Source organism: Triturus cristatus, chromosome 6, assembly GCF_964204655.1.
Source record: "Triturus cristatus chromosome 6, aTriCri1.1, whole genome shotgun sequence".
Classification (NCBI taxonomy): Eukaryota; Metazoa; Chordata; class Amphibia; order Caudata; family Salamandridae; genus Triturus; species Triturus cristatus.
In genome coordinates this window covers 352,347,080-352,491,258 of record NC_140589.1, presented here as the reverse complement: position 1 = coordinate 352,491,258, position 144,179 = coordinate 352,347,080, and positions in this window count along the sequence as shown.

The window sequence follows — 144,179 nt, the reverse complement described above, 5'->3', positions numbered from 1 at the left end:
TAACTTATACCCGACCATGAGGAGGTTTTGAGTTGGAGTAAAAGTTCCTAGCAATGATCTTCTGGCTTTATCAAGAGACCGCACCCACATTAACTTCAATGGAGTCCTATCTGCGAGCATTGTGATACTCAGAAGTACTAAGCTGGGAGGTACTCCATCAACACTTCTCTTCCTTTTGGCACTAGAACCCATGGCTATAACCATTTGGACATTTTCCAGTATTAGTGGGATCAAGACAGCAGCAGCAGACCACAAGCTCCTGCTCTATGCAGATTATATTTTATTAACAGTAAGTGATCTGGACACCACTAAAACAGCCCTGATGGACCTCATTAATGACTTCTCAACATTTTCGGGATACAAAATAAACTGGTCTAAGTGTGAATCCAGGTCTATGACCTTCAGCACAACTGCATGAGCTCTAACCATTTTTTCCTTTTAGCGGCTACCTTGCCAATTGAAATACCAAGTGGTGCTACTCAGCAGAGATTTCCAGTCCATAGTGAAGAATAATGTGTCAGGTTTGCCTGAGGAAACAAAAGTTGATTTTGCTAAATGGGAAATGCTGTGGCTCTTCCAATGGGGTGGAGTCCAAACAGTGAAGATGGTGGTGGTGCCCAGGTTTAATTACATCTTTAGCAAGCTGCCAATCAAGATACCAACCCGCTTACTAAAGTTGCCAGATGCCCTCCTTTGGATATATGTTCTGGGTTCGACATCACCAAGGCTTGCAACCTCACAATATATGCTGCTATTACCTTGGGTGGATTATGATTGCCACATATGGCCTATATAGTAGGAGGTACATATTCTATGCAAATTGCACCGGATTGGGCCAAGATAGAACGGCACCACAAATTGGGTGCTATGGGACCGCAAATCCAATGCAGAGGGCCCAAGTTTATGAAAGGACAAGATAACCTATTACTGAAAAAAAATTTCTAGCTATGGTCTTCGACTCATGAAGAACTGAGGCAGGAGTTATATCTTCATCCTGCTGCCTGTGTATGGAACAATGCTGCATTGCTAATTGGAGGCAAGCCAATTATGTAGTGTGACTAGTATTCCAAAGTATCAGATGGCACCTTCGAATCATTCACAGAACTCTCAGCTGATTTTAATCTGCATATAAGGTAATTCAGGGAATATGTACAGTGGTGACGCTGTCTACTATCCAAGATAGGAGCATAAGAGTATAAGTCAGTTGCCCTACAACACAACTATTTGGTGAAATGGGACCACTACAAAAAAATGATTCAAGGACTGTATGAACTTCTACTGACAGAATGTTATTCTAAACCCACCAAATGTCAACTCAGATGTAAATGGCAAGCAAGATTGAGACTTATGTACACTTGGACCATATTCAGACTCATGATGGGGGCCTCAGAGAACCTTGTCTTAAATCCAATTTTCTCACTGAGACAAGCAGCTTTCTTTTAAACACTCACCGCTGCTAGTGATTTTTCATGATACTCAGGATATGAGTGGGTTGAACAACAATAAGAAATTGTGACTGGACTCCACGTGTGTAGTGGCAAAACTGTTTCCATAGAAAATGGAAATCAACAATGGCACCCACGTATAATGATAGGATGGGCTCAGTGGTGCTGATAGCTGCACATGAGAGGCTAATTTATAAGCTTAATAACTAACTCTAGGTGTTTAACAACATTTGGAGCCTGGCCCTCTCTTAATGACTTTCACTAAATATCTAGTGGTTCATACATGAACTGATGTTAACTTGAAGTCGTGTTGGAGCTGGTTTATACCCACTGTAATGTTACAAACTTTTGTCAGGCCTTTTCGATTTGGATATCTAATAATGTCTGTGTTCATTTCTTTTTACCCTTATTATCTTTACACTTTTTGAGGTTTTTGATATGATCAATCTGTCTGTGCAGACTCATACAGTTTTCAATACTTCTTCTATATCTTAAAATGTATATGGCATATTGTAAATCAAAGCTCCAAGGTTCCCACCTCTTGAGACGCACTCTGACATCCACTGCAGCAACCTTCATTAGGTAAAAGCTGGATCGGCGGGCGGATCCAGTTTACAGCATGCCTGTCGATTCACGCCTGACACGTTTCGTGCTCATTGCACTCTTCAGAGGCTCAACAGTCATTTTGGCATAGAGGCCCCACCTCCCACTTTGAAGTATGAGCCCTCCAATGGGTGACTCGAATGAGTCTGCGTTGGTTTGTGGGACTTGTGGTGTGTGCCTCAGTTATGTGCCGCTGTCTGAGACATTTCAAGCCCACCAATGGGCCTCCACTCGCAAATTCGGCTTGTCAATCCTCCATGGATGCCTCCACATTGAGGCTCCGTGATACTGAGCTCCATGACCCCAAATTTCTGGGTGGTGCATCTCCCGCGGCTAAGAGACCGCGTGTAAATCAAAGCTCCAAGGTTCCCACCTGTGGAGTCGCACTCTGACATCCACTTCAGCAACCTTCATGAGGTAGAAGCCGGATCGGCAGGCGGATCTAGTTTACAGCATGCCTGTCGATTCTCGCAATTCTTCCTTTTTGGTCGAGCCTGGGCAGTGCATGCGCTGCTCTGCGAGGCATGCTGTATTTGAGTATGGATTTAAAGCTACGCCCACTTTCTGCCCATATTTTTTGTTGGCTTGTGTCATTGTCCTTTGGAACTGCTGGCTTCTGATCCGTTAATGAGCTTGTTAGTCCCTCCTTAGTAGCACCTGGTCTTCATTTGTAATCTCCCTTGAATACTGGCCCTTTTACTTCGGTTGTTACACGGTATGTCTTATTTAGTCTGTAAGCACTATTTTCTCTAAAGAGTTTCTCCTACTGCAGGCACGACATGCTTTCCTGCAACATTCAGGGTGGCATGAGGGCTTTCACCCTACCAAGCAGCCCGGGACAATGGTGGCTGCTTCTCTTAAATGAAATAGGTCTCGCATTTACAAGAGTTTGAGCTACTGGCATTGTAAATGACAATGCCTTTTATTTATGTGTTAATTAAGAAACCACATAAATAAAAGGCATCCTCATTTACAATGTCAATAGCTGAAACTCTTGCAAATGCAAGACCTATTGCATTGCAAATGGTTGTTTCAGGATGATATTAATGCAGGTTACTAGTGCGCAGTATATACCTTCACACGATTGTTTATCTCTATGAGGAGGAACATTTTCAAACACAGAGGCTAGTGCAAAACTCCACACAGCTCCTTCAGGTAGACCCAGATTGTCCAAGGCAGCACAAAGAGCTGTGGTAGATCACAATGCGGAGACCAAGATGAAGCCCTACTCAGACCACATATAATAGTCTATCTCTTCAAACCTGCCCACTGGAAATGTGGAATTACTGTACCAGCATGCAGGAAGATGACGCCCTGCTGCCGCATACACCAATACAGGTCACCTAAATGAAGTGTAATTGGTGTCTGTCATGTCAAATAGTGCTCATGGTGCAGAATATTTAACGAAATGTCATTTTCCAGACAGGAGCCGTTAGGCTGTAACCTCTGAGGACATCATAAGAAGGGTGCCAGCATGCAGCATAAGAAGAGATGTCACAGGAAATGCGGATCACCCATCCCACCTGCCAGTGCCATCTCCTCGCTAGTCACTCTCGTTCATCTGGCTATCCCAGCGGATCACTCAAGAATTTACAAAGCGCAACAGCTACTTGTGTCGTGTCGAGGCGCTACATCAGCTGCAACGATTCACCCCGTCCACCGGGTACAGCGTTCAAAAGGCCCGATCAAATAGCCAGGTTTTCAGAGCTTTCCTAAAGAGGTGATCATTAGGCCTTAGGTTAACCGTTCTGACGACTGTGTCTTACTATTCAGCACGTTTTCAGTGGTCTACAGATCCCGGCGAGTAATCAAGGGCGCAGGGTAAAATGTAACGCTGGCCTGAAATGCTGTCATTTATTGTCGTGCATTTTGCCATCTCTGTACAGATACTTCAGTAATCCCTGAGTGTCTAAACGTTTGGGTTCAGCCTTTTCCTAGGGAAGAACAATCCTATTGTGACTCCAGTGTGCACCGTGTTCATTAGCCGCCTTTCATTTGCACGCTCCGGTTCTACTGCGTGGAGACTGAACTAGCTGAAACAAAGGCTTTGATTTATAAGCAGCCCCTTGCCTCATAAATCACACCTGCGCTGCGGTGCCCTGGGCTCCCTGTGTTCTGCCAGCATTTACCTTTTATAAATGATTAGGGTTTACCTCCCATTGTGCTGCAGCCTAATGCAATCACAGGCTTCTCTTCCAGCTCTCACCCGCCCTCCTCATTCCCACAGGGAGTGCAGACTTGGTTTTTGCAAACAGTGTGTTTTTTCCTTTAGGAATGTTGAATTAAAAATGTATGTTTATGTGCGGCAGCTCCTGTTCTCCCCAAACATACAGCGCTCAGATTTCTCCTCCCTGTTGTTTCCGATTGCTTCAAGGCTTCTATTTGGAAAGTTAATCCTTCCGAGCTAAAATGGGACATCCCATGAAATATTTGTGGTTCTGAAAAAAATACATATTTTAATGTTATCAATAGTTGCACATGAAGAAAACTTTTGTGATTTTCTGTTTTATTTAAGAGCTTGTTGGATGATATATTCTACGCATCCTTTCCATGATCTTGCAAATGAATATATATTTGCTTCCGGAGGCGCAGCGCACGGGTTTGTTTACCGTCTGATTCCCATATTTACTGCATGCTGTTTGCAATCAATTCCACTCAAGTCAAACATTTCTGAAAATATGAGAAATCAACCCTGAGCAATGTGAAGAATATTATCACTCTATAAAAATCCATCTTCTATCTGCCTTTCATCTATATTGAAATTGGAATGATTAAAATAAAGCAGAGGACTATTCCCGAGAGCTGAATGACTGTTCAATGGACAAACCGTCATCAAAATTCAGTTAGATATCATGTTCTGAAGAGATGCAGTTACGCGGCTGCAGTCCACTCAATTTAATGCCTATTTTAAATTCTCATTCACCCCTTTAGCCTGGATCGCCTGGCAGATATCTAATTGCATCATCAGTCAGAACCGGCTACAAAAAAGAGGAGTGGTTAAAATATGTATTAAATACGGGAAAGTGGTTCCATTAAAAGACACGCAGCGCTCCCTAAAGGTGCATGCAAGGGTCGTTTGCACACTTCCATATGCAACACTGTGCAGTGTGTGTATATAGAAGCACCATGTATCATTCAGCGCCTTGTTTTTAATACGTGATTATGTTAATGCATACCACAGTCCGTCTAAAGGAAGCTCTGCTGTGATTAATTCAACTCTTACTCATAACAGGAGAAAGCCACGAGTAAGTCACGGATATTCTTAGCTTACTCCTGAACTTCGCAATTGCGCTAGGAGTACTACAAGAATACGTCACACAAACTCATACACCAGTCTTTGTGAATCAGGTCCTATAAGTTTAAGCTGTGGGATGTGTGGTGGGTGATGGCCCAGTTACTTACCACACGTAATCTTCATTACTCTGAGTCCAGGTGTTACCAGATATGGTCCTGTTTTTCTCACCCTCCTGCCCAGTGGGGAGGGTAGAACTAATTATGTAATAGGTGATTATTTTCATTTGCTTATATATATACATGATGTGATATCATTACTCCCCCACTTTTCTACTGTCAGATCGTAATGGCAGCCATGTTGAGAGGATTTATTTGAATGGCAGCTACGGAACAGGTTCTGTAGGACGGATATGGAATCTCGCAGGTAAGGACTGTAGCGGGGAAGACGGACAAGGAGGTAACGGGGCTGTGCAGTTTGGCAATGGAAAGCTTTGGTATGAGCACAATCACATGGCCTTATGTGTTTTTAAAGATATTATTTTACCCCTCGTAGTTTTCTTCGTTAACTCTAAGTTGAGAAAAGATAGATATGTTTAAGACTTCTTTATGATTATTACATGAGCATGATGTTTCTGTGCCAGGTTCAGTTGCCCCTGTGCCATCATCATGCATTCTCCAGGAAGTATATTTCAAGCAATACGAGAAACATTCACACTGCATATTTTGCAAAATCAGTACTCAGTTTGCTTCACAGTGTCAAACTCTCTTCCTGGAAACCGTTGTGCATGCCCTGATAAAGAGATACACCTTGCCACAGGCATATATTTGGAACCTAAAGTTTCCACATACAATTTTAGAGGTAAAGGAACATTTTTTAGGATGAGATATATACATATATCACAGCCACTCACACACCAACTCACTCGTCCATAGAGTCACCAGCATACCCATACAGCCACTCACACAGCCACTCACTTATACATTGACATACTCACACAGCCACTCACTCACCCATATAGTCAGTCACTCACACACCCACTCATTCACCCATAAAGCCTCTCAACAGAGCCACTCACTCACCCATATACAAAGACATACCCACTCACACACCCACTCTACCACTTACATACCCATTCACACATCCATATAAGCACTCACATGTCCACTCACTCACCCATACAGCCCCTCACACAGACACTCACTATCCAATACCGGCACTCACACACACACAGTTAACTATACATCCACTCACTCACCCATACACTCACTTAAACACCCTGCCACTCATCCATACAATCACTCACACACCCACCCAGTCACTCACACAGCCACCCAGTCACCCATGCAGCTACTCACACACACACTCACCCACCCATACAGTCACTCACACAGCCACTCACCCATACAGCTACTCACTCACCCACCTATTCACCCATAAAGCTACTCATACACCCATGTATTCACCCATACAGCCACTCACACACCCACTCACATACCCATATAGGCACTCACACACCCACTCATGCACAGATACACAGTCACACAGCCACTCACTCACTCAATGTTAGAAATAGTATCACTCAGTAGTACACAAAGTACGCTACCTTATCCTTTGTAGTACCTTAGTATATATACCATTAGAAAACACTCACAATCACTGGATGATGTCATCAGTGATGTCATTTGTGATGTCATCAGTGAGGTCACTGACCATGTCATGAATTATGTGATATGTGAGGTCTGAAGCAGTTCAATGCAGAGGTGTGAGTTATAGCTAGCTCTATTGTTTTGTGCATATATATTTTATGCCTAGCTATAACATTCCTGTAAGCTTTGTTTTTTTCAGTGTGTTTCTATGTTTTAAAAAAAATTCTATTTCCTAACTATACCATCCATTTAACCTTTGTTTTTTCAGTGAATTCTAAAGGTTTTTCAAATTCTAGTTTCAAAGTATTATGTCCCTGAAATGTTTTTGAGTTAAATTCTATGGGTTATTTTTAACACTAAATATACTACAACTAATTGTGGAGAGGTGTGGCTCACTGGTTAGAGGCGGCAGATCTGTAAGCAGAGAATCGGCCAGGGACCAGGGTTCAATTCCCGACACGGCAGGGTCGTGGACCAGGGTCAAAATGGACTCGATAATTCTTGCCTTCCGTACCTACTCTAACCAGGAACACACTCGGCAACTCTGGGCATTAAGCTTGCCTCATCTCTACAACAGCCCCCCACAGATGCCGGGGATGCCTGGTTTCACCTTGGAGATACCCAGAAAGGGACCATCTCACAGAGATAGCCAGGATGGGTTCCCCAGCGGTCTACAGCACCGGGACGCCCCGTTGCTGGGGCAGCTGTGCGCTTTACAAGTCTACAACATTTACAATTGTTGCTTTTTAGGTTGTTTTTTTTCAAACTGTAGACTATTTTTCAATAAATATGTTTCAAAAGGGAAAAATCAGGTAAGTACTTAAAGTAAACTATATAATCTTTTTGTAAATGTAATTAAACAAGTTTTATTTTTTTCAAAATATTTGGTGGTTCATCGGTACCTCCGCAGGTCCAAAAACATAGATGGTTATTAATTCGATCACGTGGTCATAATGAATCCATGATTTGTGATTCACGGATTTGTTGAACATTTAAATTTTTCTTTTTAATGTGTGCATCCCTCTACCTTCATTAATGACATCTGTGTGAACATATTTATAAGTATATATGTGGCACCCAATATCTATTTTTCAGGAAAGTTACTCGTTTGCAAGTTTGGTGAATCTACAGACTGGAACCACAAATTCCCTCAATGACACACCCAAACCTTCCTTTTGATTGGGCACATTAGGATACCATCCGTGCACGTGTAAAACCACATTCAAAAACAGTTATTTCTCCAGTGAACTTAGTAGAAAGAGCATTTAGATGCAGTGGTGCTCTGTTTTTTGTTCACTTTTGTGAATAATTTGAGAGAATGGCTGAAGCTTTATCTTCAGTTCAAAATGAACATCCAGAATCTTTTGAGTATGAGGAGCAAGATATAACACCTCCAAGAAAAAAGTGATGTCTGGAAGCATTTCATAATACCTTCAGGGGAAAAGAAGGTTACTGCTAAATATGTGCAATGCAGTATTTGCAGCAAGCAATTATCCAAGGAAACTGCAAAGAAGGATGCACATGGGACACGTTCCATGGGGAAACACTTAAAAATAATCAATGAAAGGTTCTACAACCAGAGGATGCTGGAGAAAGAAGTTGCAGCAGGACAATCTACCTCTACAGCAACATTTGCGGAGCCATCATCAGCTGCAGTCATCACTGTACCAGCTGCCTGCAAATAATTAAGTGAGATGGTTACTCACTGTGCGAAATGCCACATGCTTGTTGCTGTAAAAATGTTTTCAGTTGGTGCATTTTTGCATCCAATGAAGAAGCATCACTGTTACTTTTTTTTTGCTTTGTGTTGCCAGTTAAAGATTTTTGAACACTGTAGTCAATTCCTTCTTTGCATTTCCCTTACCTTCTAATTTTTGTACTCTGTTTGCTTTCTGTTAAAAAAAAAACATGAACAAAATAAAAAACTGTTAAAATCCCTTCTAAAAACAAATTGTTTTCAGAACCACAAGGTAACATACCTGTGAACTTTCTTTGCTGCTCTCCAATTTTCTTTTCGGTGTCCCTTAAATCACTCCTCAGTGGAAATCTCAAGCCATCAGTACAAGAATGGTATAAAACTCTCAGTACAGAAGTACCAATAATGGCAACCTTTGCCACTCTCTTCTCAGTGATGCTGATGTAATTAGCAAATTGTAACCTTTTTATTTTTTTTATTTTTGAATGGTCAGTCTTTATTAACCCTTTAATAGACTCCTGTCAAGAAGCCCAATTTGGAAGTGCCTTTGTTCAGATTTGCAAGTCCGCTAGGGCGCTCAACACATCCCTTCCCATGAAAATATCATCATTGTACTGTTTATGGTTCTCAAGTACATTTCACTTTGTTACATTACAGTCTTTTTATTTCCCAACCCCCACACTCTTGTAGTCCCTTTTCCATAGTAACCATGTTTAGAACACTCACTGCTAGCAGCAGGTCAAACATTCAGAACTCTTTCTGTGGGCACCATATTATGTTCAAATTGAACTGTAGCAGGGGTGGTTGACTGATTGGAATATTAAGCGTATCCCAAACAGGATACTATTTTTCCAGGGCCAATCACAAAAGTTGATACTTTTTTCTCAAAATCACTACCTACTTTTAGCTACCTGCATATTAACAGTGTCCAATCAAATATGTTCCCTTTTAATGTATGTGCCGTCCATTTTAACTGCATTTCATTTTGAAAACTCTCTCATTCAGCTACAGCCTTCTCCTGTACACTACTCAAGTTTGCCTCCAAAATGGTTAGGGTGTGAATTGTGGACGATAGTTTTGTGTTTTGGGCTAGAGAGAGTGCTAGAAAGAGTAGCATTGAACGGGACTTGGGTTTTCTTAATTTGTATATTACTTGGCTTGGCCTGAGAGGATTAAAGTGGCATCAATTGCTACCTTTGGTTGAAAGCATTGAAGATTGCCAACATCCAGACCTCATGATTGTGCACTGTGATGGAAATAACCTAGGCACACTTACTGGGGTTAGGCTGGAAACCTTAATGAAGGATACATTTGCTAAATTAATGGCACTTTTCCCACACAGTGCCTTGGTGTTCTCCAACATTTGCCAAAGGCACAAGTGGGAGTGGTCAAACAAATTCAGTCCACAGATAGAAAATTCCGGGAAACATGTCAATAAAACTGATTTTGCAGTCCTCAGAGACCACAACACGGGCTCTGTGTACAACAACAATTACACTTTGATATAGATGGTATATATAGAAATGATAGAGTTAATTTCACAGAGTAAGGTAACAGAGTGTTCCTCAACAACTTGAAGGACCGCATCCTCTTTTATGTGTAGGTATCATCCACACACCATAAACACAAAGGAACTTTTAGAGACAATCTTTTTTCCAAACACTGGTTCATCTTCTTTTTAAATCTTTTATTTAAATGTTTAATTGACTCCTCGGACCTGTCATGGATCCACAAACCAAAAGCACACATTCCATGCAAAGCAACACTTTTAGGATTTGCTTGTACAGCGATGTGAGTGGATATATGACACTGTGTGTGTGGATCTTTGAGTGGGTGTGTGAGAGCCTGTGTGGGTATGTGGCTGTGCATGGGTGTGTTAGTGTCTCTGTGGATCTGTGAGTGAGTGTGTGGGCCTGAGAGTGGGTCTGTGAGTGTTTGTGTGGGTCTGTAAGTCTGTGTGTGACTGTGTATATGAGTCTGTCAATGCCTGTGAAAGCCTATAAGGAGGTGTATAAGTGGATCCATAGGTATGTGAGTGACAGCATATGTTTGTGAGTGTTTTAGTACCTGCTTGGATCTATGAGTGGGTCTGTGAGTGTCTGAGTGGATTTGTTAGTGCCTGCATTAATATGTGAGTGGATTTATGAGTGTCTGCATGTCTCTCTTAAAGGGTATGTGACTGTCTGTATGATTCTTTGAGTGGGTGTGAGAGTGCCCATGTGGGTCTATGAGTGGATGTGTGAGTGCATGAGTGAGTCCCAGAGTGGGCGTGTGAGTGTCTGTGTCGGTGTATGGGTCTATAAATGAGTATCTTAATGGGTGTGTGAGTGGATCTGTGAGTAGGTGCATATGTGTCTGGGTCTGTGAATAGGTGTGTGAGTGTTTTGTGGGTATATGAGTGGGTGTGTAAGTTTCTGTGTGGCTGTGTAAGGGGGTCCGTTAGTGCCTGCATAGAGTTGTGAGTAGGTGTGTGAGTACCTGCATATGAGGGTCTTTTTGAGTGCCTGCATAGGTTGGTGAGTGGAATTTTGAGTGGATGAGTAGGTCTGTGAGTGGCTGTGTGGGTTTGTGAGTAGGTGTGCAACTGCCTGTGTGGGATTCTGAGTGGGTGTGAAAGTGCCAGCATAGAATGGTGAGTGGGTGGGTGAGTGCCTGTGTGGGTCCCGGAGTGAGTGTGAGAGTGTCATTTTGGGTCTGTAAGTAGATGTGTAAGTAGATACATGGGTCTGTGGCTGGGGGAGGGAGTACCTGCATAGGTCTGTGAATAGGTCTGTGATTACCTGTGTGAGTAGGTCTGTAATCCCCTGCATGGGTTCATAAGTGCTTGGGTTTTGGCAGAGTGATTGGATAAGGAAATGGGACTGGCTGGGTAATTGGAGGAGTGCATAGGTAGTAACAGGGAGATTACTAAACTGTATAGGTAGCACTCAAAGGATTGTAGAAGTGCATGAGTTAATGCCTCGGTAATTGCATGAGTACATGGATACTGACTTGATGACTAGAGTACTGCAAGTAGAGTGCATGGTTAATTTATAAGTGCTTCGGTATTGGAGTGATTGGATTAGTACATGATACTGACTGGGTGATTGGAGGAGTTCATGGGGAGTGACAGTGTGATTGCTGGACTGCATGGGTACTACCTGGGTCATGGGAGGTGTGAATCAGTAGTGTGTTGGTGGTTAGAGGACTGCATGGATAGTGCACATGTAATTGTAGCACTGCATGTGTTTTTTGCCTGAGACATTGCATGAGTACATGGATAGTGACTGGATACTTAGAGTGCTGCAAGGAGAGTGCATGGTGAATTTATAAGTGCTTGGGTTTTGGCAGAGTGATTGGATAAGGACATGGGACTGGCTGGGTAATTGGAGGAGTGCGTAGGTAGTAACAGGGAGATTACTAAAGGATTGTAGAAGTGCATGAGTTAGTGCTTTGGTAATTGCATGAGTACTGACTGGATGATTAGAGTACTGGAAGGAGAGTGCATGGTGAATTTATAAGTGCTTGGCTATTGGTGGAGTGATTGGATTAGGACATGGTACTGGCTGGCTGATTGGAGGAGTGCACAGTGAGTGATAGTGTGATTGCTGGACTGCATGGGTACTACCTGGGTATTTGGAGGAGTGAATCAGTAGTGTGTAGGTAGTTAGAGTACTGCATGGATAGTGCACATGTGATTGTAGCACTGCATGTGTTAGTGCCTGGGTCATTGCATGAGTACATGGATAGTGACTGGATACTTAGAGTGCTGCAAGGAGAGTGCATGGTGAATGTATAAGTGCTTTGGTTTTGGCAGAGTGATTGGATAAGGACATGGGACTGGCTGAGTAATTGGAGGGATGCATAGGTAGTAACAGGGAGATTACTAAACTGTATAGGTAGCTCTCAAAGGATTGTAGAAGTGCATGAGTTAGTGCCTCGGTAATTGCATGAGTACATGGGTACTGACTGGATGATTAGAGTACTGCAAGGTGAGTGCATGTTGAATTTATAAGTGCTTGGGTATTGGCAGAGTGATTGCTGGACTACATGGGGACTACCTGGGTAATAGGAGGAGTGAATCAGTAGTGTGTAGGTGGTTAGAGGACTGCATGGATAGTGCACATGTGATTATAGCACTGCATGGGTAAGTGCCTGGGTAATTGCATGAGTACATGGATAGTGACTGGATACTTAGAGTGCTGCAAGGAGAGTGCATGGTGAATTTATAAGTGCTTTGGTTTTGGCGGAATAATTAGATAAGGACATGGGACTGGCTCGGTGATTGTAGGAGTGCACGGGAAGTGACAGTGTGATTGCTGGACTGCATGGGTACTACCTGGGTAATTGGAAGAGTGAATCAGTAGTGTGTAGGTGGTTAGAGGACTGCATGGATAGTGCACATGTGATTGTAGCACTGCATGTGTTAGTGCCGGGGACATTGCATAAGTAATGGGTAGTGACTGGATGATTAAAGTACTGTAAGTAAAGTGCATGGTGAATTTATAAGTGCTTGGGTTTTGGCAGGCTGATTGGATATGTACATGGTGCTAGATGGGTTATTGGAGGACTGCATAGGTAGTAGCAGGGAGATTACTGAACTGTATTGAAAGTGCACAGGTGAATGTAACGGTGCATGTGTTAATGAATGGGTTATTACAACAGACTTAAGAAAGAAGAGCAATTAACAACACATTTAATGATCATTTTTAAAACTACATATATCTTCAACTTTGTATCTAAAATGATGTGGCATTATTCAGCTATACCTTTGCTTAAACTACAAAAAGAAACCTAATTTACAACACCTTATTTCACCATTCTATCTTTAATTATATGCCATAATTTAACTTTACCTTCTGCACAAACTAATAACAGAAACCTAATTACTAACACCTTATATGATCATCTTTCAAACACCACAATTGTGCTGCATCTTTACCAAAGTATCTATAATTATGCAGTATCATTAAACTATACCTTTGTAGAAAGAATAAAAAATGCTGTGCTGCCTAATAAACTACCCCTTATATGAACATCTTTCAAAATACACATTTGTACTGCATCTTCAACCAACTATCTAAAAATATTAGGCATCATTCAGCTATACCTTTGAACAGACTTAAAAATATATATATTATTGTACAGATTGTTTTTTAAACATACTTCAAGTACAATGAAACTAATTCCAATATACATCTCTACATTTATTATTATATTTCAAACAACACAGTTTTACAATAATGTGATTTTTTTTTAAATAAACCTCAAAAATATATAACTCACCTTGCAAATAAATCTGTTGAATGAAAAATCTCACACACTCAGACAGGATTTTCTTTTACACACAGTCAATATAAATCACCGGACTCTGCAAGGTAAAACCAGTAATGGCAAGGTTTCCCTCTCTTTTTCCATACAAATACACATAAGCAACAAATTAGATAGCTTCCCAGAGTTTTTCAAATTGTAAAACACAATTCCATTGGTCATAGATAATAACCATTATCAACTGACTTCTTCACCCCTTCTGCCTAATTTCAGTTTCCATAGCAACAGGTCATGCAACATTAGACTTACCTCACAAGTCACAGGTTCACCACACAATGATGCAAATGAGAACAGCAGGTGTGGTTGGCGTTGCAAAACATGACCTTGCCTTTCTGCTGTGCCTTTCAAACATTTTTTACTAACCAATAAGAAACTTGCTTTTTAAACAAAGTAAAATGCACCCTATTTTTGAATGTACAATGTTCTTAAACATCCAATCAAATCTCTACTTTCCTTAAAACAGAATCTTGTCCACCATTTTAGATATCTCTCATTCTACCAACGGACTACCTCAGCTACAGACATCTTTTCATTACCTACAGTCATCACTTCAAGATGCTTTCAGTGTGGATCTTTGGGCACAGCTATGTTTTCTGGTGCAAAAGGTATGCTGAACACAGAGGTATTGACAAAGAGCTACCTTTGCAAAATGTAGACATTGAATGGATTGGTCAGAGAGGATTAAAGTGGCACCAATTGATGCCTGTGGTTAAAACCTTTTTGTATCTCCAACACCCTGACTTCATGATTGTGCACTGTGGTGGCAATGACATAGGCACATTGACTGGGGTAGGTCTGGAAATGCTAATTAAGGACACCTTTGCAGAATTGATGTAGCTTTTCCCCCAAAATGCCTTTGTATACTCTAACATATGCTAAAGACAGAAATGGAAGTGGTCCAATCAATTTTGTCCTTAGATTGAGAAAGCTAGAAAGAATGTCAATAAAGCTGTTTCTGCTTACCTCAGAGACCAATGAATGGGTATTTCTCAACAACCTAAAGCTCTGCATCTGCACTTATATGTAGCTGTAAGAAACTCATAATAAACACAAGGGCTCTTTTTAGAGCCACCCAATTACCCAACATATAACCTAGGTTTATATAAAACAAATCGTAATTATTTTTGCTTGGAGTCGCGCACCCATCGCGAGTTAGAGGCGCGCACCCATCGCGTTCACACTAGGGGGTCGCGCTGAGCGCCATATACCCATCGCGTTCACACTAGGGGGCCGTGCTGAGCACCACACATCCATCGCATTTACTCTAGGGGGCCGCGCTGAGCACTGCGCACCCATCGCATGCACACCAGGGGTCCGTGCTGAGCGCCGCACTAGGGTCGTGCCTCTTAAAAAAATTGTCCACTTCCATTAATTTACATTCACCCCAGGGACCCCATCCGCTGGGCATGCCCAAATATACTTTAAAAAATAAAAAATAAAGAGGAGATGGGGGACTGCCACCACCCTTCCAGGCCATTTTGGGCCCTGGGGACCCCATCCCTTGGGACTTGGCCTCATGGTTAAGGACTGCGGGGGGAGCCCCAATGCCCCCACGGTCCCGCCTGCTCCCCATCTCCTGTGGGAGCCGGCATTGCTTTTCCACAAAGGGAGCTGCTGACATGCAGCTCCCCGTGTGGAAAAGCAATCTGCTTTGGATTTTGGAAGCGACAGCAGGAAACCTACTCTCGTGTCCAAAATCCAAAGCAGAGTTTGCTATGACAGGGCGGGAGTCATGCTTCCGCCCTGTCATAGCAAACAGCAGTGTCCCGGGGGACGGCACCCCGGGACACTGCATGAGCCATCTCTGGGGGGTGGTGGTCTCCAGGGTCATCAAAGGCTCCAGGAGGGGGTCCGGTCCGCGCGGCCCCCTCCCAACTTGTTTATAGCTCGGGGGAGGTGGTGGTCCCCGAGGCTCGGGAGTCTGTAATGGACCCCCTTTTTTTAAAAAGAGCCCCGGGGGTGGCAGTCAACTGGGGCAGCGGGGGCCCCCGCAATTATATATTATAAATTGGACAATGCCCCCAGGACCTGGCCCATCTGGGGGTCTCATTTAAATGAAGTTCAGGAGCCCGCGCTTCATTTTTTAAAATAATTTTGGCGGGTTTCGCGACCCCAGCGTGAATTCTGCCGAAATTATTTAAAAAAAAAATCTTTTTTAGGCCTAGGGAGTCAGGGTATTTCTACCCTGCCCCCTTTTCTTGTTTTTGACCTTTGTTTCACTGTTTTCTTGTGACCCGGTTCTACCGAGTCACAAGATGGCTGCCAACACTTCCTGGTGTGGAGTGTTGGCAGCCAATCACAGTGAAACTCGTGGTCAGGAGGGTTCTTGAACCCACAGAGGACATAGATATCGAAACTTTTATGTTTTTGAATTTTTTAGCAACTACTTAGCACATTAAAAAAAAGGTCGCTTTCTGAACCAAGCACTACCTTTTTGCCAAATTTGGTGAAATTCCGTTCAGCAGGCTGTAGCTTTGGCTAAAGTTTCCTATGGAAAATAACATGGTGAAAACGTGTTTTGGGACCCCCTTTTTTCTCAGGCCCCCGCTTGGTGAATCACCCTGAAACTTTCAGGACAGGAGCTGACCGGAGCTGATCAGTAGTTTGAAAATTTTTCACGAAGATTCGTCATGGGGGGTCGAGAAAAAAGGGGAAAAAAGGGGAGTCCCAAAACGCGTTTTCCCCATGTTATTTCCCATAGGAAATTTTAGATACGGCTACAGCCCGAACTGCTGAATGGAATTACACCAAATTTTACAAAAAAGTTGACCTTGGTTCAGAAAGCACCCTTTTTTTTTAAATAGTGTAAATCCGTTCAGTACATCCTGAACCAAATTAAAAAAATAGTGGTGAAAAATTAATTTTCCCATTGGAAACTTTAGACACTGTTATAGCAAAAACTGCTGAACGGATTTACACCAAATTTGGCAAAAAGGTACTGCTTGGCTCAGAAAGCGAGCTTTTTAAAAATGGTGTAAATCTGTCCAGTAGTTTTTGAGAAATTAATGAAAAATAAAGATAGTGATATTAATGGGCGCGGTGGATCCGCGCACTCTACGCGCACCCTGCGCGCACCCTCCCGATCATGAGCTTCATGTTAATTGGCTGTCAACACTCCAAACCAGGAAGTGTTGGCAGTCATTTTGTGCCTCGATAGAACAGAGGCAAAAGAAAACCGAAAAACAAATGTGGAAATCAGGAAAAGGGGGCAGTGTAGAAACACCCTGACCCCCGAGGTGTGCTTAGGGGCTCCCACAAGGACCCCCAGGGCAAAAAAAAGCATTTTTTAAAAAAAGAATGGGCCGAATACGCGCTGAGTGTGCGGATCCAGCCTCGAAAATGAAAAAACAGAGTACTTGCTTTATTATTAATTAGCCCCTGGGTGGGCAAGTCCCGGGGGCATGTGTAAATAGTATTTGCGGGGGACCAGGGGGACCCCCGCAGCCCCAGGGACCGCCACCCCATGGGGCTTCTTTTTTGTTAAAAAAAAATGTGGGGGGGTTCGAGCCCCCCACACGCCCTGGGGACTGCCACCTCCCCGGGGCACTAAGATATAAATATGGGGGTCCTTTAAGGAGCCCCGGGGACCATCACCTCCACGGGGCTTTGTACAGATTTGGAGCGGGGCCACGTGACCCCCCTCATGGAACCTGTGGTGGCTCTGGGGACCGCCACCCCCCAGGGCCGGCTCCTGCAGTGTCCCGGGGTGCCCACCCCGTGACACTGTTGTTTGCAATGACAAGTCGGGAGCCTTGCGGCTCCTGACCTGTTATTGCAAACTGCTTTGCTTCATTGAAGCGAGATAGGGGAAACGTGCTCTTGCTTCAATGAAGCAAAGCAGTTGCTTTTCGTCATGGGGAGCTGCATGTTAGCAGCTCCCCATGTAGAAAAGCAATGCTGGCTCCCGTAGGACGCAGGGAGCCGGCGGTACCGTGGGGGCATTGGGTCTCCACCCATGGTCCTCAACGTCTCATATGGGCCCCGGGGGATGGGGTCCCCAGGGAAAATAGAAATGAATGGTAAAAGCTGCCCTTTTTTATGGGAAAATACAGAGTCGTGTACCTAGCGTGGCGCTCAGCACGGCCCCTAGTGTGCACGCGAGGGGTACGCAACTCCTAGCGCGAAAAGCTATGCCGGCGCCCGAAGGTCGCGGGGAGCTGGCAGGACCGTGGGGGCATTGGGGCACCCCCCACGGTCCCCAACGTGTTATATGGGCCCCGGGGATGGGGTCCCCGGGGCAAATAGAAATTATTGGTAAGAGCCATGTTTTTTCTTACGGGAAAATACGGAGTCGCGTACCTAGCGTGGCGCTCAGCGCGGCCCCTAGTGTGCATGCGAGGAGTATGCGTCTCCTAGCACGAAAAATTATGCCGACTCACGAAGGTCACGGGGAGCCGGCGGGACCATGGGGGCATTAGGGCTCGCCCCACGGTCCCCAACGTGTTATATGGGCCCCGTGGGATGGGGTCCCCGGGGCAAATAGAAATTAATGGTAAGAGCCATGGGTTTTTTTACGGGAAAATACCGGCGACTCCAATTCGCACTGGGCGCGAGACTCCAAGCAAAAATATTTTAAAAAATTTAATAAAAACCTAGGTTATATGTTAGGATATTGGTTGGCTCTAAAAAGAGCCCTTGTGTTTATTGGGAGATTTTTGTAGCTGCATGTAAGTGCCAATGCAGAGTCTTAAGTTGTTGACAAAGACTGTGAAATGTACACCATCTCTTCTGTATATGCCATCCATATCAAAACGCAGATTGTTGTTATATATGGACCCCATACTATGGTCTCTGAGATAAGCAGAAACAGCTTTATTGACATGTTTTCTAGCTTTCTCAATCTGCGGACAAAATTGATTGGAACAGCTTTATTGACATTTTTTCTAGCTTTCTCAATCTGTGGACAAAATTGATTGGACCTGTTCCATTTCTGTCTTTGGCATATGTTAGAGTACACAGATGCAGTTTGGGGGAAAATCAACATCAATTCTGCAAAGGTCCCCTTCATTAGCATTTCCAGAGCTAACCCAGTCAACGTGCCTAGGTCATTGCCACCACTGTGCACAATCATGAGGTCAGGTGGTTGGAGAAGCAAAAAGGATGTAACCAATGGCATCAATTGGTGCCACTTTAATCCTCTCTGTCCAATTCATTTAATGTCTACATTTTGCAAAGCTAGGTCTTTGTCAATACCTCTGCTTTCAGCATACCTTTTGCACCAGAAAATATAGCTGTGTCCAATAATCCACACAGAAAGCATATTGAAGGGAATTCTGTAGGTAATCAGCAGATGTCTGCAGCTGAAGTAGGCAGGTGGAAGAATAGAATATATCTAAAATGGTTGACAAGATGCTGATTTTAAGAAAGTAGAGATTTGATTGGCTGTTTAACAACACTCTACATTCAAATTTAGGGTGCATTTTACTTTGTTTAGAAAGCATGTTTCTTATTGGTTATTAACGAATGTTGGAAAGGTACAGCAGAAGGGATAAGGTCAAGCACTGCAAAGCCAACCACACCTGCTATTGTCATTTGCAACATTGTGTGGTGAACTTGTGAACTGACAGCTAAGTTGAATGTTGCATGACCTGTTGCTATGGAAACTGACATTAAGGACAAGTGGTGAAGATGTCAGTTGAAAAGCTTTATTCTCTATGACCAATGGAAATTCGTTTTTCAATTTGAAAAACACTGGGAAGCAATTCCATTTGTTGTTTATGTCTAGATGTATGGAAAAATAGAGGAAAAGTTTGACAATACTGGTTCACCCTTGCAGAGTGCGTTGATCTACATTCTCTGTGTGAAAAAGAAATTCCTGAGTGAGTGTGTGAGATTTTTCATTCAACAGATTTATTTTAAGGTGAGTTACATATTTTTGAGGTTAATTTAAAAAAGATTTGACATTTTTATGAAACTGTGTTGTTTGAAATATATTATAAAATGCACAGAAGTATATTGGGATTATTTTCATTGTACTTGAAGTTTGCTTAAAAACATTATGTACAGTAATATATTTATTTAAGTGTGTTGGAAGATATAGTTGAATGAAGGCTCTTATTTACTATTAATTGGTTAAATATGTACTAAGAAGGTGTATGTATTTTCTAAAATATTCATATAAGGTGTAGTTTATTAGGCATGATTATTTCTTCTGTGTAAAAAGGTATAGTTTAAAAATATTGCATTATTATAGATAGTGTGGTAAAATGAGGTACAATTGTGCTGTTTGTAAAATGATCATATATGCTGTTAATAATTATGAATCTGTTATTAGTTGGTACAGTTTGCGCAGTTTAAAAAATCCTTAGAAAAAAAGTGTTCTTTATTACTCTTCTTCATTAAGTCTGTTGAGATGTACAGTTTGATGAAGTTGCATATTTGTAGATGTAATGGACAATATGTAGATGCAAAGAAAGTCAGTACATTTTATTATTTCTGGTATGTAGTAGTTGGTATGTCATGAGTCAGGTATTTGTTTACATTATATTTATATGTGTATGAATTAATGAGAGGTATCTGATACATTAGAGGATTGCACACGTGGTGAAAATGTGATTTTATAAGTGTATGATAAGTGATTTTGTGGTTCTATAATGTCTAATTTCGTAGTTAGTATATAAGTAAATGTGCACAATCTATGTGGTACCTTTACCTCCAGCACACTAGTGATTCACTCCTGTAAAAATCCATACAGTAGCCATGTAGATAAGCAATCACACTGTCAGTCCCTGTCCACCGCTTCTATCATCCTAACAGAACTATGTCTGTATCTACTCTCTGCTGAAACACAAGTACTTGAAAACTCACTCTCCTGTCAACTACCAGCACTGTCACTATCTAGTCACTGTCCATACACCTGTAGAATGCCTCAGGCATTAAGACACATAGTGCTACAGTGAAATGTGCGTGATGTATGCAGTCCTGTAACCCCCAGCAGACTTCTCATTCACCCTTTCAAAAACCAGGTGGTGTTTATGCAGTGCCCCAATCAGCCTACGAGTGTCTGTCCACTCCTGCAATTATCCTGATAGAAGCATGTCCTTATCTAATCGCTGTGCCAACACACGAGCACTTAAAAACCCACTCTCCTGTCAACTACCAGCACTCTCACTATCTAATCAGTCTCCATACACCTGTAGAATGCCTCAGGCATTAAGACACATAGTGCTACAGTGAAAGGTGCACAATGTATGCAGGCCCCTATAAGAGTACTGATTCACCCTTGCTATAGCCAGGTAGTATTCAAGTAGTGCCCTATTTAGACTGTCACTCTCTATCCAGTCCTGCAATCATCCTGACAGAACCATGTCCTTATTTACTGTCTGTGCCAACACACAAGCACTTAAAAATTCACTCTTCTGTCAACTCATAGCACTCTCACTATTTAGTCAGTGTCCATACACCTTTTTGAATGCCTCGGACATTAAGACACATGGTGCTACAGTGAAATGTGTGCAATGTATGCAGGGCTGTAATCCCCTGCAGGCTATTGATTCACCCTTGTAATAAGCCACGCAGTATTCATGCAGTGTCCAATCAGAGTATCAATCTCTTTCCATTCCTGCAATCATCCTAACAGAAGCATGTCCTTATCGAATTTCTGTGCCAACACAGAAGCAGTTAAAAACTCACCCTCCTGTCAACTACTAGCGCTCTCAGTATCTAGTCACTGTGCATACACCGGTAGAATGTCTCAGGCATTAAGACACATAGTGGTACAGTGAAATGTGCACAATGTATCTAGGCCTGTAACCCCCAACATCCTACTGATTCACCCTTGCAATAAGCTCAGTAGTATTTATGCAGTTCCCCAATCAGCCTATCAGTCTCTGTCCACTCCTGCAATTATCCTGATAGAAGCATGTCCTTATGTAATCGTTGTGATAACACAGAAGCACTTATAAACTCTCCCTGCTGTCCACTACCACCATTTAAACTATCCACTCAGTATCCATGAACTTATAGAATGTCACAGGCATTAAGACACATAGTGGTACAGTGAAATGTGTGCAATGTATGCAGACCTGTAATCCCCAGTAGACGTCTGATTCAACCTTCCAATAACCAGGTAGTATTCATGCAGTGCCCCAATCAGCCTATCGGTCTCTGTCCAGTCCTGCAATTATCCTGACAGAAGCATGTCCTTATCTAATCACTGTGCCAACACAGAAGCACTTAAAAACTCACTCTTCTGTCAACTAACAGCAATCTCATTATCTAGTCACTGTCCATACACCTGTAGAATGCCTCAGGCATTAAGACACATAGTGCTACAGTGAAATGTGCGTACTGTATGCAGGCCTGTAACCTCCAGCAGACTTCTGATTCACTCTTGCAATAACTAGGTAGTATTCATACAGTGACCCAATCAGCCAATCAGTCTCTGTCCAGTCCTAAAATTATCCTGACAGATGCATGTCCTTATGTAATCGCTGTGCCAAAACAGAAGCACTTAAAAACTCACTCTTCTGTCAACTACCAGCACTCTCACTATCTAGTCAGTGTACATATACCTGCAGAATGCATCAGGCATTAAGGCACATAGTGCTATAGTGAAATGTGCGTAATGTATGCAGGCCTGTAACCTCCAGCAGACTTCTGATTCACCCTTGCAATAACTAGGTAGTATTCATGCAGTGCCCCAATCAGCTTATCAGTCTCTGTCCACTCCTGCAATTATCCTGACAGAAGCATGTTCTTATCTAATCGCTGTGCCGACACAGAAGCACTTAAAAACTCACTCAAGTGCAAGCACTCACACTATCTAGTCAGTGTCTACACACCTGTAAATTGCCTCAGGCATTGAGACACATAGTGCTACAGTTAAATGTGTGCAATGTATGCAGGCCCCTAACCACCAACAGAGTACTAATTCACCCTTGCTATAAGCCAAGTACCATTCACGTAGTGCCCCAATTACACTGTCACTCTCTATCTAGTCCTGCAATCATCCTGACAGAACCATGTCCTTATTTACTGTCTGTGCCAACACACAAGCACTTAAAAACTCACTCTTCTGTCAACTCATAGCACTCTCACTATCTAGTCAGTGTCCATACACCTTTTTGAATGCCTCAGGCATTAAGACACATGGTGCTACAGTGAAATGTGCACAATGTATGCAGGCCTGTAATAACCAGCAGACTACTGATTCACACTTGCAATAAGCCACTTAGTATTCATACAGTGTCCAATCAGAGTATAAGTCTCTGTCCGCTCCTGCAATCATCCTAACAGAAGCATGTCCTTTTCTAATTTCTGTGCCAATACAGAAGCAGTTAAAAACTCACCCTCCTGTCAACTTGAGGAAAATAAAATATCATGAGGCCTATGTGTCCCCTTATGTTCCCCCACACTCATGTGCACATACATGTCACCTATGTATTTCCCCTCTATGGCCTGTCTATCATGATGCTTATGCTATAACGTGGCCTGCCATAATCCAGTCTCCCATGAGAGAAACGACAAATCTGCTCTGAGGCCTACACGTTTTGCATCATGTTTTCCCGCATTTCCATTATTATGGCCCAGCCAGAGCCGAAAAGAGGTTTCAGGCCTCAGAACACTCTGAAAGCTGCAGCTGCGTCTCCTTGGCCTTGCACACTTGGGCCTCAGCCAAAGGGGCCCCGACCGAGGTGCCGAGACAGTAATGAGCACGGTTATCTGCTTACTCCTACCGAAACCACATTCCTGCCTGGAAAAGGAGGGATAAACATGACCCATCTGCAAAGGAGAAAGCCTAGCCTTTCTGTCTCTTTTTGTGCGATTACAAAGCTCACGTCAGTGAAAAGCCCATAGCCCCCATGTGAGACTTCAGCAGTAAACGAAGAAATAAATGCCACATTGGCCCTTGGTGATGGGCAACCTATGTCACGTATCAGTCCCTGCTCCAGACTGTAAATACCAGATAATACAAGATGTGCTGGTCGCCCTGACACTGAAGGCCTCATTTTCAGACTCCAGACTCCCCAGTTGCATAGCAACCCTTTCACGCGTCAGTTACACGTCATGCTCGAGTTGAGCACAAGTAAGGCAAAGTTCCAGTAAAGTTCCAGCTGATCACGCAACCCCCTCCAGGCATCCACCCACCTATGACACTTACCTATTATCATCGAGTGGACGCCCACCTTCACGCCTACTTACACACCCACATGCTCTTATCTCATTCTCTCTTGCTCCGCCTGAAGCACTCTTGCTTACGTGTATTATTACAAACATATATATACTGTACTCTGTGAATAAAGTTTGAGAATATTCTGAGAATACCTTTTTGAGAATCCTGGTCCTGATCCCTTGTGGTGATGGAACTATTCTCCCTATAACTCGAGTTATTTGAATAAAGCCCTTTTGAACCTGATACCACGGACTCAGCCTCTTGCTTCATGCATGATCATATTGATTTATAGAAATTCAGAACGCGTAATAATTTATTTACGACATTAATGGCGCCCGAACAGGGACAAATCTCTTTCCCCATGCGCCGGAGATGAAGGTCCAGTTTTGCCCCCTTCCACAGCCGTGACGGACTTCGAGTGTACACGACGCGGGTTTTCCCGCCAACTCCCTCAGGCCAACGAAGGAGACGGACTGTGACCAGGCATCCATACGAGGCGGTGAGGATTGCGGATCGTCCCGACCCAGAGCCCACCTGCGAGAGAGCTGTGTCCGAGGTTTCTAGAGATCCACCTAAGATACGCCATTCCCTGCGCAGCGTCAAGCGTCCGAGGCCTTCAAGTTCAAGTTCAAGTTCTGCTTCCCGGTGAGTTTCTCATGGGGGGTTGCAATAATGACGGGTTCATTTAATGAACACGGTAAAGACGTGTCTCACTTGTGAGATCGGTATGTTCAAGAGCATGCATTCAAGAATTAATGTTTCAAGATTTGGAGTCCAAGTTTTCAGGTGCACCGATATAACTGTATGAATGTTATTGTCTTAGTAAGGTTCAGTTAGGTTTGAATGTGTCAGGAGTGTGTGTAAGTTTGTTTCATTGTGATTTTTGGGTTTTTGTTCATTGTGATTTTTGTTTTCGGTTACATTCCAACATGCCGTTATTTTCAAAACTGCGTAAGATAGGTACAAGGAAAGGTGTACTAGAGGAACCAGTTAACATTCCGCCTAGAGACACACCTGGACATTTCATGTACTGTAAGCATGGTTTAGATGCCGTGTTGTTTTTAGAACTATGGGTGGATTACACGAAGGATTTAGAGACAAAGTATAAATGGCCCATTACGGGAACGTGGGATGCGGAATGCATCATGAAGGTAGAGGAAGAGATATGGAAGAGAAAATCTAGACCTGCTCAGAAGGATGCCATTGAGTTATGGCGCAAGGAATCACATAGAAGAACAGAGAAAGAGTTCCACAAAGCAGAGAGAAGTACACAGGAGTCCGAAAAAGCCAAAGAAGAAAAATTACAGGAGGAAGGGGAGCGGGTAAAAAGAGAGCAGGCTGACAGAGAAAGAAATACTGCCGTTGCTGGTATTTATCCCGTCCTTTCAGAGGAACTAGCAAAAGTGGCCCCAGTAGAAAGACCAGTTAGAGTGCCACCGCAAGTACCCCGAAAAATAAAACATACAGCATCCGACACGTTCATTAACACCTACCTAGAGGAACCCCCACCATCATACGTGGACGGAATTTTCCCTGCACCCCCAACGCAAGAACAGCTCCAGGAGCTCGAGGACGGCGGGGAGGGAGGATCCGGGGCAACATCAGGAGGGGGGCCGACAGTAAAAGTAGACATCTCCGAATGTATATATGACCCAGATCCAGGAAAGGGCAGAATGGTCGTGTTTTCATTACGGCTTAGACGAGCAGTCGCAGATTTGGAAAAATTACCAGATATGGATAAACATCTAAAGAAAATGTACACATTCATAAGAACAGGGGAAGGTCCTGAGTGTATAGCAGAAGCCGTACAAAATAGAAAGGTAATTATTAAGAACTATATCCTTCACTTCCTAATTAATTGTCTGATCAGGGAAAAAGACGAAGGTGATGGTGACGTAGACCGTTGTTATATTGGTTGGAGTGATCGCATAGATGCCGGTCAGCATGATAAATCAGGCCAAACAGACAACATGTTGACCAAAATCCGGAAGGCAATAATAGCATCACACGAAGGAGGCCCGAACGAAACAGCTGAGTTATCATCTGATGACGAAGCAGGGGACAAAGACAAAATACATTATGTGGGCCGTGCCCGGCGATTCGAAAGGCCCAAGGGCCTCAATCACCGTAAACAGGGAACTGCCATAAAGGAAAGATATTCCCTGGAAAGTTTGTTCCAGATCACCGAAAAAGCAGTGAATAAATGGCTGGGTAACGATCAGCCCCTCACCCCGACCGAAAATGAATTAGCACGATCAGCCACCCTGTGGATATCCCAATATGATATATATAATAATGATATCGTAGCCCAAACGTTCTTGAGCCTCCCACCAAACGAACAGCGCATAGCTGGTGTTTACATGGTCCAACATTTGATCACGTTATATGAGAGTCAATATTCTGGTCCTGGTCTATTGTATAAGTTGCTGGACGACATAATACTAGACAGGTGGATGAACATGGGTACTGAACTGATTAATGTCATTCTGGATCAGCGACACAAGTATATAGTATACGTGACTAGATCCCTGCTTCCCGCTCCACCCCAGGTTAAGGAACAGTCGTACGACAAGTTGAACCCCCTACGAGAGGTTCATCCTGTAAAGGATGCAAACAATGACCTGCAACGGGTGTATGTCTACACCCCCTTGTCGAAATTAGAGATACTGGAAATGAAAAAAATGTTACCATCCCATGATAAAGACCCGGGGGGTTTTCACCGAGAACTAAAGGACATTCTTCGCTTAGGAGAATATACATATGCTGACATTCTAAAGTTATTAAAAGTACTATTGCCTGCTGGTATTTACGAGAAACTGAAAGGACAGGACTGGGAGGTGGGAGAGAAAAGGCTCAGTTGGGATCTGTTGGAAAGAGAGGAAGTGGGAAGAGGCCCGGGGGTTGGTCTGGGTCCCCGAGCTAAAGACCTACCTGAACTCCTTGTACAAGTTTTGCCCAGATTACTAATTACCAAGAAGGAAGACTGGGATGCTATTTCGGCCTGTAAACAGAAACCAGACGAAGACACTAGCGATTTTGACTCTAGGTTCGAGAAATGTTTCACTATCAATAGTGGTCTTAAGCCCGGTAGTGATTCATATCCCCATCTTTTCGTGAGCAAACTAGTAGAAAATTCCCTACCAGAAGTAAAGTATAGGGTACTGAAGGTTGAGAGTACTTGGCAAGCAAACAGCCCTTCACAAATGTTACAGATGTTACAATACCACCAGAACAGAATTAGAGAGGAACACGAACAGGACAAGAGACGCATGAGAGACACAAAGATGAAGATGCTGGTGGCCCAATCGACACCGGCAAACACAAACACGAACAAGAATAGCACGAAACAAAATACTGGGACCTGTAATTATTGCAAGAAGCCAGGCCACTTCATAAATGAATGTGCGGTCCTGAAACACAATTTAGCGATAGGTAAAACAAAGCCACGATCTTATCCTCCCAAAGAAAATAACACACATCAGACATCAGATACATTTCCACCGCCGCCGCCGCCTGTCCATGCACCTGCACCAGCCCACGCCACAGCACAAATGTATGAGCACGCTCAGACTAACTACCCAGAATACCAAGCATATTCGTGAAGAAGCCCAGAGAGGGAATTCGACTTGCCCCTTATTCCAGTTCCTGTGGACCAAGCGGGTCCCTATGTGCATGCACGTTTACTAGGAAAGAATAAAAAGTTTTTGATTGACACCGGGGCAAGTAGAACTACCATCAGTCATTCTGAGGTTCCAGGGGCACCCCTCTCGGGCTCAAAGAGTATATCCCTGGGCTTTTCAGGAAAGCCTATTATCAATGAGGTTTCAGAACCAGTCTCTTTAGGAGTTGGTCCACTAATACATACAACAGACTTACTGATTACTAAATCATGTCCAGAAAACCTACTTGGCATAAAAACATTAAAGGAACTGGGAGCAGTTATCTGTTGTTCCCCAGAAGGAGTGCGACTGTATTTACGTGACTTCAAGGGACATTTTGTTATGAAAGATATTGACATCAGGCTTCAAAATATACCACAGCACCTATGGGCACAAAGCCATACTGACGTAGGTTTCATGAACATTACGCCATACCAGGTCACCCTCAAGGAAGGAGTGGTGCTGCCACGGATTCGACAATATAAAATTCCACCTGAAGCTGAAGTAGGGTTGCTGAAAATTATCGATGAACTCATTGCACAAGGGGTGGTGATAGAGACAGAGTCAAACATATGCAATTCACCTGTTCTTCCTATTCTTAAAAGAACTGATCCCAATGCATCACCTGTCTATAGATTAGTTGTGGACCTGCGAGAATTGAACAAATGTGTGGTGCCACAGTACCCTGTGGTCCCGGACATTTCTTCATTATTGACTGCCATTGATGCGAAGGCTACGTTCTTTACAGTTATCGATCTGAAGAATGCCTTTTTCAGTATCCCAATACATCCGGACAGCCAATATCTTTTCGGTTTCAGTTTAAAAGGCCGCAGCTTCAGATTCACAAGAGCTCCACAGGGCTTCACGGAAAGTCCTAGCATCTACAGGCAGGCGCTCAAAAGATAACTGGACAGTATTCATCTGCCTACCACTACAGCACTGATACAGTATGTAGATGACATTCTCATTACTGCACGATCGGAAGCTGACTGTGAAAATGCATCACTCACTGTTTTACATTTCCTGGCTGACAAGGGGCACAAGGTGTCCCCTTCGAAGTTACAATTCTGTGAACAGCAAGTGGCGTACCTGGGGCACTTGCTATCCAAGGAGGGTAAGCGACTGACACCAGAACGTATTCAATTGATTTCTGGCCTTTCACAGCCCAAGACACAAAAGGAAGTACGTGCATTCATTGGCCTCACCTCATATTGCAGGCAGTGGATTCCCCAGTATGCTCACATAGCCAAGCCCCTAATACAGTTGACGACACAGGAGGTAGCTTCTACTAAAGTCCTCCCTTGGACACGAGAACACACTGTGGCATTTGAAGAATTAAAAAGAGCTTTATGTCAAGCACCAGTTTTAGCGATCCCTGATTACAACAAATCTTTTATGCTTTTTGTGACAGAACGGGATGGAACAGCACTATCTGTCCTCACACAAGATCATGCAGGAAAACACAAGCCCTGTGCTTATTTCTCTAGTACATTGGACCCAGTAGCACAGGCTTTGCCTGCGTGCCTAAAATCTGTTGCAGCAACAGCCTTAGCCATAAGACAAAGTGACTCGATAGTGCTGGGCCACCCCCTGACAGTACAAGTACCACACTCAGTAGATGTTCTCTTGAACCGTACACAAACACAACACCTGACTGTAGCGAGACTGACAGGTTATGAGCTGACGTTATTTCAACCACACATAGAGATCAGACGATGCAACCTACTGAATCCTGCTACTCTTTTGCCCTCCAGTACAGAAAACGTTTCCCCACATGACTGTGTTGAAGTGATACATACCGTGACAAAACCAAGACAAGACTTGACAGATGTTGCACTCCCAGACCCTGACCTAACACTATATGTTGATGGCTCATGTATGAGGATGGGGGCGGGAGAATTAGTGGCAGCATATGCAGTGACCACTGCTACTGAAATCCTAGAGACTAAAAGAATAGACATACTGTCAGCACAAGCAGCAGAGCTCATCGCTCTGACACAAGCGTGCATAAGAGCTAAGCACCTGAGAGTAAACATTTATACTGACTCACAATACGCATATGGGGTAGTTCATGACTTCGGCGTCCTATGGAGGGAAAGAGGTTTCTTGACTTCTCACGGGGCCAAGATACAGCATGGCCCCCTTATTCAAGCCCTTCTGGAAGCGATACATTTACCAACAGCCATAGCTATCCTGAAATGCAAAGCACATACTAAAGCCACAGATACCATTTCCCAAGGCAATGATCTGGCAGACCGAACAGCTAAACAGACAGCTCAGACCCCACTAGACATGACGAAATCACAGGTACCATTAATGTCCAAAGCCATGACAGTTAGGGATCCTTCCAAGGACGTACAAGACATTCAGACACATGCTACTCTAGACGAATTAAAGAAATGGTCGGAACAAGGAGGGGTACTGACTGATCAGGGTTGGATGACTAAGGGCAAAGAAACATGGTTTCTTCCTGATTCAATGGTACAAGTGATCATAAATACTGCACATAGTCCTGCACACTTAGGAGAGAGAGCAATGCTAGACAGCTTACAGAATATATGGTTCAACAAGCACCTGCGTGCAGCAGCGAAACAAAAGGTCAGAACATGTATGATCTGTTGCCAATTCAACCCAGGTAAAGGCATTCCAATGGAACAAGGTGGATTCCATCCACCTGACCATCCTTTTGAAGTCCTCCAAATGGATTATATCCAAATGGACAGATGCAGAGGTTACAAATATGTCCTAGTAGTAGTATGTTCCTTATCAAGATGGACAGAGGCCTATCCAGTCCCTGATTATACTGCTGTAACTACCGCCAGACAATTGGTACGAGAGTTTTTCCCACGTTATGGATTACCGCGTGTCGTATATTCCGACAACGGTCAGCCTTTCTCCTCTGAACTCATGAAACAGGTGTCCCTTCTGTTAGGGTATACCTGGAAGTTCCATTGTGTACGACATCCTGAGGCAGCAGGCCTTGTAGAAAGACATAATCAGACCTTAAAGATAAAACTAGCAAAGATTTGTGCAGACAAAGGTGTGGATTGGATGGTAGCCCTGCCGGTTGCCCTCTTTTACATGCGAATGGTGGCCCATTCTAGAACAGGCTTATCTCCCTATGAAGTGGTCTTTGGTAGACCACCGAATATGTGGGGCACTCCAATGCCTAAAAAGATCACTGATGTTGATAGTAACATGCTGACAGATTACCTGGCTTCCTTGATGTCTGCACTACTCTCTTGTCGTTCGCAGGTTGCTGCCGCCTTCCCTGACAACACCCAGGTCAAAGAACATTCCCTCGCTCCTGGGGACTATGTTCTCATAAGGAACTTTGATAGGACGAGCCCTCTTGAGCCTAGGTGGAAAACGCCCAAATTGGTATTGATGACCACGAGGACAGCTGTTAAAGTCGAAGGACGAAAAGGATGGGTTCATCTTCATCATTGTAAACGCTACTTTGGAAATAACGATTTGTTTAAAAAAGACATAAAGACTTCAGACTTTGAGCCCCCTTTACTAGAGGAGACTCCCCAGCAGGAGTACAAAACGAAACTTAGATCTAAAAAGTCAGAACCCGTTTGATCAATTAAGTCCACTAGGTGGTGAAGCGGTTGAACATGTATTCTGGCTTGCATAAGATCTTGGATACCGCGGATGAGAAAAAGAGCAAGATGAAAAGCAAATACTGAAAAATATTACGTGGTAGATGTATAGTGACTTTGATGTTTTTATTTCTTCTGTGCATCACGATGATATGTATCAGCTTAATACTACAAGCTATTTTTCATCCTATTGCCTCACTCTTACACTCTACCAATGATACCATAAAGCACACATTTAGTGATCTGCCATCCCATGAGCTATCATATCGACTTGCCTTACGCAACAATACTTTTATTCAGATGCTGCACCATTCACATCAGACTAGCAATGCTACAGACTGCTGGGTCTGTGGCCGACTTCCCCCGTATCAGAAGGTGAAGGGAGTGTTGCCTCTTTTCCCTGTTCCATTCTCCCATAATGGTTCTTGCGGAGCATGGTTTGCCTTAATGACATCCATCAACGGTGATGCCAAAGAATGTCAAGATAAGGAGTGTAGGGGCGACTGGGTATGGGGTAACTTGAAAAAAGCCATGAATAAAGCATGTTTCCCAGATGAAGAAGGTCTTCCCCAAAGGAAAGGTACCGATCTAGAAAATGAAGAGTATCTGCAAGGAAATGCGACCCTTGACTTTATAGTGTTGAATGTCAAGCCCATACACAATTTAGGTCCATCCTCAATCACAGTCCTGCCAGTAAAAGGGAACTTGTGTGTCAGAAAAGAAGGCTCTGTACATTTGGGGCACAGCAAGTGTAACACTATACTAGTGTTTAAAGACAAAGGAAAGTCTTACTTCAGAGCATCACGACACACCTACTTTATTTGTGGCCAGACAGCCTATGTACAACTGCCCTTAGACTGGGGTGGGACGTGCTATATATCATTTCTGCTACCACCCGTTTTCTTGGCCCCATCGAACTATCATCAAAATCTTCAACTAGCACTTATCAGACACAAACGAGGGCTCGATGCCTCTGGCATTGACCAGACTGAAACAGCTTGGGAGCAATATACAGATTTCAACAAAGGATTCATTTTCTTCATAGGTCCCGTCCAGAATAGTAAACTTATCCGCAGACTAACAAGGATTCTAGAAACAGTTGCTAATGAGACTGCATCAGCCCTGGGGAACTTGACCCAGGAACAGTCTGCTATGAGAATGGTCGTTCTTCAGAATCGTCTTGTTCTTGACGTCATCCTAGCGGATAGGGGCGGGGCCTGTAGGGTCATCGGTTCCAGCTGTTGCGTTTTTATTCCTAATAACGCACCGTCTGTATACAAAGCAATAACAAGGCTCCACAAGATTGCCCAAAGCATACACCAAGACCCAGGCACGTGGACTTGGTCCAGTTGGCTCTGGGAAATAATATCAGCATGGGGATGGAAAGTGTTGACCGTCTGTGGACTAATACTATTGATGATATTCAGTTGTTGCCTATGTCTGCAGTGTGGCCCGGCCATTTGCGGCCTGTGTGCTACTGCATGTGTTCCACATCCCCATTTACAAAGCATTGAAAATGGAAAAATAATGCTGCAAGAACAGATTGACTGTCTCATGAGAATAGATATGACATGAGGGTCCACTAGGGGACAAGGAGGGAATGAGGAAAATAAAATATCATGAGGCCTATGTGTCCCCTTATGTTCCCCCACACTCATGTGCACATACATGTCACCTATGTATTTCCCCTCTATGGCCTGTCTATCATGATGCTTATGCTATAACGTGGCCTGCCATAATCCAGTCTCCCATGAGAGAAACGACAAATCTGCTCTGAGGCCTACACGTTTTGCATCATGTTTTCCCGCATTTCCATTATTATGGCCCAGCCAGAGCCGAAAAGAGGTTTCAGGCCACAGAACGCTCTGAAAGCTGCAGCTGCGTCTCCTTGGCCTTGCACACTTGGGCCTCAGCCAAAGGGGCCCCGACCGAGGTGCCGAGACAGTATTGAGCACGGTTATCTGCTTACTCCTACCGAAACCACATTCCTGCCTGGAAAAGGAGGGATAAACATGACCCATCTGCAAAGGAGAAAGCCTAGCCTTTCTGTCTCTTTTTGTGCGATTACAAAGCTCACGTCAGTGAAAAGCCCATAGCCCCCATGTGAGACTTCAGCAGTAAACGAAGAAATAAATGCCACATTGGCCCTTGGTGATGGGCAACCTATGTCACGTATCAGTCCCTGCTCCAGACTGTAGATACCAGATAATACAAGATGTGCTGGTCGCCCTGACACTGAAGGCCTCATTTTCAGACTCCAGACTCCCCAGTTGCATAGCAACCCTTTCACGCGTCAGTTACACGTCATGCTCGAGTTGAGCACAAGTAAGGCAAAGTTCCAGTAAAGTTCCAGCTGATCACGCAACCCCCTCCAGGCATCCACCCACCTATGACACTTACCTATTATCATCGAGTAGACGCCCACCTTCACGCCTACTTACACACCCACATGCTCTTATCTCATTCTCTCTTGCTCCGCCTGAAGCACTCTTGCTTACGTGTATTCTTAAAAACATATATATACTGTACTCTGTGAATAAAGTTTGAGAATATTCTGAGAATACCTTTTTGAGAATCCTGGTCCTGATCCCTTGTGGTGATGGAACTATTCTCCCTATAACTCGAGTTATTTGAATAAAGCCCTTTTGAACCTGATACCACGGACTCAGCCTCTTGCTTCATGCATGATCATATTGATTTATAGAAATTCAGAACGCGTAATAATTTATTTACGACAAACTACCAGCACTCTCAGTATCTAGTCACTGTGCATACACCGGTAGAATGTCTCAGGCATTAAGACACATAGTGGTACAGTGAAATATGTACAATGAATGTAGGCCTGTAACCCCCAACATACTACTGATTCATCCTTGCAATAAGCCCAGTAGTATGTATGCAGTGCCCCAATCAACCTATCAGTCTTTGTTCACTCCTGCAATTATCCTGATAGAAGTATGTCCTTGTGTAATCGCTGTGACAACACAGAAGCACGTATCAACTCTCCCTGTTGTCAACTACCACCATTTAAACTATCCACTCAGTATCCATGCACTTATAGAATGTCACAGGCATTAAGACTCATAGTGGTACAGTGAAATGTGCGCAATGTATGCAGGCCTGTAACACCCAGCAGAGTATTGATTCACCCTTGCAATAACCATGTAGTATTCATGCAGTGCCCCAATCAGCCTATCAGTCTCTGTCCACTCCTGCAATTATCCTGATAGAAGCATGTCCTTATCTAATCGCTGTGCCAACACAAAAGCACTTAAAAACTCACTCTTCTGTCAACTACCAGCACTCTCACTATCTAGTCAGTGTCTACACACCTGTAGAATGACTCAGGCATTAAGACACATAGTGGTACAGTGAAATGTGTGCAATGTATGCGGGCCCCTAACCCCAGCAGAGTACTGATTCACCCTTGCAATAAGCCAGGTAGTATTGATGCAGTGCCCCAATCAGACTGTCACTCTCTGTCCACTCCTGGAGTCATCCTGACAGAAGCATGTCCTTATCGATTCTCTGTGCCAACACACAAGCACTTATAAACTCTCCCTGCAGTCAACTACCAGCAGTGTAAATATCCAGTCACTATCCATGCACTTGTAGAGTGACTCAGGCATTACGATAAGCAGTGCTACAGTGACATGTACACAATCTATGTAGGCCTCTAACCACTAGCAGACTACTAAATCACCCTTGCAATAAGACAGGTATTATTAATGTAGTGCCCCTATCAGCCTGTCATTCTCTGTCCACTCCTGCAATCATCTTAACAGAACTATGTCTTTATGTAATCACTGCACCAAAACCTAGGGATTTATAAATTCAGCATTCTCTTTTGTTGCAGTCAGTATTTCTGTACTTATGCAATGACCCTGGTAGTAATACATCAATATTACAAACACCTATCCAGTAGTCATGCAGTCCTCTAAACACATAAACACTACTTATTTTGTCCTTCATTTTTCAAACTACTACCTCTGTATTGCAGAAAATGGGTTGTGATTTCTTAAGAAAGCATATAAATATTTTTAATGTTGAAGATATTTGTTTAATAATACAATAAATTATTTTATAGATTTATTTTAATATTATATTTCTTTTTTCAAAACAGATAGTGTTCATCATCATTACAAACTAAGTCACCATGACTAAAAAAACTGAAAGAATGAAACAACAAAAAAGGAGTATTATTTGAAGAAAACACAACAGCAATATTTAGATCAAGAACAACATGTGGGGAAAAAAAAAAGAAATCTTGCGGTAAGAGAACCAAAGAATTTATTAAAAGACTTTCACAGCCTTGGAACAGTGTGCACAATGTGGAAAGTAGAAACAATGCCTCAAGAAGAAAGATAAATAACAAGAAAAAAGGAGATATTAATGGGAAATTAAGTTTTCAAGAAAACATATATGTTAAAAGGAGAAAGAATCAATTTACTGAAATAAGAATAAGAATGTTTTATAATAGAGTTACCTTTAATTTGTTGAAAGATGTGAGGAAATATAAAAAAAGATCAGCATTTTATAAAAAGAAAAAACAGATTGAAACTATTGTTGAAAAGGCTTTTGAACTGAAAAGGAAATTAATTATTTTAGTATTAAATAGAATTTGACCATTAGATAAGCCAATATCTTTTATGAAGGCCAAAAGTAAAAGGAAGGGATTAATTAACAGAAGTAACTTTTGGGATGTTTTTTTGGGTGAATGGAAACACAGTTCAAGTTCCGAGCCTTTTTTTAATGAAGTTATTTTCAAACCAATACATTGTTGCATGCAGTTGATTCCAGTGGTCGTGCTTTTGAGGTTAACAACGGTTGCCCAATTGAAAAAGAAAAAATGGTTCCTAGAAATGTAGAGGAACTGGTAGCTGATGAAGTTCTAGGGAGATGTACTAAAGCCCCAGTGTATACGTGGGATTGTAGTAGCATATGCAGTACACATCAGGAATCTATTGATATTTTTCGGAATTTCTCATGAGTTTATCGTAAAAAAAGTCTTAAACAAAAGATTAAGATGTTGCAAGGTCTAGATCCTTGAAGAGTGAGAAAAAATACTGGTTTGCAAGGTCATTCTCTGGCTTGTCTTTCTAGAAAAGTATGTCAAAGTATTTTTCATCATTTTAGAATGGTAGCAGTGCATCATTTTCAAATGCGGAAGTTAGTCAGAAGATTGTATTATGCAAAAAGTCCAGCAATATTTTTAAATGAATTAAACAGTGCACTTGTGCATGGGTCAGTATCAGATGTAAAAAATGTTTGTGATGAAATAGAGTTTTGTTACTTTGGTCCAGAAGAAGAGAGTAGACAAAGTGAGACATTGATAGAAGTAGGCATTGAAGAAAACGCGGAAAAGATTACTACAGAGAAATTTGAAGAAGAAATTTCAAAGTTTAAGGTAATTTCGTGTGAAAGGCCAAATTATACATGTATTTGTTGTCAACGAACTCAGTGTAAGAATCAGACTAGGACTGTTGATCTGCATTTAAAAAGTAAAAAAGAAAATAATGTTAAGTGGAAGGAATTTACATCTTATTTGTTGGCAGACGATTGCTTTGATTTGGGTACTAATCAACGTATTTGTAAATATTGTTATAACAAATTAGAGGATAATAAAATGCCCGGAAGAGCTGTGCATAATGATCTGGAGTTGGTAGATATTCCTCAAGAACTGATGGATTTAAACACTTATGAGTGTATTCTGATTCAGTCTGTGCACCCGTTTCAGGCTATTGTTCGTATGGAGCCAAAACAGGTAAATTGCCTCCCACTGATTTACAGAGAGGATTAAAAGGAAGAGTTGTATATGTACCTCTAGATTTAAAGGAAAATATTGAAACTATTGGTGTAGAGAAAGAATAAAGTGAACCATTAATTATTCTAGTGAATGGTGTTCCTACTAAGAGTAAGAAAATCTGGCAGGAATTAGTGGATGTCAGGAAAGTGCAAAAGTCAACATTGTATCTTATAAAAACAATGAATTGTGCAAGAATGTGTATGTTGAAGAAGAAGAAATACTTTTAGGAGATGATAGCGAAATGTCACATGGTCAGATTGAGAAAGTTGACATGTCGAAAACTGAAGGAATTTATGAACATTATAGTGTACATCCTTTACATTCTAAAGAAGTGTTGCGGAATACTATTGAATTATTCCAAATGAAGAAAGCGAAGGGGAATCCCTTAAGCGTTTGGGAAAAGACTTTGGAAGCTTGTTGCTTTCCCCAGCTGTTCCCAACTGGAAAAGGTGGACGATATGACGAACGATCAATACAGATTCCTGCATCAGAATATCGGACAACAAGATTGTATGCAGAAGATCCTAGATTTTGACAATGTATCCCATATATATTTCATCTTTTGTTTGAGAGTGACTTGTCTGGATTTTCATATGCAGTCAACCATATATTAAAAACAGGAGTACCTCTTCAAAATGTTTCTGCAAAGGATTTTATGGAAAAAGTACATCAGAGAGATGATCATTTGGAATCTCAACTGATTAATTTGATGGCATGTTAGCGTTGTACTAACGAGTATTGGTATCGTCGTCATGGAGAACTTAAATGCATGCTAAGGAATTTAGGAACTCCAACGTGGTTTCTTACCCTAAACTGTGCTGAATACGCATGGGATGATTTACTTCAATTTCTGCGAGAATCAAATTCAAACATTCAAAACATTGAATTCAAGACTCCTGGAGAATTGTGTTCTTTGGATCCTGTTAATGTATGCAGATATTTCAATCATAGGTTTGAAGCTATGATGTCTTTTATCTGCAACAAAAAGAATCCTCCTCTTGGAGAAGTTATTGATTTTTTTGGGAGAAAGGAGCATCAAGCTAGAGGTGCTCCTCATATACATATGCTTCTATGGATCAAGGATGCACCCAAATTTGGAACTGATTCGGATGACCCTGTTTTATCTTTTATTGAAGATTATGTTACACGTGCTATACCTAAAAGAACAGAAGAAAACACCTTAAGGCAACAATTGTTTCGATTCCAAAGTCATAGATGTGGGAAATACTGTAGACGGAAATACAAGTCGAAGGAACAGTTTTATACCAAATGTCGTTTTGGATTTCCACGTCCAGTAATATCCAAAGGAAAAGTGAACAGTTTCATGTCAGCGGTGAGACATACCATCACTAGAAAATCTCCAAAAAATACGTACAATTTGAGAAGAAGTGAAGAATCGAAGTATATAAATGATTATGATCCAGTTATTCTGTCAATGTGGAATGCTAATATGGATATTATTTATTTTATTTATGCAATTTATTAAGCGCGCAAATACCCATGGGTGTCTCGGCGCTGAGGACTGTAACCAGGGAGGTGAGCACGCTAGTTTATTGGTTGAAGAGCCAGGTCTTTAGTTGCTTCCTGAAGGTAAGAAGGGATGGGCTGGTCTTTATGTGGAGGGGGAGCTTGTTCCAGAGTTTAGTGGTGGCAAACAGAAAAGATCTGTCGCCACAAGATGCTTTTTTTGTGCGGGGGACAATGAGAAGATTGGCTGTGGAGGAGCGCAGTAGTCTGGGGGGGGTATATGGACGAAGTGATTGTAGGAGGAAGTTGGGTCTGATGGAATGGGTAGCCTTATAGGCGAGGCAAAGGGCCTTGAACTTGGTTCTGCTTCTGACCGGGAGCCAGTGGAGTTGACGGACCATGTTAGAGATAGGTTTAAATTTGGGAGTGCATGTCAGGAGCCTTGCTGCTGCATTTTGCACCAGTTGGAGTTTGTTAAGAACTCTTTCTTGGGCATTAATAAGTAGGCTATTGCAGTAGTCTATTTTGGACATGACTAGTGTGCTGATTAGGGTCTTAGCGGTTGTGATTGGAAGATATGGAAGAAGTTTGTTGTGGATAATTCCATTGCTGTGGCTCGGTATGTAACATCATACATAACAAAATCAGAAAAGACGGAGTTGAAAGAAATGTGGGAAGAAATTTCCCACGAGAAGAGTCTCAGTAAGAAATTGTACAGCTTTAGTTTGAAGATGCTGTCACATCAAGAAATTGGATCGTACGAATGTTCGGATCGGTTATCGTCTGCAAGTTTATATTCAAAGTCAAGAGGAATTATTTGGGTTAGTCTAGGTCTTGCTGCAACGCGAAATCGAGTACTTAAACCTATCCAGGAAATTGAATATTTAGCATTAAATGAACCGGAAAACACAGATATAGTCAAAACAAACATGTTGGATACATACTATCCAAATAGAAGTCCTCATCTTGAGAACATATGTCTCTATGAAGTACTGCAATATTACAGTTTTAAGAGAAATACTACAGAGAATATAAATGAAGAAAAATATGTAGTGATTGGTTCAGAAGGATTTTTGGTGAAACATAGTAACGGAAATCTGATTAATCATAGGAAACTGAGTTGTAAACGTCCTGATAAAAGAGAATTTTACTATTTAGCACTTCTGCAACTCTTCAAACCTTGGCGACGGAACTGAAATTACTTGGAGATTTTCAGCGCTATGAAGATTCTTTTAATGCATGTAAAGATAGCATTCAATGCACAGTTTTTGCAAATTATCTCAACATTTTGAATGAAGAAATTGATCAAGAAGCTACTATTGCAGCTGAGATTGCTAGAGACAGTTCTCAAGTCAAAGTTCTGCTCGACTGAGTCAAGATCCACTAGGACAACCAATTCTTGAAAATGAAGCAGCAATCGCCATGAGTGAAGTGGAAACAGCAATGCATCAAGCTCAAGAAGGTATTATGGACTTAGGAAACTTGGAAGAACAACTAAATATTGAACAGAAAGAAATATATGAGCAAGTGAGGGAACAGATCGACCATGGTTTTCTTCATGAAAAGAAAGAATGCACATGCACATCATTTAACCTATCCGAATGTATGTCAGTGGTCAAGCTGGTACAGGAAAAGGTTTTTTAATTAAAGTTTTGACCAGTTATCTACAGAAAACCACTCAATCAGATTTATCTTGTGCTGTAACTGCTCCAACTGGGTTGGCAGCACACACCATTATAGGAATTGCACTACATCGCTTACTAATGCTACCTGTAGAGCATGAAAACAAATTAGAATGTCACAAGCTGTCTGGAGAAGCTTGTTATGAAGTTTCAAGAGTGCTAAAGAATATGAAACTTCCGATTATTGATGAGGTGAGCATGGTCTCAAACTTAATGCTGTAAAAGGACAACCAGTATTTAAAACACTTGTGCATGAAGACACCAGAAAGTCTTTAGGAAGTATTGGAAATGTCAACATTTGGTCATATTTTCAATACAAAGAACTTATTAAAAATATACGACAGGCTACTGAGGAAGACTATGGGAGTATTCTTCAAGGTATAAGAATTGGTGTATTGACAGAGCATGGTAAAGAAGCTTTGCAAAGTCGTCTACTTACAAACTTGTTTCCCAATGAAGATGTTGCTCCAGAAACAATATATAATATGCTAATGTAGTGGTGAACGTTGTATTTTTTAAAAAAATCTGCAACAGCAAATTATGGAGAATCAAGAAAAAAGGTTTTGTTCCTTGTTGCATTTTATTTTTGAAAAATTGAGAACTGATAAAACTAAAATCCAAAGTGTTTCTGGTGTTCAGAATCTTCTGGATATATGTTCTGGTTCTTCACAATTTACACAGAATGTGCAACAAGATGCTCAGGAATTTCTTATGTATATGCTTGCAGTATTGGAAGATGAAGGAATACAGATTGAAAATCTGTTTGGACTTTGTTATACAAGGAAACATGAATGTGAAAGTTGTACATTTACTTCTACCACTAAGATAGACACTGAAAGATTCATATATTTGACAATTTCAGATTCTAAAACAGGATCTTTCAATAAATTAGTTAAATCAGCTAATCAAAACATGTAGTGTAGCCAATGCAAATCAGAAATGTTATCAACATTATTTATACAAAGATTTGGACAATATAGAATTTTAATGATACAACGTTGTAGAGCAGATGGAAAAAAATTGGAAACTTTAATTAAATATTTTGTAGCAAGTCAACTATCAATATCAGGAAAAACATTCGTAGCAGTAGCAATTATTTTCCATGATGGACCTTCTACAACATCTGGACACTACACTGTCTATTTAAAGTGCAATAACGGATGGACATATTGTAATGATGCCCATTTGGTTTTCAATTATCGTTTGCCTGACAAATCACCAAATTCATACCAAATATTTTCAATGCCAAAGTTCTGAGAACATAATTTGGCCTATTGGGAATATATTAATATGTATTAATGAGATTATTTTGGATAATTTCAATATAAAGGATTTGAGGAATATCATTTGGCCTAGAGGGAAGATATTGATATGAATTAAGAAGTTTATTTTGGATATTCTCACTGCAAATGTTTTACAGCACTTCATTTAGACTATAGGGAAGTTATGAAGAATTGCTGATTCAATTATCATTTCTGTTCTTTAATATTGTATTTAGAGAATTCTCTTACAAAGAACCATTTTAAATATTTGAAAATTGTATTATATGCAATGTTGAGGATCTTTATCTTAGGAAATGTGAAGAGATAGTTGACTTTGTTGTAAATATTTTGGACACATATATTTTTTTTTTAACAATCTTATTGATTGTATTTTTTTGTTCGCTGTTATATGATGAGTAACATTGAAATCACTATCTATAGTGAAATTCAATATATTCTGAAAACAGCAAAAAAGGCAAACTGAATATGTTATATAATGCTAAAATGATGTGGTGTTCTTAAAATTATAATATTATGGGCCTCATGTAGGTAGCCAAATACCGGTCGGTAACGGCCAAAATTCGGTAAATATCCCGTTACCGACCGGTATTGAGGCACTTGAGATGTAGGTGGCTGATTTCTGGATTCGGTATTTACCGAATCGGAATATTAAGAAATCGGTAAAATACCGATTCGGTAAATTACCGAATCCAGAAATGCTATGTAGGGGGCACTCAAGTGAGTGCATTATTGGTGTCTGGATTCATTATTTACCACCAACTACAAGTTGATGGTAAATGACGAATACCTTTCAAAAAGCATTTTTGTGCTATTTGTAAAGTGCCATGTGGCAGACATACATGCCCTTAGGGCATGTATGTGCGCCACATGTGCACACATGCACGAATCAGGGGTGCAACAGGGTGTCAATGTGACACCCTGCCACCCATGATAATGCCTCCCCTATTACCGATTCGGTATTTACCGAATCGGTAATAGTAACTGGCTTCCCATTCATTCCTATGGGCCTCCAGGCCCATAGGAATGAATGGGAAGGGATGCATTATTAGCGATTCGGTAAATACCGATTCATAAATACCGATATTTACCGAATTGGTAATAATTACAGATTATTTACCTACATACTATTTACCGATTCATAAATACCAAATCGGTACAATTCGGTATTTATGAATCGGTAAATAGTATGTTACCTACATATGGCCCTATATGTTATAACTGTATTTTGTCTTCTCTTTTACAGACCCTAATTCTAAAGTTTGAACGTTTTTAAAATTTAAATTATAAAACACAACTGCAAAAATGTGTTTGAATATTTTGATATCTACTATTGTAAAGGTAAGATTAAGTAATCCAAACACTATCCATGCACTACTCCATTCACCTCTGCACTATCAATACAGTCCTCTAACCACCCACACACTGCTCACTAACATCTTAAATTCCCCAGATACTATTCATGCAGTCTACCAATTACCCTGTCCCAATGCACTCCTTGACTCATCCAGCCAGTACCATGTACTAATCCAATGCCTCTGCCAATACCCAAGCACTTATAAATTCCCTCACGCAGTCTCCTTGCAGTACTCTAATCATTCAGCCAGTATCATGTCCTCATCTAATCACTGCAGCAAAACCCAAACACTTATAAATTCACCATGCTTTCAACTTGCAGCACTCTAAGTATCCAGTCACTATCCATGTACAATGACTCAGGCATTGAGACATGCAGTGTTACAATCAAATGTGCACTATCCATGCAGTCTCCTAACCACCTACACAATACTGATTCACTCTCTAATTACCCAGGTAGTACCCATGAAGTCCAGGAATCACACTGTCTCTTTCTGTGCACTCCTCCAATGATGCAGCCATTACCATGTCCTTATCTAATCACTGCGCAAAAACCCAAGCACTTATAAATTCACCATGCTGTCAACTTGCAACACTCTAAGTATCCAGTCACTATCCATTTACTTGTATAATGACTCAGGCATTAAGACATGCTGTGCTACAATCAAATGTGCACTATCCATGCAGTCCCCTAACCGCCTACACAGTACTGATTCACTCCTCCAATTACCCAGTCAGTACCCATGAAGTCCACAAATCACACTGTTTCTCTATGCACTCCTCCAATCATACAGCCAGTACCATGTCCTTATCTAATCACTGCGCCAAAACCCAAGCACTTATAAATTCACCATGCACTTACATTGCAGTACTCTAATCATCCAGTCAGTACTCATGTACTCATGCAATTACCCAGGCAATTATTCCTGTACATCTACATTCTTTGGACTTCTACCTATACAGTTTACTAATCTCCCTGTTACTACCAATGCACTCCTTCAGTCAGTCCCATATACTTATGTAATCACTCTGCCAAAACTGAACCATTTATAAAATCACCATGCACTCACATTGCATTACTCCAGTCATCCAGTTAGTACTTATGTACTCATGCAATTACCCAGGAACCAACTCTTGCACTTTTACAAGCCTTTCAGTGCTACCTATACACTTTAGTGATCTGCATGTTACTAGCTATGTACTCCTTCAATTACCCAGCCAGTCCCATGTCCTAATCCAATCACTCCGCCAAAACGTAATCACTTATAAAATAACCATACACACTCCTTGTAGTAGTGTAATCATCCAGTCAATAGCCATGTACTCCTACAATAATACAGGGAGTAACAGATAGAGACTTAAAATTACCTGTGCATTAGTCATGCAGTTCAGCCATCTCCCTATGACTAGGCATGCACTCTTAGAATCAATCATGCTCTACACATGCACTCTAACAATCACCCAGAGGTTAGCATGCAGTTATTTCTCTTTTTTAACCAAATAAGGTAGTTTTGAAGAGAACTGTTTTTTTTCTTCTTTTTGGTACAACGTCTAAATGTCATTTCAACTTAAAAAAAATATTAGCAGGATGATTTCTTGCTGCTGAACATACAGCGTTAACTGATTGTTCTCTACAGCATAAAATGGCATTGCATTTTATACAATGCTGTTTGAGTGTTGCAAACTCTGTACAAATATCCGGACTGCTAGATGCAGAGTTTGAGCCTCCAGAAGTACTGGGACCAGCTCCCTGGTCAGTTTGTGGTGTGGCCTCTTTAGCTCGTCGCAGTTGTTCTCTTGCAAGTTGTCTGGGATGTATAGTCTGCAGATGTTTATACATACTAGAAGTGCCATATGACTACTTTTTCTCACTGCCTCTTGAGAAAACTTTGGGACAGAGTGTGCAACTCACCTTTTTTGCATTTACTTTTCTTTCTCCCTCTGGAATTATGAACAATTTCCAATTAATAGACTTTGGGGTTTTATTTGGAGGTGGAACTAAATCTTTGTCATCAGATGGAAGGTCTACTGGTGGATTACAAGAAGCCAAGTAATATCTTTCGGCGTAGTGGAAACAATATCGATATGAATTAATGAGTTTATTTTGGATATTCTCAGTGCAAATGTTTTAGACTTTTGTGAATTAATAAAGAATTGCTGTTTAAGTTATCGTTTCCGTTCTTTGATATTGTATTACGAAAATTCTCTTAGAAAGGACCATTTTAAATATTTTATAATTGTATTATATGCAATGTTATTGAGGATGTTTATTTTAGGAAATGTGAAGAGATATTTGACTATGTTGAAAATATTTTGGACACACATTTGGGGTATTTTAACAATCCTATTGATTGGATTTTTTTGCTCACTATTATATGATGAGTAAGATTCAAATCACTGTCTATGGTGAAATTCTTTAGATTCTGAAAACACTAAAAAAGGGAAACTAAATATGTTATATAATGGTAAAATTATATTGTGTTCTTAAAATTATAATATTATATGTTATAACTGCATTTTTTCTTCTCTTTTAAAGAGCCAAATTCTAAACTTTGACATTTTTAAAAATTTAAATTATAAAAAATAACTGCAAAAATTCTTTAAAAAACGTTGTTATCTACTGCTGCAGTTCTTTGAGTGCTATCTATACAGTGTAGTAATCTCCCTTTTACTACGTATGCACTATTCCAATCACCCTGCCGGTCCCATGTCCTTATCCAATCACTCTGCAAAATCACAAGCACTTATAAATTCAACATGCACTTTCCTTGCAGTACTCTAATCATCCAGTCACTACCCATGTAGTCAAGCAATGACCCAGTCACAAATACATGCACTGCTGCAATTCTTTGAGCGCTACCTATACAGTTTAGTAATCTCCTTGTTACTATGTATGCACTCTTCCAATCACCCAACCAGTCCCATGTCCTTATCCAATCACTCTGCCAAAACACATACGTTTATCAATTTACCATACACTCTCATTGCAACACTCTAAGTATCCAGTCAGTATGCATATACTCATGCAATGACCCTGTTACTAACAGACGTAGTGCTGCAATGAGATGTGCACTATTCATGCAGTCTTCTAACCACCTCCACAGTACTGATTCACTCCTTCAATTACCCAAGTACTACCCAGGCAGTCCAGCAATCACACTGTCACTTTCCATGCAGTCTTCCAATCATCCAGCCACTACGATGTCCTTATCTAATCACTGTGCCAATACCCAAGCACTAATAAATTCCCCATGTTGTAAACTTGCAGCACTCTAAGTATCCACTCACTATCCATGTACTTATACAATGACTCAGACATTAAGACATGTAGTGCTATATTCAAATGTGCACTATCCATGCACTCCAATCACTCCTCCAATTAGCCAGCCAGTACTATGTACTAATCAATCTCTCTGTCAATACCCAAGCACTTATAAATTCACTCATACGATCTCCTTGCAGTACTGTAATGATCCGGTCACTATGCATGTAGTCATGGAATGACCCAGTCACATGTACTGCTGCAGTTCTTTGAGTGCTATCTATACAGTTTAGTAATCTCCCTGTTACTACGTATGCACTCTTCCAATCACCCTGCCGGTCCCATTTCCTTATCCAATCACTCTTCAAAAACACAAGCACTTAGAAATTGACCATGCAGTCTCTTTGCAACACTCTAAGTATCCAGTCAGTATGTATATACTCATGCAATGACCCTGCCACTAACACATGTAGTGCTACAATCAGATGTGAACTATTCATGAAGTTCAGAAACCGCCTTCACAGTACTGGCTCACTCCTTCAATTACCCAGGTAGTACCCATGCAGTCCAGCAATCACACTCTCAGTCCCCGTGCACTCCTCCAACTATCAAAGCAGTAGCATGTCCTTATCTAATCACTGCATCAATACCTAAACACTTATAAATTCACCATGCACTCACATTGTAGTACTCTAATTATGCAGTCACTACACATGTACTCATGCAATTATCCAGGCACTTATTCATTCAGTTCTACATTCCTTTCACTGCTACCTATACAGTTTACTAATCTCCCTGTTACTACATATGCACTCCTTCAATTACCCACACAGTGCCATGTCCTTATGAATTCGCCTCGCCAAAACCCAAGCACCATGCACTCACATTGCAGTACTGTAAGCAACCAGTCAGTAGCCATGTACTCATACAATTACTCAAGCACTTATTCCTGCACTTCTACATTCGCTTGACTGCTACCTATATAATTTACTAATCTCTCTGTTACTACTAATGCACTCCTGCAGTTACTCAGCCACTCCCATGTCTTTATCCAATCACCATGCACTCTCCTTGCAGTAGTGTAATCATCCAGTCAGTACCAATGAACTCATATAATACACAGACACTAACACATGTAGACCTACAATTACCTATACATTACTCATGCAGTCTAGCCATGTCCCTCTCACTACTCATGCACTCTTAGAATCAATCATGCTCTACACATGTACTCTAGCAATCGCCCAGATATTAGCATGCAGTTCGTTCTATTTTATAACCAAATAAGGTAGTTCTGAACAGAACTGGGTTTTTTCTTCTTTTTTCTTTTTACGTTTTTTTGTGTTTTTTTAACAATTTTGAGATATTTTTGGTGTTTTTTCCAAAAAAATAAAAAAAAACAGACAAAAGTTTGAACTTTTGGAATGAAAACGTCATTCCAAAGGAATTTTTTTTTTTTTGCAGCGATGAATTCTGCTTGCTGAACATACAGCGTCAACTGACTGCTCCCCACAGCATAAAATGGCATTGCATTTTATGCAAAGCTGTTTCAGGTTTGCAAACTCTCCTTGCAGATATCTGGTTCACGAGACGAAGAGGTTGAGCCTCCAGATGTGCTGGGACCAGCTACCTGGTCAGTTTGTGAGGCCTCTTGAGCACGTCGCATTTGTTCTCGTGCAAGTTGTGTTGGATATATAGTCTGAAGATGTTTATACATACTGGACGTCCCACAGGAGTGCTTCTTGTCGCTGCCTCTTGACAGAACTCTGGGACACAGCGTGCAGCTCACCTTCCTCGCATTCACTTTCCTTTTTCCCTCCGGAATTGTAAAAAAGGTCCATACAATGGACTCTGGTCTTTTTTTGGGAGGTGGAACCAAATCTTCATCATCAGATGGAAGGCTGGTGTGGAAGAAGCCATTTTACAAGTTTCTCAGTAAACACCCAAAAAATCAAACTTTTGCTCCCAAAAACACAACAGGTGTCTCTCCTCTGATGCAGCTGAGAGAATGACTAAAAAGTCTAGTGGCTCTTTTCAAGAAGCCTTGACAAGGAAGTTAAAGATAATACTCTATGTAAACATTTCAGACCCATTTCTTTAATTCATTTGAACTATAAACCTTTCACAAAATTCTGGCCTTACGCGTAGAGAAATCATTACCCCTATTAATTGGGTGACAACAATGTGGTTTTATTAAACGTAGACATCTTTCAGACAACACTAGACTTTTCTTTAACGTTCTTACCAATGCCAAATCATGTAAAGACTCCTCGGCAGCCCTCTCTTTGGATGCTCAGAAAGCTTTTGTTCGAGTCGATTGGTCATTCATTTTTTCTACTTTGTCCTGGTTTGGTTTTGGCCACAAGTTCATAAATTATATTTCCTTATTATATTCTTCTCCTGTTTCCTTCATCTTAGCTAATGGTCTTCGTTCCTTTCCTTTATGTCATGGGGTAAGGCAAGGTTGTCCTCTCTCACCTCTTCTCTTTATACTTGCTCTGGAACCCTTCTTATTTAAGATCCAGTCAAATTCTCAGATTACAGGCTTTAATTATGGCACTAACTATTTAAAACTTTCTGTCTATGCATATGATATTTTGCTCTTTTTATCACAACCACAGACCTGTTTACCAGCTTTTTTAGCCAAAGTACAGTCTTTTGCCTCTGTGTCTGGATATAAATTAAACAGCAACAAATGTGAAATACTTCCATTAAACAAAGTATGCTTTTCCGTGGACTATGCTTCTTCAGGTTCTCGTTGGGCCACAGATAAAATTAAATACTTGGGTTTATGGTTCTAATCTTCCATTCAAAAATCCATGTTAATAAATTTAAAAGAATTACACCCACTCTTGAAAAATGCCACGTCCAGATGGAATCCCATGTTTGTATCTTGGTGGGGCTGTCTGGACACGGTCAAAAGGATGTTGGTACCTATAGTACTTTTTTATATCTCTAATAGTCCTGTAAATATTCCTAAATCACATTTTAAAACAATTTATTCTATCCTATCAACATTTCTATGGAATAATAAGAAACCTCCTATGTCTTTACATAAACTTAAACATCCAAAACAGTTGGGTGGTGTAAATTTTCCAGATTTACAAACCCATCATACCACGTTCTTTCTTAAACAAACCTCTCTGTTACTCCAAGAGGACAACAAAGATTTATCACTACTGTTATGGACTACTATTGAAAGAAATGTTCTTCATCCTTTCTCCTTCCAAGAATTTTTATCCTTTACACACCATCCTTTGTCACTTTCTCTTCCCATTTTCAATAACAGCTGCAGAATTCTCCAGCCTTTACTTACTAATCATCTTTCTCCTAACGATCACTTTTTGCAGTCTTCTCTATGGTACAATAAACATCTTAAAATCAATAATGAATTATTTTTTGGAAGGATTGGCATACGAAAGGGCTTCGTTGGGTACATCAACTTTACCAGAATAATGCATGTATATATTTTACAGTTGCTCAAGCACAATTTTCTTTACCTGCCTTGTGTGCATCTAAATATGCATCCTTAGTCTCATTGATTCTATCAACTTACAAAAATTTAGCACTTGATACTACCATCTTCGCCTCCTACCGTTCTTTCCATCTTATCTCTTTCCCCATCTGCATCTCAAGTCTATAAATATTTATCCTCTTCTCCAATTACTAGAGATAAAACAGGTGGAACTCTCATGGGAACCTGATCTCCAATTGTCCTTCTCTATTCCTACCTGGAATAAGGTCTGGATTAAAATTAGGAAGTCTTCCAGGGCTTCTAATACTACTCAAACTTTATTTTACATTCATAACAAACTTTTATTGATAACTGTTTCACTACATAAAATAAACACTGCTCTTTCTTCCTCATGCTGGTCCTGTAATGCTTCCCCGGCTGACTTACACCACATGCTATTTATTTGACCCCGTGTTCATAATTTCTGGAAACAAGTTTGGAGACAAATAAATAATATCTTTCACACACAAATCCCTTTCACTTTTGTTAATATTTTTTAGGCAGTGTATCTTCTGAATGGGAATCACACTCAAACAATTTTCATATTATAGACTTACTTCTTGCAGTTGCTTTCCAACACATTACTAGGGCCTGGCAGAGAGCTACCAGTATTACCTATCAAGCCTGGTGGTATGGGGTTTGCTATAACCACAGGTTAGATAGGGCGTATGTCCACTCAATTTCCCTTGCAATGAAACGAGAATACCTATGGTCACCTATTACTCATTTTCTAGATCGATCTGCAAATTTAGCACAAGTCCATAATCCCCAAGTTGAAGAAGTGCCTAAACCTCCATGATTTTATTTTTATTTTGTATATATTTACTTTACATATATATACTTTTCATATTAAAACTATGTATTTTCTGTTCACATTTCTTTTATTACACAATTTAGTAGGTATTTGGTATATAAGTGGTTATGTTGAAAATGAATTTTACATGAATGACATTTCCTTCCTTTTTCCTCTCCCCTCTTTTTCTTTTCCCCTCCCTTTCCATATTACCTTAATAGACTATACAGTTAAAATTGTTTCCTATTCCTGTGCTTTATTGAGATGTTTTATATTATATCAATAATGTTCCCTTTTCAACTAAAAAGAATTTAAGTAGGATCCGCAAGTCCACTGATATCTATATCATTTTTAATTAGATATCTGAAAAACTACTGAATGGATTTACACTAAATAACATAAAGCATCTTTCTGGACCAACATCTAGCTTTTTCCAAATTTGGTGTAATTTGTAAAAACAAAAAAATCCCTATAGACTTAACATGGGGAAAACTCATTTTGCGGCCTCCCTTTTTTCTCGGCACCACTTGACAGATCACCCCCAAAAACTTCAATGCAGCAGCTAAACTAAAACTGGGAAGTTTTGGGAAACTTTTGTGGATTCATTAAGCGGCGCCAAAGTTAGTGGCAAAACAAAAAATGCTGCACCTATGTCAGGTACCTTAGCAGATCTTGCCGATTCCACAGGAGCAGATGCTTGATCTCCACTCCACCACTCCGCTACTGCGAGCCAGGCTCACAAGCAGCAAAGCGGGGGAAAGGGGAATTGGACAGAAAAGAGAGACAACACTGCGTCTTCTTCTTGGACTGGATTCGTAAACTTCTTCCTCACGATTCCTGCAATGAGAGTTATTCAGAAACAATTCTACACTAGACTACACTAAAAGGGGTATGATACTTATTCACACACTGTACCTGTCCTGACACAGTGGGTAGCTGCTCTCTGACTCATTGGGCTGTTGCCTTTTAAGGAGTTGAGGGGTTGATCTGTTGACATGTAATGACTCCTGCAAAATGAAGAACATGTAAACCTTGTTACCTTTTCCCTCACTCCCAACCCTTCACTTAGTCTACCGTTACCTGTCTAGCCCCCTCAGTAGTGTCTTGTCCTTTCATAGGTTTGTGAATATTCTCTTACTTGGTTGACTTCTCTTCGTCTCATTGGATACAGAGTGTGCAGATGAGCTCGTTGTCTACTGCCTATTTCTATATATATATATATATATATAAATACAAATACCAATGCGTTTGCTTGGGTTGAAATAAAAGTCTTTCTCAAGAAAAAGAAACTCCTCTGTCTTCTTCTCTCTCTTGTAGCTGAATTTCTGAACTTGCGGCTGATACTGCTATTGAAGCAAATTCATATTGTTTTGTGAACTCTCTCTATTCACGATGCTCTCTCTCTCTCTCTCTCAAGCTAAAGTCTGTGAGTTCTTTAGTCTCTTTACAACAGTTACTGGTAACCCTCCATGAAGCGCTGGCAAATCCACGAAAATAGAAGAATATGGGACTTACTTTTCTTCTGCAAGTTCACAGGACTGCCTCTACCTTACTCGCTGTAGATGCGCTGAAGGTCTTCGTTGAATTCGGAATGCTTGCCAATCTCCAGAAGTCTCTGCAAGCCTTTTCTTCTGCTAGGAGCTGGAATACACCACTAAGAAATACCCTGACTCGGAATTGCATGCGGGCCAATGGTAACGGAACATGAAAAGACTACTCTATCTTCAGGGAGTGTCTTTGACTGGAATTACTTCGACGAGAAGCGCGGAGCTCAGGAGAACGCCGCCTTCACAGAAATTCCGACGGTTGAAGTGCGCCGCGCTCTGGAAGCGCGCGCGCCTCATCAACCCAGAAAAGCTGTACCGCTGCCAGCGCGAGTCAGGGAAACCAATTGCTAACCCTGCCAGCGGCCATCTTGGGGGGGGAAAAGGGGAACAGAACTACACTCTCAAGGAACGTAGGAAAGCGGAGAGTGATCTGACTGAAACACTTCTTCGCCTACCCACCAAGCGCATAAACTGGCTCCTGGGTAGTATGCTCAGCTTTGGGAACCTAACCTTCCCTACCCCAGACCTGACAGTACCTCCCACCAAAACCCCCCTCCTCTCCTCCTTGGGTTTAGTGGGGTGAGTGCGATGAAACTCCCGGAGCAAACGTGAAGCATGAATATTGGATTGTGGCTCCCAGGATCTCTCTTCCGGCCCATAACCCTTCCAGTCAACTAGATAGAAGATCTTCCCTCTTTGAAACCTGGAATCTAGAATTCTTTTTACCTCAAATTCCTCCCTTCCCTGTACCAAAACAGAGGAGGGAGAATTACCAGCCCTCAATCCCTCCGGACTACGCTGGAGCAGGGAAACATGGAAAACTGGATGTATCTTCAATCGGGGAGGAAGTCTAACCTTTACACTGACGGGATTCACCATTCGGTCTACCTGAAAGGGACCCACAAATCTAGGCTGAAACTTCCGATTCCCCTTCAATCGTAAATTCCTAGTGGAAACCCAGACCTGATCTCCCTTTTCAAAAACTGGATTTGGGCGTCTCTTCTTGTCTGCCTGCTTCTTGTAGGAATCCTTTGCCTTAGATAAATTTCTAGAAGCTAATCGAATGGCCTCATGTAAATCTTGTACTACCGTTTCCACGGCAGGAACATTACTGATTTCTTTATCTACCAGAGTGTTTGGATGTCGACCTGAATTTAAATAGAACGGGGAGTAACCTGTGGAAGCATGCTCAGCATTATTATAAGCGAATTCTGCCGCCCAAATCAAATCCGGCCACTCTCCCTCCTGGTCCATCAAGAACAAGCGCAAGTACTGCTCCAATTCCTGATTAACTCTCTCCGTCTGTCCGTCCGTCTCCGGATGGAAACTGGAAGACAGACGGGAGTCTACACCCAACCTCTTCAAGAAGGATCTCCAAAAACGAGAGACAAACTGCGAGCCTCTATCTGAGATGACAATCTTTGGGATTCCATGGGCCCTTACTATGTGTTGCATGAATAACTTGGACAACTGTGTAGCATTTGGGAGGGCCTTTAGAGGAACAAAATGGCTCATCTTGGAGAAATGATCCACCACCACCCAAATGACTGATAGACCACCACTTGACGGGAGTTCCACAATGAAATCCATGGAAATGGTATGCCAAGGGTACGGGGCCTGGGGCATGGGCTGTAAAAGACCTTGAGGGGCCCTTCTAGGAGTCTTTCCCTTAATACATAACTCACAAGTGGCTACATACTGCCGCACCTGAGCTTCCATGGCTGGCCACCAAAACTCTCTTCGGATAAGCTCCAATGTCTTCTTCACCCCCTTGTGCCCGGCCAATGGTTCGTCATGGAAATGTTCAATGATTTGTGTTTGCAGTTCCAGATTTGGCACAAACAACTTGCCTTGGTAGATGGACCTTCCATTCTTGACTTGGAATTCTTTTCCCTTAGCCATCCAACCCATCACTTCTTCTGGGGACGACAAATTTGGTAGCATCTTTTCAATGTCTGTGTAAGTGAGTGTTCCGATGATTCGATCCACTGGAATAATTACTCCTTTTTCGGCAGCTTGGACCTCAGTGCTCACATTCAAACGAGATAAGGCATCCGCCTTTCCATTTGCCGATCCAGGCTTGTAAGTTAAGACAAAGTCATAGTCTGCAAAAAAAAGGGACCATCTCAATTGACGTGGGGTAAGAGTACGGGCGGATTTCAAAAACTGGAGATTCCGATGGTCCGTAAAAACAGTAACTACATGCTTGGCCCCCAGCAAATAATGTCTCCATTCCGAGAAGGCGTCTTTGACTGCCAACAGCTCCTTATCTGCAATGGGATAGTTAATTTCTGCCACAGTTAATTTCCTCGAACGGAAAGCCACTGGATGTAACTGGCCTGTCTGCTTATGGCGCTGAGACAAGATCCCTCCGATGGCCAAATTAGAGGCGTCTGCTTCCACAAAAAATGGTTCTCCCGGGTCTGGATGGAGCAGCACCGGGGAAGTTACAAAAATTCTCTTGAGCTCATTAAATGCTGATTCCGTTTCCGCATTCCACTCAAACTTAGCCTTCTTCCTCAACAATCTTGTGAGTGGACAAACTCGCTCAGAGAAGTTGACTATGAAGCGCCTATAAAAATTGGCGAAGCCAAGGAAACTCTGAACTTCTTTCACTGAGCGTGGAGAGGGCCACTCCTTGATTGCCTGTACCTTAGATTCATCCATAGACACACCATTCGGGGACAGAACAAACCCCAAAAACTCAACTTGCGTGGAATGAAAGACACACTTCTCCAATTTTACAAAAAGTTGATTCTCAAGTAACTTCTTTAAGATGGATCTGACATGCTGGATATGCTCCTCTAAGTTGGCCGAAAAAATGAGGATGTCGTCGATGTACACTACTGCGAATCGATCCAGAAACTCCCGCAAGACATCATTAACAAAGTGTTGGAAGGCTGTTGGAGCGTTGCATAATCCAAAAGGCATGACCTGATATTCGAATAACCCAAAACGAGTACGGAAAGCCGTCTTCCACTCTTCTCCCTCGGCCATGCGTACCAAATGATACGCGCCCCTCAAATCCAGTTTTGTGTATACCCTCGCTCCCTTAACCTGGTCCAAGAGCTCCGAAATCAAGGGTAGCGGATATCGATTCTTCTTAGTAACTAGATTGAGAGCACGGTAGTCGATGCAAGTTCTCAGTTGGCCATCCTTCTTCGGAATGAAAAAGAGTGGAGACGAAACTGGTGACTGTGAAGGGCGTATGAAGCCATTAGCCAAATATCTGCTCAAGTATTCTTTGAGATGGACATTTTCCGCTTCCCACAGCGCGTAGATGCGGCTACAGGGCAGGGAGGCTCCAGGCTCCAACTCAATTCGGCAGTCATACTCTCGATGGGGAGGTAAACGTTCCGCTTCTTTTTCATCAAACACCGCGGCGAGATCTTCATATTCAGGTGGAATTTCCTGGGTGTCAACTGCACAAATGGTCTTTGGAAAGCTAGCTAAAAGCTGTGATTGCGAAACTCCTGGTGGTTCTGGATTCACATGGAAACAATGACGCATACAATAATCTGAGTTCATACGAATTGATCGTCTGGCCCAATCAATTTGAGGGTTATGCTCGGTGAGCCAAGGCAAACCCAGGATCAATTGAAATTGCGGAGCGTCGATCAAACTGAATTGCAAAGAACTGAAATGTTGACCGGGTCCACACAGCAAGATCTCCTCGGAATCAAAAACAATCGGCCCAGAGGACAAGCTTGTTCCATCCACCGCACGTACCGGCTCTGGCCGTTCTTTCCTCAAAAAGGTGATTCCGAGAGCCTTAGCAAAACCAATATCGCAAAAATTTCCCGTGGCCCCTGAATCGATCATGACAGAAATCCCTTCCTTGATCCTACCACCAAATCTAATTTGGACAGTTAAAATTAAATGTGGAGCCGATGATTGCAAGGTATTTGCCACCAATTTTGGATCTGGAGTTGACTGTTCCTTCGCTTCCACCAGGGCAACCCCTTCTACTGGTGGAGCCGATCTTTTACCCAGGAATTGCTCTTGGGCTTCTTTGGACATTCCTTCACAAAATGACCAGCGTTCCCACAGTACATGCACAACTTGCCCAGACGCCGCTTCTCTCTTTCTTCCTTTGACAAAGGACCTCTTCCCGAACCGATCTGCATAGGCTCTTCTTCCGGCCCCGAATCCTTGGGCTTGGATCCCTCTGATTTCATCCTGTCAAAACGGGGTGGAATATACCTTGTTTCCTTTCGCCTCTCGTTCCTTCTCTCACTTTGACGTTGATCAATCTGGAGAACTAAATCAATTAATTCTGAAACCTCTGTGGGACGTTTTGGGATCTGTGATAGTCCATCCTTCAGTTCATCCCTGAGACCGCGATAGAAGATTGCAGCTCGTTTAGCTTCAGGCCAACTTGTTTCCACAATTAGCTTGTTAAATTGAGCCAGGTATGCCACTAGTTCTCGATTTCCCTGCTTAAGATCTAATAACTCATTGTCTGTGGATTGAGAGATGGAACGTCTGTCAAAAATCTGCAAGAATTCTCTTTTGAAACCTTCAAATTCATACAGAATGGGATCATTGTTGTTCACCAAAGGCATGGACCAAGCGGCAGCATCTCCACTCAGGTACGACAGCATGAAAGCCACCTTAGACTGGTCTTCCTTAAAAATGATGGGCCGACAGAGGTAGTGCAAAGAACATTGTGTGACAAAAATTTGAGCCTTGTTTGGGTCCCCACTATATCTTTCGGGAGCGGCCAATGGAATAGTAGGGGAGATTGCGTGAATTACCTGCGTAGTGAGTTCTGCTGCAGATGGGGCTGGGGCAAAAGAGGACGGCTTATCTTCTTTAACCATAGGACGTGAACCCCCAGAAAACTCTTCAAATTGTTGACGCAAATAACTAGCATCTTGGGCAGACTTCCTGACCTCCTCTCTAAGGGTCTTATTTTCCTCCATGGTGTCACTTAACTGCTTCTGTATGCTATCTAGCACCGTGGCCAGAGCCTTTATATCAATTCCCTCAGCCATCGTGCTCAGGTGGAAATAAAGTTAGGCACTTCAATCTGTCAGGTACCTTAGCAGATCTTGCCGATTCCACAGGAGCAGATGCTTGATCTCCACTCCACCACTCCGCTACTGCGAGCCAGGCTCACAAGCAGCAAAGCGGGGGAAAGGGGAATTGGACAGAAAAGAGAGACAACACTGCGTCTTCTTCTTTGACTGGATTCGTAAACTTCTTCCTCACGATTCCTGCAATGAGAGTTATTCAGAAACAATTCTACACTAGACTACACTAAAAGGGGTATGATACTTATTCACACACTGTACCTGTCCTGACACAGTGGGTAGCTGCTCTCTGACTCATTGGGCTGTTGCCTTTTAAGGAGTTGAGGGGTTGATCTGTTGACATGTAATGACTCCTGCAAAATGAAGAACATGTAAACCTTGTTACCTTTTCCCTCACTCCCAACCCTTCACTTAGTCTACCGTTACCTGTCTAGCCCCCTCAGTAGTGTCTTGTCCTTTCATAGGTTTGTGAATATTCTCTTACTTGGTTGACTTCTCTTCGTCTCATTGGATACAGAGTGTGCAGATGAGCTCGTTGTCTACTGCCTATTTCTATATATATATATATATATAAATACAAATACCAATGCGTTTGCTTGGGTTGAAATAAAAGTCTTTCTCAAGAAAAAGAAACTCCTCTGTCTTCTTCTCTCTCTTGTAGCTGAATTTCTGAACTTGCGGCTGATACTGCTATTGAAGCAAATTCATATTGTTTTGTGAACTCTCTCTATTCACGATGCTCTCTCTCTCTCTCTCTCTCAAGCTAAAGTCTGTGAGTTCTTTAGTCTCTTTACAACAGTTACTGGTAACCCTCCATGAAGCGCTGGCAAATCCACGAAAATAGAAGAATATGTGACTTACTTTTCTTCTGCAAGTTCACAGGACTGCCTCTACCTTACTCGCTGTAGATGCGCTGAAGGTCTTCGTTGAATTCGGAATGCTTGCCAATCTCCAGAAGTCTCTGCAAGCCTTTTCTTCTGCTAGGAGCTGGAATACACCACTAAGAAATACCCTGACTCGGAATTGCATGCGGGCCAATGGTAACGGAACATGAAAAGACTACTCTATCTTCAGGGAGTGTCTTTGACTGGAATTACTTCGACGAGAAGCGCGGAGCTGAGGAGAACGCCGCCTTCACAGAAATTCCGACGGTTGAAGTGCGCCGCGCTCTGGAAGCGCGCGCGCCTCATCAACCCAGAAAAGCTGTACCGCTGCCAGCGCGAGTCAGGGAAACCAACTGCTAACCCTGCCAGCGGCCATCTTGGGGGGGGAAAAAGGGGAACAGAACTACACTCTCAAGGAACGTAGGAAAGCGGAGAGTGATCTGACTGAAACACTTCTTCGCCTACCCACCAAGCGCATAAACTGGCTCCTGGGTAGTATGCTCAACTTTGGGAACCTAACCTTCCCTACCCCAGACCTGACAACCTAATTTGCATCCATTTGAAGAATGTCTGTGAAACTTTGCAGACCTGGTGCCCCCGTTTCATTCGTGTTTCAAGCCTAGAAATTTTCATGCCATTTTATCAAGGGGTGGAAAAAACAAGAGAGAGCCCCAAAATGGGCATAAAATCCGATGCATTTATCCATAGACTTTTGTATTTCTCGTAGTGCAAAAACCGTCAGTCTAGTTTTGATGACATTTGGAAGTATTACATATTATGGTGCATAGATGATTCTGTGTCGGTACTGGTATTTTGTACGTTCTAAATGTTTTTAATTTAGGTATATCTGTGGCCAAGGAAAGATCGCAGTACTCCTGAGGTTTATAGCGATAACAAGCTGATTGGCTAATGACTGCTTTTACAAAAGTTAAAGGCAGACATCATGTTTTCAGCTTGAGTTTCCCTGTGTTCTGCGTTACACCCTTCAATGTAGGTAAGTATTAGGTTTGGAATTTTTCCCATGCCTATTACCACTTTACCAAAGTGATAATAGGTAGGGAAAACTAATTTCTACGTTTAGATATATATATTGTTATAAAAATGAGGAGTATCACAGTACAAATAAAAGTACAAAATTAAATACAAATTGGGAATTCTCTATAGGACACTGTATTTTAATTATAAAACATGCTAAAGTGTTTTTACACATTTTTACCTATACATATATGCAGACAAAAGTGTACAGAGTAGCGCCTTAATTGCTAATAATTATCAAACTACTTAAAAAAAAGCAGTTCACCGTACACTGGTATTAAATATATATAAATGTATAGAACAGTGTATAACCAAAAATGTTAATCGTAGAAAAACCTTTGGGGTACTACAGTGCTCTAGCATAACTCCATAGTTTGCAAAACAAAAAATCTAGGGGCATATCTACAACGCGGCGATAGAAATTTATCCCCGCTTTTGCGGCCGTTTTTGGCTATAATGGTCAGTTTGTGAGGCGATAATTTTATCGCTTAATTAGCAAGCTCACGCTAACGCATGAAACCTTGCGTTAGCGTACGAATTCCTAACGCCCAGCTTTGCATCTCTAATGAGATGCAAAGTGGGCGTTCCTGACCTGACATGACAGGAGAAATGTCGCTAAGCGACATTTCTCCTATCATCAAGCCCCACGCCATGAAGCATAGCGGCAAGAAAATTAGCGATAACCCCTGTTATCGCTACTTTCCTTACGCCTGCTTCAGGACTGACTTAGCCATGATATCCTATGGAAGGTGGATATCATGGGTAAGTTTGTGAGGCCCTATCAACAAGCTAACGCCACATTTCGTGAGATTATCGCTGGGTTTCCAGCGATAATCTCACGTTAGGCAGTTAGCGCTAGGATTTTTATCGCTTTTGAGATGAGCGTTGCTAATAGCACGCTATCTCAGCGATAAAAATCTACGCTAGCCGGCGATAATTATCCTAGCGCTAAGTGCGTTTAGCGATAATTATCGCCGGTTGTTGCTGATATGCCCCCAAGAAACTTAAAAATATTTTACTCTACCGATTAGCACTTTACTCTAGTGGTTATTGTTAGGGCAAAGTTTCCAAACCTACTACTTACCTAAATCGGAAGGCATAACGCACAACATGAGGAAAGTGTACCTAAAAACAACATGTCTTTCTTTAACTTGTATAAGACTAATGATTACCTAATCAGTTAATGACTTGTGATAACTATGTACCGTGGTACTACTGCAAAATACCCCCACATTTCGCGAAAATACCGCTATAACAAATATTATCAACTTTAAATAAATGAAAGCTTTGAAATAATTAAATTACTTAACTGCACTGCACAAAATAAACATGTGTGCACCATAATATGTAACTTTACCAAATGTAAACAAAATACAATTCCCGGTTTTCGCACAACAGTAAATTTAAAAGTGTATGTGAAATATATTGGATTTAAGCAAGTTTTGGGACCGCCCCTTTTTTCTTTACACCCTGTGCTGACAGTCAGAAAGTGCTCCACAAGCCGCCGTGGTACAGAGCACCTCCAGCATGTCAACTGACCGTGTGCAATGCACCATGCCGTGCATGGCACACGGTTCATGGGGGCGAGTGGGGGCTCTACGGATGGGGGCCTGTTTGGGGGCCATAATATCCCTTTTTGTCAGCTTTTTAATGGCGGTGTTTCTGTCATAAAAAGGCTGTAAGAAAGGGGTATCGTAATCCTGACGGCAGTGCCTGGCTCGGCATTGCTGCCAGTCAGGGATACAACTCTGACTGCCACCCTGTTGGGATCTCTCATCCGTTGTGGAGGTGGTGGTTTTCCCTCCGACCGCTGTGGGTCTAACCACCTGAACTGTAATCTGGCGGTCGGACTGAGGGACTGTTGGCGGTTGGCCCACCACTGATGGCCTGTCAGTGGTGGTCTGACCTCCATCGTAATCAGGCCCGATATACTATTTCATTATGCCCGACTTTATTGTACACTATTTTACTCCATTCCAGTGTATGCTACTCCACTCAACAGCACTCTATTCTACTAAAATGCAGTATACGCCCTAGCAGTCTACCACAATGTACTGTATGCTATTTCACTTCACATTCTGCACCACACCACTAAACAACAATTTAGTTTACATCAAATGACGCTACGCTTCTATAATTAACTCTATTGAATTGCGGAAGACTCTACTGTACTCTACTCCAGTATATGCAACTCCAATGTACATCTCAAGACTTAACAGTAGTAAATTCTACATTATTACAGTAAACACTACTAAATTGTATGCTACTCCACTGTGTGGCACTACACTTTAGGATACGCCTGTATACATTATTGCACTGTATCTTATTACACTGTGCACAACTGTAGCGTACGCTATTCCGTTCTGCACCACTGCACTGTATAGCATTCCAATAGACGGCACTCAATTTTATGCAATTGTACTTTATAATGCTCCACTGTATGACACTTACCTCCACTGCAGGGTACTCTATTCCATTTTACGCTACTGCACTGTAGCACAGTCCACTTTACGCTACTTGACTGTACGCTATTTTAGTATACAATATTCCAATCTATTTTGGTACAATATATAACACTCTAGTTTTTAGCACTCCTCTGTATGCCAATACATTCTACTCGAATACTAGACAATATTTACAGGACGTACTCCACTTTACCACTCTACACTCTATGCTAACCCTCTGTATACCACTGCACTGTAGGCCATGGACGTCTCTGACACTGCAATATACGCAAATGTACTGTATCCATCTTCAGTGTACACAACTCTACTGTATGCAACACCTCTCTACGCCACACCGCTTTATGTCATTTCAGTGTATGCCACTCCAGTATACGTAATTTCACTTTATTCCAGTCCAGTATACTAAAATATACTGTACCACAGTACACTTTGCAACACTATCCTTCACTATATCCTACCAACTTCACCTATTAACACTCCACTCCACACCACTAAACTGTACCAATATTGCAAATTTTTTCCTAACATCAGAAAAGCCGCTGAAATTCACAAAAATTAACACACAAAAAACAAAGGTCAATGATAAGGTTAGAGATAAGCTATAGTTGTGAAAAGTCTGTGTACAGAGGTGAGCAGGTTATCTGAAATTTAAGGTGATGCATTAGTTTAAATGGGAGTTATAATTATGACATATTACCTTGAAAGTGATGCTTAGCTGAGAAATGAAAGCTATAACCATAACTGTATAATTTCTAAAGTTTCTGTACTTTAGGTTTGGTTTGTATACCAAACTTCAAACAATGTTTCCAAACTATAACTTATCTTTAACCTTTGTTTTTTTGAGAAAATATATCTCTATATACTATATACTGGAGAAGTGTGGCTCAATGATTAGAGCGGCAGACCCTGATGCAGAGGTCTAGCCCGGGACCCGGGTTCAATTCCCCGCCTCGGCGGGTCTTGGGCTCAAAGATTCCACGGACCTGATAATTCTCGCCTCGGTGCCATTCCAATCATGGAGTCCCACTCTGCAACTCTGGGCAATAGCTTGCTTAATCTCCACAACGGCCCCCACAACGCTAAGGATGCCTGGCCTCCACCTTGGGGGTGCCCAGGAGTGGACGCCTCACAGGGAAAACCAGGATGGGTTCCACAGCGATATTCGTACAAGCGCCTTGAGACCCTTGCGGGTGAGTAGTGCGCTATACAAGTATCAAATTTACAATTTATTTATAATACACGCACAATTTACTAGTATAACTAAAAATAAAACCATGCATTCTGTCAAATATTGTCCTACCTAGTCCTTGAGCAGACCATATAGACAGCACTATCTTGATTTAGTCAAATGGAGAGAGTGGACATAGAGCCAAGGTCTTCCGACACTTTCTTTTTGAAGCAGAGAGAGTGCTTCCACTCTCAAAGAGTGTTTTCCCTTGAAAGTCTTTGTGCCAAAAATGTCTCTTTTGTCGCTATGAGCTAAGATGGATTACTTTAACGCCAAAAGGTTATTACTCACAATTTACTGTATTATGCTAGGAATGTGCAATGCTTGTTTTGACCTGCTTTGGTACCGTGTGGCACCTAGAATGTTTTTTTATACGTGACATGCTCAGTGGTCTAAAATAGTTGTTATGGGATTTTTTTCTGTTGACTCTGCCTGACCAATCCTGATTGCTGCATTTCCCTGATTGAACCATGGTCTTGTCTTGATCGCTTCCACAAAAGTACCATCTTGTCTTGGTCACTCCACCTCCTCTCCTCTGCCCTGTCAATTGACCTCATCCTTTCAGAAAGTCCAGGGCATGTGTCTCAGTAAAGCGTAGCTGGTTTGGGGCATGTTCATTCCCTTACCTTTGTCTTAGTCCCATTCACCCTCTTCTCCATATTTTTTGCTAATCTAAATGTATTACTTCCATAGAAACTCATTAAAACCTCTCCATTTGATTCGCTAAAGACTGCCCACACCGAGGTATTGACCTGTCTTCGCCTCAGCCACGGGCCTAATAACACACAATGCAATATATAAAATAAATAAAAGTTTGGGTCATTTAAGTTGCTCTATGTCACGTTTGGCTCTTCTCCATATGGTACACTGTGGCCGCATAACTCTGTTTCCAAGGGATGGTCTTCTGTCTCTTCTGAGTGGGCTTCAGTTGGTATTTCCTGATGGTTTAACGGTGCCAACAGAGTTTCAGGTCTCTACTCATTCTGTGTGAACTCAGAATGTTGTATCAGTGATGGCCACACAGCCCCTCTAATGACTAGTGTCCTATGGCACCTTGATGGGTTTTATTGAGTGTATTACAAGTTGCGCAACCGTGCCTCCAGGCGTCTGGGCCTCTTTTTGTCCCAGTGATCTAAATCTCAGCTCATTTAACCCTGTCAACTGTAGGCCCATCTCCAACCTAGAAGAACTGACTGAAAAGTGTTGTCTTTGCCTACTCTTTCAAGATTGTTGAAGAGAATAACCACTATCCTACACTGGATCTCCAGAGTATACATAACTGTATTTTTCCAGTCCGCATTTTAATTTTTTTACTTTAAAAAATAATGATAATCCTGACGGGGTAGAACTAAACCAAAGTGGAAATGATCCCCACTTTTACATTTGATAGCAGAAGTTCCTTATAAAAAAAACTGATCACAGGAAAGCCTTATAAAAGGTATGAGCACAAGAAAGGCAGCACGGCTCTAAGAAAGGCCTGTGTCTTCTGACTGCTTCCCATTCCACCAGTCTCTGATGGAAGACTGACACAGATGAGGTGCAAGATAGTCAATGACAATGTAATGTTTCTTGACTGACCTGTTCTTTAGACTGTATGTGCACAGGAGATTATCTTGTTGTTTTCCAGGGTAAATATCCGACTCAGATGTTGATTGTAAACACATGAGGTAGTTTTAAATAGCCACGAAAATGTGTATTTTATCCAAAGATATAAAGAGTTTTCACGACCAGAACAATTATCATTAAAAACTAAAAGCAAGAGTCACCCACCTTTCCCTAAAGAGTTTCAAGCACTAAACAACTTAAAACGTGAGGATAATAATACAATCAAGTACAAGGCTTGTGTCATTCCGTGTGTCAGGAACAAGTATTATGGAGTATGGGGGTCAGGGGTGAGCATTGCAGGAAAGCTTATCTTCACCTATTTGATTTAAAAATGTTCACTGTTTTGAAGAGCAAGGGGCATATGTATCAAACGATTTTGTATTCGCAAACGCTGCGAATCGCAAAAAAACTGCATTTGCGAATACAAAATCGCAAAATGAGATGTATAAGGCATTTCAGCAGCGCATTCTTAAGGAATCGCTCATTTTGCGATTTCTTAAGTTTGCGTAAGCATTCAAGAAATCGCAAATTGCGATTCCTTAAATGCTATGTAACACGCACCCAAGTTGTGCGATTTCTCCTTAAGAAATCGCAAATTACCACCAACTTCAAGTTGGTGGTAATTTGCGATTTCTTTGAAAAATGCACATTTTATGGCATTTTTGAAAGTGCCATGTGGCGCACATACATGCCCTTAGGGCATGTATGTGCGCCATATGCGCACACATGCTGATTTTAGGGGTGCATCAGGGTGTCATCATGACACCCTTGCACCTTTAAAAATATTCTCAATTTGCGATTAGCAAATAGCGATTCGCAAATTGAGAAAGACTTCCCATTCATTGCTATGGGCCTCCTGGCCCATAGGAATGAATGGGAAGGTATTCCTTAATTGGGATGTATAGTCTGCAGATGTTTATACATACTAGAAGTGCCATATGACTACTTTTTCTCACTGCCTCTTGAGAAAACTTTGGGACAGAGTGTGCAACTCACGTTTTTTGCATTTACTTTTCTTTCTCCCTCTGGAATTATGAACAATTTCCAATTAATAGACTTTGGGGTTTTATTTGGAGGTGGAACTAAATCTTTGTCATCAGATGGAAGGTCTACTGGTTGATTACAAGAAGCCAAGTAATATCTTTCGGCGTAGTGGAAACAATATCGATATGAATTAATGAGTTTATTTTGGATATTCTCAGTGCAAATGTTTTAGACTTTTGTGAATTAATAAAGAATTGCTGTTTAAGTTATCGTTTCCGTTCTTTGATATTGTATTACGAAAATTCTCTTAGAAAGGACCATTTTAAATATTTTATAATTGTATTATATGCAATGTTATTGAGGATGTTTATTTTAGGAATTGTGAAGAGATATTTGACTATGTTGAAAATATTATGGACACACATTTGGGGTATTTTAACAATCCTATTGATTGGATTTTTTTGCTCACTATTATATGATGAGTAAGATTCAAATCACTGTCTATGGTGAAATTCTTTAGATTCTGAAAACACTAAAAAAGGGAAACTAAATATGTTATATAATGGTAAAATTATATTGTGTTCTTAAAATTATAATATTATATGTTATAACTGTATTTTTTCTTCTCTTTTAAAGAGCCAAATTCTAAACTTTGACATTTTTAAAAATTTAAATTATAAAAAATTACTGCAAAAATTCTTTAAAAAACGTTGTTATCTACTGCTGCAGTTCTTTGAGTGCTATCTATACAGTGTAGTAATCTCCCTTTTACTACTTATGCACTATTCCAATCACCCTGCCGGTCCCATGTCCTTATCCAATCACTCTGCAAAATCACAAGCACTTATAAATTCAACATGCACTTTCCTTGCAGTACTCTAATCATCCAGTCACTACCCATGTAGTCAAGCAATGACCCAGTCACAAATACATGCACTGCTGCAATTCTTTGAGCGCTACCTATACAGTTTAGTAATCTCCTTGTTACTATGTATGCACTCTTCCAATCACCCAACCAGTCCCATGTCCTTATCCAATCACTCTGCCAAAACACAAACGTTTATCAATTTACCATACACTCTCATTGCAACACTCTAAGTATCCAGTCAGTATGCATATACTCATGCAATGACCCTGTTACTAACAGACGTAGTGCTGCAATGAGATGTGCACTATTCATGCAGTCTTCTAACCACCTCCACAGTACTGATTCACTCCTTCAATTACCCAAGTACTACCCAGGCAGTCCAGCAATCACACTGTCACTTTCCATGCAGTCTTCCAATCATCCAGCCACTACGATGTCCTTATCTAATCACTGTGCCAATACCCAAGCACTAATAAATTCCCCATGTTGTAAACTTGCAGCACTCTAAGTATCCACTCACTATCCATGTACTTATACAATGACTCAGACATTAAGACATGTAGTGCTATATTCAAATGTGCACTATCCATGCACTCCAATCACTCCTCCAATTAGCCAGCCAGTACTATGTACTAATCAATCTCTCTGTCAATACCCAAGCACTTATAAATTCACTCATACGATCTCCTTGCAGTACTGTAATGATCCGGTCACTATGCATGTAGTCATGGAATGACCCAGTCACATGTACTGCTGCAGTTCTTTGAGTGCTATCTATACAGTTTAGTAATCTCCCTGTTACTACGTATGCACTCCTCCAATCACCCTGCCGGTCCCATTTCCTTATCCAATCACTCTTCAAAAACACAAGCACTTAGAAATTGACCATGCAGTCTCTTTGCAACACTCTAAGTATCCAGTCAGTATGTATATACTCATGCAATGACCCTGCCACTAACACATGTAGTGCTACAATCAGATGTGAACTATTCATGAAGTTCAGAAACCGCCTTCACAGTACTGGCTCACTCCTTCAATTACCCAGGTAGTACCCATGCAGTCCAGCAATCACACTCTCAGTCCCTGTGCACTCCTCCAACTATCAAAGCAGTAGCATGTCCTTATCTAATCACTGCATCAATACCTAAACACTTATAAATTCACCATGCACTCACATTGTAGTACTCTAATTATGCAGTCACTACACATGTACTCATGCAATTATCCAGGCACTTATTCATTCAGTTCTACATTCCTTTCACTGCTACCTATACAGTTTACTAATCTCCCTGTTACTACATATGCACTCCTTCAATTACCCACACAGTGCCATGTCCTTATGAATTTGCCTCGCCAAAACCCAAGCACCATGCACTCACATTGCAGTACTGTAAGCAACCAGTCAGTAGCCATGTACTCATACAATTACTCAAGCACTTATTCCTGCACTTCTACATTCGCTTGACTGCTACCTATATAATTTACTAATCTCTCTGTTACTACTAATGCACTCCTGCAGTTACTCAGCCACTCCCATGTCTTTATCCAATCACCATGCACTCTCCTTGCAGTAGTGTAATCATCCAGTCAGTACCAATGAACTCATATAATACACAGACACTAACACATGTAGACCTACAATTACCTATACATTACTCATGCAGTCTAGCCATGTCCCTCTCACTACTCATGCACTCTTAGAATCAATCATGCTCTACACATGTACTCTAGCAATCGCCCAGATATTAGCATGCAGTTCGTTCTATTTTATAACCAAATAAGGTAGTTCTGAACAGAACTGGGTTTTTTCTTCTTTTTTCTTTTTACGTTTTTTTGTGTTTTTTTAACAATTTTGAGATATTTTAGGTGTTTTTTCCAAAAAAATAAAAATAAACAGACAAAAGTTTGAACTTTTGGAATGAAAAGTCATTCCAAAGGAATTTTTTTTTTTTTGCAGCGATGAATTCTGCTTGCTGAACATACAGCGTCAACTGACTGCTCCCCACAGCATAAAATGGCATTGCATTTTATGCAAAGCTGTTTCAGGTTTGCAAACTCTCCTTGCAGATATCTGGTTCACGAGACGAAGAGGTTGAGCCTCCAGATGTGCTGGGACCAGCTACCTGGTCAGTTTGTGAGGCCTCTTGAGCACGTCGCATTTGTTCTCGTGCAAGTTGTGTTGGATATATAGTCTGAAGATGTTTATACATACTGGACGTCCCACAGGAGTACTTCTTGTCGCTGCCTCTTGACAGAACTCTGGGACACAGCGTGCAGCTCACCTTCCTCGCATTCACTTTCCTTTTTCCCTCCGGAATTGTAAAAAAGGTCCATACAATGGACTCTGGTCTTTTTTTGGGAGGTGGAACCAAATCTTCATCATCAGATGGAAGGCTGGTGTGGAAGAAGCCATTTTACAAGTTTCTCAGTAAACACCCAAAAAATCAAACTTTTGCTCCCAAAAACACAACAGGTGTCTCTCCTCTGATGCAGCTGAGAGAATGACTAAAAAGTCTAGTGGCTCTTTTCAAGAAGCCTTGACAAGGAAGGTAAAGATAATACTCTATGTAAACATTTCAGACCCATTTCTTTAATTCATTTGAACTATAAACCTTTCACAAAATTCTGGCCTTACGCGTAGAGAAATCATTACCCCTATTAATTGGGTGACAACAATGTGGTTTTATTAACCGTAGACATCTTTCAGACAACACTAGACTTTTCTTTAACGTTCTTACCAATGCCAAATCATGTAAAGACTCCTCGGCAGCCCTCTCTTTGGATGCTCAGAAAGCTTTTGTTCGAGTCGATTGGTCATTCATTTTTTCTACTTTGTCCTGGTTTGGTTTTGGCCACAAGTTCATAAATTATATTTCCTTATTATATTCTTCTCCTGTTTCCTTCATCTTAGCTAATGGTCTTCGTTCCTTTCCTTTATGTCATGGGGTAAGGCAAGGTTGTCCTCTCTCACCTCTTCTCTTTATACTTGCTCTGGAACCCTTCTTATTTAAGATCCAGTCAAATTCTCAGATTACAGGCTTTAATTATGGCACTAACTATTTAAAACTTTCTGTCTATGCATATGATATTTTGCTCTTTTTATCACAACCACAGACCTGTTTACCAGCTTTTTTAGCCAAAGTACAGTCTTTTGCCTCTGTGTCTGGATATAAATTAAACAGCAACAAATGTGAAATACTTCCATTAAACAAAGTATGCTTTTCCGTGGACTATGCTTCTTCAGGTTCTCGTTGGGCCACAGATAAAATGAAATACTTGGGTTTATGGTTCTAATCTTCCATTCAAAAATCCATGTTAATAAATTTAAAAGAATTACACCCACTCTTGAAAAATGCCACGTCCAGATGGAATCCCATGTTTGTATCTTGGTGGGGCTGTCTGGACACGGTCAAAAGGATGTTGGTACCTATAGTACTTTTTTATATCTCTAATAGTCCTGTAAATATTCCTAAATCACATTTTAAAACAATTTATTCTATCCTATCAACATTTCTATGGAATAATAAGAAACCTCCTATGTCTTTACATAAACTTAAACATCCAAAACAGTTGGGTGGTGTAAATTTTCCAGATTTACAAACCCATCATACCACGTTCTTTCTTAAACAAACCTCTCTGTTACTCCAAGAGGACAACAAAGATTTATCACTACTGTTATGGACTACTATTGAAAGAAATGTTCTTCATCCTTTCTCCTTCCAAGAATTTTTATCCTTTACACACCATCCTTTGTCACTTTCTCTTCCCATTTTCAATAACAGCTGCAGAATTCTCCAGCCTTTACTTACTAATCATCTTTCTCCTAACGATCACTTTTTGCAGTCTTCTCTATGGTACAATAAACATCTTAAAATCAATAATGAATTATTTTTTGGAAGGATTGGCATACGAAAGGGCTTCGTTGGGTACATCAACTTTACCAGAATAATGCATGTATATATTTTACAGTTGCTCAAGCACAATTTTCTTTACCTGCCTTGTGTGCATCTAAATATGCATCCTTAGTCTCATTGATTCTATCAACTTACAAAAATTTAGCACTTGGTACTACCATCTTCGCCTCCTACCGTTCTTTCCATCTTATCTCTTTCCCCATCTGCATCTCAAGTCTATAAATATTTATCCTCTTCTCCAATTACTAGAGATAAAACAGGTGGAACTCTCATGGGAACCTGATCTCCAATTGTCCTTCTCTATTCCTACCTGGAATAAGGTCTGGATTAAAATTAGGAAGTCTTCCAGGGCTTCTAATACTACTCAAACTTTATTTTACATTCATAACAAACTTTTATTGATAACTGTTTCACTACATAAAATAAACACTGCTCTTTCTTCCTCATGCTGGTCCTGTAATGCTTCCCCGGCTGACTTACACCACATGCTATTTATTTGACCCCGTGTTCATAATTTCTGGAAACAAGTTTGGAGACAAATAAATAATATCTTTCACACACAAATCCCTTTCACTTTTGTTAATATTTTTTAGGCAGTGTATCTTCTGAATGGGAATCACACTCAAACAATTTTCATATTATAGACTTACTTCTTGCAGTTGCTTTCCAACACATTACTAGGGCCTGGCAGAGAGCTACCAGTATTACCTATCAAGCCTGGTGGTATGGGGTTTGCTATAACCACAGGTTAGATAGGGCGTATGTCCACTCAATTTCCCTTGCAATGAAACGAGAATACCTATGGTCACCTATTACTCATTTTCTAGATCGATCTGCAAATTTAGCACAAGTCCATAATCCCCAAGTTGAAGAAGTGCCTAAACCTCCATGATTTTATTTTTATTTTGTATATATTTACTTTATATATATATACTTTTCATATTAAAACTATGTATTTTCTGTTCACATTTCTTTTATTACACAATTTAGTAGGTATTTGGTATATAAGTGGTTATGTTGAAAATGAATTTTACATGAATGACATTTCCTTCCTTTTTCCTCTCCCCTCTTTTTCTTTTCCCCTCCCTTTCCATATTACCTTAATAGACTATACAGTTAAAATTGTTTCCTATTCCTGTGCTTTATTGAGATGTTTTATATTATATCAATAATGTTCCCTTTTCAACTAAAAAGAATTTAAGTAGGATCCGCAAGTCCACTGATATCTATATCATTTTTAATTAGATATCTGAAAAACTACTGAATGGATTTACACTAAATAACATAAAGCATCTTTCTGGACCAACATCTAGCTTTTTCCAAATTTGGTGTAATTTGTAAAAACAAAAAAATCCCTATAGACTTAACATGGGGAAAACTCATTTTGCGGCCTCCCTTTTTTCTCGGCACCACTTGACAGATCACCCCCAAAAACTTCAATGCAGCAGCTAAACTAAAACTGGGAAGTTTTGGGAAACTTTTGTGGATTCATCAAGCGGCGCCAAAGTTAGTGGCAAAACAAAAAATGCTGCACCTATGTCAGGTACCTTAGCAGATCTTGCCGATTCCACAGGAGCAGATGCTTGATCTCCACTCCACCACTCCGCTACTGCGAGCCAGGCTCACAAGCAGCAAAGCGGGGGAAAGGGGAATTGGACAGAAAAGAGAGACAACACTGCGTCTTCTTCTTGGACTGGATTCGTAAACTTCTTCCTCACGATTCCTGCAATGAGAGTTATTCAGAAACAATTCTACACTAGACTACACTAAAAGGGGTATGATACTTATTCACACACTGTACCTGTCCTGACACAGTGGGTAGCTGCTCTCTGACTCATTGGGCTGTTGCCTTTTAAGGAGTTGAGGGGTTGATCTGTTGACATGTAATGACTCCTGCAAAATGAAGAACATGTAAACCTTGTTACCTTTTCCCTCACTCCCAACCCTTCACTTAGTCTACCGTTACCTGTCTAGCCCCCTCAGTAGTGTCTTGTCCTTTCATAGGTTTGTGAATATTCTCTTACTTGGTTGACTTCTCTTCGTCTCATTGGATACAGAGTGTGCAGATGAGCTCGTTGTCTACTGCCTATTTCTATATATATATATATATAAATACAAATACCAATGCGTTTGCTTGGGTTGAAATAAAAGTCTTTCTCAAGAAAAAGAAACTCCTCTGTCTTCTTCTCTCTCTTGTAGCTGAATTTCTGAACTTGCGGCTGATACTGCTATTGAAGCAAATTCATATTGTTTTGTGAACTCTCTCTATTCACGATGCTCTCTCTCTCTCTCTCTCAAGCTAAAGTCTGTGAGTTCTTTAGTCTCTTTACAACAGTTACTGGTAACCCTCCATGAAGCGCTGGCAAATCCACGAAAATAGAAGAATATGGGACTTACTTTTCTTCTGCAAGTTCACAGGACTGCCTCTACCTTACTCGCTGTAGATGCGCTGAAGGTCTTCGTTGAATTCGGAATGCTTGCCAATCTCCAGAAGTCTCTGCAAGCCTTTTCTTCTGCTAGGAGCTGGAATACACCACTAAGAAATACCCTGACTCGGAATTGCATGCGGGCCAATGGTAACGGAACATGAAAAGACTACTCTATCTTCAGGGAGTGTCTTTGACTGGAATTACTTCGACGAGAAGCGCGGAGCTCAGGAGAACGCCGCCTTCACAGAAATTCCGACGGTTGAAGTGCGCCGCGCTCTGGAAGCGCGCGCGCCTCATCAACCAAGAAAAGCTGTACCGCTGCCAGCGCGAGTCAGGGAAACCAATTGCTAACCCTGCCAGCGGCCATCTTGGGGGGGGGAAAAGGGGAACAGAACTACACTCTCAAGGAACGTAGGAAAGCGGAGAGTGATCTGACTGAAACACTTCTTCGCCTACCCACCAAGCGCATAAACTGGCTCCTGGGTAGTATGCTCAGCTTTGGGAACCTAACCTTCCCTACCCCAGACCTGACAGTACCTCCCACCAAAACCCCCCTCCTCTCCTCCTTGGGTTTAGTGGGGTGAGTGCGATGAAACTCCCGGAGCAAACGTGAAGCATGAATATTGGATTGTGGCTCCCAGGATCTCTCTTCCGGCCCATAACCCTTCCAGTCAACTAGATAGAAGATCTTCCCTCTTTGAAACCTGGAATCTAGAATTCTTTTTACCTCAAATTCCTCCCTTCCCTGTACCAAAACAGAGGAGGGAGAATTACCAGCCCTCAATCCCTCCGGACTACGCTGGAGCAGGGAAACATGGAAAACTGGATGTATCTTCAATCGGGGAGGAAGTCTAACCTTTACACTGACGGGATTCACCATTCGGTCTACCTGAAAGGGACCCACAAATCTAGGCTGAAACTTCCGATTCCCCTTCAATCGTAAATTCCTAGTGGAAACCCAGACCTGATCTCCCTTTTCAAAAACTGGATTTGGGCGTCTCTTCTTGTCTGCCTGCTTCTTGTAGGAATCCTTTGCCTTAGATAAATTTCTAGAAGCTAATCGAATGGCCTCATGTAAATCTTGTACTACCGTTTCCACGGCAGGAACATTACTGATTTCTTTATCTACCAGAGTGTTTGGATGTCGACCTGAATTTAAATAGAACGGGGAGTAACCTGTGGAAGCATGCTCAGCATTATTATAAGCGAATTCTGCCGCCCAAATCAAATCCGGCCACTCTCCCTCCTGGTCCATCAAGAACAAGCGCAAGTACTGCTCCAATTCCTGATTAACTCTCTCCGTCTGTCCGTCCGTCTCCGGATGGAAACTGGAAGACAGACGGGAGTCTACACCCAACCTCTTCAAGAAGGATCTCCAAAAACGAGAGACAAACTGCGAGCCTCTATCTGAGATGACAATCTTTGGGATTCCATGGGCCCTTACTATGTGTTGCATGAATAACTTGGACAACTGTGTAGCATTTGGGAGGGCCTTTATAGGAACAAAATGGCTCATCTTGGAGAAATGATCCACCACCACCCAAATGACTGATAGACCACCACTTGACGGGAGTTCCACAATGAAATCCATGGAAATGGTATGCCAAGGGTACGGGGCCTGGGGCATGGGCTGTAAAAGACCTTGAGGGGCCCTTCTAGGAGTCTTTCCCTTAATACATAACTCACAAGTGGCTACATACTGCCGCACCTGAGCTTCCATGGCTGGCCACCAAAACTCTCTTCGGATAAGCTCCAATGTCTTCTTCACCCCCTTGTGCCCGGCCAATGGTTCGTCATGGAAATGTTCAATGATTTGTGTTTGCAGTTCCAGATTTGGCACAAAAAACTTGCCTTGGTAGATGGGCCTTCCATTCTTGACTTGGAATTCTTTTCCCTTAGCCATCCAACCCCTCACTTCTTCTGGGGACGACAAATTTGGTAGCATCTTTTCAATGTCTGTGTAAGTGAGTGTTCCGATGATTCGATCCACTGGAATAATTACTCCTTTTTCGGCAGCTTGGACCTCAGTGCTCACATTCAAACGAGATAAGGCATCCGCCTTTCCATTTGCCGATCCAGGCTTGTAAGTTAAGACAAAGTCATAGTCTGCAAAGAAAAGGGACCATCTCAATTGACGTGGGGTAAGAGTACGGGCGGATTTCAAAAACTGGAGATTCCGATGGTCCGTAAAAACAGTAACTACATGCTTGGCCCCCAGCAAATAATGTCTCCATTCCGAGAAGGCGTCTTTGACTGCCAACAGCTCCTTATCTGCAATGGGATAGTTAATTTCTGCCACAGTTAATTTCCTCGAACGGAAAGCCACTGGATGTAACTGGCCTGTCTGCTTATGGCGCTGAGACAAGATCCCTCCGATGGCCAAATTAGAGGCGTCTGCTTCACAAAAAATGGTTCTCCCGGGTCTGGATGGAGCAGCACCGGGGAAGTTACAAAAATTCTCTTGAGCTCATTAAATGCTGATTCCGTTTCCGCATTCCACTCAAACTTAGCCTTCTTCCTCAACAATCTTGTGAGTGGACAAACTCGCTCAGAGAAGTTGACTATGAAGCGCCTATAAAAATTGGCGAAGCCAAGGAAACTCTGAACTTCTTTCACTGAGCGTGGAGAGGGCCACTCCTTGTTTGCCTGTACCTTAGATTCATCCATAGACACACCATTCGGGGACAGAACAAACCCCAAAAACTCAACTTGCGTGGAATGAAAGACACACTTCTCCAATTTTACAAAAAGTTGATTCTCAAGTAACTTCTTTAAGATGGATCTGACATGCTGGATATGCTCCTCTAAGTTGGCCGAAAAAATGAGGATGTCGTCCATGTACACTACTGCGAATCGATCCAGAAACTCCCGCAAGACATCATTAACAAAGAGTTGGAAGGCTGCTGGAGCGTTGCATAATCCAAAAGGCATGACCTGATATTCGAATAACCCAAAACGAGTACGGAAAGCCGTCTTCCACTCTTCTCCCTCGGCCATGCGTACCAAATGATACGCGCCCCTCAAATCCAGTTTTGTGTATACCCTCGCTCCCTTAACCTGGTCCAAGAGCTCCGAAATCAAGGGTAGCGGATATCGATTCTTCTTAGTAACTAGATTGAGAGCACGGTAGTCGATGCAAGTTCTCAGTTGGCCATCCTTCTTCGGAATGAAAAAGAGTGGAGACGAAACTGGTGACTGTGAAGGGCGTATGAAGCCATTAGCCAAATATCTGCTCAAGTATTCTTTGAGATGGACATTTTCCGCTTCCGACAGCGCGTAGATGCGGCTACAGGGCAGGGAGGCTCCAGGCTCCAACTCAATTCGGCAGTCATACTCTCGATGGGGAGGTAAACGTTCCGCTTCTTTTTCATCAAACACCGCGGCGAGATCTTCATATTCAGGTGGAATTTCCTGGGTGTCAACTGCACAAATGGTCTTTGGAAAGCTAGCTAAAAGCTGTGATTGCGAAACTCCTGGTGGTTCTGGATTCACATGGAAACAATGACGCATACAATAATCTGAGTTCATACGAATTGATCGTCTGGCCCAATCAATTTGAGGGTTATGCTCGGTGAGCCAAGGCAAACCCAGGATCAATTGAAATTGCGGAGCATCGATCAAACTGAATTGCAAAGAACTGAAATGTTGACCGGGTCCACACAGCAAGATCTCCTCGGAATCAAAAACAATCGGCCCAGAGGACAAGCTTGTTCCATCCACCGCACGTACCGGCTCTGGCCGTTCTTTCCTCAAAAAGGTGATTCCGAGAGCCTTAGCAAAACCAATATCGCAAAAATTTCCCGTGGCCCCTGAATCGATCATGACCGAAATCCCTTCCTTGATCCTACCACCAAATCTAATTTGGACAGTTAAAATTAAATGTGGAGCCGATGATTGCAAGGTATTTGCCACCAATTTTGGATCTGGAGTTGACTGTTCCTTCGCTTCCACCAGGGCAACCCCTTCTACTGGTGGAGCCGATCTTTTACCCAGGAATTGCTCTTGGGCTTCTTTGGACATTCCTTCACAAAATGACCAGCGTTCCCACAGTACATGCACAACTTGCCCAGACGCCGCTTCTCTCTTTCTTCCTTTGACAAAGGACCTCTTACCGAACCGATCTGCATAGGCTCTTCTTCCGGCCCCGAATCCTTGGGCTTGGATCCCTCTGATTTCATCCTGTCAAAACGGGGTGGAATATACCTTGTTTCCTTTCGCCTCTCGTTCCTTCTCTCACTTTGACGTTGATCAATCTGGAGAACTAAATCAATTAATTCTGAAACCTCTGTGGGACGTTTTGGGATCTGTGATAGTCCATCCTTCAGTTCATCCCTGAGACCGCGATAGAAGATTGCAGCTCGTTTAGCTTCAGGCCAACTTGTTTCCACAATTAGCTTGTTAAATTGAGCCAGGTATGCCACTAGTTCTCGATTTCCCTGCTTAAGATCTAATAACTCATTGTCTGTGGATTGAGAGATGGAACGTCTGTCAAAAATCCGCAAGAATTCTCTTTTGAAACCTTCAAATTCATACAGAATGGGATCATTGTTGTTCACCAAAGGCATGGACCAAGCGGCAGCATCTCCACTCAGGTACGACAGCATGAAAGCCACCTTAGACTGGTCTTCCTTAAAAATGATGGGCCGACAGAGGTAGTGCAAAGAACATTGTGTGACAAAAATTTGAGCCTTGTTTGGGTCCCCACTATATCTTTCGGGAGCGGCCAATGGAATAGTAGGGGAGATTGCGTGAATTACCTGCGTAGTGAGTTCTGCTGCAGATGGGGCTGGGGCAAAAGAGGACGGCTTATCTTCTTTAACCATAGGACGTGAACCCCCAGAAAACTCTTCAAATTGTTGACGCAAATAACTAGCATCTTGGGCAGACTTCCTGACCTCCTCTCTAAGGGTCTTATTTTCCTCCATGGTGTCACTTAACTGCTTCTGTATGCTATCTAGCACCGTGGCCAGAGCCTTTATATCAATTCCCTCAGCCATCGTGCTCAGGTGGAAATAAAGTTAGGCACTTCAATCTGTCAGGTACCTTAGCAGATCTTGCCGATTCCACAGGAGCAGATGCTTGATCTCCACTCCACCACTCCGCTACTGCGAGCCAGGCTCACAAGCAGCAAAGCGGGGGAAAGGGGAATTGGACAGAAAAGAGAGACAACACTGCGTCTTCTTCTTGGACTGGATTCGTAAACTTCTTCCTCACGATTCCTGCAATGAGAGTTATTCAGAAACAATTCTACACTAAACTACTTTAAAAGGGGTATGATACTTATTCACACACTGTACCTGTCCTGACACAGTGGGTAGCTGCTCTCTGACTCATTGGGCTGTTGCCTTTTAAGGAGTTGAGGGGTTGATCTGTTGACATGTAATGACTCCTGCAAAATGAAGAACATGTAAACCTTGTTACCTTTTCCCTCACTCCCAACCCTTCACTTAGTCTACCGTTACCTGTCTAGCCCCCTCAGTAGTGTCTTGTCCTTTCATAGGTTTGTGAATATTCTCTTACTTGGTTGACTTCTCTTCGTCTCATTGGATACAGAGTGTGCAGATGAGCTCGTTGTCTACTGCCTATTTCTATATATATATATATATAAATACAAACACCAATGCTTTTGCTTGGGTTGAAATAAAAGTCTTTCTCAAGAAAAAGAAACTCCTCTGTCTTCTTCTCTCTCTTGTAGCTGAATTTCTGAACTTGCGGCTGATACTGCTATTGAAGCAAATTCATATTGTTTTGTGAACTCTCTCTATTCACGATGCTCTCTCTCTCTCTCTCTCAAGCTAAAGTCTGTGAGTTCTTTAGTCTCTTTACAACAGTTACTGGTAACCCTCCATGAAGCGCTGGCAAATCCACGAAAATAGAAGAATATGGGACTTACTTTTCTTCTGCAAGTTCACAGGACTGCCTCTACCTTACTCGCTGTAGATGCGCTGAAGGTCTTCGTTGAATTCGGAATGCTTGCCAATCTCCAGAAGTCTCTGCAAGCCTTTTCTTCTGCTAGGAGCTGGAATACACCACTAAGAAATACCCTGACTCGGAATTGCATGCGGGCCAATGGTAACGGAACATGAAAAGACTACTCTATCTTCAGGGAGTGTCTTTGACTGGAATTACTTCGACGAGAAGCGCGGAGCTCAGGAGAACGCCGCCTTCACAGAAATTCCGACGGTTGAAGTGCGCCGCGCTCTGGAAGCGCGCGCGCCTCATCAACCCAGAAAAGCTGTACCGCTGCCAGCGCGAGTCAGGGAAACCAATTGCTAACCCTGCCAGCGGCCATCTTGGGGGGGGAAAAAGGGGAACAGAACTACACTCTCAAGGAACGTAGGAAAGCGGAGAGTGATCTGACTGAAACACTTCTTCGCCTACCCACCAAGCGCATAAACTGGCTCCTGGGTAGTATGCTCAGCTTTGGGAACCTAACCTTCCCTACCCCAGACCTGACAACCTAATTTGCATCCATTTGAAGAATGTCTGTGAAACTTTGCAGACCTGGTGCCCCCGTTTCATTCGTGTTTCAAGCCTAGAAATTTTCATGCCATTTTATCAAGGGGTGGAAAAAACAAGAGAGAGCCCCAAAATGGGCATAAAATCCGATGCATTTATCCATAGACTTTTGTATTTCTCGTAGTGCAAAAACCGTCAGTCTAGTTTTGATGACATTTGGAAGTATTACATATTATGGTGCATAGATGATTCTGTGTCGGTACTGGTATTTTGTACGTTCTAAATGTTTTTAATTTAGGTATATCTGTGGCCAAGGAAAGATCGCAGTACTCCTGAGGTTTATAGCGATAACAAGCTGATTGGCTAATGACTGCTTTTACAAAAGTTAAAGGCAGACATCATGTTTTCAGCTTGAGTTTCCCTGTGTTCTGCGTTACACCCTTCAATGTAGGTAAGTATTAGGTTTGGAATTTTTCCCATGCCTATTACCACTTTACCAAAGTGATAATAGGTAGGGAAAACTAATTTCTACGTTTAGATATATATATTGTTATAAAAATGAGGAGTATCACAGTACAAATAAAAGTACAAAATTAAATACAAATTGGGAATTCTCTATAGGACACTGTTTTTTAATTATAAAACATGCTAAAGTGTTTTTACACATTTTTACCTATACATATATGCAGACAAAAGTGTACAGAGATCGCCTTAATTGCTAATAATTATCAAACTACTTAAAAAAAAGCAGTTCACCGTACACTGGTATTAAATATATATAAATGTATAGAACAGTGTATAACCAAAAATGTTAATCGTAGAAAAACCTTTGGGGTACTACAGTGCTCTAGCATAACTCCATAGTTTGCAAAACAAAAAATCTAGGGGCATATCTACAACGCGGCGATAGAAATTTATCCCCGCTTTTGCGGCCGTTTTTGGCTATAATGGTCAGTTTGTGAGGCGATAATTTTATCGCCTAATTAGCAAGCTCACGCTAACGCATGAAACCTTGCGTTAGCGTACGAATTCCTAACGCCCAGCTTTGCATCTCTAATGAGATGCAAAGTGGGCGTTCCTGACCTGACATGACAGGAGAAATGTCGCTAAGCGACATTTCTCCTATCATCAAGCCCCACGCCATGAAGCATAGCGGCAAGAAAATTAGCAATAACCCCTGTTATCGCTACTTTCCTTACGCCTGCTTCAGGACTGACTTAGCCATGATATCCTATGGAAGGTGGATATCATGGGTAAGTTTGTGAGGCCCTATCAACAAGCTAACGCCACATTTCGTGAGATTATCGCTGGGTTTCCAGCGATAATCTCACGTTAGGCAGTTAGCGCTAGGATTTTTATCGCTTTTGAGATGAGCGTTGCTAATAGCACGCTATCTCAGCGATAAAAATCTACGCTAGCCGGCGATAATTATCCTAGCGCTAAGTGCGTTTAGCGATAATTATCGCCGGTTGTTGCTGATATGCCCCCAAGAAACTTAAAAATATTTTACTCTACCGATTAGCACTTTACTCTAGTGGTTATTGTTAGGGCAAAGTTTCCAAACCTACTACTTACCTAAATCGGAAGGCATAACGCACAACATGAGGAAAGTGTACCTAAAAACAACATGTCTTTCTTTAACTTGTATAAGACTAATGATTACCTAATCAGTTAATGACTTGTGATAACTATGTACCGTGGTACTACTGCAAAATACCCCCACATTTCGCGAAAATACCGCTATAACAAATATTATCAACTTTAAATAAATGAAAGCTTTGAAATAATTAAATTACTTAACTGCACTGCACAAAATAAACATGTGTGCACCATAATATGTAACTTTACCAAATGTAAACAAAATACAATTCCCGGTTTTCGCACAACAGTAAATTTAAAAGTGTATGTGAAATATATTGGATTTAAGCAAGTTTTGGGACCGCCCCTTTTTTCTTTACACCCTGTGCTGACAGTCAGAAAGTGCTCCACAAGCCGCCGTGGTACAGAGCACCTCCAGCATGTCAACTGACCGTGTGCAATGCACCATGCCGTGCATGGCACACGGTTCATGGGGGCGAGTGGGGGCTCTACGGATGGGGGCCTGTTTGGGGGCCATAATATCCCTTTTTGTCAGCTTTTTAATGGCGGTGTTTCTGTCATAAAAAGGCTGTAAGAAAGGGGTATCGTAATCCTGACGGCAGTGCCTGGCTCGGCATTGCTGCCAGTCAGGGATACAACTCTGACTGCCACCCTGTTGGGATCTCTCATCCGTTGTGGAGGTGGTGGTTTTCCCTCCGACCGCTGTGGGTCTAACCACCTGAACTGTAATCTGGCGGTCGGACTGAGGGACTGTTGGCGGTTGGCCCACCACTGATGGCCTGTCAGTGGTGGTCTGACCTCCATCGTAATCAGGCCCGATATACTATTTCATTATGCCCGACTTTATTGTACACTATTTTACTCCATTCCAGTGTATGCTACTCCACTCAACAGCACTCTATTCTACTAAAATGCAGTATACGCCCTAGCAGTCTACCACAATGTACTGTATGCTATTTCACTTCACATTCTGCACCACTCCACTAAACAACAATTTAGTTTACATCAAATGGCGCTACGCTTCTATAATTAACTCTATTGAATTGCGGAAGACTCTACTGTACTCTACTCCAGTATATGCAACTCCAATGTACATCTCAAGACTTAACAGTAGTAAATTCTACATTATTACAGTAAACACTACTAAATTGTATGCTACTCTACTGTGTGGCACTACACTTTAGGATACGCCTGTATACATTATTGCACTGTATCTTATTACACTGTGCACAACTGTAGCGTACGCTATTCCGTTCTGCACCACTGCACTGTGTAGCATTCCAATAGACGGCACTCAATTTTATGCAATTGTACTTTATAATGCTCCACTGTATGACACTTACCTCCACTGCAGGGTACTCTATTCCATTTTACGCTACTGCACTGTAGCACAGTCCACTTTACGCTACTTGACTGTACGCTATTTTAGTATACAATATTCCAATCTATTTTGGTACAATATATAACACTCTAGTTTTTAGCACTCCTCTGTATGCCAATACATTCTACTCGAATACTAGACAATATTTACAGGACGTACTCCACTTTACCACTCTACACTCTATGCTAACCCTCTGTATACCACTGCACTGTAGGCCATGGACGTCTCTGACACTGCAATATACGCAAATGTACTGTATCCATCTTCAGTGTACACAACTCTACTGTATGCAACACCTCTCTACGCCACACCGCTTTATGTCATTTCAGTGTATGCCACTCCAGTATACGTAATTTCACTTTATTCCAGTCCAGTATACTAAAATATACTGTACCACAGTACACTTTGCAACACTATCCTTCACTATATCCTACCAACTTCACCTATTAACACTCCACTCCACACCACTAAACTGTACCAATATTGCAAATTTTTTCCTAACATCAGAAAAGCCGCTGAAATTCACAAAAATTAACACACAAAAAACAAAGGTCAATGATAAGGTTAGAGATAAGCTATAGTTGTGAAAAGTCTGTGTACAGAGGTGAGCAGGTTATCTGAAATTTAAGGTGATGCATTAGTTTAAATGGGAGTTATAATTATGACATATTACCTTGAAAGTGATGCTTAGCTGAGAAATGAAAGCTATAACCATAACTGTATAATTTCTAAAGTTTCTGTACTTTAGGTTTGGTTTGTATTCCAAACTTCAAACAATGTTTCCAAACTATAACTTATCTTTAACCTTTGTTTTTTTGAGAAAATATATCTCTATATACTATATACTGGAGAAGTGTGGCTCAATGATTAGAGCGGCAGACCCTGATGCAGAGGTCTAGCCCGGGACCCGGGTTCAATTCCCCGCCTCGGCGGGTCTTGGGCTCAAAGATTCCACGGACCTGATAATTCTCGCCTCGGTGCCATTCCAATCATGGAGTCCCACTCTGCAACTCTGGGCAATAGCTTGCTTAATCTCCACAACGGCCCCCACAACGCTAAGGATGCCTGGCCTCCACCTTGGGGGTGCCCAGGAGTGGACGCCTCACAGGGAAAGCCAGGATGGGTTCCACAGCGGTATTCGTACAAGCGCCTTGAGACCCTTGCGGGTGAGTAGTGCGCTATACAAGTATCAAATTTACAATTTATTTATAATACACGCACAATTTACTAGTATAACTAAAAATAAAACCATGCATTCTGTCAAATATTGTCCTACCTAGTCCTTGAGCAGACCATATAGACAGCACTATCTTGATTTAGTCAAATGGAGAGAGTGGACATAGAGCCAAGGTCTTCCGACACTTTCTTTTTGAAGCAGAGAGAGTGCTTCCACTCTCAAAGAGTGTTTTCCCTTGAAAGTCTTTGTGCCAAAAATGTCTCTTTTGTCGCTATGAGCTAAGATGGATTACTTTAACGCCAAAAGGTTATTACTCACAATTTACTGTATTATGCTAGGAATGTGCAATGCTTGTTTTGACCTGCTTTGGTACCGTGTGGCACCTAGAATGTTTTTTTATACGTGACATTCTCAGTGGTCTAAAATAGTTGTTATGGGATTTTTTTCTGTTGACTCTGCCTGACCAATCCTGATTGCTGCATTTCCCTGATTGAACCATGGCCTTGTCTTGATCGCTTCCACAAAAGTACCATCTTGTCTTGGTCACTCCACCTCCTCTCCTCTGCCCTGTCAATTGACCTCATCCTTTCAGAAAGTCCAGGGCATGTGTCTCAGTAAAGCGTAGCTGGTTTGGGGCATGTTCATTCCCTTACCTTTGTCTTAGTCCCATTCACCCTCTTCTCCATATTTTTTGCTAATCTAAATGTATTACTTCCATAGAAACTCATTAAAACCTCTCCATTTGATTCGCTAAAGACTGCCCACACCTAGGTATTGACCTGTCTTCGCTTCAGCCACGGGCCTAATAACACACAATGCAATATATAAAATAAATAAAAGTTTGGGTCATTTAAGTTGCTCTATGTCACGTTTGGCTCTTCTCCATATGGTACACTGTGGCCGCATAACTCTGTTTCCAAGGGATGGTCTTCTGTCTCTTCTGAGTGGGCTTCAGTTGGTATTTCCTGATGGTTTAACGGTGCCAACAGAGTTTCAGGTCTCTACTCATTCTGTGTGAACTCAGAATGTTGTATCAGTGATGGCCACACAGCCCCTCTAATGACTAGTGTCCTATGGCACCTTGATGGGTTTTATTGAGTGTATTACAAGTTGCTCAACCGTGCCTCCAGGCGTCTGGGCCTCTTTTTGTCCCAGTGATCTAAATCTCAGCTCATTTAACCCTGTCAACTGTAGGCCCATCTCCAACCTAGAAGAACTGACTGAAAAGTGTTGTCTTTGCCTACTCTTTCAAGATTGTTGAAGAGAATAACCACTATCCTACACTGGATCTCCAGAGTATACATAACTGTATTTTTCCAGTCCGCATTTTAATTTTTTTACTTTAAAAAATAATGATAATCCTGACGGGGTAGAACTAAACCAAAGTGGAAATGATCCCCACTTTTAAATTTGATAGCAGAAGTTCCTTATAAAAAAAACTGATCACAGGAAAGCCTTATAAAAGGTATGAGCACAAGAAAGGCAGCACGGCTCTAAGAAAGGCCTGTGTCTTCTGACTGCTTCCCATTCCACCAGTCTCTGATGGAAGACTGACACAGATGAGGTGCAAGATAGTCAATGACAATGTAATGTTTCTTGACTGACCTGTTCTTTAGACTGTATGTGCACAGGAGATTATCTTGTTGTTTTCCAGGGTAAATATCCGACTCAGATGTTGATTGTAAACACATGAGGTAGTTTTAAATAGCCACGAAAATGTGTATTTTATCCAAAGATATAAAGAGTTTTCACGACCAGAACAATTATCATTAAAAACTAAAAGCAAGAGTCACCCACCTTTCCCTAAAGAGTTTCAAGCACTAAACAACTTAAAACGTGAGGATAATAATACAATCAAGTACAAGGCTTGTGTCATTCCGTGTGTCAGGAACAAGTATTATGGAGTATGGGGGTCAGGGGTGAGCATTGCAGGAAAGCTTATCTTCACCTATTTGATTTAAAAATGTTCACTGTTTTGAAGAGCAAGGGGCATATGTATCAAACGATTTTGTATTCGCAAACGCTGCGAATCGCAAAAAAACTGCATTTGCGAATACAAAATCGCAAAATGAGATGTATAAGGCATTTCAGCAGCGCATTCTTAAGGAATCGCTCATTTTGCGATTTCTTAAGTTTGCGTAAGCATTCAAGAAATCGCAAATTGCGATTCCTTAAATGCTATGTAACACGCACCCAAGTTGTGCGATTTCTCCTTAAGAAATCGCAAATTACCACCAACTTCAAGTTGGTGGTAATTTGCGATTTCTTTGAAAAATGCACATTTTATGGCATTTTTGAAAGTGCCATGTGGCGCACATATATGCCCTTAGGGCATGTATGTGCGCCATATGCGCACACATGCTGATTTTAGGGGTGCATCAGGGTGTCATCATGACACCCTTGCACCTTTAAAAATATTCTCAATTTGCGATTAGCAAATAGCGATTCGCAAATTGAGAAAGACTTCCCATTCATTGCTATGGGCCTCCTGGCCCATAGGAATGAATGGGAAGGTATTCCTTAATTGTGATTTTGCAATTTGCTAATCGCAATTAAGGAATTTTAAGAATTCGCAAAATTTGTGCAAATTTTTAGATACATCCCGTTTTGCAATTCTCAAATAGCGATTCTCAAAAAATCGCTATTTGAGAATCGCAAATGGAGATGTTGATACATATGCCCCTTAGTATCTGCAAGTGCACTTTTCCTAGGCATTTACAGTGCTTAAATGTATATCATGTGCCTTTAAGTATGTTTAAATGCTTACAACTTTGATTATTGCTGAAAAGCTGAGACTGCATGCTTCTTTGGGTGCAGAAATAGCTTTTGTCCCAATCACGCAGGTAGGCGAGTGCTGATGGCAAGATACAAACTACAGACTATAGAGCGTAAATAACTGAGTTTCAAACCAATAGATGGGTTGCAAACAGGATGAATCCGGAGGAAAAGATTCCACAGCAGATGCAACTAGTCACAGAGAGAGTTCATAGCAGGATCTTTCCATCCACACTGTCTGAAACATTTGCAGCAAATATTTGCAGTATTCTACAAAGTATTGACATGCCAGAGAAGCATCTGCAACTTTCTCTAGTGAACTTGACTATATAGTAGAATTGCGGCGTTGATAAGTCACAAGTAAAAGTTACCAAACCCTGGCATAACAGTGGTGACAGAATCCAAGAAAAAGACTGTCCTGATATCACCACTCTGGTCTAGATAGCAAGTGTCCAGTTCGATAATCAAAAATGCCCACCGAGGCCCCCATCAAACTAAGATTGCTGTCACTGACCACTGGGAAGATGGACTCTGGACAATTCTTCAAGGTGCCACTAAACACTAGAGAATGACATCATCAAATTGGTGGAGGCTAAAAAGGATCACTTGAGTATCAGTTACCTTGAGGGAGAACAAAGGTTCATAAAGAGAACAGCGACAATGCACAAGTTCAGCCTTCATCTAAGGGCCTTGCTGAGCCAACAAACTACCATATCTGTTCAGCAAGAACTGGTCTTAGACGTGGACCCTCAAGATTATGGCCTGAGAAGGCTGCAAAAATTCAAGAGACCGTCCCAGCCCTTCACGTTCAACTCTTCGCCATGGATTAGATGCTGGATGGAAATCAAGATGGGAGATTTCTTCTTCTGAAGCCTGTTTCAAACACCCTCATGTCAGATCAAATACAAAAAGCAATTTCTTCAAAAACCATGATGAAATAGCAACACTATTCCCATCTCATCAGGCTTTGGCCTAGCAATAAAAGACAATTCAGCAGTGCTTTCAGATAGGCTGAAATATGAATCATCTTGCTTCCTGCCAATAGTCTCTTAGCATGTTACAAATAATAAACAAAACGTTCACACCACCCATGTAAACATCATACATACCAACACTTTGGTCAGAGCATGTTTGTAAAATGGATATCCCAATTTGCATATCTACAAATGTGCAAAGGGAAACATAGAAGATGCAGAGTTAGACAACATATGTAAAATCTTACCTCGTCTTGTAGACATTGGTCAATAGTTAAATATTATCTGCATTGCATGGATACAACATAAACCAGTCATTGCTGGATCAGACAGACTCAAGTACCAAGAGTAACTATGCCTAAAAGCACTTCAAAAACATAAATACTCATCCAAGAAAAACACACATAATAAATAATCAAGTACACGTATATCGCACTGCCAAAATTAATGAATGGTTAGTTGCTGGAGACCAAGATAATTTTGAATCAATGGAGTTGCTTATGAAAGCTGCAGAACGGTCTGACACTCCCTAATTAAAGGAACGCTTGTTATATTATGACACTCTTATTTGTAAACTGCATGTACCCCGGGTGCCAGGCTAACAGAAACATTATGCACATCATACCGTTCAATCTAAAAAGCCATGTCATCAACAGTTTCCTGAATATAGTGTGACAAGGTGCGTACCTGATATCAAATCGGAGGGCATTCCAGATGTGGAGGTGAGTACAGAGAATCTGGAGCCGCCACATTTCTTTTTTTTGAATGAAGGAATAGTGAGTTGATTCAGGTGCATACAGGTGCATACATCTCAAGTTGTGGGTAGATGTATATTTTTGAAAGCGGCCGAAATAACGGTTTGGCTGCTTCTATGTAGTGATTTAAAGATGAAGCAGCCAAGCCTTGAATATAGAACGCTGTTCCCAATTTCCACATTACGGGGGTGAGGCGGCAGTTTTGTGTTTGTTGGTATATTAGCCTGGCTGCCTGGATTTGTACTGGTTGAAGTCTGCAGTTCAATGCATGGGGAGGCCCAGGTAGAGGGTGTTTACAAAGTCTATCTTTGAGATCACTAATGCAATGATTACCTTGATTAAGAGCCTCAAAAGAAAGGAATTGACCAGTCAGTCTAATTTTGTAGAGTTGCGGAAAACAAGATGAGATTATTGCCCCTAATTGGGGTTTAATGGATAGGTTCTTATCAATCAGAACTCCGAGGCTCTTGATTGAGTTCTTGGACTGAGTATTTTGGGTGGCCAGAATGTGGAGTTCCACAAGTTGTTTTTGCATCTAGTAATGGCGATCTCTGTCTTATTCCAATTTAATTTGAGTTGATTAATATTCATCAATCTCAATATTTTGATAGGTTGTTTTGGATTCCGGTGAAATATCGATGGTGAAGATCAATTACATATTATCCACGTAGTTGCATAATTTGACCTTCAATTTATTCAGTGTTTGCACTAGGTAACATATATATAACTTGAAGAGGTGGGAGGACATGGAGGACCCTTGAAGTACACAGCAGCTAATCCAAGCCATGAAAGAGCTGAAAAGAGAAAGCCGGACTGATTGGGACTGGTCTTTCAGGAACAAGATAATCCACTCCCATGCAGTGCCCTGCAGGGCCGCAACCTCAACATGGTCCATCAGAATCTCATGTTCAACCATGTGGAAGCCCCGCTGAAAGATCGAGAAATACCCGTGCCTGGGTAGTATCCAACCCCTAGGGGCAAAGGGCGGATCGCAATCCTCAAAATGGAGGCGGTGCCTACTCAGGCATCGCTGTGGGGATTGCGATGCACATTTCGGACAGTCTTTCTATGGCGGTCGTACAGCCATGCAAAGGCTGTCGGAAACAGACTGTGGGGGCCCCTAGCAGTGCCCCCATACTCCGGCAGCCTCCGCTATGAATCCTGGGGGGCACCAATGGTGCTCCCCCCAAACATCCATGCACCCCGTGGCAGGCATCGCATGGTGACGGGCACAAGGTGTATGAATGTTTGAAACATACATTTTGCTATTGCAGCTTGTGCTGTGGCCCATTTCAGGCCGCCACACTAGCTGCAATTGAAAAATTGATGTTTCTGACCACCCGTAGGGTGGTCACACCCAAATTCGATGGGTGGAACTGCCAACCAATCGTTGGGTGGATTCCATCCCACTACGCTGTCGGTCGGACGCTCATCTTACCAACATCGTACTAGGTCTCTTAGTAATTTGTAATGCATAATAAATAAATGTGCACTTCCGGACAAATGCTGTATGAGTGTGGTTAAAGTCACGCACCTTTGAATGCCTGTGGAGAACACATGGGGGGAGGTTCTCAACCTGTGCTTCATCCAATCCAAAATGGGTTCAAACTGGACATGTACCAGTTGTGCAACTTGAGTAATATGTGCATAATGTCAGACTGTAGACGTGCACCAGTTATGCATCTTGAATAATGTGCGCATAATGGCAGGTTTGTATGAGAGCCAGAAGAGGTAGGTGTGCATGTGCGCATCCACCTCCTCCATTCTTGGGTGAGCAGGGTGGGATCTCACAAGATCGCCAGTTCTCGGTGGCTATTTTGAAAGTTTTGCTTTATAAGCCATGCCCTGATTGCACCCTGTGCTAGGCAATCGGTATTTCCAAACACAATAGCACCTACCTGATTCTGATCCTGAACTTCCTCTACATCCATCTTTTTCTTCGCCGCAGTCGCTGGTTGCAGGCCACCTAGGAGGAAAGAGTAAGCAGACAGTAAGTCATGCACTGCTGCTGCCGCATAAATTCTGCTTTGAAAAAGACAAACTAACAGCATGCCCCAGCAGCAAGAGGAGCGAACCATAAAGGCCTCAAAATAGAAATAAACCAGACACGTGGGTGCTAGCTCTCTCAAAAATGGCACTAGGACTAACTTTGGAAATATTAGTGCTCGTTACGTTTGGATCACCACTCTGATTAACCCTAAGTATTATGACGCACCAAAGACTAACCCTAAACATTGCCGTGCAATTGTTTCTGAGCACTGCACACACTTATATAAGGGACACAAGAGACTAAAGCTTGCAAACCACAAGTGCATCAGTGACCTGATCAAGCGCCCTTCAGTCATTTCAGTGCAGGAACTGAATTGGTCAGCAGAGAGTCATTTGACTAGTGCACAAACTGGTACTGGTTCATAACAGACTGGAGTTTCTGGTCTTGAGTACTCCCCAGCCTTTGAGTACTCCCCAGTCTACCCTTCAGGTTCAGCGCAGAACTGGTTATGCGATTGGAAATCACTGTTGGTAGAATGATATATTGATGCTTAATATTGTGATGCTTTCTATTGTGAAAGATTGAAAGAGGGTAGTAGCAGCAAGTATTAGTCACACAATTCTCGCAGCACCTACCACATCCTCTGAAGCCCCATCCAATCAACCACTGACAAGGGTGAAACTGTGAGACAATGGACCGGTTCTGCTTCTGACACAAAATGTCACTGCCATCACTGGGACAAGGGTTGACACAAAAGATACAGCCACACCTATAGGAATACATATTGACGGACTCTCAGGAGAAATGCTGAGGGCCGGCTGATTGCGCCGTGACCACACCCCCTTCCTTCTTTGCTGCCGATGCAGGGCCAGGGCGGACTGTGAACGCGGGTCCCGGCGGGCTCGAATGCGGAGCACTGATCGCTGAAGGCTCACGGAGAAAGAATGTCGGCTTTCAGCATAGGCACGTGAATGTAACATGCGATGTTTCCCTGCTTTTCCCCAATGAAGTGCAGTAGTCTGGCAGCAGTTATAAGCGCTGTGTTTATTAGTAAGTAGGTTACATTGAGAGAGCGCCGGGCAAACTGCTCCGATCGCTCCGATCAATTCGCACCTTCCTGCGGGCATGCGCAGTAGCGTCCAAAATGGCTGCACCACGCAATTGCGTGAGTACGTAGTGCGCGTCAACTAGACCGCGACACTACATATCTCCCTCTTTTATAACACACAAAAACTATGTACATATCAGTGAAAGTTCACTCAAGTTCAAAGTCTTTAAACTTGGATGGTCTCACCACCACTCTGCCAGCTCGGGTGCATCTTACCGGGGTGGTGTGGTCTTCTCGACCCCTGTCTTCACCTGGGCTCCCCCTTCTTTCCTCTTGGGTACCTGTTCTTTCTCTGTCACCCTTCTCACCCACTTCCCTTGTCCTTTCCTCCATTGTTGGTCCTTCTCGTACCTTCCTCTCACTGTTAAGGTCATCAGGCACACTCTCTCCTGTCTCCCCTTGAGGAGCTTCTGCCACGTCTCTCGTGCCCTCTGGTTGTGTTGTTCCCTCATTGTCCTCGCGGGGCCACTGTAGGATTTTGTTACATTTGGCCATACGGTCTTGGGACCACACATTGCCATCGCTGAGCAACGCCGCTCGGTCGTACACCTCTTCCACTAGTAGGGGTGGTGAGTTTTTGCTATCTCCCTTTCTCTTGAGTACTGCCAACTTTACTCTGACCCACTCTCCTCTTTCTAAGGCCGTCTCTCTCACGTTTTTCCTGCGGTTGTAATGTTCTGTGTAAATCCTCTGTGCTTTCTCCAGGTTGTGTTGCACCACTGCTGGAGACCACTTGCTCGTGATTGTCTTCTCTTTCCATGCTACATTGTCCTTGGTGAAGGGTTGTCTTCCTTGTAGAATTTGAAACGGGCTGTACCCTGTACTAGTGGGGGGTGATGCGGTAGGCCCATACCGTGCTTTGTATTTCCTTTCCCCAGACTTTGCCCCTGGAGATGGCAGCTTGTATGGAGCCCATTATCACCCTGTTGAACCTTTCTACTTGACCGTTGCTAGCAGGGTGATATACAGACGTGTGTTTGAGCTTAATGCCATTTCTCTCCGCGAATCTAACCCATTTGTCCGAGGTAAATTGGGGTCCATTATTGCTAATTATGGCTCTGGGGATGCCTTCTCTGAGGAAGACTGATGTGAGGAATCTAAGTATTGTGTCAGTGTCCATCTCTTCTTGAATGTGTACCTCTGGCCACTTTGAGTATTTGTCCACTATAACACACATGTACTTCGGAACTCCCTGGTTGTCTAGTACTGGTCCCAGGATGTCCACCGCCACTTCTTCCCAGGGATTATTGGGGTTCGTGAACTTCCCTAGAGCGGGTCTCATTGGCTTCAGGATTTTGTCCGCTCCTTGGCATTGCTCACAGTCTCTTACGTGTCTCTCCACTTGTAGATCTATTCCTGGCCACCAATACGTTTGTTTGGTTCTCGCTTTAGTCTTCACGATTCCCAGGTGCCCTTCATGTAATACTGTCAATAGATATGGTATTGCTTTCGCTGGTGGGACCACTCTGTCCCCTCTGTACACAAACACTCCGTCATCCCCCACCGACAACTCGTCCTTGACTTCGTAAAATTGTCGAATTTGGTGAGTCTGTTGCTTCTTATCGGGCCACCCTTGAACTACACATTTCTTGATTTCTACCAGGTCTTTATCTGCTTCATATGCATCCCTCCATTCTTGTCTGCCTATTGCCCGTTCTGGATCTTCTGTCAAGGCTACCATCACATCATCTTCGTCCGTGCTGTTGGCGGCACTTTCCATTGCTGATGCCCTGCTGAGATAGTCCGCTATCTTGTTTCGTGATCCCGGTATGTATTCCACATCATAACGATATTCCAAGAGTTTCAGCGTCATTTTCGCTATGCGGGGTGTCGCGCTGGCATGCCCACTTGACGTTAGTACCTTCACTAATGGTTTGTGGTCCGTTTTCAGTAGGAATCTCGTGCCCCACAAGAACTGGCGATACTTTCCCATGGCCCATACTACGGCCAACATTTCTTTCTCTATCACGCTGAATTTCTGTTCTGAATTTGTTAGAGACCGGGACGCGAAACTAATCGTCTCCTTCATGCCATTTTGTGTCTCTTGCATGAGCACCGCTCCTAGCCCTTTTTCACTGGCGTCCGTCATCAGTATCGATTTTCCTAGGGGGTCGTACCCTTGTAGCGGAAAAGCTTGGCTGATTTCTCTTTTTACGGTGTCGAACTCTTCTTGTGTCTCTTCCGTCCATTTGAATGCTGTTTTCTCTCTCGTGAGCTGCCTCAGGTGGTACGTTTTCGTAGCAAAGTGTTGGACGAACTTACTGTAATATTCTGCCATCCCTAGGAAGGATCTCACTTCTTCCTTGGTGGCGGGTGGAGAAGCATCACATATGGCTATTACGTTCGCCTTTTTTGGTGTTATTCCCTGTTCTACGATTTCGTGCCCCAGGTAGGTGACTGATGACATGCCAAAACGGCACTTCTCCCACTCGGCTGTGAGTCCGTTCTTCTCCAAGATCCTAAGTACCTTGTCCAGCTTCTCGTCGTGGTCTTTCTGTTCCTTCCCCATCACTAGGATGTCATCTTGGAAGTATTGCACTCCCTCTATGTCTCGGAACAGGCGGGCCATTAGTTTTTGAAAAACCGCTGCTGCTGAGGCCAGACCAAAGGGCATGCGACAGAACTGATAGCATCCGAATGGTGTTATGAAGGACGTCAGCTTCTTACTCGTGGGGTGTAGGACTACCTGGTGATACGCGGACTTTAGATCGATGGTGGAGAACCACTTAACTCCTTTTGTCCGTGCCAGCATTTCCTCTATGCGCGGTAGCGGGAACTTCTCCACTATGATACATTTGTTAAGTTCTCTGAGGCCCACGCATCTGAGGTTGCCCGTCGGTTTCATTGCCACCACCAATGGCGCCAGCCATTCCGCACTGTCGATGGGTTCAATAATTCCTTCTTCCTCCAGTCGGTGTAGCTCATGTTGCACCACCTCTCTCACTACGATCGGTATGTTTCTCACTTTGTGTGCTACGGGCTGGGCGTTCTCCTTGAGCTCAATGTTGTGGGTAAATTTTCCCAATTTCCCCATCTTTTCTCCAAATATCTTCGGATATCCGCTTCGCATTCCTTCTGCTTTAAGCCATTTTCCTTCCGTCATTGCCAACACTTGGGTGTCTCCTCCCGGATTCATTTGCATTCCCAAGTCTCCTTGGTACACCACCCTAGGACCGAGGGTCCTTTCTCTGCGACGTATAATTTGCACTGGGCGCTGTGTTCTTTGAATTGAAAGGGTAGCCTTCGGAACCCTACCATCGGGATAGGTTCCCCCGTGTATGTGACCGGTCGTATGTCGGGAGGTTCCAGATGTGGGCCTACTATGGGTTCGAATTTCGCTTTCCACACGGACCTTTGGACAATAGTGTATGGGGACCCCGAGTCCGCCACTATAGTGATTTCCACTCCTCCGATGCGCATGTCGCACTGGGGTTTGCAAGAACGTCTGCAGTCGATTCCTAGCACTTGGTCTTCCACGCAAAGTACGTCGTCGTCTTCCTCTTGTTCTTCTTCTTCCTCCCCTTGGACTTGTGCTACGTACTTCACGGTGCGCTGTTTCCACTTCCTTCGGCAAACCTTCTCGTAGTGACCAATCAGGCCGCAGAAAGCGCACTTTGCTCTGAAAGCGGGACATCGTTTGTCGTGCGCTGCATGGTTCAGGCTACCACACCTGTAGCACTTTGACATTCCTTCTTTGTCCTGTTTCCCTGTTTGTCCTTGTCTTCCTTTCCATTTGTGCGTTCCCTGGTTCTCTCCTGGCGCCGGTTTGCCTCTTCCATATTGGTCGGCGTCTTCTACTTTGTTTATCGTTGGTCTCGGGACTTGTTCTCTCTTGGCTGCGTCTGCGCACCGCTTGGTTAGTTCGGCCCTTTTTACCATGGTTATCACGTCCTTTAGCGTCGCGTCTCCATTCGCCCACAATTTATCCTGCACCGTCTTGTTTGTCGTGTGCATTACTATTTGGTCTTTTACAAATTCGTCGTGCAGTGCTCCGAACTTACACGTTATCGCTAGCTTCCTTAATGCCGCAACGTAGTCGTCTATCGTTTCCCCAGCTTCATGTTTCCTTTGCTGGAAGTTGTAGCGATCAATAGACGTGCACACAGCGGGGCGGTAATGGTTGTCCAAGTCTTCAATGGCGTGTTTGAACACGTCATAGTCTGCTGGTTGTCGTGTGGCTGGTACTAAGTTTTGGAATACTCGTATGCCTTCTGGTCCTAGATTGTGTAAGAGTATCCTCTTCTTCCGGCTGCTGGGAAACGCCTCTCCGTTCTCGTCTTTCAATGCTTCGAGGTAATTTTTGAAATATTCTCTCCAGTCCTCCCATTTCATTTGAGGCTCCCCGGGCCTTGGCAGGAACGGGATAGGTGTCGTGAGCGATGACGCTTGTGCACACATTTCGGCGCGCTCCCTGTTCTCTTCTGCCTGGTTTCTAGGACTGCCTGGCGCTTCCGTCCTTTCTTCTCCTCTACGGGTCGCCCGGGCCTCTTCAGTGCCCTCTGCGCTGTTCCTCCCTGATTCCGCCAGGGCCTCGACTATGTCTCGCTCCGGTCTGCTTCCTTATGCTTCCGAGCGAATAGCCAGCACCTTTGCTTTCCTCATGTCTCCCTCTAGCTTCCGTCTGCCGCGCTCTCTCATGGTGTCCCTAGTGCCCCTCCTGTGGCCTTCTGGTGCACTTACTCTAGTATGGCTGTGCCTAGCCGCCGCCTCCGGTTCTCCTGCTGGTGGGGGTCTCTCTTTATCTGGGTGTGTCCTTCAGGGTTGGTGCATCCCACCCTCGTCGCCACTGTGATGTTTCCCTGCTTTTCCCCAATGAAGTACAGTAGTCTGGCAGCAGTTATAAGCTCTGTGTTTATTAGTAAGTAGGTTACATTGAGACAGCGCCGGGCAAACTGCTCCCATCGCTCCGATCGCTTCGCGCCTTCTTGCGCGCATGCGTAGTAGCGTCCAAAATGGCCGCTCCACGCAATTGCGTGAGTACGTAGTGTGCGTCAACTAGACTGCGACACTACATAACGCACATTCCACTTTTGTTTTGAGTCACTGTTGCAGGGAAGCAGAGGAATTCAATCCTTAACTGTGCATTAGAGGAGTGGAAGTAAGGCGGATATGGCAGGCTTGGATTTTGTACTGCTGAAGGCTCCTGAAACTCCGTGAAAACCGGCGGGAGCGGGTAAACAGCTCCAACGCTAGGTTGTGCTAAGAAGCTGCGATAAGAAGTGAGGGTCTCCCGTGTGCGCAGGGCCGTTTCTACCATTAGGCAAGAGTAGGTGGCCGCCTAGGGTGGCAAAAGGGGGAGGGTGTCAAAAACCATGCGTGCATAAAAGTTTGATAAATAAATATACCCCTTTTATTTGTGCTGCACTCTTTAGAATACAGCGTATGGCCCGGAGAGACTGTGATTAGAGTGAAATGTAACGGCTACCATCGGCAAAACGCGTTTAGCGCATCTCGTCATTTTTTTAAATAATTGGTATGCTTTCATAATCCTGCCATATATATGGAGATCTACACAGCGGTATCTGTAAAAATATGATAATAAAGAGCAAAAATTTGCGTTAGGGAAGAAATTCTTCCAGCCCCAGGGCCCGCTAAAAGAGACACGATTTAGACTTCTTGTTGGAGAGATCTGGAACAAACCTACGTGAAAGGCAATACCAAGTGGGCCTGTGAACGAGCTATGTTCAGTTATTTTTGCGGTAACACTTTGTATTGTACTAAACCCAGGCCTGTGCGACTTTGTATTTACATATCATATTATTCCCAGATTAATGCAACTTTTCAGTCTGGACAGTTTTTTTAAAGAATGTATTTTTTTTTAGCAATTCCGACAGTACAGTACAAAATAAACCACTACAATTGTAGCCATCATCCCAAACGCGTAGTAGATCAGGAATAGTCCCACTCCTAGGATCCAGTGATTACATAACAGTTCATTAGAAATTTACCATTAGTTTATCCTTCTTCTCAGAAATGCGCCTCACTTCCCATGATTGCCATTAAGCCCCTACCGCTCAGATTCTTAAGTCTGCACAGTTATTTTAGAGAGTAAACTGAGTATAAAGATTAGACGTCACGTAAGAGTGCTTTTTCGGATATTGAGAGAGAAAAGCGGCAGGAGAAGTGCTTGAAATACGTAGGTGTTGTCGAGCTGTGAACAGTGACAAATCAGTATGTTCTATGTATGACTGCAAACCCCCCTCATGTTTTGAGTGCGTTGTCTATATGTTGGATTTTATAACCATCTGAGATGAGGATGTCCAGGATGTGTGTGAAGGAGGGAGGTTGTGCACTAGGTTTCAGTGATGAAGAGGGCATCTAGGTTATGTTGGGGGAAGACTGAACAGTGCGCATTGATAAGCACTCCTCCCACAACACCCTCAGTTGATGCTTATCAAGCAGACAGAAGTATTTGCATGCCTGAATCCAGAAGTGGCCCTGTGATCATAAGGTGGGTGTTGGTGTCCTGTAGATCCCTCCCACTGAGGTAGCCGTAGGCTAGGTTGTTTCTGTAACTCGCTTTATTACAAACAAAGGTTACAGGGTATACACAGTTCTCTTGAAATCAAGAAGTGTTACGCCAATGTCCCACTTTGTCCAGGGCTATCCTCTCTAGAGTCTTCCTGGGGGTTTGGTTTCCCAGTGGGGAGTTGAGATGCCAAAGGAGAAGCTAACTAAGAAGCAAAAGAAAACAAAAGAAAACAAGGGTTAGGCTGCTGGCCTATGATGTTTAACAGAAGGGGGTAAGGGTTTGTACATGCCTTCACCAGTGCCCTAATGGTGGGTTGCCTAGGTGAGGGAATTAAGTGACTATCTGGGTGCCGCCTCCAATCCTGCCCACCAGCCCTTAAAAGAAAAGAAGCATGCTAGTGGCACTTGCCTGTGACCACGACCCTCCGAGGCCGTGGTGAAGGGAGATCCAGCCTCCTCACTCGCCTCTGGCATACTGGTGTCAGGCGTAGTGCTATGGGAGCGTTCCTCCTGTTTGCCGGTCGTCTCCTCCTCCTCCTGCTCTCCTGGGGCCGATTGCTCCCCGATACTCCTCTCCTTAGCCTCTGGTTCTCCTGGGGCTGATTGCTCTCGAATACTGCTTTCCTCAGCCTCGCTGCTCCTCCGCCGCTGTCCTTCCTCGTCTTCTCACACCGTACTTCTCCTTCACCTCCCACCTCTGGTCGCAGTACGCCCGTCTCTCTCCCCGGCGTTCCTTTTCTCTCCCTCTCGACAATCGCGTCTTCATCAGGACTAGCACGCTACCCTGACTTCCTGTGTGGTTGAGGGCCGCCGCCATATTTGAAATCTCTGGACCGGCTGTGAATTCCTCACAGGCCCCGAAAAAGATTATCCTGGCATTGCTTGATGTCTTGTCTAAGATAAAGCTTGCTCTGTCTCGAGAATCCCGCCCCATAAAACAGCATACTATGGGTTGGTTTGATTCTGCGTGGGTCTGTGTATCTGCCTGTGTTGGGTGTCATTGGAGGTGGTAGAGGTCAGTCGCCCTACTGTTCTCCCAACTCAAGCCCATGCTAGCATAACTGAGTTAATACCCTCAGAACAGGGCAATAACACTTACATAGCCGCAACAATTGACACAGATGACTTACTTTAATACGGATTTGACTGTCCAGACTAGATAGAGAGGCACCAAAGCAGGCCTCTATTCCCCAACACCTGGATGACAGGGGGAGAGAGTGATGGTAGTAAAAGAGAGGGGGCGGCAGTTTTCAATTCTTGCCTAGGGCAGCAAAACACCTAGAAAGGGCCCTGCGTGTGCGCTTGCATCCACGGCCACAACCGAAAACTCTCAGTAGGGGCATATTATCAAGCACTGCGTTAAAATTATCGCCGCTTTAGCGGCAGAAAACTGCTGCTAAAGCGGCAATAATGGGCTTGATAATATGCCGCAGAGAATTCTCCAGGGCATTTTATCAAGCCCATTATCGCTGCTTTAGCGGCAGTTTTCTGCCACTAAATCGGCGATAATTTTAACGCCGTTTCTGGATAATATGCCCCAATCATTCTTTCAATACAATTGCACATCAGATATCACACCTGCCAAGCAAATATCATTACCATCTACCATCCTACCAACCCACTGGATCCATTCTTCAAACTAGGCCCCATACTCAACCTTCTTCACAAAATAATCAACTAAAGTACACCCTATTCTCCGACCTATCTCTGACTGCTCTCTAACGAGTACAAACCTCATGCCTAGACATCATTATGCAAATATTCTGATCTCATACTCATATTTAGCTCACTATTCCCCTCCAGACCCTCCATCAAACTATTGGCATCTGATCATGATATAAAATATATCCAAGCCCCCTTTCCTTCTCTTAAGCCACTCCCAACAAAAACCCTCTTTGCCGGAAGGAAATGCTCCCCTGGTGCACTCCTTGCATTCCCACACCATATCCATAATTATCTAATTCCATATTCTTTGATCATTTCAGCAACACTGTTAGACAGACCTACAATGCAAATGACTCACTATGATATGGGCTCTGACCTAATATGTTTTCTAGATTTTTCTAGAAATGCAGTGGTCAGTTTTCTAGACCTCTTGGTACTAAAGAATGCAAACATCTCCGAACCCATGTGGGTCTCATTTCTGTCAGCTAATTTTTCATCACAGGACGAATGTGCCCCTACTTCCAGCAGCTCACCGAGTGACCTAATTGCGACTCCGAAGGCGACCAAAATGCTCAGCTCTACAAAAATCCTCAACACTTGCAAAATGGAGGAACGTTGTGCAATAAAGCTGGCAGGGCTGCAGAAAGACAGAGACCCATGTCCAAATGGGCTACCCACTGCTTTCTTTGCATCTGACCCCACTTTCTGGTCTGATGTGTTAATGCCTTTGTACAAATACTCTTTGGCAACCAACACTATCCCAGACTCCTGGAGAGGATCCGCCATTCAACCAGTTTTCAAAGGAGGTATGAAATCAGACCCTCATCACTAACGGCTCATTGTCCTAATTGATAATGACACTAAACTCTACACCAGTCTGTTCCTTGACAATCTTAGAGTCTGGGCAGAAGATCATCAGATCATACCAAAGATTCAAAGATAGGTGTGGCAGCTCCTCATATTTGATAGCTCTGGCCCTCTTGTGTGACAAAGCAATCAGAAACGTATGGACACTCTGTTCCCTTTTTGTGGACTTCAAAGCTGCTTTCGATAGCATACCAAGAGGGCCTCTGTGGTGTAAATTGCGGGATTGGGGTCTGCCAACACCTGGGTGCAAGATCAAACTAGGTGAAGGCTCCTGTATTTCAAGGAGGATCCCCACAAATTTGGGGCTCAAGCAAGGCTGTCTGTTGTTCCCCAGCTTTTTAACTTATATATAGCCGACATTTTACAACGCTTGATGAAGCAAACTGCCACCCACCCACTCCAGGAGGCCAAAGCATGACACACTTGCTAAATGCAGACGATCTGGTGCACCTCAGTTAGACAAATATTGGCCTCCAAAGGCTCCTGCCCACTTTACATGTCTACAATGTGAAGAACATGCTAGAAATCAACCAAGCATAGATCAAGGTGGTCTCATTCAGCCTAAAACCAAATCTGGGTAACAGGTGGCCGCTTATGGGCATAGGGGTCCATTACAGCAAGGACTACAAATACCTGGGAATCCTTCTAGCAGGCAAATGGTTATTTGCTGCTCATATACGCTCCATCAATAACAAGGGCTCCAGCTAAATGGTTGCTCTTTCATCTCTCGCTCTGAAGCTACAAGGCCCTAGCCTTGATCCTCTTCTCCGGGTGTTAAAAGCAAAATTCATTCCAACACTAACCTACGGTGAGGAACTTCGATTCTCGAACCCGATCGAATCGACCCGCCATTTTGTAACCCGCCGCCATTTTGTGTTGCCATCACTCAGGCAGCACAGCGAACTCTGCCTCTCCCGTAACTTGGTGTCAAAATACGTCCTCGGCCTTGTTTGCGAGGCTGGTGTTTGGACTAGCCGAGTACACTAATCCGTGTCTGGCTCTCCTAATCCCTGTTCCAACTATCTGTAGGCTCACACCATTCTTTCCTGATCATATCTTATCGACTGGCCTTCACTGTCTCCTGCTGGCATTCTTTTGTGTCATGCCCGTCCTCCAATACACACAAACGTATCTCACCACCTGCAAGTCAGTCGTATTCTGTTAATGAATCAGTTTGGGGGTGGGATAACAAATATAGTTGGAGGAGCGAACTCTCCGAGACATCTGATCTTTTTGTTTTCGAACCTTTCTTACTGGTTCCGCTTTGTTTTCCACTTACCCTATTGGCTCTTTTTTCCTTTGCTTTGGGCGTGTGTTTCGTTAATAATTTTGTATTATATAGTATTTAACCTGATGCGCCACAGAGTAAAGTGGCAGTCTCCTGAGAACCTACTTTGTGTACTTCTAGGATAACTGTACTAGCTGCAGCTAAATAAATCCAATCTTCTAAAGCCGACAGAGTGTCCCGTGTCTCTGTGTAACGAAGCAGGTGAACCCAGAAGACGGAGGGCGTACCCTGCGCCGCCAGGTCCAAAAGGTTCTGGTTCTTCAATTGGCGTCCAATGTGGGGCACCTTCAGTGGTACCGGTTCTGTTCGAAGGTCGTGAGGAACCTCGCAAGAAAATTCCGGAGGGTTCGCGAGCCACACTAAGCGACCCCTGTATGTCGAAAGTGGTCCGAAGGTTTTTTTCAGCACGGTTACTCCTTCCTGACGGCTACTGGCGACCGCTACCCTGACTGCTGCCCTGCTTTGGCCCATTCCTTTGGTGATGTATGGTAAAGCGAGACGATAGACGGGCCTCTGTTGGTGGAAGAAGACGTCCTTAGTTAGGTTAAGTATTTTCGTGGGTCGCGCCCACAAATCTTGGTTCTTTGTTTGATGTCCTTAGGTTACTTAGATTTAGTTTTTGCAAAGACTAAAGCCGAGGGTAAGTGCATTTGTGCTGCGTAAACTGAGTTTACTCCCTTGAAGTTTGTGAACAGTCCAGAGTCATTGTGAAATGCCTGGTCTGACTAAGTTTGGAAGAATTTGTTGTCTTGGTTGTAATAGGGACTCCCGACTTGAGGACTCTTGTCCGATTCCTTCGGTTGGAACTCCCACATATGAGCTCTACTCAAAACATGGTATCGGCCCCATTGCCTTTAACAAGACATGGACTCGATACACGAAGAAAGATGGTGTTCTTAAATGGCCAGAAAACGGTAGTTTTGATCCCGATGTACTAGATAATTTAGAAACAGTTTTGTTCAAAAGGAGAGCCCGGCCGGCAATGTTTGACTCTCTTCGCCTTTGGCGTAAGGAAGCCAAACAGAAAGAAATTAAACAAGCAAAACGAGATAGGAAAGCACAGGGTATGACGATTATACAGGCTGCTCAACAATTTAAAAATGAAGAAATTGACAATGCGACTGAAATCTCAGAAAGACAACATCGTATGGCGATAGATAAGTGCTATCCGGTGTTGCCTGTTTCTCCTTCTGATAATAAGATAGATATAGAAGAAGATCCCCTAATGTCTCATTTATTGAGGTTGCCTCCGCCCTATGCGCAAAATGCTAATGTGCCTCAGCCGTTACAGCCTGCTCAAATGCTGGTAGTACCTCCGCCGGTTCCGGCTCTTCAGCATTTGCCTCCCTCAGCATTATCGCTCTCGCTGGTTTCACCATTAGTCTCAGCCTCTCAACCTTCATCTCCTGATCCTAGCTCTCCTTTGCCTTCTGCTCCTCCTGTAATTTCTAGTTCTCCTCTTGATAATTCTCCTAATATTCTGGCTCCAGTTCTGATGTCTAATTCACCATCTATGCGTAAGCGTCTCACAGATTCCGTTACTAGTATTTTATCTCCTTTCTTTGGAGCTCTTAATGTATCTCCAGCTTTTGCTCGAAGGCAATCACGTAGTCAGTTTCCAGATTTTGAGGAACGAGAGAAGCTAGATTCTCTTGCACGAAGATGGATCAAGAAGGGTCCACAATATAGTGTGTCTGATATTATGTCTACCTTTTTGCAGTGGAATGCACCTACACAAAGGTATGTTTTTAATGTAATGTGCGATATTCTCATTAAAGAATGGGAAGATGTGAGTTCGAGTCCGATCTCACAAGATTTATTAGATGTCCAAGCTGATTTTGAAAAAGGACTTATTGTAGGTTCCAAGGTTGAGGAAGCTGTAATAACACTCATCTCTTATAGAACTTTATTGTTCTCTCAGATTTTTCTTGATTCTGATCCGTCGGTTAAACTGACATCGAGAAATTATCCTATGAGAGAGGTTCCTCCAGTATGGAAAGAAGATGTTCCAGCAGCAGGTGCTAATCCTCTTATTCCTGCTCACTTCCAGCGTATATGGGTACATGTCCCTTGGAAGAGATTTGAAGTTTTGGCCCTTAAGCAGACTCTACCAGATCCTCTTAAGAACCCTGCAGGTTACTATAAAGAATTATCGCAGACAATCGATGCTTGTATTATGAACCTGGCAGATATTGATATACTAATGGGCAATGTAGTTCCACAGACAATATGGGCTAAAATTCGTAGAGAGGATCACGCACAGGAATTGGGTGCCACTTGGGATGTCATAGCTGATACAGATAGAGACCAAGTGGGTGGTGCAAAGCCTGATGTTTTGATTTCAGAGCTTCCTGGTAGAATCATTACGTTAATGAAAACTATGATGCCTGCATTGAGAGTGAATTGGGATAAGCTAGCAGCATGTAAACAAAAGAAAGATGAAAGTGTCTCTGATTTCTTTACTCGTTTCGAGGAGACATTTATTGATCATAGTGGTCAGGACATGGCTACCGAGGGTGGACAGCGACTATTCGTGGACAAATTTGTATTCAATTTGCTTCCCGAGCTGTCACACAAATTAAAGGATTCGGAAAGTTCTTGGGCTGTTTCTTCTTCTGCCCAAATATTGGCTACTGCGCAATATTACGAGAATAGAGACAAAGAAGAAAAAGAAAAGCAAGAAAAGAAAACGAAAGATTTTAAAACGAAGGTTCTTCTGCAGCAAGCTTATCCGCCACGTTATGTTCAGCCTCAGGCTCAACAGCCACCGCAGTTTCAGAGATTGTATCAAAAACCTGAACCATACATTCCGCGACCTTTGTTAGGTCCTAATCAATGTGCCTATTGTAGGGAGGAAGGTCATTTTAAGAGCAGTTGTCCGATTTTATTGCAGCGCAATGGAGCGTCATTTGCTCCACAAGGTCGTGCTGGCCTTCAGTCAGCAAACAGAGGTAGAGGTCGAGTAATGTCAACTCAAGAACAGCGTGCCCTTCCTTCTCCTAATTCCATAAACTACTTTGATCAGCAGAATGTGAGATCCACTCAATATTATAATGAGGACCATTATGTTGAAGGCGAGAACGAAAGTCTTCATGCCAACTAGGACAGCCATGGACAAAGTAGAGGAGTTGTTCCAATCCCAGAAGATCAAAACGGCCCTTATGTCAACGTCACTACAATGGGTATATCAGAGCCATTCCTTCTAGATACTGGAGCAATGAGAAGTTCTATCATTCATTCTAAACTCCCTGGCGCACCTTTGTCTGGCTTAATGAATGTTTCTGTAGGATTCTCTGGCGCCCCTGTTCGTAATCCGGTTTCTTGTCCTTTGCCTATTTCAGTTGGTCCTTATGATTTGGAAGCTTCATTTCTACTAACGAATGGTTGTGGTGAAAATCTATTGGGTCTAGACCTATTGAAAAGAATCCATGCTACCATATATTGTTCTCCTTCTGGCGTACAACTCACCCTAGGTCAGAAGTTGATCTCACCAATGTATCTGTCCAAAGATCAGTTTCCTCCTGAGTTGCTTTCTCTTCCGACAGCACTTTGGGCCACGGGTCCGAACGATGTGGGTTGTCTTGAGATACCGCCTTATGTTGTTACTCTCAAGCCCAATGTTGAATTACCACGCATCCCACAATACCGAATTTCTGCAGAGGGTGAAAAAGCGCTTTTGGAAATCATTCATGACTTAATCCAGAAGGGTGTAGTCGAAGAAACGAGAGGCAACACATGCAATAGCCCTATTCTTCCTATTCTTAAACGTACTGATCCTTCTCAGCCTCCTGTGTACCGATTTGTGATTGATCTGCGAGAAGTAAACAAAATTGTGATTCCACAATTTCCTGTTGTCCCAGATATCACTGCCTTGTTGACTATGATACCTTCCTCAGCGACTTGGTTTTCGGTTATTGATCTAAAGAAGGCCTTCTTTAGTATTCCAATTGCAGAAGAGAGTAGGGACATTTTTGGTTTTTCTCTTGGAGGCCGAAGCTTCCGATTTAAGCGCACACCCCAAGGGTACTGTGAAAGTCCCTCCATTTACAGCCAAGCTTTGAAATGTCATCTTGATACTTTTCATTTGCCGTCTGGTGCTGCCCTTATCCAATACATGGACGACTCGTTAGTCGCCGCCGATTCAGAAGATATCTGTAAGGATGTCACTGTTGCACTGCTACATCACTTATTTAAGCTGAATCACAAGGTTTCACCTTCCAAACTACAGTATGTTTGTCAAGAGGTTACCTACTTGGGTCATCTCCTATCAAAGGAGGGACAACAACTGACACCAGAACGAATTCAGGTGATTGCACGAATGTCTGTGCCATCCACACAAAGGGAAGTACGTGCTTTTCTGGGAATCACTTCTTATTGTAGACAGTGGATCCCTAACTTCTCTTTGATCGCCAAACCTCTGTTGGCACTTACTTTGAAAGATACGCCTCAGCCCCTACCTTGGACTGATGAGTGCCAAAGGAGTTTCACTGATTTACGCACTGCTCTGTGTTCTGCTCCCGTACTAAGCACCCCAGATTACACTAAGCCTTTTACGCTGTATGTCTACGAGAAAGAAGGTTGTGCATTATCAGTCTTGACACAGCGATTTGGAGCTAGACAGCGGCCATGTGTTAGATCCCGTAGCTAAAGCATTGCCTAGTTGTCTCAAAGCTACAGCAGCCACAGCGATTTCAATTCGACAGTCCGCTGGGATAGTGTTAAAAAACACTCTCATTGTCATGGTGCCACATGCAGTGGATACCTTACTAAACAGAACGAAGACACAGCATCTCACGAGTGCACGTTTATCTGGTTACGAGCTGACGCTATTGGCTAGTCACGTGCATATCAAACGATGCAATACTCTGAATCCAGCTACTTTGTTGCCCCTTCCTAATGAGGAGAGTGTTGAGGATCAACATGATTGTTTCTTCCGTACTGAGGAAGAAACAAAAGGAAGGATTGATTTGAGAGACACACCTTTAGAGAATCCAGACAGGACTCTATGGGTAGATGGTTCTTGTTTTAAGATGCCTAATGGGGATACGGTTTCAGCCTATGCTGTAACTACCTTACGCACGGTTGTGGAAACTGCGCGTGTTAGACACAACTCAGCACAAGCAGCAGAGTTGATAGCACTGACGAGAGCTTGTGTACTATCTGAAGGGAAAAAGGTGAACGTGTACACTGACAGTCAGTATGCCTTTGGTGTCGCGTTCAATTTTGGCCGTCTCTGGAAAGAGAGGGGTTACCTAACTTCACATGGCACTAAGATACAGCATGGTCAGTTAGTAACTGATCTCCTTGAGTCACTTACTTTAGCTGTCCAAATTGCGATAGTGAAGTGTAGTGCTCACAAGAAGATAACGGATGATGTTGGACGAGGAAATGCATTTGCTGATGAAACAGCAAAGAAAACAGCGAAAGATTCAATGAGTCGAATGTATATGGCAGGTCCTGCAAATTGGGTCAGAGAAAGAGGTATGTGTGAGAATACAGTGGAAAGCGTGAAAACGATTCAGAAAGAGGCTACAGAAAGAGAGATAAGCAAGTGGAGAGAAAGTACGGGAATGTTAGATGAGATGGGTTTTGGGTAGAATTGTCCGAACATCAACGATGGTTGTTACCAGATGCTTATGTACTTCCAGTGGTTACTATGGCTCATGGTCCAGCTCACCTTAGTGCAAAAGGCATTTGTAAACTTTTAGCTCCAGTTTGGCAGAATGAGAACATCCCTAAATGTGCAGACAACGTAGTAAAGCATTGTATTGTTTGTCTGATGTATAATCCAGTGTAGTGAGGACTCCCTTAATACGTACATACATTGTTAAGTTAGCACAACCACGTTAGATGTTAGAAAGCCATCTTGCTGCTTTTGCGCACGACACTGCGTTTACATGTTATTGCTTAAACAAACTGCTGACTCGAGCTTTGCCTCACACGAAAGCAATCTGTTGTTACCATCCCGAGCTCTGCGCAGCGACCTTGGTCTGTACATGATGTGACAAACAGTCTGGGTTGTTAGACAATGCATGTTTTCCACTCTAGGTTGATCGACCCACTATTTAGCCATAACACACAGGCAGCTGCAAATACCTGAAAGTTGGTGCTTTTAATATTGCAGACATCATGTTTAATATTCAGACCGAAGACGAGCCTTCCTGCGAGAAGACTCCTGATGCTCCTGTGATGTGATTTCACTAAGCTGATCTTTGAGGTATGGGGTCCCCTATTCAAGCCTAAGAGACCTTCTATTAGCATAATAATAATATTAGCTTCTTAGTAAAGGGAAGGTGGTAGTATCCACTGTCATTATAACATGATCACCCCTTTTATATTCTATGGTATTGTAACGATGCTGATGGTTGTGATTTTAATCATTTGTCTGCTTGTATTAGCCAAAGTACTGCATCTTAGGACACGTGGTCTATAAAAATAAACTCTTTTTATTTTCACCGTGTCTCTGTTGATTCTTGTTGTGGACTGATGTGAGAATAATATACGAACAGGTACACTGAGTAGCTTGTTCTGGGTTGTCTTTTCATTGGGATCTCTGAGCCAAATCTCGGATAACGAATGGGACACTTATGCTAGCCGGATACTGGGTTCTGGGTTCTGAGGTGAGTTTCTGGGACACCACAATTCACTGAGGTCCTGGGGTTCTACGCATAGTTCTGTGTATAAGCAGAATCCCTGCAACATGGCGCACCTAACGTTTGGTCTATGAGTTGAAACACCTTAGTAGTGCTTATATTAGTCCACAACACCCTCATTCTTGTTTCCGGATAACAAGTCTGACGGATTTAAACCTACCTATTTCTGTTGATATAGGTTTTTTCAAGCTTGATCATTAAAAAGGTTTTGAACCCTTGTGCTACTGAGTACTTTAAGTGTAGCTTGTCCTTATGTCGGTAGAAATTGCGGCGCATAGCCGTGCAGCTCTGAAACGTCATTTGACGCAGTATGGGGTGCCGGACACTGGCATGAACGTCATCTTTGTGGTAGGAGCCGATGCGGCTCATCCTTATGAGTTATTCTACTCTTGGGTGACGATTCCGGCAGTAAGTGATGACGATAATACCTTTCATTCTTACACTGCCACTGCGGTGCCAGCGAACTATACGCCGTATAGGACACAGGAAATACCTATATCTGCTTGGCAGCATCATATTTGGTTTAATGGCGCCCTTCCCCATGTGGTTATACTGCCGAGAACGGGCCCTTTATCAATTGCAGGGGCCACTTGGCCGGTACTAGCCGGATTTACGCCTCATCCCCGTTACCTCACGGTGACGGTGGCTGAGTTGCGTGTACTACACACTGCTCTTATTACGGTTTATAGGGCATTGGTGCAGTATGTGTCACGCAATATGCAGGCGGGGACACCTGCTGTTGCGGGACAGCCTACTGACCACCACGCGGTGGTCATTAGTCCTGTTATGGTTAATTCTGTTATGGGCAAGCGTCCCCAAACTAGGGATGATTTCCCCTTTTGGCTTGCTGAAAAATTTGACCATATAGAAGCGGTATACCCGAATACATCTCCTGTGGAGAAACACAGGATCCTTACCATTAGTTTGCCTAAAGACTTAGTCCCCGACACTGATGATTGTGTAAACTGGGGCAAGGTCTTTGCAGCGACGTACTCGCAGTGCTTTGGCACTCCATCTATGTCGGTACTACCCTCCGTTATTAAGCGTGTTCAAGATAACCACGGTGCGGAGTCTGCGGTAGAATTAGGAATGCGGCTCCTCGGACAGTTTGACCTGGTGGCTTCCATGATGATGTGTAACCTTAAGGGTGATGCTATGCAGTTCCAAGTTCGTAATGAACTGAAGAAAGTTGCTGATGAGGATAAGCCGCGGGAATTTGCGAAAATAATCCCGTCTGCGTACAGAGATTTGGGTCGTAGCTCTTTAGGAGTTAAGCCTGTGATCAAAACTCCCGAAATTAAGCAGCAGGGTAAGGCGGAAGCCTCTGGTAAGGATGACCGACCAAACTTTCCGAAACAAAATTGGCGGTCAAAACAACAGGGAAAGCAGCAGCAGAAACAGGGCTCTCGGCCTGCCTCTCCCGTTCAGTCAGGTAGTGAACGCACTTATGATCTGCGAGATCGTGCTACTATTAAGTCTCCTGATAGATTTCAGGTTTCTGAACAACGTTCTCCTCGTTCTTCACAGGAAACATCGGCTTCACAGTCCGGTGGCGGAGGCGGTGGAAAGGTCGGGGTGCTCCACAACCACGTGACCAGCCCCGACAGACTGAGGGTAAAGGCAAGCAGGACGAATTTGCACGACAAAGACCCCCGTTTCAGAAGAAGAAAGTGGCGGCTCTGACGGCAAGGTATGCCTCAGATAGTGCGGACACAGCTTCGGAACCGGACATGGGCGCTGACGCTACTGGACAGCGCAGCGGAAATTACCATAGTCCGTCAAGCTCTGCGTCCATTTCTGGCGGTGACAGCAACTGATATATTGGTTACTGTTGAAACAGCTGACACCAGAGTGGCTCCCCCTGACAGACTTTATGAAATAGTCTTATTAATTGAGGGTGACATACAACGTACAATAAAAGGGATTTTTTGGGATAATCTGACTACCACCTATGATATCCTCCTAGCGGAGGCAGATTGGCCCCCAGCTTTCATTTTAGAAGCTCCTAGAGGGGAGGAGGTAATCCTCCCGTTCTTTGCGCACACAGTGCCTAAGGACCAGGCTGAAGTGTACGCTGAGGAGTGGGCGCTGGCGCTTGCGCCGGCGGTGTATCGTACTCAGGTGGGATGGGACCGGATGTCCCCCTGCCATGAGATTCCATTGCGGTCTATGCCCCAGCCTCAACCCCAATATCCCATGCGTCGTGAAGCTAGGCCACACGTCGCGGCGATCCTTGAACAATTGGAATATCAGGGTGTTATTGAAACTTGTGTGTCCCCTATGAATAACCCTTTATTCACTGTAACGAAGCCTGACGGCTCGTACCGTTTAGTTTTGGATTACCGGCACCTAAATTCCCATTGCCGGACCTGCGCGGTACAAAATACACACAGCTCGGCTCTTGTCGACAGTCTCGTGCGTAAGCGATTTAAAACGACACTTGACATTTCCAATGGCTTTTTTAGCCACAACCTGTCCACACTGAGTAGCCAGTGGACGGCGTTTACTTCGGGCGGCAAACAAAAACAGTTTACGAGATTGGCCATGGGCTACAAAAATAGCCCTGGCGTCTTTTCCGCTCGCGTGGTTTCTCTCTTAGAAAGAATAGACCCTGACGCATACTCCTATGTTGACGATATCTACCTCACGGATGATGAGCTGATGCCACATCTGTCTCGAGTCGACAATATAATAGTGAGTTTTGCCGACTATGGCTACAAATTCAATTTTGCGAAGTCTCACATCGCGGAATATACAGTGTTGTTTTTGGGCTACGAGCTCAACAATGAAGGTAAGGGACTGGCTCCCCACTTTCTGGAGAAGTGCGCATGCTTGCGTGCTCCTACAACGCTGAAGAAATTACAATCTCTGCTGGGCTTTCTGAATTTCGGACGTACGTACATTCCTGATTATGCCCAGCGTATCAAGCCGCTTTACGCCTTGGTACAACCTTCTTTTTCAAAGTCTAGCTGGCAGCTAGAACACTCTGCTATTTTACAGTCTTTACAGGCTGATCTTCTTGCTTCACAGTACTTGCTGACGCGTGATAACCGCACTAACCTGGTAATAAGAATAGTACCAGGCGCAGTGGGTTTCACGTATTTGACGTTTAATGAGGGCGATACAGTCCCCATTGCATATAAATCACACTTGTACACCTCTGCTGAATTACGTTTTTCCACAGTCGAGAAAGTCCTGACTGCTGTACAGATGGCGATCCTTAAGGAACGCGCACTGTCTCATGGGAAACAGATTCTGGTTGTAACACCGTATCCTGCCCTGGAGGCAGTGACTAAAGCAAGTGTACCTAATTCTAAAGCTTTGCATCCACGGTGGATACAATGGGCCACAACTCTGACGTCGCCAGATGTCACTTATATCTTTGACGCCTCATTACAGACTCAAGAGTACTTGCAGTATGAATTCGTTCATCCGGCTCCTCTGTCTTTGCGCCCGCTCGAAGAATACCATTGTGTCATATACTCTGACGGCTCGGCGCAGCCAGCGATTGGATCAAAGCACGCTTATTCAGCGGCTTGCGCAATTGTCGTAGGTACATTCGTAAATGGTGAATTCCAATCTGATGCAGTGCATACGCAGTCATTGGGTGATTGTACCGCACAATTGGCGGAGCTTCGGGCTCTGGTGCTTGCACTGGAGTTTGCTGATCCCCGAATCACGACTCTTATAGTAAGTGACTCCTTCTATTGTGTCCAGTCCTACAATGACAACTTACACTTCTGGTCTCAAAATGATTATCGAGATACCAAAGGTAGCACAATTAAGCATAAACTGCTTTGGGTTCGAGTGGCAGACTTTAAAGAACGTCTCCCTCTTGTGAATGTTATTCACACTCTTGGTCACCAGCGACTTGGTGTCCATGCTGTCGGTAACAGCTTGGCTGACGAGGCAGCAAAAACCGCAGTGGCTACATACTTAGTGGCAGCAGTTACAAGATCCAAAAGTAAGATTGATGATGACATCTTGGCAGCTATTGCTGCTACAGAGAAGGGAAGTGATTACCCGAAGGGTTTTCCTTCTCGTTATTTTTATCATTTAAGTCCTGATAACGTCCCGTTAGTGAGGATTAACGACGTTGGTGACAGAATTATTCCCAACGCAGACTGCAGACCAGCTCTGATACTAGCAGCGCACGAGGGGTTGGCGTCAGCCCACGCCGGCGTGTCCGCTACTATATCTCTGTTACAACAACGTTACTGGTGGTTTGGTTTATATAAACAAGCGGGCGCTTATGTTCTTGATTGTGACATTTGCCAACAGATTAAACCTTCTACTGTTGCGCGCCCACCACAAACACAGTTGTACATATCTAATAAGCCATTTGGTTGTGTTTATTTAGATCACTGCGGTCCTTTTTCTTCTGATACTGCGTACAAGTATATCTTGGTTGCAGTGGATTCGTGCACACGTTTTCTCTGGGTATGGCCACAAAGGAGTGCTGACTCGCGGACTGTCATCAGGGATTTGCGTGTCTTTGTGGGAACTTTTGCGTGTGGTACCTTTCATTCTGATCAGGGCCCTGCGTTCGCCTCTAAGGCTTACAAGGAGGCTATGAGAAATTTGGGGGTCCTAGTCAAATTTTCGTCCCCCTACCGACCTGAGGGTAATAGTGTGGTGGAGCGAATGAACCGTGACTTAAAGCAATCTTTGACAGCATGTGTTTTAGGCACAGGCCGGAACTGGCTAGCCCATTTGTATAACGTCCAACGTGCACTTAATAATCTCCCTAGAAGGTCTCTGGGTGGGCGGACCCCATACATGATGCTCTTCGGAATCAGAATGTTTGTTCCGGACCTTGATGGTCTAGACATGGCGGCGTCGACCGCACCCTTTGACGTAGATGATCACTGTGCTGTTTTGCAGACTCTACAAGAAGCCAGAGACACTCTTTCGAAGGAACACTTGCCCTCCACGTCTGAAGCTGAGGTTCAGATACCGGTAGTCGGCTGGCTACCCCGAGTTGGAGACCTGGTCCGTGAGAAGGTGGAGAACAAGAAGGAGTTCGGCCCCTCTTATCGTGCACCGGTTCCAGTGCTTGGAGTGCAGGGTACAAGAACAGTCATTTTACCTCTACTTCCTGGTCGAAAAGAAAACAGGTACATCTCTATTGACAATGTCAAACTTCAGCGAGTGGCCGATACTTCTTAGTCTGACTCCAGCAGTTTCATGCCAGACGATGCAAAGAAATTCAATGTTGGTTCCTGCTTCTAACACCATGTCTGATGTTGCCATCGAGATGCAGTCAGTTACTGATCCCTTGTTAATACCACCGCCTGGTGGTCTGCCCGAAGAGACTGAGTACGCTTATCCTACAAATGGTCACTCGCCTGTTTTACAATCTACGGCGCTTCAACAGTCCCGTTTCTCCTTTGACACTGACTCATTGCCCTCCACTCCCCCTTCGAACATTGCTGTTTTTGCAAGCTGGTTTAAAAGACATTTTTTGGTTACCCCTTGGACATACATCTGGCTGTTGCTTTTCAGCATTTTTTTGTTTATGTCCATTGGATTTGTAATAGTTTTTTTCCGTCTGGTGGATGGCCACTATCTCAAAGAGAGATCAACAATTAGACTTATCAATGGAACTTTGGCCCCCCACTCCTCGTCCCACATCATGAAAAGGGACCAGACTTTTGTGAATATTACTGCCTGGCCCGTTTTGGATGGAATCGCGTGGGATGCTGTTAAATTCCAAATTCATGGACCTACAGAGGTCATCAATGTACCTAATGTGTTTCGTGTTTCTATGGGTGATGTAGTTAAGCAGAACATACGTTCTGATGATTGGGATGTACACGCCATTGAAGCACTGTTTTCAGATTTGAAATATTATGCCGCTTTTGATGCTGAAGATTTATATGAAAATGCGGCTAATTATGCAGAACAGTATTGTTTTCAGCATTATGGCAATCACTTCCTGCATAAAGCGAATACATTTAGAAATTTTGTAAATTTTACCCAATGGGAACACTGTCCCACCCCCTCTTTCGGCAGTTCACCTACATTAGTTGATAAGTATACTTATTTTACTGATTTCAGTGTTTCCGACCCGGCATCCTTTTATTTTAAAGTTATGCCTGAGTCTGCCTCAAAGGTTAGACTGACACACACAAAGTTACTTTATTCTAAGTCCTTTATGGACGAGTTGTCAATCAAAGGTTATGATCTATGGAAGGCTACTATTGATCTTAAGTCGGTTTGGGGTTCCAAACCGTGGCAGGTTCAGGGAACTGAAGCTTTGCATCGTGCCTGTCTCGTACCAAATCATATGTTGTTTTTAAATTCAACCATCTTCCAAACCACCTGTTTCGGATTGGCCACTTCTAAACAACTAAAGTCACCTTCTGTGCCGGATCTGGGTGCTTACCCCAATTGGGATAACCACACGGATCTGTCCCTTCCTGCTTTGCAGTCATTGGTTTCTAATACATCTTTCAATATTTCGAAATTCAGTAGTGATGGATGGTTAGTTTGGCAAAGCAGTTCTGATACCTGTCAACGTCGTTTTCTAGGGCTGAAACCAGGGTATACTCAGGAACGCGTAGACCCTAGGTTTGAGTCGTCACATACAGTAACTACCTACTCTGTAGGAAAGTTATGTCAATCCTGGCTGCGACATTCCACCTTGGCATCTGTCAAAGTTCATTTATCAAGATTGCATGACAAAATAGATTTGAATGATTTTGTTAAAGGTCCTGTGGGTGGCAGATCCAAAAGGTGGGCGTATGCTATTTACAACGAAGTATGGAAATTGTCGCAGATTGAGGCAGCTTCACAATTGAGAGCTATTGATCAGGCTAATATGGAAAAGGTATTAGCAGTTATTGATAACAGCATTAGCACTCTTTCTTCCCGTATTTATACATTGGACAATATTGTTTCTTCGATTGTTGATATTGTACATGATGATGTGTCTGTATTGTATCATGGTCAAAACCAGTTGCGTTCTGTTATGCAGTTTGCATGGACATTACAAACGTTAAAGGCAGGGAAGGTCCCCTGGGACTATTTGAATACAACATCTTTATTTCTTCCCTTTAACCTTACTGAAAAACAGCAGTTCATGTCCATGAAAGATGCTACATATTCATTGTTACATATTGAAAAGTTAGAGCCGTTACCTTTCTCTGTGGCGGAATTGGATTCAGCCGTGTGGTTATTACATGGGTTGATCACTCTCCCGTTCGCGCTTTTCAAGTTTACGTCCTGTATGAAACACTATGCTCTGGGTAGATATGAACAGCTGGGTACCGCTTTCATACATGAGGTTTGGTCCCTCCCTTTTACGTATAGATGTACAAGAGACGGTACTGAGGATTATCTGAAAGGTGAGGAATGTACAACGACACCTGACCATTCTGTAGTATGTAGGCACATTCAGTTACACGGTGCATGCAATGTACGAGCCCCGAATTTGGCCTGCGTCCTGAAAGGTATCCCAGTGCCAGTGATTACGCCATCTTTCACGCTGCTTGCAAACGGTAGTTATTTAATTTTGAACAATGAAGCTTGCTGCGGGATGTTAGTGGGAATCCCATATATAGTGACTGTATCACAGAGAGTTGTCTGCTGCAATAATGTTCTATTTCCACCCCCGCATGGGCGGCTGGATGTTTCCATCTGGCCTTCGATTCCAACCTTGAAAGCAGAGTTCAACAAGATGAGCAGAATAAGGGCTCTATTGTCCCAAAAGGAGGTGCCATTGACTTCCTCCCGAGAAACATTTGTCCTTCACGTGGCAAATACGCGCACTGAGGTGCAGGCGCTTTTAAATACTGACCTCCCCCTGCATTTTGGAGCTTTGATCCAAACAATTTTCAATGCCTCGTCCACGACCAGCGGGCTCATTTTTTTAAACTTGTGGGCTCAGGCCTCGTGACCTCCTTCCAAACTATTTTTGGTGTGATACCGGCATTTTTTCATTCCATTTTCTCGAGCGTCTTTGGCGGTGTCCCGCTGATTCTGGCGCTTGTGGCAGGAGTGCTACTTTTACTTTTCATACTACGAAATGGCTGCTCTTTCTCTGCCACAAGACAACCTGTCCCGTCTGCATCTTCTTCGTGACAGGATGCTTGAATATTATGGTACGCTGCCATTGGCGACTTTGAGCCTGGCGTATGGATTATCCTTCCGGTATTCCTACTTCACCTGCGTGCAACCTGTCTTTCACTGCCTAGATTGTCCCTTTGAATGGCCTCTGGATTTGTGCTTAACCAACACGGTGTCTCCGGTGCCGGATTATGATCGACTGATGAGGCCCTTAGTGTCTCACGAGTTTGCCTGTTCTGGTGTTCGGATTATGGCCTGTGGTGCGGCGCATGGTATCCTGGGTAATTGGGACATCGCAAGGGCTGCCTATGACTTCTTGGATATGAGCTATCTGGAGGAACAATTCGGTTGCCCTCTGATCGTGCTAGAGGCTCCGCTTATTGAAGAACATGTATGTTCCTTTTCTTTGATTAATTGGATGGCTGAAACTTTTTGTGGCTCTGCAAACGATTTCTTGTTGGAAGCAGTTGCCACGTATGCTGCATATACGTTCATGGATTGAGTGAACTGTGGTCCACTATGATTTTGCTCCCATGTCTTTCCCTGTGCCTTTGGACTGCTGCCCAAAGCAACATTTTTTTTAATTTTTTTCCCATCACACGTTTGAGGTTTTTTGATTTTTTCTCCCCTTTTCGTTTTTCATTTTTTCGGCTTTTGGCTGAACTGAAACTTGTTTTTTAATTGAATACGCCTTGTTCTGCTCTGTCGAAACTGAACTCTGCGTTCTCTATTTTCTTGCCTACTGAATAGTGCTTCGATCAAGGGGGCATGTAGTGAGGACTCCCTTAATACGTACATACATTGTTAAGTTAGCACAACCATGTTAGATGTTAGAAAGCCATCTTGCTGCTTTTGCGCACGACACTGCGTTTACATGTTATTGCTTAAACAAACTGCTGACTCGAGCTTTGCCTCACACGAAAGCAATCTGTTGTTACCATCCCGAGCTCTGCGCAGCGACCTTGGTCTGTACATGATGTGACAAACAGTCTGGGTTGTTAGACAATGCATGTTTTCCACTCTAGGTTGATCGACCCACTATTTAGCCATAACACACAGGCAGCTGCAAATACCTGAAAGTTGGTGCTTTTAATATTGCAGACATCATGTTTAATATTCAGACCGAAGACGAGCCTTCCTGCGAGAAGACTCCTGATGCTCCTGTGATGTGATTTCACTAAGCTGATCTTTGAGGTATGGGGTCCCCTATTCAAGCCTAAGAGACCTTCTATTAGCATAATAATAATATTAGCTTCTTAGTAAAGGGAAGGTGGTAGTATCCACTGTCATTATAACATGATCACCCCTTTTATATTCTATGGTATTGTAACGATGCTGATGGTTTTGATTTTAATCATTTGTCTGCTTGTATTAGCCAAAGTACTGCATCTTAGGACACGTGGTCTATAAAAATAAACTCTTTTTATTTTCACCGTGTCTCTGTTGATTCTTGTTGTGGACTGATGTGAGAATAATATACGAACAGGTATTTCCGATTCCCACCATTCCTGAGAGTACACTGAGTAGCTTGTTCTGGGTTGTCTTTTCATTGGGATCTCTGAGCCAAATCTCGGATAACGAATGGGACACTTATGCTAGCCGGATACTGGGTTCTGGGTTCTGAGGTGAGTTTCTGGTACACCACAATTCACTGAGGTCCTGGGGTTCTACGCATAGTTCTGTGTATAAGCAGAATCCCTGCAACACCAGGAAAGGGAACCCCCACTCCAGCAGGTCACTTTGCTCCTCCGACATACTCATTTGAAGTGTTGCAAATCGAGGTGGATAGAAGCATACCCTTTGAAAGATAATACAGCTTTATCCACAGCAAAAATCCTACTAAAAGATGTTCTTTCCCAGATTTGGATTGCCGCGCATTGTCTGGAGTGACAATGGGAGCGAATTTGTTGGCCAAGTCATGCAGAAAGTTTGTACATGTCTTGGAATCAAGCAAAAGTTCCATGCGGCAAATCATCCCCAATCAGCAGGTTTAGTAGAATGCTACAATGGGACCTTGAAATTGAAGTTAGCGAAAATTCAAGCAAGTACGGGACTTAATTGGCCTGATGCTTTGCCGTTAGCTTTACTATCCACCAGAACTGCAATACACTCTCATCTGGGACTTAGCCCCTACGAAGTAGTGTTTGGCCGTCCGGCCAACATATGGGGAATACCTCGTCCTAAAAAGTTCTCAGATTTGCCCTACCCAATGTTGATTGATTATTTGCATGACCTTACAACTAAATTGCATGTCCTTCATCGACAGCTTCGGAGTGCTTTGCCGGAGGCTTCCACAGATCCAGGTCACTCCATCCGTCCAGGTGACTGGGTCTGCATCCGTAATTTTCAGAGGAAGAAGAATTTGGAGCCTAGATGGCGCAAGCCCCGAATGGTTCTTCTTACCACAAGGACAGCAATCAAAGTTGAAGGAAAGAAAAATTGGATTCACGGTGTGCACTGCAAGAAAGTACCCTTGCCCTTGCCTTTTGATCAGTGGGTTCGTAGAGGGATTGGTGACTGTGAAGGCGAAACAGTTCCACGATTCATGCCCTTTAGCGATGCACACCTGAATGGGACTTTGTCTGAGAAAGAGGACGACGACATTTTACAGGAAGCGATTCCATTGCACCGTCGCTTGAACACGACTGAACCAAAAACAGTGTTTCAAGATCAGAGTGTACCTGGGAAGGGTCGCTACAATCTTAGGCCCAGACAAAAGAACACTTAAGACTTTTTTATTCTTCCTTCTCCCTTGTGTAGTGTTCTGTTTAGGTTGCAGGGTCACGGTAGGAGTCTAGGTCACGACCTGAGTAGTGACAATAGGTCTGCAGGATCTTTCAGTGTCATAGGACGGTAGAGCATCGTGATTTTAGTGACTGAGGAAGATTGCCGTGAGCATCCACTAGTGAAAATGGAAACTACACCATGTATTGAAGAGAGAAGAAATGAAATAAAGACAACATCTTGTAAAACAATGTACAATCGTTACAGTATAACCCTATGTATTTTGATGTCCTTATGTATTGCTCTGGCGATTATTGGTTGGGTTGTTTATGTTTTGCAGCCAAGAAACACCTCCCCTTCCTCCTCTTTGCCTTCTTCTACTATCTCTCCACACCTCTTTCATACTTTTCCTTCACACGAACTTGTCAGAAGAACTGAATATTACAACAATTCTTTTGTTCAGCTATTACACCAGCATCAATTAGTGGTTAACACAACTGATTGTTGGGTATGTGGTCTTATGCTGCATACTACTGAGAAAGGAATTCCGTATTTAGTTCTCCCTTTCTCCTATGAGGGTTCCGCTTGGGCATTCTTTGTTATTTTCTCTAATGCATATCAAAGTAAATTCAGACGGTCTGTCGCTTCACAAATTAATTATCCGGATTTTAGCCATAGTTCCTTGATTAAAGGTATGGAGGTTATGGCTAAAATCATGGAGAATAGCAAGATTTCCATCGATGAGAGAAAAGCCTACACTAATTGGAACGTCACCCAATACATGTCGAGTCTTAATAATAAAATGGGAAAAGAGAAATCCTCACCAATCTGGACTATACCGCACCAAGGTAATTTCTGTTTAAAAATAAACGATCGTTCTTCTGACTCTGTACCAAAGAGTAACTGCTCCTATACATACATTTATTCCTCTCTGAACTCACCTCCTCTGGTACCGTCCCAAGGCACCTATTTCATTTGCTATGATCGAGCTTATACCTGGTTGCCAACGGGTTTCTCTGGTACCTGCTACATAGCTTTCCTTCTTCCTCCTACTTACACTGCTTCTGCCAATTATCACCAAACCCGTCTCAGCCGAGGAATTATTGACTCCAAAGACACCACGGGACAAGAAGGAGGAGATTTCCTTAAAGGTTTTCTTCCCTTCTTGGGTCCAATGGCCAATAGCAGAAATATAAGGCAACTGGTCCGCGTTGTGGAGACTACAATAGACATCACTGTAGGAGCCTTGAGTAATATCACGGCGGAACTACAGGCGGATCGTCTTATGACTTTACAAAATCGAGATGCCTTAGACTTTATTCTTGCCGATCGTGGTGGGGTATGTAAATTGATCGGGTCAAGCTGTTGTATTTTCATTCCTAATGACGCTCCGACAGTATACCAAGCGATTTCCAAGTTGCATATAACTTCCGAGTCTATTCATCAGGACGAAGGAGATTGGTCCTTAACGGAATGGTTTTGGGGACTACTGTCCAAATGGGGTTGGAAAGTATTGACATTCCTTGGAGTAATTTTGACAATCATATTTTCTTGTTGTCTTTGTATGCACTGTGGTCCCGCTATCTGTGATCTTTGAACCACTATGTGCATTTCAAGACCCAAACCCCAAGTAGCAGAAAACATAAAGTTGATGCTACAACAACAGCTTGATGATCTCATGGCCATCGACGTGGACTCAGATTAACGTGAGTCTATCTTGCCTGAGTTCTGGCAAAAGGAGGGTCTGAGGAACTTCGATTCTCGAACCCGATCGAATCGACCCGCCATTTTGTAACCCGCCGCCATTTTGTGTTGCCATCACTCAGGCAGCACGGCGAACGAAGTCTATTCTGCCTCTCCCGTAACTTGGTGTCAAAATACACCCTCGGCCTTGTTTGCGAGGCTGGTGTTTGGACTAGCCGAGTACACTAATCTGTGTCTGGCTCTCCTAATCCCTGTTCCAACTATCTGTAGGCTCACACCATTCTTTCCTGATCATATCTTATCGACTGGCCTTCACTGTCTCCTGCTGGCATTCTCTTGTGTCATGCCCGTCCTCCAATACACACAAACGTATCTCACCACCTGCAAGTCAGTCGTATTCTGTTAATGAATCAGTTCGGGGGTGGGATAACAAATATAGTTGGAGGAGCGAACTCTCCGAGACATCTGATCTTTTTGTTTTCGAACCTTTCTTCCTGGTTCCGCTTTGTTTTCCACTTACCCTATTGGCTCTTTTTTCCTTTGCTTTGGGCGTGTGTTTCGTTAATAATTTTGTATTATATAGTATTTAACCTGATGCGCCACAGAGTAAAGTGGCAGTCTCCTGAGAACCTACTTTGTGTACTTCTAGAATAACTGTACTAGCTGCAGCTAAATAAATCCAATCTTCTAACGCCGACAGAGTGTCCCGTGTCTCTGTGTAACGAAGCAGGTGAACCCAGAAGACGGAGGGCGTACCCTGCGCCGCCAGGTCCAAAAGGTTCTGGTTCTTCAACGGTAGTGAATTTACAAAGGCTGGGACAGTAGACCAGGAGCGGCCAATGCAGGTAAGAGTGGTGAGGGTCAGTGGACAGATGACGATGAAGGAAAATAAAATGTAAAAAAAGAAAAACACTTACCTTGCACTCGCCTCATCGCCGAGTTGGTGATGCGGCTAGCGCAAGGTAAGTGTTTTTCTTTTTTCAGTTTAATTTTCACTCATCATTGTCTGACGACTCCCTCCCCACCCACCCCACCACTCTTATCTGCATGGGCCTCTCCTGAAGTAGACAAACTGGTTACCAAAATCTACAAAGCCACACTCAGCCTTCCGAATCCAAAGAGAACATCAACAAAGCAAGTAAGACTTGAGAAAAACATCACAAAACAGTACTCGGGCAGAGGCATCTGCTTCTTCAACTTCTGCCACAGTCCCATATTGGTACCACCGAGCTCCATGCATGGCTTAATCTGGTGCAAACTTGAACATTTGGACTCAAGATCGTCATACAGGCAACACCTCGAGGACAAACAGGTGAAATTCTCACTGTCTGTGGCCTGGAGTCATCACCTCTCCTACCAGGTCTTTAAGAAATGAACATCACTCACGGCTAGAAAAATGTAACAACTGGAAGACTTGACTGCCTTATGCAAGTGCTACAATGCATGGTCAGTTATAAACTCATATTCTTCCCCCAAGCAGAAGAACTACATTACCTATACTTACCCCCATATGGATCAAAGCACGGCTCATGGCTATAAGACTGGGTGAGTGGAATTTCCGTGCTCATCTTCCATCCTGGCAGTGCTCAGGTACTCACGACACAAACTGCCATTTATGTGGACAATAAAAAGAAACCTTAATTCACATTTAATATACCTACTCCTAACTGCTGCGGCAAAGGAGAACTTTTCTCTGTGCTGATTTTATTCGGCTATGTGTGTGCACCTGCCGGCAGGCATCACCAGCCTGAATCCATCTAACCCACTACTAAACTCCAACACCTCTCCAGTACTGTGGTAATGCACTCTTAAATACTATATGTATTGCTCCTTTGCATTTTCCATCAATGCACGCATAACATGGGTTGGATTCAGCCACATCATTAGTCTTTCTAGCACATTGCACTTTAGCATTTACACTGCTGCTCACAACAGTTTTAAAATGATCAAATCTGCTGTTCTACTTTGTAGGGTTCTCCACAGCCCGTGTTCTTAGAATATTTAGTACCATTTTCTGCAGTGATCCACAGTGATTCGCTCTAAAAATGTACTGTCTGGACCGCATTAGGCCAGCCTTCGGGCAAGTGAATTTTGTGATGCGTTCTCATTTAGCTTTGATTGTTGATCTGCCACTTCACATTAGGTCTGTGTTCTGCATAATTTGCACACTGTTTGTAAATCTTTGTGTAAAAGGTCCTCCCATCTTTTCCTGCAATGGATTCTGCGCCGTCCATAGACCCCCAGGTTCCGCACCGGTGATGGCTTTCCAAATGGCTCACTTCTGTTGGGCGTTGACCTGTATGGCTACAAGAGATGAATAAACAGATAATTTCTGCAAGTTTTTAGATATCTGTTTTGTTGACACGCAATTTGTATACGTCTAGCACAATCATAAATCAATAGTTAACACACAGCATGTATAGTTCTCACATGCTGAGCACTACAAAGCCATGAATACATACTTTTGTAGTCATATTCTTACTATCCTTATCCCTGGCCATATCCTACACTGACTAAGCCAGCCCATTTACATCATTTTGCCCAGTGCAATCCTACTTGCACAGTAATGTGAGCTACTATGAAACACAACACACCATTGTGACCTTCTGAAGTGTAAACTACTTGTGCATTACAGACACCTTTACAACCAGGCCCATTGACTTGATGCATGTGGTTCATATAGCCTGGTACCATAGTATAGACAGTCCCCCCAGTGACACTCTATATTCCTGCACACCAGACACACCCTTGTTCGTACAGTTCCCAAACAGTCTCAAATAACTGAACCAATTTATATGCACAACTTTGACATTTTATTCATATAGTAGTATTACAAATTTTAAAAACAAGTTTATTCTAAAATGACAATCTGACAATTTCTGGTACTTAATCACAAAAATGATTACTTGATATATCCAGAAGCACAAATTCACATCAATGTTCATACAGTAAAAACACAATTATTTCATCAATCTAACAATTAAAATAATCACAGATGACTTAGAGCATATTAATGTCCATGTATACAAATAAAAATATTGTAACCATAGTAGTAAAGGCTACATTCTAAGACTTAGATCACTATGAATGGGCTGCCATGTGTGTAACTGAGAGATTCCTGTCTGGGGATGTGTGGACATGTGAACTACTTAATGGGATATCATACTACGTCTACTTGAGTTTGTGCGGTATGTACTGCCATCACAGGACACACCTTTTGCCATACGTGACACTGTTACAGGGATGACATCAACATACCATTGTATTTCTTGTTTGATTGGTTAAATGTAAAAAAAGTTTGTGATTTACAACCTCTTCTGAAGTAACCAACTCTCTGCACTGTTAATGTGTCACATGTGAAATAGGCCTGCATAGTGCAAGCATGACTTCTGGAAAAGTGAAAACATAACTGTGGGAGTAAGGGACCTTTCATAAGTAAATGACACACATTGACACTATGGGTCAATGGAAAGAAGTATCAGATCAGGGGCTTACCTCAGTCAACACTCCAACTGTAGTCCATGTAAAAGCAATCAGGGCTACTATTAGTTCTGAAAACTACTTTTGGGATCATCCAAGAATCGCCAGGTCTACATAGAGATTACTATGTGCATCAGTTGTATTGGCACAGTAACTCTGCCCCAGCCTGGCCTATGGTCCAGACAGGGCACAACTCATTGTCAGGCCTTGCTCTCCAAAGGTAGAGCATGCTGATCCCCCATGAACATCAAATTTTTACCACTTCAATATACAAAAGTACATCTTGTGGTCCTCCAATACGTGACCTCAAGGTTGTGTCCCACTCTGAAGGGGTGAGGTATAGCTAGCTCCTTACAACAGTTTGGTGAGCCCCGATCTGGGCTGAGTGATATTTGGGACTGTACACACAACTACTATTGTCCTCAACAGCTTCTTACAAAATACATACATAGCTCATGCTGTAAAGGCTATACATTTGTTTATGCATTTAACACAATCTGATTAGTAAAGATATCCTAGATATGTGTTTATACTACAAGTAGAATATAGGGCTTACCACACATCCCAATGGTGATGTTAAGTATACAGTGTACAGTGTTTATCAATCCATGACATAATTGTCCTATATAGGGACCACAAAATGTCACAACAGTAATCAGTCTTTGCTCTGGAACTCAGAGGCACTTTGTAGCCTGTGGGAATGGAAATGATGAAGTTAAACAGAGTAATATATGTAGGTATGAAATGTATCTGTACCTCTGGCCATACAGAGAAAGGGCCTTATCAGCCAGCAGCTCCAGCTCCTCTGCAGAGAAGTCAGGGGCCCTCTCACCTGCTTGGCCTGGCATGATTTTTCCTAGAGCTGGCAAACAGCCGCCAAAGTGAAGGGAATCTTGACAGCAGTAGTGTCAGTAGCCAAGAGAAGTATTTTTCAAACTGCGATGAACATGTACGCCACATACACGGTAGTCAGTGTATATGGAAACAGCCATTGGCCTTCTACCATCACAATCACCAACATTAGCCTATGGTTGTGTCCATCGTGGATTAAAACGCGCACCGTGCAGATGACTTCAGCCACCAGCAGCAGGTTCAGAATGCCCAATATGTGAGGCCAGGCATCCGCCATTTTAGCGGTTAGAAGTATAGCCTTGGTAACTGTTAAGTGCATCACCACCACTCCAAATAAGGTGTTACATGTTTACATATGTACTACTCCATTGCCATGTAATTTCCATTATACAAACATCTGGGTAGTGTGTTACTGTGCATAAACGCTATATTAGTGTAGTGCATTGTACACCGCCATTGATGGTATTTTGATAGGACATATAAAAAATAACAATAATAGTTCTCAAATTCATGTTTGGATGTATAATGTTATAATGTGCATATTAATGATACATACACATGTGAAGACCACAATGGTGATTATTGGTGGATTTTGGACAGTAGACAATTATTATGTGAATAATGTGTAATGCTTTCACAACCAGCTGTTTTCTCACACGGCTTTTGGTCTACTCTTCTTATATGTTATTGTGGACACAGTGACCAATGTTCAAAATTATTTTCACTCCACACATAGGTACCGTGAGAGAAGGAGTTGATGCCAGCCTCCAGTGTTGCGCCCATTTCCAGACCTTCAGACCATGGAAGAAAGGCATGTCAAGACGTTTTGTGTCAATAGGCAAAAAATACAGGATTTATGTCATCAGTTGGAGCCTGATCTCATTCCTCAAAACACTAATCGCACATGTATCACACCAATCGTGAAACTTATGCAGTATTGCATTTTCTGGTCACTGGTTCCTTTCAATATACTGTGGCTATATCTGGTGGTGTGTTACAACCAATGTTCAGTGATGCACTACAAGACGTTCTTTCTGCAAGGCTGAGACACATGGACAGCTACATCCAGTTCCCCAGATGTGAGGGTTTAGCCACTGTGAAGGGTGATTTCTATAGATTTGGATGCACCTCACATGTGGTTGGATTCTTTGATGGCACACATATTGCCTTAGTACCACCGCAAGCCAGGGAACAAGCTTACTGTAACAGAAAGCACCTCCATTCTATCAACATGCAAGTTGTCTGCTTATCAGATTTGTACGTCTCAAATATCTGTTCCTAGTTCCCAGATCTGCACATGATTACTTCACAGTGTGGAACAACAACATTCCCCAGCTGATGTCACAAATACTACTGGAGAATGCCTGGCTTGTTGGTAAGTTTGATCGGTCCTAACTTTGTGAGCGTGATGTCAAGTAGTATATTCTGAAAGTGTGTAGCTTATTGTTGTACTTCTGTCTTTCTTCGATCTAGAAGACTCAGCATATCCCAACCGTCCATGGTTGCCAGAATGGTTGAGGAATACAACTACGCCAGGGGAAGTCCACTTCAATTAGGCCCATGGAGGAACACAGCAGCCAGTGGAGTAGGTTTTTGTGCTCCTGAAGGCCAAATTCAGATGTCTGGACAAGACTGGGGGATCCTTCTTCTAATCACCCAGGAAGGTGTGTCAGATCAGTTTGGCCTGCTGCATGCTCCACAACATTGCCCTGTGACGGAACATCCCTTATATTGCAGAGGATGAAGACCATGATGAGCCACCTGGTGAAGATTCTGAATGTCAAATGATGATGATGGACTTGTGTCAAGATATCATTGACAAATTCTTCTAATGATTGTAAGTATGTTGTGTGAGATCATGACTATTTAAACAACTCTTGTGATGATGTGAGGAGTATTTTTATGGAAAACACTATGAAGATAAACCTCTGGCAACATCTGCTGAAAGGTGTTTGTTTTGTTAGCGCTTGAAGTTGACCATGTGAATTGTGTCATTTGTTTATGGCGTCATAGCTAATCTCTTTGTTTTGGTCTGTTTTAGATACCTTCACCAGTGCATCTTCAATGGGACATTTCAGAGATGTAACATTAGCAGTCATATGATGTTGTTTGGACGTACAAAGTGGACATGGATTGTTCCTGGGAATGTCTGTCACAGACTGGGTGTTCACACCTGTACCAAGACAGTTTGCACAGCGTAGGAAGGAAGTTAAGAGGCTTCCGTAGGATTTGTTTCTTGTGGTGTGATGATGCTAATTCAAAATGTGTTCCATCATGTGCTCCAACACAATGTTGTGTTGGGCCCAAATCATACTATTCTGCCTTCACATTGGCTAAATCATCATTGTGTATGAACTGTATGTAGCTGTTGATGTGCCAGATCATTATAGGCCAAAGTGCTTGTGGCTCCTCACTGACATTTATTTGTGACATTCGACCAGATGCAGCAACACTGGATTGGAATAACCTTATGATCAGAAATTATTGTACTACCATGTGCCTGTTTATTTGTTTAAATGATGTGGAATTCCTTTTGTAAGGTAGGCGGCATGGCTCCAGCTGATGATGTAGACCTATTTATATGTTGCCTATTCTATAGGAAATTATCTAATGTGTACCCTCCTTCATGTTGTTAAGGTCTGCGCCTGAAAATGTGATGACTGACAGAATATTTGAGCCATGTGTGTAAGAAAATGCCATCTTTTTGCATGATTGCCCCAACTTCTTGCAAAACTGCTGATGTACTTTGACTGAGTGTGCCCTGGGTTCCTGTCAAACAGGTACCCAGGACCTTTGTTCTTTCCCTAAACTGCATTGAGATAATATTCAATTGACACTCTTTGGTCACATGTTAGTCCCTTGTAAATGGTACTACAGGTACCAGGGGCACTGTAGTTGGTGAAAGGCCTCTAAGGGCTGCAGCACTTATTGCGCCACCCTTAGTGGCCCTGTACCTTTACACTCACACACTACCATTCCAGAATGAGTGTTTTGATGCAGAACAAAGTGAAAAGTTGGCATCACGCACATCCCTGTGTGCCATGCCTACAACCCACTGCACTGGAATAGGTCAGCCACCCCTCTAGCTGGGTGCACTGTACCAGTGGTGAGGGTACAGGTGCATAAGCCCTGTACCCTCTAGTGTCTAAAGCATTTCTTAGACATTGTAAGTTCAGTAATGCCATTAACAGTATATGCTGCTGGGAGGTTATCAGTACAAAGTCCACAGCATCATAATGGCATTACTGAAGGCTGGGAAGTTTGGTATCAGCACATTAAACCCACACTAATGCCAGTGTAGGATTTAATCAAAAATGCACTTAGAGATGCCCCCTGAAAAACAACCTAACTCTAGTGTCCTGGCTGAGTGGATGCTCACCAGATACCACCACCAGACATGTTTATAGACCCCTGGGTCAAGAGCTTTCTGCTCTCAGGGATCTGAAACAATGCACAACCTGGGATGAGGTGCAAAGCCTCCTCCTCCAGGATGGGCACGGTCCACGAAGGGGAAGCTTCAAAGGCTTGCCGCCTTTGTGAGCTACCCTAGCCCTTTGTTGCTTCAAGCAACTGTCTCCCACCGGTCCTGATCCCCCTTTGGGCAGGAGAATCAGTGGGAAAACCAAAGTGAGGAAGGGAGGTGTGCCCACCTTTGCCAACCCCATCCCTCAGGTGGGGGAGGTGAGGTGAAGCACAACTCTCAGTCTCCACCCTCTTGCAGATGGGGTGACCCAGCCAACCAGAGAGAGGCATTTGCCCCCCTACCACTGGAGGGTAGCGCAATAGGGGGTGTACCCACCCCAAGGAAGGGACCCTTTGGTCCCAACCTTTACTACCTTGTAATGCCCCTAAAAGTAGTATTTAGTGGCAACCCCGAACCTTGCCTCCTCAGACAAGAATCGACCAAAAGAAGAGAAGAAGAAGGACTGAAGAAGCCGTGCTGAACTAAGAAGAGGAGGACGCCCACTGACTTGGCCCCCGGCCTACCGGCATGTCCCCACTTCCAACCTGCTGAAGTAAAATCCTGGTGTGTCCTGCAGCCAGAAGGCTCAAGAACCTGAAGGACCTGCCCTGACTTCCAAAACCAAGACTTTGTCTACCGTGAGCATCAGATTTGCTCATCCACAGACTTTGGCTCCAGCCCAATCAGTGAGTGTGCACCACTCTACATACGTTGCCCACGGCTCGAGTACGAGTGGCCCAATACAATGAGGAGGTTTCCCCGCTGATTCTAACCTGCCTCAAATCTCCAAGCGAAGCCTGCTGCACATTTTGCGAGGATCCCCCTGATCGCGATCAGAGCTGGTAAGAAAAACCCGATGCCTAAAGACACCCCTGCACCCAAAGTCCCACGGCCTTCGGTGGCCAGACTGAAGGTGTCCCAGCATCCGGAGGCAACCCAACTTACCTCTTCAACCGGTGGTCACCTCCAAAAGATATTTGGCCCGAGCCTGCAGTCTTTGTTGCAACCGGAGACTCCCCATTGAAATCAACAGGGCACCCAACGGCAAAACAGCACCCTGCACCCAGTCGCCCCTGCGTTGCTGCAGGTGTACTTTGGGTGCTAACTCGGATAACCCTTTGCTCTGAGCCATACACCAGGAGCTTTGCTCTCACAACCATGTGGCCTGCTCGTGAGCAGCCACCAACCGGAGACCCCCATCCCTTATTGGATAACATTGGGCCTCAGCACTCTGCACCCGGCTACCCTAGTGCCACTGACGGTGTTTCAAGAGTGCATTCTTGATCCTGGGGGAACCCTGGTTCTAACCCCAGAATGACAACTCCCACAAATAAGTACTTATCTGCAAACCGTTAACTTAATTTCCTGCCATAGGATTGCATTGCCTGCTTTTCTTGAAAATTGTGTGGAGTTGGTTTGTATGGAACAGTGAAAAAATGTTTATGTACTAAAAGTGAATTACTTACCTTTTGCCTAGGAGATGTCTCAGTGTGACAGCTAGGCATATCACACTGATAAGCAAAAGTAATCTGAAAAGTAATCTAAAAAGTAACGTACATAGTAATCAGTAAAGCAAATGAAAAGTAATTCTGAGCTGCTGACTTACCTGTAATTCAACCAACTGCATTTGAACCTGCATTCAACTGTATAACACTGCATACGATCTTGCAAAGTATTATTTCACTTACCTGCACCAGGCTTGGCCTAGTTCTAGAAATAAAATAACTAAATAATGTTTTTGATACAAACAAATTGATATGAGTTCAGTCTTTGAGTGTGTGACATCATTTGCTGACTGAGTGTGTACAACAAATGCTTAACACTACCCTCTGATAAAGCATTACTGCTCACCCACACTACCACAAATAGAGAGTAAGGTGCTATCTACTCTTACCTCTGCCTACCTTTGGGGTTTCAATGGACTCTGTGCACTCTATAGCTCATTTTGGTATAGTATATACAGAGCCAGCTTTCTACAATATCTGATTTGCTATGTGTTAGAAATAGGGGTCTCTAGTTGGCAATGGTTTGCACTGTTGTTCAAGTAGGGAACCTTCTTCCTAGTCAGGGTAAGGGGATACACTTCTAAAATAACCCCTGCTCACCCCCTTGGTAGCTTGGCACAAGCAGACAGGCTTATCTCAGAGAGTGTAAAGCATTTGTGCACACATACAGTAATGCAGTGAAAAGACTACAAATGGACACCAAACCAGTTAAAAAAAATAAGTCATCTTTATCTAAACCAAAAAAGATCAAAAGGACAAAATCCACACTACACTAATCAAAATATGACTTTTGAAAGGTAGAAATAGTTCTGTCCATAGCAAACTATAGATGCGACACTTTCAACCCATAGTAGCTTGGATGCGTCAAAATCATACACAAAAACAGCTGCAGGAAAGGTGATGCATTAGTTCCTTACGCACAGGGAAGGTGATGAGTTGGTTCCTTACTCCAAGGGAGGTGATGTGTTGGTTCTTTACTGCCACACAGGGCAGGTGATGCATTGGTTCCTTACTGAAGGGGAGGTGAAGCGTTGGTTTCTGACTGCATGGGAAGGTGATGCATCGGTTTCTCACAGCGGCCCCGGTGTACTTGTGGACTTGCTGCCCCGGTGTAATGAGTGGGGACTGCCTTGGTTTCTCCAGCGGTGGTCCCATGATGCGTTGGTTCTTGCAGCCGCATAACAGGGCCTGCGTCGGTATCAGTGCGGTGATCAAGGACACTGTAGATTGGTGCACTCGATGCGGCGTGTGCAATTTCTCCTGCCGCGGGCAGGTGATGCGTCAGGCTTCTCTTTGTTGTGTCGCTTCTGCAGCTCCCAACAGCAGGAACAACCTTTAAATGCCAAGAACAGCAGAAGGCACCTATTGGCAGGTCAGAACTCCCAGCAAGGAATTTCAGGGGAACTGAAGATGTGTCCCTGAGACTTCAGAACAGGAGGCAAACTCTACTTCAAGCCCTTGGAGATCTTTCTCAACCAGGGCACACAGCAAAGTAATTTTCCTTTCCTTGGCTGAAACAGCCAGTGCAAGCCAACCCCAGACAGCGCTGAGCAAAGGGACAGTACTTCTCCTTCAGCTTTCTCCAGCTCTGCTCCTCGGCAAAGGTTCCTGTTGAATTCCAGAAATGATCAAAAGTTCTGGGGTCTGGACCCCAATATTTATACAGCATTTCTCTTTGTTCTCTTGTGGCAGAGAGAATCTGTGCCCAGTCAAAATCACTTCTGTCCTCTCTGGTCCAGCTTCCCGGCAGGAGGTGGAGACAGCATTGTGTAAGGTAGACCAGGCCTATTCAGGTGCAATGAGATCTCCTCCCCCTACTCTAAATGCAGCCCAGGTCTATTCAGCCCATTCAGGAATGGCAGGACACACATCACCCCCCCAGTGGCTGTTTTAGAGAATGCACATGCCCAGCCCCTGTCACTCCATAGTCAGACAGTTAATCCCCAAACCAGCAGAAGCATACAGGCTGGCTAAGCAAGAAAATACCCACTTTCTAAAAGTGGTATTTTCAAACACACAATATATAAATCATCTTTACTAAAAGATGCATTTTTATATTCTGAGTTCAGGCATACTAAACTGCATCTCTCTATATTGTCCCAATGGGAAGTTATATTTATAACATGTTATACATAAACTCCCATTCTATCCTATAGGACATATAGCCTTTCAATAGTGAAAAACGAAATACACTGTATTTCAGTCTCAGGACATGTCACGCACTTCAGTACATTTTCTACCTTTCACATATACTGCACCCTGCCCATGGGGCTACCTTGGGCCTACCTTAGGGGTGTCATGCATGTAAGAAAAGGAAAGGTTAGGGCCTTGCAAGTGGGTACACTTGCCAGGTCAACATGGCAGTACCAAACTGCACACATACACTGCAGTGGCAGGTCTTAGCTACATTTACAGACTTCTCGTGTGAGTGGCACAATCAGTGCTGCAGGCCCCCTAGCAGCATTTGATTTACAGGCCCAGGGCACACACAGTGCACTGCACGAGGGACTTACCAGTAAATCAAATATGCCACTCATGGAGTCACCAATCCATAAACACAATTTATAGGGAGAGCGATATGCACTTTAGCACTGATCAACAGTGCTAAAGTGCCCAGACTCATAAAACCAAAAAAACAGGGTCCAAAACAGGAGGCCAAAAAGCAAAATGTCTGCAGATAAACCTGCTGGAAAAGCCAGGTCTAACACTATGTTTCTGACATCATGTCGGCCTATGGTCAGAACAATGGATTAAAGATTTTATAAGACCAGAAACTTGCATGTATGTGTTGATGTGACATGGTTGTGATCCTGAGTTAAACATTTATTACATTCAACATATCCATGCTTACACAAGTTGCTTGTTTTGGCATTGTAAAGCTCACATGGAAGTATATGTACATTGCTAGATGTGAGAGATACTACAGGAGGCAATGAGTTTATGACTAGTGTATTTATTACAGTGAACAAGGAGAAAAACAATTTTCAAAACCAAACAGGGAAAACCAAAAGTTACAAAGTCAGTCATGGTGAATAAAACCATAGTTGTAGATGCCAAATTGTCTGAAGTCCAAAGTCCAAAATACTACTCCCATCAGGAATTTAAAAGTAGCCAGAAATAGTCCACAAAGTGAATGTGTTGCACAAACTGGAGAAAATTAGGTGCAAGGTTTTTTACTGGCAGTGGTGGGCGTCTTGCCATCCTCACCTCCTGGATTTTTGGGTGGATGTCTCCTCTTGAAGGGGAAGGGGCGATCTGCTGCTCCTGAGACAGGGGTGTCTGCAGACGTATCTTCCTCTGACAGGGCCTCCCTTTCTGTGGCTGACACTGAAATTGAGAGATAGAATGTAGTTGGACCACAGGAAGAGATAGATGGTGGTGGACATTACCTGCAGAGAGTAGTGTTGATGTCCTACAACACGCAAATTAGCTAGCCCATGGTGGGGTTGTGGGTAGCCTGGTCCTGGTGTATGTGCCTTTGCAGCTGCTTCATCGCCCGGATTTCCTTTAGCTCCTGGCCCACCATTTCTTGGGCCTGGGTGTGAGTGGCCCCAGTGGGTTCACTCATCGAACCCACAGTTATGCTCCCACAAACCCTACCATCATGGGCCTGTGGCCTTGGCCCAGGCTGCACCCTCCCACTGGGTCCTGTTTCCTCAGTGACTGGGCTAGTGATTGTCACCTCAGAGCACAATATGTTAGCGACTGTGCTAGGTAAACCGGTTGGGGATAGGGGTTAGCTAAGATGTTGCAGCTGGTAGGGGACGTATTGTGGGCACACTGAGACCCACTGTTGCAGTCTTCCTAGACTAACCAGATGTGCCAGGAAGGTCATCCACAGCCACATCTCCAGAAGGCTTGTCATCTCTGAGGGCTTCATCTAGGGGTGGAGTAGGAGCCTGCTCCGTGGCCAAGCTCTGGCCGGGTGCTGTCCAAGATCGACCTGTTGAGAAAGACAGATCATTGTTATTGGTGGAAGTGTGATATCTATATCCCTTTTGTGTCACAGTAAGTAAAGACCTAGGAATAAATAAAATAGAAACAAATTAGTATTGTGTTCTATTTTTGTGGTAATTAACTGGTTTACAAGACATTTCGAGACATTCAACACATATAGTACAATTGAGCAGCTCTTTAGATGTGCTGATATGTTGTATTTGGGATTAAGGAACAAACATAACATCTTCCAAACATTTAAGGCAACACAGTGTAGAAGTCACATGTGTATTTGACGGGAGACAACCTTTACAACGCAGTCATTACATCGCAACATCCCTTACAACGCATGTCACTACAACGCAGCCATTACAATGCATGTCACTACAACGCATGACATTACAATGCATAGTAATTTTTACCCCTACACAATCCAACACTCACCTTAAAGGCAATGTAATGGTATGCGTTGTAACGGTATGCGTTGTAGAGGTATAATGCGATGTAATGAAATGCATTGTAAATGTAGTTTTAAAAAATTTGTTGTAGTGGCATGCAATGTAAATGTATGCATTGTAAAGGATGTTGCGATGTAAAAAACTGCGTTGTAAAGGCATGAATTGTAAATGTATGCATTATAACGTCATACATTCGTATTTGACCATTCTAAGGCCTAGTTGTGTACAATCAATCAATCATTTAATTTGTAAAGCGCACTACTTACCCGTAAGGGTTTCAAGGCGCTGGGGGGGTGCTTCTGCTACTGGTCGAAGAGCCAGGTCTTGAGTTGTCTCCTGAAAGTCAGCAGGTCTTCGGTTTGTCGTAGGAAGAGGGGGAGGGTGTTCCAGGTCTTGGTGGCGTGGTGGGAGAAGGACTTGCCTCCGGAAGTGGTTCTATGGATGTGCGGGACCGTGGCCAGGGCGTGGTCTGCAGAGCGGAGTTTCCTGTTGGGTACGTAGAAGGAGAGTCGACTGTTGAGATAGGCTGGTCCGGTCTTGTGGAGTGCCTTGTGTGCATGGATCAGGAGCTTGAAGGAGATTCTCCTGTTGACGGGGAGCCAGTGCAGGTTCCTCAGGTGGGGGGTGATGTGGTTGCGGCGCGGGACGTCGAGGATCAGGCGTGCAGAGGCGTTCTGGATTCTCTACAGTCTGTTGATGAGCTTGGTCGAGGCTCCGGCGTAGAGGGCGTTTCCGTAGTCGAGTCTGCTGCTGACTAGGGCCTGGGTGACTGTTTTCCTCGTGTTTGTCGGGATCCATCTGTAGATCTTGTGGAGCATGCAGAGGGTGTTGAAGCAGGTGGAGGAGGCGAATACAGGCGAACACACACCTTGGATATATATTTAGCATTGGTCATCATGTGAGCAGTGCAGAGTCAATTGGTCACCTTCCACTTCTAATCAGCTGAATTATTTTCATCCATTACATATATCTGAGGTACACACTTGGTATGGTATCACTCATGCCATCAGTAGTTTCAGTTGGGGAGACCAGGACATCGAGCTATATAGGCAACCATGTCCGAGTAGAGCATTGTACGTAGATTGCTCAGTCCATGAGAAGTGGAAAATAGTTTTAAAATGGCTGACAAGTGAGTATGGGCAAAGAACACCATTGCATATTGTTTAGAGTTACAGAAACAAGGCCTCATAGTAGTTGTAGTCATTGCAAATTTCTACTTCCCCACACTTGACAAATGGGTAACTCCACGAGAAGTGAAAAACATTTGTAACATGGCTGACACGTGAGAATGGGCAATCAACACTATTACTTCTTGTTTTATGATACAGAAACATGGGCCTCATGGTAGTTTTAGTCATTTCTATCTCTACATCCTCACACTTGACAAATGGAAAACTCAATGATAGGTGAACATCAGTTGTAACATGACTGACAAGTGAGTATTGGCAGACAACACTATCACATCTTATTAATAGTTACAGAAGCAGGGCCTCATGATAGTTGTAGTCATTTAAATCTCTACTTCAACACACTTGGCAAATGGGTAACTCCATGAGAGGTGAACATCTGTTGTAACATGGCTGACAAGTGAGAATGGGCAACCAACACCATTGCATCTTGTTTGGAGTTACAGAAACTGGGCCTCATGGTAGTTGTTGTCATTTCAATCTTGACTTTCCAACACTTGACAAATGGTTAGTTTAACATACTTGTTGTCAACATGCATTTGAGATGGACCATATATTTACATATTAACACATATCATGGGTCCTGGGATTACTTTTTTATAGGTAATACACTTGCAGACACCATTTGAACATGTGACATGTAATGGAGATTGATACATGTGATCTTATATGCAACAATACACATTATTGCTGACAAACAAACATCTCTGATACTTTCAGGATTGCATGTTAGGAAAGTAGATAGACAACACAATAGCAAAAGAAGAGTCGAGAGCAAACAGGATATTGAGGTATTTCGACAGTTAGTGAAGTGTAACTAACCAGACTCCTCTCCCCTAGCTTGTCCTGTCAAGCCATCAGAATGCAGGATGATTAAGACTTTCTCCTCCCAGGAAAAGAGTTGTAATGGGGCACTGGGAAGACCATTGCCAGTCCCCGGGGCCTCCCGGTGGTGCTTGGAGGCCCGGGACTGCACCTTCACATTCACCTTCACCTTCAGGTCATTCCACCTCTTCCTAATTTCCTGCTGTGTTTGCAGGTGGGTAGCAACAGCATTCACTTTGTCGACTATCCTATCCCACATTTCCATTTTCCTACTGAGAGGAGTATGTTAGACTTGGGCTCCAAACAATTGTGGCTCTACTCTTGTGATTTTATCCACCATGACTGACAACTCAGCCTCTGTAAAACGTGGATTTTTGGGGCGAGACATAACTTCAAATTAAACTAAGTTACAATGAAGAAAAAAACACCAAGGGTTATTAGAGATAAAAATAAGGAATACAAAAGGGTGTACAGCATGTTAAATGGTATGATGGAAAGAAAAGAGCTACCTTATCTCAAAAGACAAAACAGTGGTGCAATTGCGAAGCAAAGGATCATGGTCAGGGATGGAGTGTAATTTTCAGGTATGTTCACTTAGAATATGGACATTAGTTGTGTACTTTTTGAATCCATCTAATCGGCACTGTTGTGGTGCTTTGCAGCGAGCGTACCACGGAAGTCTACTGCCATTGGGGAACCACCACCAGTATAACTGTGAATAGGCTCAGCTGGATATAGCAGCCCTGATGGTGATGGAGTACGCATCACCAACATTGCAGACTGCCATGGCCCAGCCAGGAAAAACACAGTTGACACAGTCAGCATTTCAGGCTGTATTCCTCCTAATACAGCAGATGGAAGACCGCTGGCATAGAGGTCTTCTAGGGACCGCCACTGTTGCGATACAGTGGTCGGACCTGCAAACTCGTAATCAGGCCCCAAGTTATAAATAGTCTCTCTTAGTGTCTAGGAATAATAAAAATCTATGCCAGTATTACTTACTCAATTCACAGGTATATTTCCCACAAATTAACAAGATTAAATATAAGATAATGAAGCCAAAAGTGTTGGTAGGACCAAGATAGATCGATCATAGAAGAAATGTATTTGATTAGCTAATACTGCTTATTGATATAAAATCATTATTTTGTGTGCTTAATTTTAATAAACATGTATTTACTGATGTGATTATCCAAAGTCATATTTAAAATTTTTGAGTTGAGAGTCCGCCTTTTCAATGATCAGTCTGGAATAATGCTCCATTTTGAGAACATTGCTTTTCTGTGTTGGGTGCAAAGGAATGAATCTTAGTAGCTGATGGATAGACTGTAGGAATGAAGTCTTGCAATGATTATGAGGAGCACAGAAATGACTTGGGCACAGATCATTATGGGCCATATGTAGGTAATTTCTATTTACCGATTCCTAAATACCGAATTTTACCGATTCGGTATTTAAGAATCTGTAAATAGAATGTAGGTAAACAATCGGTAAATTTTACCGATTCGGTAATATTCGTTATTACCGATTCGGTATTTACCAAATCGGTAATAAGGAATACCTTCCCATTCATTCCTATGGGCCTGGAGGCCCATAGGTATGAATGGGAAGCCATTCACTATTACCGATTCGGTAAATACCGAATCGGTAATAGGGAGAGCATATTCAAGGGTGGCAGGGTGTCACATTGACACCCTGTTGCACCCCTGAATCGTGCATGTGTGCACATGTGGTGCACATACATGCCCTAAGGGCATGTATATCTGCCACATGGCACTTTTAAAAAAGCACAAAATTGCTTCTGAAAAGGTATTCGGTATTTACCACCAACTTGTAGTTGGTGGTAAATAACGAATTCTTAAACCAAAAATGCACTTACTTGAGTGCTCCCTACATAGGATTTAAGGATTTGGTAATTTACCGATTCCTTAGATTAAGGAATCGGTATTTTACTGATCCCTTAAAATAGCGAATCAGTAAATTATTGAATCCTTAAATCCAGCCTCCTACATCGCAAAGGGCTAAATACAGGTCGGTAACGGGAAATTTATCGATTTTCGGCCGTTACCGACCGGTATTAGCCCACCTACATATGGCCCTATATCACATATATTTCAAAATGGTTGAATCGAAGAAGACTAAGATGAATTTATACACTTTTTGCTTGGCATGGGGTGCACTTCTATGAACTCTGCTTGATGACTTTGAGAGATATTGAATAGTTCACTGTTTTGATTTGTCATCTGTAAAATCCATTTTGCATAAAGGAATTGTGTACCATGGTCATCGCAGTATGGTGTTTCTTTATTGTCATCTTATAGCAAGTTCAGTTACTGGACCCATTAAAACTCTCAGCTGATAGAAAATGCTCCCAATATTTGTGTCTTTGTTTAAGCAATCTTCAGCATTACACTTCTTAATGGTTAATGGTGAACTTTTGTTGATCCTTTCTTGTTGATGTGTTTTTCCTTCCAATTTGTTGAGAAGAGGATAAGTGCATTGCTTTGTAAATAGTTTGGCTATATTTGAATAATGAATTTGACTACTGTAATAATGGTTTTTGCTAACAATATTTATGACCCACAAACTTAAATTACTAGGTTAATCTTACATTTTTACATTTAGACCTATTTACTGATGAGTATAATCTATTTTATTATTCTGTTGCACATTTCTTAAACCTATGCGTTGTTATGGTATTTATAGAACTTATATACACATTATTAATTAAGGCTGAAAGTGTCAGATCCTTCCCTTGTACAGTCTTATGTACAGAGGGCCATCATTGTGAAATGAACGGTAGTGTTTTCTGTTCTTTACTTGAGTCTCAATAAAGGGATTTTTATGGCACTGAAGATATCATAACCATGCCTGGTGAGGGTATAAAGATAGAATAGCGACGGGAAAATATCGACTAGCATTAATATCGTGGTAAGAATATCGACTGTGAAAAATATCGTAATAGAAAATATCTTTTTAAAAAATATCGTTTCGTGAGAATGACAAAAATATCGTCATAAAAAAATATCGATGAACAGAATATCGTTGATCAAAATGTCGTTTCATATAATATCGACAGAAAAATATAAGTTGTTATAAAATTTATAAAAAAATATGTATTATGTTTTTAAAAAACTTACAAAACTCCTACTAGTAATAATATGTGTTAAAAAATATTTTCTACAAAAGAATTGTTAAAATTTTAGTAGCGGGTTATTGGTATTATAGGGGATAAGGGTGGGTAGTAATTTAAAATTTGGTTTTTAAAAAATTTATAAAATATAAACAAATTAGAAAATATTTAAGAAATCCAAATTTTAATTTGAAATTTCGAATTCTTCCCGAAATTAAATTTGTAATTAAATTTTATAATTTCAAATAAAAATTTTAGGAGCGGGTTTTTGGTATTATAGGGGATTAGGGTGGGTAGTAATTTAAAAATGTAGTGTTTAAAAATTGTATAAAATATTAATAAATTAGAAATTTATAATGAAATCAAATGTTAACCTCGAAATTTAAAATTTTACACGAAATTTATTTTTTAATATTAATAAAAAATATTACATTAATATTGAAGAAGCGTTATTTTGGTATTATAGGGGAATAGGGTCTAAAAAATAATTTAGATAGAAACATTTATATTGTTTACTAACCTGCACATTTCCTGACTTATGTTGGATTGGTGTTAGAATAGTAAATTATTATAAAATATAAACAAATTAGAAAATAATTAAGAAATTTAAAATTTAATTTTAAATTTCTAATTGTTTACGAATTTAAATTTGTAATTAAATTTAAAAATTTCAAATAAAAATTTTAGGAGCGGGTTTTTGGTATTATAGGGGATTAGGGTGGGTAGTAATTTAAAAATGTAGTCTTTAAAAATTGTATAAAATATTAATAAATTAGAAATTTATCATGAAATCAAAATTTAACATCGAAATTAAAATTTTTACACGAAATTTATTTTTTAATATTAATAAAAATATTAAATTAATATTGAAGAAGCGTTATTTTGGTATTATAGGGGAATAGGGTCTAAAAAATAATTTAGATAGAAAAATTTATTTTGTTTACTAACCTGCACATTTCCTGACTTATGTTGGATTGGAGTTAGAATAGTAATTTATTATAGTTTACTATCCAGCACTTTCCCTGAGTTATGTTATGTTTGGAGTTAGAATAGTAATTTATTATGGTTTACTATCCAGCACTTTCCCTGACTTATGTTGGATTGGAGTTAGAATAGTAATTTATTATGGTTTACTATCCAGCACTTTCCCTGACTTATGTTGGATTGGAGTTAGAATAGTAATTTATTATGGTTTACTATTCAGCACTTTCCCTGAGTTATGTTATGTTTGGAGTTAGAATAGTAATTTATTATGGTTTACTATCCAGCACTTTCCCTGACTTATGTTGGATTGGAGTTAGAATAGTAATTTATTATGGTTTACTATCCAGCAGTTTCCATGACTTATGTTGGATTGGAGTTAGAATAGTCAGTTAATATGGTTTACTATCCAGCACTCTCCCTGACTTATGTTATGGTTTACTATCCAGCACTTTCCCTGACTTATGTTATGTTTGGAGTTAGAATAGTAATTTATTATGGTTTACTATCCAGCACTTTCCCTGACTTATGTTGGATTGGAGTTAGAATAGTAATTTGTTATGGTTTACTATCCAGCACTTTCCCTGAGTTATGTTATGTTTGGAGTTAGAATAGTCATTTATTATGGTTTACTATCCAGCACTTTCCCTGACTTATGTTGGATTGGAGTTAGAATAGTAATTTATTATGGTTTACTATCCAGCACTTTCCCTGACTTATGTTGGATTGGAGTTAGAATAGTAATTTATTATGGTTCACTATCCAGCACTTTCCCTGACTTATGTTATGTTTGGAGTTAGAATAGTAATTTATTATGGTTTACTATCCAGCACTTTCCCTGACTTATGTTGGATTGGAGTTAGAATAGTAATTTATTATGGTTTACTATCCAGAACTTTCCCTGACTTATGTTGGATTGGAGTTAGATTAGTAATTTATTATGGTTTACTATCCAGCACTTTCCCTGAGTTATGTTATGTTTGGAGTTAGAATAGTAATTTATTATGGTTTACTATCCAGCACTTTCCCTGACTTATGTTGGATTGGAGTTAGAATAGTAATTTATTATGGTTTACTATCCAGAACTTTCCCTGAGTTTACAATTTATTTTTGATCAAAAGGGTATTTAGTCCTCTGGAACGCGTAGACCCTCGGTTTGAGTCGTCACATACTGTAACTACATATTCTGTGGGAAAGTTATGTCAATCCTGGCTGCGACATTCCACCTTAGCATCTGTCAAAGTTCATTTATCGAAGTTACATGACAAAATAGATTTGAATTATTTTGTTAAAGGTCCTGTGGGTGGCAGAACCAAAAGGTGGGCGTATGCTATTTACAACGAAGTGTGGAAATTTTCGCAAATTGAGGCGGCTTCAAGATTGAGAGCTATTGACCAAGCAAACATGGAAAAGGTTTTAGCCGTTATAGATAACAGCATTAGCACTCTCTCTTCCAGAATTTATACATTAGATAATATTGTTTCGTCAGTTGTTGATATTGTGCATGATGATATGTCTGTGTTATATAATGGTCAAAACCAGTTGCGTTCTGTTATGCAGTTTGCATGGACATTGCAGACGTTAAAGGCAGGGAGGGTCCCTTGGGACTATTTGAGCACTACATCGTTATTCATTCCTTTTAACATTACTGATAAGCAGCTATTTATGTCCATGAAAGATGCTACATATTCATTATTACATATTGAAAAATTAGAACCGTTACCTTTCTCTGTGGCGGAAATCAATTCAGTCACGTGGCTTATATACGGGTTGATAACTCTACCGTTCGCACTTCTTAAGTTTACGTCTTGTATGAAATTTTATGCTCTGGGTAGATATGAACAGCTGGGCACCGCTTTCATACATGAGGTTTGGTCCCTCCCCTTTACGTATAGATGTACTAGGGACGGAACTGAGGTTTATCTGAAGGGTGAGAAATGTACCACGACACCAGATCATTCCTTGGTATGTAGGCACATTCAATTACACGGTGCATGCAATGTACAAGCCCCGATTTTGGCCTGCGTCCTATGAGGTGTCCCAGTGCCTGTGATTACGCCTTCTTTGACGCTGCTTGCAAACAGTAGCTATTTAATTTTGAATAATGAAGCTTGCTGCGGGATGTTAGTGGGAATCCCATATATAGTAACTGTATCGGAGTGGGTTGTCTGCTGCAATAATGTTCTCTTTTCACCCCCGCACGGGCGGCTGGATGTTTCCATCTGGCCTTCGATTCCAACCTTGAAAGCAGAGTTCAACAAGTTGAGCAGAATAAGAGCTGTATTGTCCCAAAAAGAGGTGTCATTGACTTCCTCTCGTGAAACATTTGTCCTTCACGTTGCTAATACGCGCACTGAGGTACAGGCGGTTTTGAATACTGACCTCCCCCTACATTTCGGAGCTTTGATCCTAACTATTTTCAATGCCTCGTCCACGACCGGCCTGGCTCATTTTTTTAAACTTGTAGGCTCAGGCCTCGTGACCTCTTTCCAAACTATTTTTGGTGTGATTCCGGCATTTTTTCATTCGATTTTCTCGAGCATCTTTGGAGGTGTTCCGCTGCTTCTGGCGCTGGTGGCAGGTGTGCTGCTTTTACTTTTCATACTACGGAATGGCTGCTGTTTCTGTGCCACACGAGCACCTGTCCCGTCTGCATCTTCTTCGTGATAGGATGCTTGACTTTTATGGTACTCTGCCATTGGCGACTTTAAGCCTGGCATATGGATTATCCTTCCGGTATTCCTACTTCACCTGCGTGCAACCTGTATTTCACTGCCTGGATTGTCCCTTTGAATGGCCTCTGGATTTGTGCTTGACCAACACGGTGTCTCCGGTGCCGGATTTCGATCGACTGATGAGGCCCTTAGTGTCTCACGAGTTGGCCTGTTCTGGTGTCCGGATTATGGCTTGTGGTGCGGCGCATGGTATCCTGGGTAATTGGGACATATCAACGGCTGCCTACGACTTCTTGGCTATGAGCTATTTAGAGGAACATTCCGGTTGCCCTCTGATTGTGCTAGAGGCTCCGATGGTTGAAGAACACGTATGTTCCTTTTCTTTAATTAATTGGATGGCTGAGACTTTTAGTGGCCCTGCAAACGATTTTTTGTTGGAAGCAGTTGCCACGTATGCTGCCTATACATTCATGGATTAACTGAACTATCCTCCTTTGCGCCTGTGCTACTGGACAGCAACCTAGCGCAGCATTCATTTTTTTTTTCTAATCATTGTGTTACTTATAGTATTTGGATGATAGTAGTTGTTAATATATGAAGTAAATTGTACATTTACTTAGCAAGTTTAAATAATTTTTGTCAGCTATCTAAGTAGACATGGATAAGGTAGTTAATAAATGTTTTTACATGTAAGTTTCTGGTCGTTGTTGATAAGTTCAACATGTTCTTTTTTCACTCTAAAGAAGAACACTTTTTAATTTAGGGAGTTTATCTACTTTATGCTAAGTTCGAATGAAAAAAGCAATGGGATTTTACTTACTTCAAGTGTAGTATGACGTTTTGTAGTTGTAGTCGTAGGTTTGTATTTTCTTCTCTCAGCAAGGTAACCGTTTTTCTCCAAGTTTGGCCCAAAAATGGTAAATTACGTTAAGTGTATAATTGTTTTTATATTAGTGAGTTAATTAATGGTAGCTTTTGATTGGTTCAATTAGTGAAATTTCAAAATCATTGGTCGAGAACGTTATTTTGAATTAGAAAACCGTTAAATAATTATATGTGTGAATAGTTTTGTAAAGTAAAATAGTTTAAAAAAGTGTGTAAAATAAAAGAATAGTGCATATCGAGTTGGTAATAAAAAGACGATATTTTTTGTATATTTCTATAAGCAGATAGGTCGTCGATGTTAGTGAAGTCGATATATATGTCTAAGGTCATGTTATTTAAAATAAAGTCGATCATGTAGTAGTCGATATTTATGTTGTCGATATTAGTGTGAACGATATTAGGGTTGTCGATAAAAAAAAATCGATATTTGTGTGAATCCTTGTTTAAGTATAGGATGACGATATTAATGTAAGCGATATTTTAGTGACGATATTTATTTCTGACGATATTTATGTTAACGATATTCCATCATGGAACCCTGGTGAGGGAAAAGATGTCTTTTCCCCCCAAAAAAACCAAGAATTTGAACTAATGATGATGATCAGTAGATTACTAACAGTTCTCTGTGATCTATTTGAGTGGTTTACTTTTTTGTTTGTGACTTCTCCTAT